Source organism: Crassostrea angulata, chromosome 2 (assembly GCF_025612915.1).
Source record: "Crassostrea angulata isolate pt1a10 chromosome 2, ASM2561291v2, whole genome shotgun sequence".
Lineage (NCBI taxonomy): Eukaryota > Metazoa > Mollusca > Bivalvia > Ostreida > Ostreidae > Magallana > Magallana angulata.
This window is the reverse complement of record NC_069112.1, coordinates 9,364,996-9,509,174: the sequence shown is the minus strand read 5'-3', so window position 1 is coordinate 9,509,174 and position 144,179 is coordinate 9,364,996. Positions and strand designations below refer to the sequence as shown.

Sequence of the window (144,179 nt, the reverse complement as noted above, 5' to 3'; positions counted from 1 at the left end):
ACAAAATTTGCAATAAAAAACACATGTCAAACAATGTTTTGTATGACCAGTAAATTATACAAAACGAAAAAAAAATGTTTTGTTGATTCTCATGGAAGAAAAAGCAATCATCTGAAAAAACATGTAATAATATTGTTTTATTAAAAAATCAAAACAAGCAAGTTCATTTTCTACGATTTTCTTTTAAATCAAAAGTTTAACAACAAACTGTAAGTAAGTTTATTAAAATATACAAATCAAAACTTATTGCTTTATTTCTTATTCAAAATTAACTGCCGTTTAATAGTAGCTATTTCTAAATTTTCTAATGATCAAACGTGGAATCCTGTACAAACAAGTCGTCAAAAGAGGTGACGTCACAGGGTCAATAATAAAGAGGCCCCCAAAAGAAAGAAATAGATGAACCGATCTTACACCAAATTAAAAATGCCTATGCTTAATCGTCTGCCGATTGTTTACGTATTCATAAACTTCCATAGTCCCCTTTCTACATTGTGATTATTGAGACTATAGTACCAACTTTTATTTGTTAACAACAAAGCTTTACTGAATGAGTTTTATGTAGCTTACGATCCAACAAATGGCACTGTTATATAAGATGCATAACTCATATATAAATATAATGATTTGTTACCTTATAAGTGTTTTAGTCTGACTAAAAATGAATTCAATTCAAATCGTTGTTAAGATAACGAATTAGCATATTCATATTGTTTGTGTTAAATCTGTTTGACATCATATTCTTTCTTGGGAAACGTCCTATTCCATTGAAGGCGTGACTCTTCATGTCCTTGTAAGATGCACATTTTGCAATGGATTGTATGTTAGATAATTGTAACCATTTTTAGGTTGGGTTATTTAGGAATAATTCGGCACATCAATATTGAAAATAAAAGGTATCTTTAAAGATACTGAGATAAAGAAATAAAAACAATGGTTTTAGCAACATCTTCTGTAGAAATAATCCAACAAAGTGAAAAAGCTATGTGGAAACACATATACATTAATATTTATACCCTTATGTTTATACATTGGATGGTTTTATCTAAAAAAAAAAGGGCCGAAACCAATATCTCCACTTTGTCACGCACTCAATTACCAAACTCCCTATCAAGCGTATAAATTAAGCACAGGCCTCGTTATTTTTATTTGACGTCTAGTTACTGAGAAGAGGTTGATTAGTTATTATGAAATGAACTTCTTTCATTAGCACGTGCTGCAAATACATTAAAAAAAAATACAATTCACCAATAATTGTTAATTTTTTTGTTTTGGCTTAATTTATGTCGATGCTTTCATTAAGTTTAGATTTACATGGATTTTTTTTTCGGGTAACACCAAATTTTGGACATATATATATATAAACAGGTGAGTATAAATCGTAAATAACATTGGGGAAGGAAAGAATATCCCAGGATGCGAAACCCCAAAAGGTTTATACCGAAGATCAGTTAGTTACTGATATCATGTTTTTGTTTGCTGGGATTTATCATAGTGGTATCCCTGCTAAATCAATAGAGCTTTTGAAATAAATGCAGTGTATTAGTTTGGGGATAACAGGGGAGCAGTTGGATGGAAAGAGCATGATTTTCAGTCTATAGGTTACGCGAGGCCCATAATCCAGCATCCGTATAGCGGGAAGGGTGGATTCTAAGCTCTGGTTAAAATATAAGACCCCAACCTTAACTGTTAATGCTACTCAAACCCTGCATGGTGCTACATCTGTAGGAACAACTTCTATAACTACAACTTTAACTTCAAAGGGTCTTGCGGAATGTATTCTTGCACGTAGGGCATGCAGTGGCCAGCATGCCATGCTACACTGCCCTCTTGCACAAACGTATCCAATGCATAGTTTTTGTGCCCCCAGATTTCTAATACATGCTAAAATCAACCCATGACTCAACAATTGCATTTCAGGGGACCCAAAAACTCTAATAAGTAACGCCACCGAATCAGATTTAAAACCCTACAAGGTTAAATGCGTCGGCTTAAGGCCTATTAAACTCCCTGCACTAGATATTTTCATGCTATCCAAATACTCATACTTCAATAAGTATTGTTAAAGATTTTCACAGGGTTTTAAATTATATTACCCGCGGCCAAGATTTCATATGCAATAAAAAAAAGGATATGGACGTGTTAACATTGCAACGAGCTTCAAGAAAAAAAATAAATGTAAAATTAGGAACGTGGGGGCCATTTCGTAATCTTCCAATTCCAAACATCCGCATATCTCCTATCGGAGTGTAAGGGGGCAACTCTGTTGGAGTTTAATAACTCTTTCACTTCCTGAATTCTATAGCGTAAATTTGTTATAGACCCGAGAAAACATACATCATTTGACTCAGTTATACAGATGATTGCTTAAACTGTTCAGGGGGCATTTATAGGATAATAGGAAATAAAATCAGCTTTTAAACTTTTGCCAATTTGTCCAGGGGATTTTGATCTACTTGGTTTTTTGTTTGATGATATGTACTGCATTGATAAGTGTTTACCATTTGGGATGTTCTGTATCATGTAAGGTTTTTTGCAAACATTTTTAAGCTGGTTGACCATAAAAAAAACTCATGGGGACATAATAGACTACTATTGGACGATTTTATATTTGTGGGTCACAGTGCTTCTGTTTATAAGGACATTAGATCTACATATAATAGTATTTATCATGAGCTAGAGATACCTTTAGCCGAGCATAAAACTGTAGATCCTACCACTGGTTTAACATTTTTAGGTTTGGAAGTCGACACCATTGAAATGCTGGTTAGAGTAATAAATCCAGAATGAGTTGAACTCTATATCATTTAAAACAATTGTTCCCACTCAAAAAGTCACACTCTAGCAGTTGCAAACAGTGCTGGGAAAACTTAATTTCTTTACAAGAGCAATTTGACCAGTCCGTGCATTTGTTCGGCGCCTGAATGACGCCATCATCGGTGTCACGCAACTTAATCATTACTTGAGAATTACTCAACCAATGCGAGAGGACATTTTTATGTGGTGTAGGTTTTTGGAAGATTTTAACGTTGTGGTTTATTTCATTGACGAAAAACGGTTTTCAGATCAAATCTCAATTTGTTCACTGATAGCCCAGGGATCTGCATAGTTTTAAATGGGGTATGGTTTTTCTTTAATTGGCGTGAAAATTGGAAATATATCGATGGGTGTCAGGACCCTTGTATTTTGGCCTCCAACATTATGTTCGGTGGTTCAGTACTTACCGCATCTATTAACACCTGACCTTGCTTATTCAACGGAATACGTTTGTATTTGTCTGCAATAACTTATCACTGCAGGAATTAAGGAATAGGGGACCCAACTTCTAAACTTTTAGTTGCAAAGCTTTTGCAGGGCATGTAACGCTTAAATTATAGATCTGATACAATACTGTCTATAACTAAAGACCTACTTGAAAATAGTAATTTTGTTTTGTCCACTACGTGCACTAATTTTTTTATGAAACAAGTCTTCTCTTTCATGAAACGTATACCATTGAGAATGCTAGTAATTTTATTTGTCACTGGGTGACGAACCTTTTCGTACAGTATTTTTTGAGTTTGACTTTCAGTTTATTTAACAGTGCATGTACGGCAGATTCTTCAACTGATAATGGTAGACCACATATGCGTATTTTAAGTGTTTGCTGAGACACTGAAGTTGCTCTAGAAGAATACGGATTTGTGTCGTAAAGAGAAACAGAAACGGTGTTGATTTCTATGCCCTATGTTAACAGTTTGTTTGGCTTTCTAATGTTTTCAAATAAATGCGCCACAGATTGTGGTCTAACTGTAGACAATGTAGGTCTTCACCAATAACACGCATACCTGAATCTATTAGAAAAACGTGAAAATGAAAGTTGAATCAGGAGTACCTTAGGCGAAAAAAATTTTCTTCCAACCCTTGGCGCCGCCATATTGGTAGCCATTTTGTTTTTAAAAAGTTAGTTCGAACATTGATTGACTGGTACTTATCGATGTTTATTGCCCCTTAACTCGATTAAAATGTTCAAGTGTTTCAAAAAAAGTTAATGTCATGCTTATATACTTTGGGGGAATGACTGAGGGGAGACTTCGATTAGAAAACTCAGGTAAGTTTGAATGAATCTTTTTCAATTTATTCAGATCAACTTATCACATTTTAAATCATTTGGTCTTGCATCCTCCCATGCATGCAATGGCGTTATTCTCAAAACTCTCGTGTAATGTAATCGCAACGTAAAGCCTTAATTCTTGTGCATCCAAGTTGACAGTGTTATATGACGGCGCAATAATCCGCCATCCTGATATAAAACATAACTCTTTTGTTTTCTGTGTTAGAGTACACTTGTTCAAATTGGCAACTGCTGTTTTGATAAACAGTCTTCCGGCCGTGAGGCTCTCTAAATAAAAGGGTATGCTTGCTATCTCGCTTAGCAAGCTTACCCTACGGCACGGTTGCAAGTTAAATCCGCTCATACCCCAACCCATATGGTGATGGAGATCTCAATCTCCAAAGCTCCATGGTTGCTTTTTAGTTTGGGAACTTATGGCGTGAGTGAGCGGCACTCGTAATTTGAGACTAGTGCATGTATCACTATATTGACATCGACCCTTGCACCTCCCAAAGATCAACCATAAATTCTTGACTTCTGTACCTTGAAGAGAGTCAAGATATTAATCCTCTGAACCTTAAACTTTGAGTGAACTTTGAGTTAACTATAAACTTTGTTTGGATTTGTTGAATAATGTGTAATACATGTAAGATCTTACTTGACGTGTTGAATTTGCCCAATTATCTCCATATTTGAAATAAAATTGAAAGAAAATTTAAAAATGATTTACCACTGGTATTTTGTCGCGCACTTTTTAGAGATAACATTGTTTACAAATAATAGCTGTATTAATTTAAACATTGATGGTTTTTCCCAAAAGTATTTTTCAATAAATCTGACTTGTTATAGCTGCTAGCATGGATTAAGAAAAAGTGATATTCATCCTCAATTTCCGATCGACAAAATTCAAATATTTTGTTATTACGCAAAATACATCTATGGTGTCCACTTTCTATAGATAAATTAAATGATTAAATCCTGATAATACTGCCTTGTCTTTTGTAAATAAAAAGAATGGATTTCACCAAACAATCTTGTAGTGAAAATGGTCAATAATGTTTCTATATAATATAAATCTAGATAAGCAACTAGTATTTATATCTGCAATAAGATTTTGCACAAAAGTTATTCTTTGCTTTATTAGAAAACAATATCTTTTTAACAAAATTTGGTAGATCCAGATAAAGCGTTAATCCATTTTCTTACAATTGTCGTTGATATTTGACACCCAGGTGGATATAATTTTCAATTTTTGTTCACACTCTTCTAACAATTTGTTATAGCATGACCTACTGATACAATTTCTACGAATAAGGCATTTAGCAAACACAAACGCTAGTTCTTAATTATCCTCCTTAGGATATCCATATATACTTATAATGACCTTATTTTGCTAAAAAATAATCTATTTTGGAAATGATCAATTTTGGAGATATTTTCAGATATAGTGTCTTTTATTGTATTAAGCAAGTAAAGAAAATACTTTTATCATTAAGGTGCTGCAAAAAAGTAACCAGAAGATGGTTTTAAAAACATGTTTCTGATATCATCACCAACATTATCAAAGCTGTTCGAAAACAACGTCAGCATGAAGAAACAGACCATAAATCAAGAAAGGATTTGAAACACATATTTTTCCCAATTTATATATAGTATTTGTAGCACTTATTGATTACATGTAGAATAACAAAACACTGCGAAAGGATTAAACGGTTTTTAATTTGAATAAAACACAAAATTTACACATATTATCATGGTCTCATTAAAAATATAAATAATAAAGACAAGCATCTAATTTACAAATACAAAAAAGGGCATATTATGGAATACAGGTAAAGAGACATCATTCACACACAGAATATAATGCATTAAAATCTGAATATTTTACGTTATGAATATAATTTTAATGATTTTGATCTTGTAAATTTATCTTAGAATTACCTTCATAACAAGCTCAACAAGACAGAAATTCAGACAGCTAGGAAATATAACTTTTTCAATGATATTAATAAAATGACCTTCATACAAATTTGATACAGGTAAGATCAATTTATACATTATCTGGAATTTGCCTCTTAGATCCTTAAGGACAGGGACACAGCTCTGGACTGTATGACCACACCCTTTTCTACACACAAAACACACAGATACATGTACTTATCTTGTACCAAACATAAGTTTAACTAAGACACAAGGACTGTACCTGTCCGTATAATTAAATACTTCTCTATCGTTTTAGTTTTAAAAGAATTAATATTCCTAAAATTACTGGCCTGTTCAAGATGGAGATCTAATTCCCACTATAACATAAAATCAAAATGTACTTATTCCAAATCTTAGTTGTGAATCAATATGCCAGCAAAGTTCCAAAACCATGCAAACTTTTCTCCAAAAATAGTTACATAACATTCACTATCTATAAATCCAATATGCTGGCAAAGCCCCAAGAAAGAAACTCAAAACAGAACACAACCCAAATGTAAACAAAATGAAAGTTTCAAAAGTAAAAACACTACTGTATTAAAATCGTAAGTAACGATACACACATATTTATTATATTTTATTAAATAAAACGTGTATAACACATCCACAACTCCTAAAATAATAAAATATTAAACGAAGTCAATTCAGGTTTTGTTGCGTAAAATCTACAAAAGCAAAACTTTTTGTTTTTCAACCATATGATATTTTAATTTAAACCACCCTTTATACTCTGTCCCAAGATACTAGTATGATCATTTCACTTTTCGTGTAATTAATCGATATTTTTAAATACCTCTAGGTTCAAACGATATTCATTTAAGAGTATCAAAAATTTCCAAGATTTTCCCGTAAAAACGCCCCCTTAAGCTTATCAGGTTTCAATACACAACTAAAAATGTGATGTCTTCGAAATTTTTTTATTGCAGCAGACCCGGATTAGAATGTTGTAAAAATTGTGTGGGATATTCCGAGTGACTATCGAATGGAAAAAAGATGTAAACATTCCCCATTATATCTTTACGTAAGAAATCTGTTTTGTTCCTGTCAGTTTTTCCGAGGAAAAAATGATAATGTGTCAATGACAATATCTTGGAATTTTTCCTTTCATCCATTTTATTGCATTTCAACGCGGAAATATCGTTCAAAAAATAACATTTTCTTTAAAAAGTCTGACATTTTATCTTTGTTTTGCTTCTTGTTCTTATCGTAAAAAAAGGTATTGAGAACATTTTCATAAAAGGAATAAATAGGCTGTATTTTACTAGAATGCGCATTTACATGAACAATGGAAATTAAAATCGGTCTACTGAACAAAACAGCCGTATAGTCGCACTGCAATGCAGTAAATGAAGTGTGTACAAGGTATTCTTTTTTTTTGGGGGGGGGGGGGGGCGCTTGTGTTCAATTTTTTAGTGCATTCCTGTCTCGGTCGCTTTTACCTCTTGAGCAACAAAATCTAGCAATTCTGTTGCAGATCCCTCGATACTTTTAATGTTCTTTGCCAAATAAGAAAGGGTATCCACGTTTGATATTATTTCGCTACGCGACTTCGATAGTTGATGGATCATCTTTTGCAGGGATTGTATTCGTCCTAGAATCAAGTCGTCTGTTACTCTATCTACAAACTTATTAATGACGCTGCCTTGATTTGTTTCAAGTTCCTTGCAGATTAATCCTTTGATGGACAAAAGACATCTTCTATATTCTTCGTCTATGAGCTTTTCTTTTCGTTTATCTCGACCAAGAAATTTTACAATTGGGAAAATAATTGGGCTTGCAGCGATAGTTAAACCAACTCCAGTAGCAAGTAAGGGTATCCACAGTGGTGATGTTGCAAGAACAATCCCAACAAAAGATGCTGTTGAGAGCTCTGAATCTTCTTTAGACAGTGTAGGCGTCTTACTTGTCTTATCTTCAGTACAACCAGTCCAACCAGTTTCCATTTTGGAGAGATCGGATGATTTTTTTTGGTAAAAAGAAGCTGTTTCATCTTTTATTTTTCTAAACTTTTGCAAAACATCTTTAGTTTGTAAGTATTCTGAAACGTACATTTTGACTCTTTCTTGGACTTTTTCAGTAAAGACATTTGGTTGCCAATCAATTTTCATGATAGGTTTGTGACCTGGCGGGTTGAGAACTTTGTCTTTTCCCGCTGGTGTAAGCATGTAGTCATAACATGCTTCTGCTGTATCCTCTATAGCCTTTTGGGTTTTCTTACGCAACGTATCTTTGATCTGAATTTAAATATCATATCAACAGTTATAACAATGTCAACAATTCTATGCTATGAAGTTAAAGAAGCGTGGTTACGATTTTTGTAAAAATCAAATTAATTTCTCAGTCTTTTTTTTATTGTTTACAATGCTTAAGCAATGTATTTTTAGTGATCAAACAAAATTTGAGTTTCAGCCTTAGAATAACATGCAAGATACAGAGCTTACAATTCTTTGTTATGTAAACAAGGATTGTGTCCTGCTTTGTTTATTTTTTATTTAATTTAGTATATTGAAAAGGATAAGGTAGCAGACACAGCCTATCCACATTGTAAACGTCGTTATCATACACAAAATTTAATTACTTTCGAGTTAGTTTGTTCTCATGAGAGAGAGAGAAAGACAAAGAGCACGCATATAAATAAACCCTAATTAAACTCTACCTTCGGCTTGGGAGGAGGGCATTGAATGCATGACCTTAAAACCCACTCTCTATACAGTGAGCTGTTAGCATGCTAAATACTCTGCCATATTAGCAAGGCAGAAATTTTGCTTTCACTAAAATACAAATATATGAGATGTTTACGTTTTGTACCTGTACACATTCATCAGTTATCGTTTTTATCTTTTTGTTGTGAGCTTCTTCCAAATGGTGTTGGTCTCTCTCACTCATCTGTCTTAATTCAAGCCTTGCATTCAATCCTTTTGATATATTGGTCAGTAAATCTTTTAAAAACCTGCATTTATATTTGTAAAAACTGTTACGTCTTATTAGCAGGAACAATGCTAAAAATTAGATAAATTATAACCTGTTAGTTTACAAATATTTATAAAATACCTTAAATGCTGAAGGACTCTACTGTTTTCCGATTTCTTCGCATTTGATTTCAGAGCAGTCAGAAATTTGTCGTACTCGGCAGAATAAATATTTCGTTTATCAATCTTAAAAAAAAAAAGAAAACTGAAGTATATTTTAATTTCAAATAATATCTTTAACCTCATATAGGTCATTTTAGTTTATGTAACTCTGTAACCTGAAAGATTTTTCGTAATGAGTTTTGTACTTCTTATTCTTGATTAATTTTTTTCAATACCATATTATATTTATACTTACGTCTTTTAGACTCAATCTGTAAATATTTTCCTCTTTAACAGATGGCCAATGTTTTTTAATGTTCGCCTTGAGAGTTTTCCACGTTTTTGTTACGTCATCCTCGTCGCTGCTGTTTTCGTCACTTCCCTCAGCATTGCTTTCAATTGTATCCCACTTATTTGTTACAAACATTACATCCTGTGAATCAAAACATGGCATTTCATCGTCCAATTGCAGGAGAGTTATTGATCTGAGTATCTCTGGAAGCTGCAAATATAGATATGACAGGAGCTAAGGCTAGGAAAAAAACTTGTCCCACAAACTGTTGAAAAAACATTAAGTGAAAAAAAAACAACATTAAAAAAAGATAAAAAAAAATATGCTTCTTTTAACAAAGACACGAAATTAATGAAAGGGATTAAAACCTAACTTGCTTACGTGAATAAACTTTGCATTTTAAGTATTTTTTGCAAGTTTTTCTAGAGTTTTGAAGAAACAAAAGACCACAAAAATTATAATGAATTTAGAGATTCTTTTTATTAATAAAATAAATCTTTATTTAGAAGAAAAAAAGAATTCTTCTATTTGCTAACAAGAAAGGAATCACTCCGCACGACACTTTATGTCAGTAGTCAGACCAGCTAAAACTTGTTGTATACATGTATATATAGGACTATATATGATATGTGTTTAATATTGCCCTAATAACTCATAAGTTATAAATCTGTTTCAGGAACTAAAAACTGCAAAGTTATTTTATACAATAATTGATATTATATAAATAGTGCCTGTTTGGGAGGTTAACAGTAACAGAGGGGCGTCAGTTTCAACTGTTATCTCCCCAAACAGAACTATTTATGTTATTATACTGAATGTCTTAATTCCAGAGAAAAATGTGCTGCTTTTATATAGAAATGACGTTTATTCTACGGCACACCGTACGCGCATAATATACGCGCATGTACAAATTTGTTGTGTTACCCGTTGCGAAGTGTATTGCTAACGTTGAGGGTAATAGAACGAATTATCAACTGCGTCTAAACCAATCCGATTTCAGTATTTTACATGATAGTATAATAAACTATTATGTTTTTACCTAGTTAGACTCATTGGCAGTATATGACGTCAAAGTGACCCAATTTTAGTAATTTAATCAAATGAGTCAAAAATTTTCAATCATTTTATATTTTGAAATGAAAAACATAGAAAAGAACCGTTTATTGGTTCTTATAAGTCTTGGATACATACATCTTTTATGAAAATATTCTTTTTGCTCAAGCAATCGCTCATTGTTTTCGGAAAGAAAACTTGCTTGAAAACAGGCTGTTTAACGCTATAAATGCAAAAAAGACAGAGAAAGGTTAAATTTAAGATGTAATATTTCAAATTTGTGGAAATTTTGATCAAAATGAAAAGTATGAATAAACTTCACATGTTTATCCGTACATAGGAAGTCAATTAATATTGTTTCTTTTTAGGGGAGTCTTATAAGGCCCATGTTATACATAGTCCTTTTGGTTCCAACATGACCAGTATTTACGCACGTTCGCCTTATGAAATGATCGCCCAATGCCTAAGAGAGTTCTATATCAGCTAAACGTGCATATCTGTTTTATTAATGAGTGAGTTTATATCAAGACTTGTCAATGTCAAAATAATAAAAACTAAGTTTACACAACTTTTTAAGAACTCAGATCTTTCAAATAGAAAATATTTAAATTTAAAATATAAACATATATTTAAAGCCTAAATTTTTGAAATCTACATCATATGTTTTCATTATTTTACATTTCAGGGGAAATATAAACAAGTTTGGTTTGACATTCTTTTAAGCATTGAGCGCGGTATTCAATTTGTCTGCATCACTTGGTCTGTCGAGAGACCAAAGATATCAAAAAATAAGCATTTAATGCTTATATTTATATTTTCATACTGATGTCTATTTGTATAAAATAATGTGTATCGCCGCTATAAAGACATTATTTGCACTCTTAGTCAGGGAAGTGATATACAGTAAAACTCGGTTTTAGCGAAGTCATAGGGACCAATGAAATCATTTCGTTATATCCGTATAACGAATTCGTAATAATAACTATAGCATATTCATTATTTACGTGTTTGCTTTCACCAGACTATAATTTTTGCTAATTGAGGTTTAAAATAAAAACACATTACTTTGATACCTTTAATAATCGGATCGCGATAGAAAAAAAATATGAAAATAAATTCATTCAAACTAGTTTGTTAAATTGTAGTGCGAACTGCTTATTAACTGTAAAGAAATTCGTTACAAAGGTTAGATTTGGTTATCATTCACCTCTGCGGGACTCAAAATCAGTTTGCTATATCCGTAAATTCGTTATATTTTGCAAAGATTTGTTGGGAATTTTACCAGGGACTCAAAAAACTTCGTAATAGAAAATACGTAATATCCTTTTTCGCACTAAACAAGTTTTACTGTATACATGGAGCAGCCATATTAACATGTTATGTAGTTAGCTTCCGCGACAAAAATATAATGTTAGAAACTTTGTGGAATTTTTTTTTATTAAGAAGTAGATATTTATTAATGATTGTTTTTCAAAAGAACATATCAAAATGGTTATGTAAAATTAAAAGTTTTATTTTATCTTACAAAAATAAATATACATAAAACGTGTAAAGACGTTTGTATTTGTGCTCATTGCGCGTAAATTATAGCAAAGTGTTCTCATAGAAAATTGGACGTCGCAGATTTTCAATGCAAACATAAGGGAAATATAAACTGAGTGTAAATACATTAATCTTTTAAATTTGTTAAAATTTTAACAAAGCATTTCTAATGCCTAATTGTTGTATTGCTGCTGTAATCCTTTCTCCCTCCCTTAACACTTCTCTTTAACTCTCTCTTTCTCTTTCCACTTTATTGATATTTACTACAAATGTAAATGTTGCAATTAAACTTAGAAATCATTAAGAACCTACCCTGTCATTTTGCATTCCACCAGCACTCCCCACGTTGATCACGAAGATAAATGAAACAGCATTTGGTAGGTAGTCCAACAGTTTTTGAGTAACTTCCCCTGAACCTCCGATCCCCGGTGTGTCCACAAGAATTGTGTTGCCCTGTTAAAAAAAGTAGTCACCACTTACTTTTTCAAGTATACACTAGTTTAATCTTAATCTTTACATTCCTCTAATAGCTCCCTCTATTATCAGGATTGTATTGTGAGGAAAAAATGAATTACCATTATGCATTTTAATTGAATTTAACGAATTTACTGGAGGAAGCAGAGGGAATAAACTATTTTAAATTTTCTTCACAATTAGCAGATGTTTTAGGACTGTTCAATATTGTAACACATTACCAGAAATGTAGCTTATTTTTAAAGAAATTGTAACATAATTTTTTTTTCTAATCGTTTTAAGTACCTCACTACACCAAGATTTATATTTTTTAAAACACACGTCACAAGATGGCAATTTAAATGTTTTGTTAAACTGTTTATATCGTTCGATTGGGTTATATATCATCGTTGGTCAGTGGTTAAAAAATTGGGCTTCTGAACAGCAGATCATGAGTTCGAATCCGCCTGGAGTTTTTGTTCATGTTTACTGAATAAACATTTTCAAAAATGTAATTTTTCATCCAAAATTGCACGTTTTCGTTGTCTATTTGACTTAAATACTTCTTATCCATTATGATATTTATCACAATCAAGTAATTTTCTGCTGATTTGAGACAATATTTTAAGGTGTAGCGAGCCACCTTAAATATTTGGTTGGTGCGCATTTGAGAGAATGACAATAAAAAGTCTCCCACTATATGTCTCAAAAATCCATAAAGCCGAATAAAACAAGTTGAGCAAACACGGACTTAAAAAAAGATAGAGGTGGGATCAAGTGGCTAGGAGGTGTAAGCATCCTAGGTTGCACCTGCCATGTGCTCATTCCATAGGCAGTTCGGTATATACAGTTTAATCGTGTGTACATACTTTGCTCAAATTTCACAATGAACATTTGTGTTATTACCTGTAGAAAGGGAATGGGGAGGCTAATGTCAACATTTCGAATTTGGGCACTCCTTTGAGACGCAGTCATGTCTGTCATATCTTTTAAAAAATCCCTCAATACCTTCACTCCATCTTTACTTGCAAGGTCACATTTATCTGTAAAATCTTTTTCTTCAATCTTTCCTGCATCACTTTCAGTGATGATTTTGATTCTTTCTGAATTTCGTAGTTTAATAATAGTTGATGTTGTTTCCAAGTTTCTGCCTTTAAAAAGTCTCCTATTCAGTAGCTTATTGATTAGTGTTGTTTTTCCCGCGCTTGTTTCCCCTAAAATGTAGTTTACATGTTAAAATGGACTTCACAAAATACAAAAAACTGCATATTATTTCAAATATATTAGTAAAAATATTTAAATAGTCATATTCATTACCCTCAAACACCAAACGATGGACTTTTTAAAAATCAAACTCTAATAAGAAGAATTAAGTTTTATTACTGAAAAAAAACCAACAACTACGATATTGTATCCTCTCGAATGAGCAAAAAAAGCAAATTCAACGAAAATTAATCTCAACAAATTAAATGATGCCACGGCAAACAGTACCACAAAGCTATCTTATTTTCATAAATATTCTTTGTGGGTCAATAACCACATACATCGATTAGCAGATGCTTCACAAGAAATGAAACATTATCAATACAATATGAACGAACTGTATGTACTTATTTTAAGATGCTTAATCAATGTACGATATTTCGAATATTAACTTATGCTGTATATCTGAAAAAGCTTTCATAAAAATCAAAATGATCTAGCTCATATGTTTTTGTTTTATTTTTTATGTATTTTCTTGATATGACCTGATATATGCATGATATGTTTTATTGTATGGAACAAAATGCCCCATGGTGATGTTAAGGAAGTTGGCACCTGGAATGCCAGTAATGTCAATTATCCGGAAACTACTTGGATATAAAGATGGTGTGCTTAATTGCTCATTGTTTTATTCGTGATCCATGTCACGTGCCAATTTAAAAAAAAAAAAAGAAGGTGCCAAACAGGAAGGAAAACTTTTCTGAAATCATAGCTAAAATTTGGCAAGGAAATTGATTAGCTAACTTTAGGCAAAAATTTGAGTCAATCTTTATTTGACTTTTCTGAAATATACGCTAAATATGCCTAAATATAAAGAATATATAGAAACAGCAAAATATTGTTCAAATATGTTCTTCAGAAAAATATTAATATATCGTAATATACAAACTATCTGGAAGTCTCGTCTGTGCGGAAAATTAGGAAAAAAAAATAACAATACTCTTAACTTTTGAGTTATGAAAATTGTTTATTTTCTTCTTGAAAACCTCCAGCCACAAAATATATTCCCTTACTAAACTCTGTAAATATAATTTTTTTTTACAATGTTATATAATATGGTTTATTTGGCTTTGTAATATATAAATATACAATAAAATTAAATAAAAATGCAGATTTTTTGGACTAGAGGTACCATAGTATAGTTCCCCTTTAAGAGAGAAACGAACCTCTTTAACGCTTGAACAAAAACAAAAATAATATACCTGCAACAACAATTCCATGGTCAGATTTCTCCATATCTTTAATTCTTTTCTGGAGAACTGTGAGATAATTTGGATTGGAATGGTCTAGCTCAAAACGAAGATCCTCCAAGTATTCATCACTCTTTAGAATGATTTCTAACTTACGGTACATTGATATGACTTTTTCTTTTACAAACTGTCCCTCTTCTAAAGAGCAGCATCTTTATTAAAAGAAAGTAAAATATTTTAAGTACCACTTAAAACCCAAAATACCTTTTGATCTACAAACCATTGGAATATTTGTAGAAAATGTCCAAATCATGAAAACTTATAAAAGAGACCCAATTTTTTAACCTATAAAATACCTATTTTGTCCATCGTTATTTATCGACACTCCCTCCGAAACAGGAACATTTGTCTATGAAAAAAGCGAACAAATTATGGAATGAATTTGTTTGAATGTTAAAGATAAAAAAAAATAACAAACAGAAAAAAAGTAATCATCACATTTATGATTAAGAATTAAAATGTAAAGTCACTAATGTCTTTGGTGTAACTCGATTCTGCTATTGAATGTTAGTCGAAATATACATGATTAACGTATCTCATTTCTGGCCATTTTAACCCATTTGATTTAATCTAAGGTTTATTTAATGAATTTTAATTCATGTCAAAGAAAAAAAGAAGACTAGTTATAATTTCAATGAACTATGTTAAATTACGTTAAAACATGATGATATGGTTTCAAAATGTTATTCAAAAACAAAACTTAAAAAAGTTAAACTATACCACCGAACTCACCTTGTATTACATATTCCAATTTAAAGTAAGACTAAATGCAGAATGTCTAACACTTTGCAAATCAAATACTATATGACGTTTTGGTAATGAATATAAGCAGAAAACTATCCATTCTGTTATAGAAAGAACTGATCGGTAAACGTCTTCCGTTTCAAATTCTGTAGATTTTAAGTAGTTTTTTTTAAAACAAATTTCAACCCGCAATCGTTCTTTTGTTTTTTGTTAAAAAATGAGGTATCCATCTTGAATTAACCTTTCGAAGGACAAGGTGTTGGTTTAGAATTGAAAAAAATTGTCCCTGATAAAATGCATTCTAAATTTTCTATTTGTTTAAATAATTAATCGACAATCATAAGTAATGACATCGTTTTTTTTGCAAGTATTGCATCCTTTGAAACGTACGAGGTGCTTATCCTGAAGGTCTGTTGGCCATTTGTGATTTTGCTGCCCCAACTGTGAACTTGTCACAATGACATACACTTGTTTCTATACACATCACACAGTTCTTTGAAAATTTCTTTCGAGTCTTTACTTAGTCTGACAAATGCTTTTATGTAGCCTCTTTCTCAGCCTTATTGAATGATGACTTATATACCAGTTATTTTTTCATACAGTGTCTCGAGTTGGGGTAATATATCAGCTTCTAAAGGAGTATTCTATGGTGAAACGTGGTCAGATAAAAGGCAATAAATAGAATATGAACCAAATCATGCGAGAAAAGAAATTTAAAGGTCTATTGAAGACTGCATTTTATGGAATCTGATTAGTGACATTATTTATTGAACGCCTCTTTTAGGTATAAACTTGAGCTGCATGTTTTTTTATTCATCCACACTACTTGTGTCTATGACTCTAAGTACCGACATGTTTTCCTCTGGTGGAGAAAACATTTTCATAGTGCAGTCAAAATTCAAGGGTGATAACAAAAAATCAGACAAGCATGGATGCTGTTCCAAGTGACATTCTTGATATGAAAGTGGACCAGGTTTTGATTTAATTCAGAATTATTGTGTCTTTTCTGATATTTCTAAAGAAGATATGATTAACGCCAGTCAAGTATTAGAGAACATAGGTGGATATTAAAAACCTCTGAATCAGCAGGATTTGGATGACTTAATTGTCTGAGAAACAAAAGAAAAATTCAAAATGGGTCTTAAATCTATTTGTTTCATGTCAACGAAAGACAAAATTAACCTATTACAGGTTTGTATATGTGAAAAAACATCATGGATATAAAACATGAGCATTTGATAAGAAATCAGGGCGTTATATTAGCTTTCTGGATGACAAAATATTTTAAACGCAAATATTTATGACATAAGGCTCGAACAAAAATGGACTTGGAGAAAAATAGAGGAAATTCAGACTGATTTTTATTTATTTTGTTGTTGTTGTTGTTGTTGAAACATATTTTGCAGTACTTAAAGATTAGAATTCAAGATTTAATATAACTATTGGTAAAGATGGCACGTAATCAAAGATATTGAAAACTGCCGAAAAAAGATAGAAGACACCATATCTCAAAATGTTGAGAAACGATCTAATATAAAGTTAATGCGGGCAGAATAAGGTCAATAAAAATAGTTTATTGAGTGGTTTAGTATCTTTAAGTTTTATCATCATTCAATTTTGTAATGAATTGATTTAAATTTTGTAGGGATTTGAAAAGAGAGGAAATTCGGATTGAAATACTTTTAAAAATGAAAACTTAATGCTTTGTATCTATTTAGTGGCTTTGCCATTTATCAACATGATTTCATATTTCAAAGAGCTTTCTTATTTGTAGTATTACACATTCACATATCAATTACAGTGTAAAATTTGAAAGGATTCTTCTAAATGTTTAACAAAATATTCAATGGCTATTATTTAACTCAAAAATTAGGTCATTGGGCCCTTTATCTTTAGTGAAAAGTATCATTACAGTCAAAGGTTTTTTATTATCATTATTGCATTTTTTTTCATTCTCAGTAAACCTCGTCCTTAAGTGTGAACTTTTTTCCCCAGTTACATTTCTAATTAATTTGTTAACCTTTATGAGATATTATGTTATTCGAAAGTCGATTCAGAAAAAAAGCGTATCAACATTTTAAGCATTTCAAAATTGTAAAGGAGATAAGGGGACAAGGATATATTTAAACAAAATCACCCACTAGATTTATAAGACTAGCTCTGACAATCATGATAACTTAATTCATTGTTTATATACAAGCATCAACTATTCTTGGTGTGAAGTTTTCGTATTATATTTCTATTGAAATATTATTACACATATCATATCATATCATATCATATCATTTATTTAAGTCCACAAAAATTATAAATTATTTTTAAACTTTATAATCTCTTTTAATTTCATACTCAATTCATTTATTCACTGTATCAAATTGAAATTGATTTTTATATCGACTTACCTGTACTTGACTTTCGTTTGGCGACGTCGATCGTGCGACTTGGGACTGCGCCCTACAATAAATGACATAAAATGTATGATAGAAGTAATTAATCATCAGTGATAATGAATTCTCGCTATCATCATCTTATTACCCATAACATGGTGCCTACAAAGTCTGTGGTCAATTTTAAATAAATTTTTTTATCAGTCTTGGTGATCAAGTTTCGTTTTTATCATTCTGTTTGTCTATACATGGAACGTAAACATTCTTGTACATGTAATATGACATCGGTATGCAAAATGAAAAAAAAATATTCAAAGACCCCAACAAATCAGTTACAGCAAACATATATAAATAATCATATGACGAGCAAACAGATTAAATTTTAACAATCATAAAATTGATACAAAAAGATAAATAATCTAAACATATCTGCTTTTTCGCTAACCACCAGAGGTATGAAAATAAGCACTCTTTTTTAATACACCATTAAATAATGGCAAATTACACAGTGCAAATATAAACGAATTTATCGCCGCTATCGCTTAGTCTAGACCTTTGATTCAATTTTTTTTAATCGGTCTCCTACCAGTGAAACCTTTTTTTTTTCGGAGGGGGGGGGGGGGGGGGGGATGATATCGCCAATTCTTTGTTTTTCAAACTTTTCTCTTCGAATTGGCAAATTAATTTCAAACTGTCTGTATTGGTTCATAATTATGCTCTACAGCCCCAAAACTAAGTTTGAGTTTCTTTACTTTCAATAAATAGGTATTTAAGTTATAATAATAATAAAGTACTTTTAAGTTGATTAGTTAGTTCCATCTTTAAGTTTTTACTTTAAGGTAAACAGAGGTATCGACGACAGGATTTGTTTATGCTTACTTATGGGACATGCTTATGCAATACTCTCATAATGCTTGTTAATAGAAAAGCATTGTTTAAAACCGGCTATCGATATAAATTATATGCATATATGGAAAGAAAGATCCACAAGTATGAACAGACAACTGAGTACAAAAAACAGACATGCGAGGGAGACTCGTGTTTGCTGTTTCAACATCAACATTTCTAAGATAATTGTCAGAGATGCATTTTTTATTACCACTTTTCTTTGCATATTCTTCACAAATACCAATCAATCAAAACAAGGTGCAACTGCTTTGTTTTACGGGAGGACCATATTGCCTTTTGTCCTGGGAATACTGTAAACTTACTAGGTTAAGCTGCGCATTCTGTTGGCTAACAGATGTTCTCCCTATATTAAACACATAGCTAAATGTCATATGCATAAAAATACACATTAAAAAATATGACAATTTAAAGTCACGCTGAATTGTTATCAAAATAGATTGACAGATAATGATTGATTTGATTTAAAACGAATTGTTTGTTTTGTAATTACAAATCTGTTAGTTAATTAAATCAAAACATTTACCGAATTTTTCCAGACCTATTTAGTACATTAAACGACAATCGTTTTAAAAATTGGGATTGCCTGTTGGGGACATTCTTATGCAATACTCAGAGAATGCTTGTTAATATAAAAATAACAAATATGTTTCAAAACGCCCATTGATGTAAATTACATGTATATACGGAAAGAGATCTACAAATCTAAATTGTTGAAAAATAGTTTACCGCCAAATACCTTAAACGCTAAACATAATGTGTTTACAGTATTGCCATATTTTTGCGAACCCAGCTCTATGGGTCAAATCTTGTAAACATCATAAAATGAGATCAGCAGGCATCAAAAGTCACTTGTCTATGGTACAATGAAAGTTTATACCTAACAATAAAGTGAGATTTTACAGCCTTGTGATAACTTTGATAAACTTACCTATTTTAACAATGCTAGTATTAGAGTAACGTTGTACAAAAATTTAAAATAATATCAACTAAAGGTAAGCATAATTGTACCTTTTTCACTGAAATTCTGAGAAATTGCTTTAGTATACATAACAAAAGTTTATTTTTTTGTCATCATGTTTTACATGCACGTAAAATCTATATGTATGCTATACATTGATTTCCATAAAAAAGTGATGTAGCCTGATGTTTGTATATATAATCACAAGGAAAGATGGAAGGAATGATAGTTAATAAGCGATAGAGTTAATGTTCTATTTGTCAACCATGCGTATATAATTATACTAGCGGACAGAAAAGAACCTGTGCATTATTTAATATATGAAAAAACATTTAAAAATTACAATGAACAATTTTTTTTGTTATACTGTTAACACATGTATTCGTAACAATATCTCATAACACAATAATGTCAACGTCGAATAACGTCTATTCCAGCACACCCGAAAGTCACTGTTATTTGAAATTAAATTAACAAAATTAATAACGCGTGTGACCACTATTTGCGTTCACGCATGCTTGACAGCGACGCCTCATTGATGCCACTAAAGTGTTCAGAAATGCTTGAGGGATGTTGTTCCAGATGTTGGTTTAAGCCTGGCCTAAATCAGCCAATGTCACTGGCTGATTTGGTAAACGGCGTAAACGTCTTTCCATTTCATTCCAGATGTGCTCGATCAGCGACAAATTGGGGGAAACAGCTGGCCAAGTCAAGACATCGACATTCTGTTGAGGACTGATGTTTCGCTAACGCAGACGATAATGCACAGTTCTTGGACTAATTGGTCGAAGCCCTGGAATGCTACGGGCAGTCAAACTTGCTGTCTGGAAACGATTTCTTAGATGCACAAGTCTAATGTGGTTGTCCTGTTGACGTGACGTCACACGAGGTCTCCCAGAGCGCGGTCGATCATGAGTGTTGACAGATTGTTGAAAACGTCTCCATAATGACTGGATGGTGTTCCGATGAACTCCAAAGAGTCTTAATTCAGTATTTTGTGCCATTCCAGCTTGCAGCATCCCAACAGCACGATTACGTTGGTTTTCGTTGAGTCGTGGTATGACATAGGGGTACATTTTGTTGAAACTAAAGTGATTTCCTCAACCAAAAAGTTTAAACAAATCCTTTACAGTTCTTATTTGAAACAGTATTGGCCCGTAAAAATCGTGCGTACAAATTCTTCAATAAAAAACAGGTGCTCACTAACCATGAACAAGTCCGTGCACCCGGACGGTTACCAACCGATATTGTCAAAAACATTACCATTATCGATTGTTAAAATTTTATAAATACAAACAATAGATATAGAAAAATTATACTAAATTTTATAATGCACAGTTTATTTTTTCCGCTAGTATACATCTAGTTGATCTACGTGGACTTATGGCGCACGTTTTTTTCTTTACCAATAAACTGTGTTTTACGTGTCATAAATTCTATAAATTTTTCCCCTGTTATCCTAGAGATGTTTTAAAATAGAAGTGGTACCAATTGGCCATCTGGTTGTCCCATAGAAGTTAAAAATGTAAAACGTTTAACGGACAAAGCACAATGCATGAAGATCTATGGCAATAACTCGTCAGAGTGACAACAGCGAATTAAAATGGCAATTAAATATTTTCCTGCTGAACAGAAGTACTAGTTTGTTCGATCCTAGTACAAGGATATGTTATTTGTATATAGGGATAAGTAATAAAACGTTGACATGTTAGCAACATTGCAAACTTTTTCCAAGGCGTACATGTACCTTATAGAAGACGAGGATTTCACAATCCTATGTTTTTTTTTTCTACAATCCTACTACACAAACTTTAAAATCTTAAATCCAAATGCTTATCTGTGGTTTTAAAAACCTTGTTTACTGACACATGTTATTCTTACCCAAAAAGAAATATGAACCTTGTATTTTTTTGTTTTGTATAATTTTTCAAAAATACTCAAGGTCAAATTGTTGTTGAAAATTGCAAATGAACGTTGGCCTACGTAGATCAGTATCGTAAGGCAAAAAGGCATTTAAACCTATCGGACCATTTCACTCCTAGTACGTTTTAACCCACATGCTTTGTTTGGCTAAATAACGGTAGCTAAGTGTTTTGTTATCGTTGTTAAGAACATATATACATATTAAGCGTATGCCTATATAGTATCCAAATCCCAGTTGTAGGTCGTCAGGCCAATTATTATTTGGCGGCCGCCATATTTTATTTAACGGTTTCCAGATAATAATCTGCCAGAAACTTAATATGACGTTAATAAATATTTTTTAGCTGGCTCCAACGGACGTCCGTAAAATACAATAAAAATTAATGGTGGAAATTAGCAATAAACACATTTTCACTTAAATTTTTATAATGATATTTTTTCAAGAAAATCAAACGCTGTTCTAAAAACAAAACTGAGTAACACGTTAGACCCTAAAATAATGAATTCATGAAAAAAGATAAATATCAAGACATCTGCTAATTGCCAACTGGTTTTAACTACTTTATTGAGCAATATACTTATTAATTGAATATTCATGAACATATCCTCTGTTTGCATAATTGACCACCACATTTGATTTTAAGTCACGTATCATAGGTGACACGTGATGATTGGTGGACGAAAAACGGAGAGACAAATTAAATATGATGGAGTTCTGACTTTTAACTATACTACATATTATATGGTTTTATCGTCAGCCGAAAAACGGAGTTTAAAAAAGTCGTCCTTTCTCTTTCACGTCGCGAATGAAAGCCATTAGATTAAAAAAAAACATAGGTAATGACAGATTAAAAAGCTTACCAAGACAAGGCATCACCTTTATGAAGAATCACCTTTGTGAGACCACCTTTATCATATTATATGAAAATCATAGTTAATGATCTAGGATATAAATGGATATTGTTTTGACAAAATATCATATTACTATTATACTTTGTTTAAAAATTGTATGATAATCATATGTTCATTTCATACGGTATTAAAAGATATAATGCTTATAAAGACAATAATTAAAAAAAACGACATTCATCATATGATACTTACAATACATATCATATAATATAATAAAATATTGTGATAAATAATGATGCAATATAATATTGTAACATATGATATGACATTGTATTGTGTTATTAATTACTGTATGTGATCACACAATGCAATATCATGATATAAAATATATGATATTGTATCATAATTTTGATACAATATAATTTGAAACACTATTGTATCATATCATATGATACGATATCATCTGAAAAAAAATATATATTATATGATACAATATCATATTATGCAACATTGTATCATATGATAATATGATACAATATCATAAAAATGCTCTAAAAACTAAGATATAATCATCAGAGGGCATATATTATATCATACAATATCATATTATGCAACATTGTATCATATGATAATATGATACAATATCATAAAAATGCCCTAAAAACTAAGATATAATCATCAGAGGGCACCTGCTCAAAAAAATTTAACGAGCTCTTAAAATCATAACCTCCTCCAGCATAAGCATTCTATGGCTCATATTCAGCATTAAAATCTTTGAAGTGCATCACTATTAACGAATGCAACATACATGCACGTTTTATGAAGTTAGGACAATTAATAACTAAGATATAATCACCAGAGGGCACTAGCTCCAAATACTTTAACTAGCCCTAAAAACCTTAACCTCCGGGTCAGATTCAGCATGTATGCCTGTCAGGTTATCAGTATCATAAGACACACTATCTATGCAAGTTTGGTGAAGTCAGGGACAGTAATAACTAAGATATTTTTACCATCCTTAATAATTGAGATCAGGCTCTGCATCTGAAGCTACGATTTTTTTAGATTAAAGTTAAATCGACTACACAAGTTTGAAATAGAACTATTAACTATTAAAAATGTGACCTGTCCCAAAAAGCTTAAACTCGTCAAGCATCCAAAACCTATAGCGCAGATTCAGCATTCAAGCCTGTCAGGTGCATCAGTATCATACAACGCATCATCCATGCATGTTTGTTGAAGGTAGGACCTCTAATAACTAAGATATAATCATCGGAGAGCACCTGCTCCATGAACTTTAAACAGCTCGAAAAACCTTAACCTCCTCCAGCAACCGACACCTATGGCTCAAATTCATCACTCAAACCTGTCTGGTGCATCAGTATCATAAGACGCACCATCCATGCAAGTTTGGCGAAGGACCTGTAGTAACTTAGAAATTAATATCAAAGGGCACATACACCAAAAACTTTAACCTCCTCTAGCATCTGAAATTCATGGCTTAGATTAAGCATCCAAGTCTTTCAAGTTCACAAGTAGGTCCAGATGTATTATCCATGCAAGTGTGGTAAAGATAGGACAAGTTATAACTTAGATACAGGACCTGCAACAAAAACTTTAACCAGGTCTGGACGCTAACGCCGACGACGGGGGTATAGCATAACCTCCCCTGACGTCGTCTCTGTGAGCTAAAAAATAAACTAGTTTTTTTTCTTTTATGAAAAAAAACAATTATGTACATAACTAAGGTATTATAAAAATTACCTCTTGTTTGATAATCTCAAGTTTTTTATGTTATTTTTTTTTATTTTCACTATTTTTTTTGCAAAACTATTGTTATATTAATTGCTTTGTTTTAATGAGTGTAAAAAAAAAAATATATCTTGAAAGTGGTGCAACACTTTGCCAGAAATTTGTGTAGATTGTTTTTGTTTGATTTGTAGGCACAACCGTTTTTTTTTTTTGCTTTAAGGTTATGTTTTCATATTGTATGATTTAAGTTAAAGCAAAAGGGGGAAAATTTAATTGTTTTTGTATGCTCGTATGGTTTTGTTTGACGAACTGTTGCCTATATCATACAAACTCATTACACACTTAATTTTATCATCTGACAAATCTCTAAATGTGTGCATTGTTGATGAATACAATAAACTGATAAAAAAATAAGAACAGGTAAAACATTTTTAAGGACGCTACAAAAGATGCCTTACCTGTCTTTCCATCGCTGCATTTTAAACGCTATAATTGTTTGAAAAATAATAAGGTCCAATTTTTAGTATCCACGTAGCTGATTTTGCAGCGCATTCAGAGAATATGTAAAAAGAGTATCAGTCATTTAACGAGATCTTTGTTTTAACACGTTTTGTTTGCATTGTGCGCATGCGTTAATCCTTGTTCAATATTACCATTTAACAATTAAAAAACCAATCTCTGGAAGTTGCCAGATCTCCCTTTTAAAAAAAAAAATCTTTTGTTAAACTGGTAGACGATTGGAGAAGGCGCTAGCTAACTTAAATATTCATTCTTGTATGCAAAGCCGATTTAAATTTTTTTAACTTCGACCTTATTTAACCGGAATTGCTCGTTTTTGCTGCTACCAAGATCATTTTGTGTGGGTTTTTTTTTTTAAAATTCATCTGTATCTACTTAATCGTTAATGTACTAAATTTTGCTCTTCTACATAGTTCATTGAAATTTTTTGTATCTCCTTTTTTAGTTTAAAACAACACATTCTTAACAAGAGGATTTATGTTTTTGAGAAGCCATAATAATAAATAAAACCGGCCTTACACGAACAAAACGCTTTAATGATTTGAATATGATGACACAGCTAAATTAAAAAAGTTCTCAAACACTTGACCTTTTATCAAATCAGTTGATCTTAGCATTCACATTTGGATTTTAAAACCCCTCATGCTATTGTAGCCACTTGATCTTATCAATATCTGCACCAGAGAGCTTACATTTAATTGCTATTCTTTTAAACGCCTCATTGTCTTTGTCTTTTGTCGTTGATTCTGTACTTTCTGAGGCGGCATATGGTCAAATTTATTAGATTTCGCAACCAAATATTATATTTGTTTCGCATAAAAGTGTATACGTTTGGTCCGCATCCTGTAAATATCTACTGGCATATGCTCTCTTATACCAAATTATCGAATTAATGCTTTGAATAATAAATTTATTTTTCATTTTATTTCTAATATTTTGCACAATGTTGATATGCAACGATTTTCAATTTTAGTTTAAAGTAATTAGAATTTTATAATTATCAAGTTGAATATTATCCTTAAAGAAACGTGTTTTACTTTCTACCCTATATAATCCAGCTACTTGTCAGAATTCTATTGTTGAAATTCTTTTCCCAATTATATGAGATAACATTCTACTTTTGATTTATTTTGTCGGATTTGGAAAAACTCAAATTTAGCAGCAACCAAAAACATGTTCAATTTAAAAATAAGTATTTAATGCTTAATTGGCAACGTGCGAAAATTACAGCACAGACAGTCCGATGTAATACTAGTACTGTTCACATAATCTAACACGGTTAACTAGTACTTTTTAATAAATCTAACACACCATTCAATTCACTATTTTACCATATAAATCCCTGTACTAACGGGCGAGGATCCAGCTCATTTAGAACAACCGTACTCTTACAGCTCTTAAACTATTTTCCAATCAGCTTTTGGACATGCATTGCCTTTTCGATTGAAAAAGATGCCACGAAATGGCACGTCAGAAAAATAAATATTATCGTTCACATTTATCTGTGAAAAGTCAAAACATTTATTATCCACTTGTATCATTCAATCAACTGATGCATTACAATCTTTAATCTAGTTAAGTTTCGATGTATTTTAAATGTAACACAAGTTGAAATTTTTTTTTTGTGTTTAAGATAAGTCAATATCTCAATATCACTCTTCACTCTCTTTAAATGAAATGTAGGAAGGTAACTGTAGTGTTTAAATCAACTTACAATTATACGCTTGAGTTATGGGAACTCAACGGATCTCTTTGATCAACAAACAGTACCTTCCCGAAATAGAGGTGACGAGAAAGAAAAAAAAGCTATACCCAATTACTAGAAACGAAAAAAGATGATGGCAAAAAAGTAAAACTAGCTCGAGACACTTTATTCATTGACGGCGAAGTTTTCACGAAGATGCTTATGAATCCGCGCGTGGAGAGTCCGACGTACAGTCAAAAGAACGGTGACCGACTGCCAAAAAAAACCCCGCTCGCGCCAGACATCTACTCAAAACCCTGATGGATAGGGTCACGAGGGAGAGCAGCTCAAATTGAAATTTTTCACATTCAATGAGTACGGACTGCGGCGAAAATTGCAATATCCAGAGTTCTAGAACTTTATTGCTATGATATTTTATATCTAACTGAAACAAAAACAGATAACACTGACGCAATCGACATACCAGGATTTTGGGTTTTTATGAAAAATAGATTTGAAATAGCAAACATGAAATCTGAAGGGATACTGTGGAATCATTAAAATTCGTCGTGGCTCAATTTTCGTGGTATTCGTGGGTAACCCTCGCCCACGAATTTACATCCTAAACGAAAACTAATTATGAAAGGTTGAGTTTACCTACTGAAACGGAAATCTAACTCATCCACAAAATTTTATCCCCACGAATAAGCAAAAAATCCACAATCCACGAAAATTGGCCCCCATGAAATTAAATGATTCCACAGTAGTTATTGCTGTCAAAACAAATTTTGTTTAGTTTTTTTTTACTGTACATGACACAAGTTATCCCTTATTATATTGGTTTTCACTAGCTAAATCATTGTTTATCCTTGAAAATGATATTTAAAATTACCCCCCTCGAAAAAAAAAATAAATATAATAAAATATGCATCTAAAGATTGTTGTCTTGAAATAGAACGAGAATTGTTAAATCCCTAACGTGACACTGAATATGTGCGTCTTTTACACATTGGTGATTTAAATGCTCGTGTGGATAGACTACATGACAATGCGATAGTTTATAATTATTTAGCAAATCATAATATCTGGGATTAAAAAAACACGAGAAACTTTTGAACGTGGTTGAATACATAGTGATATACACATTAAGCTTGCGCGCACACCGGAAGACTCTGTCAGTAATAATAATAGTTACAAATTTACCGAATTTTGTCAAAACAACAATACTTTTATTGTTCATGGTAGAATTGGTGAGGATAAACTCCCACGTAAACATAGTAGAACAGTAGGTTATGTAATTTGTAGTGTGTTCCTGTTAAACATTTTTTTCAATTTACATTGTGATGTTTATTGTCCAGTTACCTTTGAGCTTAAAATTATTATCGTATTAAAAGTCATCCAATCGTACAACCACGTGATGAAAACAATACCCAGCAGTATAGATGAAATCTAGAAGAAGCAGAACTATACAAACAAATACAGACCAATCGAAGGAACTACAGGCATTTTTTTTAATTACAGCTTTGATAGACAAAAAATGCTTTACAGAAGATCCATGTAAATATCATTTCTGGTAAATTGCGAACTTGTTTTTATCCACAGCAGATGTAACTTTAGATGGTAAAAAAAACCAAGACTCATCAATCATCTCAATATTGATAAGCCATTGTTTAACGCACAATGCAGAACGGCGAGAAGAAAATTCCAATTGCTAAGCGTACCAACAAAAAATCCAGGACCCCAGAGAACCATAAAAAACTTAGATCCTTTAGCGAAGAATAAAAAAAGCAACTATGAATACATGAATAAGGAAACTTAGTATCTCTGTCAAGTCTAAATTAAAAAAAATGTAAAGAAAGGAAACCCTAAAGAATACTTGAAAATCCTTCATAGTTCGAATTACAAATGTACAACTGGAGTTGATGTAAACAGCAATGTTTGCTTATCTTATAAAGGTTAATAAAGGGCAGATCATGATACAAATCATTGCGAAATCGATCTCAGTGATGCATGTAAATATGTTTTGAATGGTCAGATCACTGCAAAGTTTTACTAGCTGTCAATAAGATGAAAATAATATGCAATTTCGTTTAAAAAGTTATGAAATTTGTATTACATCCTAAGCCTAGTACCAAAATTGTATAGTTTTGGTTAAACTCGGCGATATCCACTGATAAACATTATGAAGGTACAAATGATTTTACTTTGATTGGCGCTTGTATATAAATGTGTGCATGTAATGTAAAGACATTTTTTTTATAAATACTTTTCTAAAGGTTTGTTTATGCACCCATGGTTGAAATATGTAAGAAGTATACCTAACCAATAAAGGTTTTCCTGTGACTGGACCAATTTAAAGTTTTTCTAGAATCTACTTGCTAAAATATATGGTTAGATTTACTCGTAAACTTGAGGACGATTTCATTTTATTACGCAATAAACCAAGCCATTCCCTTTGTCCATATTTTTTGTCCTTAAAATTACTGATCCAGTTAATGATTTAATTGTTGTCATGAAATGTCATTTCATTACTCAACTCAAAAGTTTTTTGACTTACTTCTTTAAACAGTAAAATCGCCATAATAGTTTAAAGTAGATATTATTTGTCATTCCTGAACAAAAATAGGCACGTATCAATTAAGTACAACATTAAGTCCCTCAATTTTTTGATTTATCATAGGGAGCGCTTTTGCGACGCTTCTGGGTTTTGGTTACATGGCATTAAACGTTTAACGCAAACGCTAACCACTCAAAAACTCTAAAACGTAAAAAACCCAATTTATTTTTCTATAAACATTACTTTTCAGAATCATGGAAAAAATGACACAATAATTTTTTTAGCCATATATTTTGAGTTAGATGCAATAAACTTCCTCGATTAGGATAATTATTTTATGCATTTATTAAAATCCCTAAACGTGTTGTTTATAATTCATTAGTTGTGATCGCTTTTGCCATAGACGCGTTTTCTCTACAGAGTAGAGACAGTTTCAAGAAGGCAAACTAAAAAACTAACCCAAACTGTAAAACAACACCATAGCATAGTTTTACAAACATGATTGGAACTAATAATGTTATCTTATTTTTAAAATCCCTAGCACCTCACCCTGGTTGTAGAGATAATTCTTTGCAATACTTTTTCTTATCTTGGATATCTTTAAACAAAAACAAAAGCATGATCAGAGATCAATAGGGCTCATATATCCCGTTCTGCAGACTTGGGGCACCACGGTTATGAAATGTAGTTCCGTCATAGTTTATTCCAGCTTAAATTCTTTAAGATTTTATATACCGTTTTTTTTTGTAATCCATTGAACGATTTATACTTTGCATCCTATTGCCATTAACCTTTCATTGATATATATATTTTTTCTACCGGCATTTATACATTATTTATTTGATAAAGCATTTTATATAATATGATATACACATACATCGTCCTTTTCCTGTTGAGTTTGACGCGGCCTTTTCTGCAGCTAGCCATATCCATCAATGATTATGCCAAAATTCGATAAGATTCGTTAAGATTTTGATATGTGTGTTGATATATGCTAATTTTTGTCTTCAAGAGCACCGATATAAAAACAAACCAATATACTACATTAACGGGCATTAGCGACAATCAAGCTTAAGAATGAACGTACGTACGAAGGAATGAAATAAAAAAAAAATGTATGTTAATCAAATCTTTACGTATTCGTGGTCAAGTAAAGCAGTGAGAGAAGAACGATTTGGTTTTCTGATTTACCTCTATGGTTTCTGGATTTATCATTTGGGCTATCCTATCAGATGTACCTTTTTAGTACAGGTAATTTACAAATACCCCTATTACTTTTTAGCTTTGGATGCTGTAGAATTAACTTAATTGACCCAGTTTACTCGCTGGTCTGTTGCTATGGATATTGAGCTGCTATAAATATGCCGGTGTAACGTAGAATATTGACACCCGTAGAATAAAACCGGGGGTCATTTTTCGACGTAGAATAATAACCCCCGGTCATTATTCTACGCAGAAAAATGACCCTTTTGCCTGAAGAATAAATGTCAATTTCATAAAAAGGAGCTCACTCTACATGAAGAAAAGTGACCCCTGTAGAATAATGACCCCCTTATAGATGGAAGTTTTTCAGTATATTTTTTACTATTTGTGAAAAAGTCTTTATGATATTGTAATTTTTACTGAAGTTTACAGAAAGTAACAGAAATTATAATTCATATTCAAATAAACTTAAAGTGAAAGAAGGGGTATATCTTAGAGAATAAAAACCCTTCCGTTATAACAAGATACTGACGTATTGCATCGAGGTATGGTTGTCCTCTTAACGATTACATTTACTTATATCTATGGTGTTCCGATAGAGCCACTTCTACCTTCGCACTTTTGCCTTTAGGGGCAGATGCGAAAGTGCGAAGATGCGACGGCGAAGCGCGAAGATGCGATGGCTAAAGAGCGAAGGCGAAGGAGCGATATTACGTATACGTGTACTATCGCTCCTTGGCCTTCGCACGCTCGCCTTCGCCTTTTGTTAATTGCATTCAGCAAGTCTCAGTCGATTACATAGAATTTAATGCATGCACCGTACTCGCAAAGGTTTTCCGATTAACTCATGCTATCATTGGTACGCATGCGTTCCGCCATCGTGCTTACAATGAATGTTTATAAACATTTTAATGTGTACATGTGACATACTAGTATATGTTTACCAGTGCTGGCTATGCCAAATCATTAAAAACTCAACATTAAATGTAATGTCCGGCATTATGCGTACATATGTCAGACTCCTCTCACTTACCAGCCGTCTGTTTACCGTGGTTCAAACACAGAAACATTCAAATTTCATTATGCGACACTCCTTGCACATGCATGGAACGAGAGGGGTGAGGGGGTCCGCCCCTCAGAAAATTCAATATTAATTATTTCACGCAGTAAAAGGGGAGAGGGGGCCTGGACTCCATCCCCACTGGATAATTTAATTTTAATAATTTTATAAAATAAAATTTTCAAAATATGCCCCGGAACCCTTTAAACAATAGAGAGCTTCGCAATTATATAAAGGCGAAGGCGAAAGCGCGAAGATGCGGAGGGAAAAGTGCGAAATTGCGGCTTCGCAACTTCGCACTTTCGCCTTCGCATCTTCGCCGTCGCATCTTTGCATTTTCGCTTCTTCGCCATCGCACCTTCGCACTTTCGAAGATCGAAGTGGCCCCATCGGAACATCATATGTATCTCATTATTACGAGTGACAACACATTAAAACTATTTCGACATACAAGACACTATAAAACAAAAATCTGTTTATTGGCGTCGATATTGTGCTGGGTTTGCAAGTGCATCACCCGGAATTCATGACAAAACCAAAATTATGAAACGTTTACTCCACTGTTAGGCATTAAAACCAAGTTGAAGTTAGAAGGCACTGACAACAGCCATCACGCCAGTAGAAGTTAACGGCCAGTAAGGAAAATCGTCAAAGTACTGAGAGTACTCGAACAGCTAATATATTTTACTTTATCATCGGTATACTTTAGTTAATATCAAGATGATTAATGCATCGATAGTTTTATGAGCATTGATAACTTTGGATACAATAAAGATCGTGTGATCAAAATCAAGGGGGATATAAACCCCTAACATGGGCCCGAACCCCTTATCAACGCTTTTAGAAACAATCTGCTCTTATTATAATCGAACATTGTTTATTATCTATTTAAGATGCACTATAGTCAGGTACTCTTCAAACATTTGCTCTAAAAGAATAAAGTCTATTCATGATCACAAATACATCATTACAACAAATAGGATTTTTGGGATATGTAGAACTTTTTCAAGCGGGTCAACAATATATTCTTTGAACAATGTGCAGATTTCAACTCAAATTTCCTCCGTTCCTACGCGTTGTCTATGGAGCTCGCAATTAAGAACCTTGGGTGAATCTAAATATCGAATAAATCCGCAAATGTAACCTTAACAGTGGTTACTATAAATTCAAGCCATAGTTGATAAATACTTTAATACATTTTTGTTTAGTCTTATTTATGCCCTCCTTCGAAGAAGGGAGAGCATATTGCTTTGCTGCTGTGTGTCTGTCGGTCGGTCGGTCCACCAACAGTTTCCGTTCATTTTCTTCACAGAGGATGAACATATTGAAATGAAATTTTGTATACAGATTTATCATAATAAAACCTAGGTCAAGTTCGATATTGGGTACCATAAAAAAAAAATTCAACATAGTTATGGCCCTTGGACGTAGAAAAATTCCAAATCGCAGAGGATGAACATATTGAAAAGAAATTTGGTATACAGGTTTCTCATAATAACATCTTGGTCAAGTTTGATTTGGGGTATTATAGAGCAATTTTTGACAGAGTTATGCCCCTTGGACTTAGAAAAATTCCAAATATTTGCACTTTACGTTCAATTTCTTAATGGATGTTTCCAAGGAGGGGGCATTATATTTATATTTCTGACCCAGCGTCGACAGGCTCATCACTAGACTTAATAACACATTTCTCAATCCACATAAATAAACATACGCTATCTATATAACGCATGCACTTTAAACAATTTCTATAGAATTCTCGTTATGATAGTGCTATGAATTAACAATAAGTTTCCGTAATAAATAGAGGGAATTATACTTGGTAGATGTGAATATTTATTTATCAGTATAAAGAAAGAAATAGCTGTTCAACTTCTGAGAAATCGCGCAAAAAAGATTAAAAAACTTAAAGTAGCTAATATTTCAAATTGCTTAGAGGGTGGTTGCCTTTTTCTTTAAATAAAGGGGGGTCCGTTTTAGTTTTGAGATTTATTGTTCGTCTTGAAATGTTGAATTTTTTAATCTGTGAACTCTTTGTGATCAGATGATATACACTAGTTTGGAGAGGAGAAGACTGGCAACGCACTAGCTTGTATTGCCAGTCTCAAAGAAGTGTTGATCTCATTGAGATAAGGAACGTGCAGTGTTTGCAATTTCTTTATTTTAGTGCACGCTACGATATAAATCTAATCAATCATCAGTATTTTTTTCTTTCTTTCAGGGGAGATTTCATGCACATAGCATATCAATAAATTTGAATTTACAAATACAATACAATGCAAATAAGAGAAATGTAGAAAGATGTTACTAGTTTCGGCCGATGAACAAAGTCCTTTAACAGTTTTAATATGGTTGGAACAGAGGCAGGGTGTGTGTAAATAGATACATGTACATCGCTCTAGAGCAGAAAGCAGATTAAACTTTTTGCTGTTTTACCATTAATAAATCTCCATTCACCTCCAGTGCATGTAAAGCGATGAAGTTTATAGATCCCAGTGAAATTAAGTTTTTAAATCCTTTATTATACACTATGATATTTTTCAATATAAACCTGTACACTATTTGAGCTTTGGTTATTGTTCTGCGCCATTGGAAGCGCGATAGCATGACCACGGTTCCAGTCTTGTAAGAAAAGGGAAGTCTAAGAGAAGATACACTGACCTTTATTGGATTTCAATCAAAAGCATTCTTAAATTAAAATTAGACATACAGGCGAAGTTAAATTAACAGAAATATATTTAACAAGAAGAGTACATGTACCGGTATTTGTTTGCTGCAATTTTGAAATAAAAATAAAAAAAACCGCATACAAAGTATTTGCAAATCAGCAAAATACGTGTAATTATATCACAACTCTCTAGTAGTCATTTGGAAGCTGCCTTTCTGCCTCCTCCTTTTAAACAGGTAAGATAAGATATGACACTTGCGCGCATTCTCAAAAGTAATTTTAATAGACTAATATTTTATTTTCAGATTTTTTTGTAATGAATATTAATGATGATAAATATCATTCTAATTAATATTAATATTTATTGTTAAAATGTCATATGAAAATGTTATATCAAAATAAAAGAGTAGTCATCTGGAAGCGGTCTTTATGCCTGCTTTTTTTATATACAGACTGGGTCACAGGCTACTCCCCATATAAAGGAGGAGACATTCCTTCAACACCTTAGCTAGGGCACCCACCAGGTGTTGGCATGTTGGAACAAAGATCTTGAGAATCTATATGAACTAAATATCATAAGCTCCTCATGACAAAGAAATGGCTATATTATATAGTAATGTAATATTATGATATAGTAGTGGTGAATTTTACATACTTCTTACAATGAATTTAATAATTAAAATTCAAAATTAAATCACCACGTAAAGTTCAACTTTTTTCTCAAGAAATTTTTTCTTCGAATCGTGGCTAACTCTGTTTTCAAAATCGCATGGAAAATTCCTTCGATTGTTGCTCTCAATAAGCTCATGTTGTGTTATTATGTACTTAGCACGCTCTGTTGTAGTGGGAGAAGAATTGAGCTTTAAATACACGAAGTAGCACACATTTACCGGCTTACCTTAATTTCTAATAACATTTTAACAAAACGTAACTGATAATCATACTAAGACTAATAATTAACCAAGTACATATTTTTATAATCTACAAACAGAGCACTAATGTCTAGACCAGTGATTTTTGCAAATTATTAAAGTTAACAACAATCAAAGTTAACAGCAATCCGAAATAATCACGACTTCAGCAGCACTGGTATTAAACAATACAAGTATCATAACGGAGATTCTGTAGAAATTTGTTAAAGTAAATGCGTTATACAAATGTATATAGATAGCGTATGTTTATTCATATTCTTTTATGTTGACGTTAATTATCAAAACAATAACATTAAGTTCAAAGCATCCTTTTTAAGAACTTAAGGACTTTGTAAGTTCTGTGACAGTTTCCTCCATGACATTTATCTTCATTGAAAGATTTTTAAGTACTTCTCGGTTGGCTAGAACCTTATCACGTGTCTCTAATATTTGTCGTATCATTATTTGGAGTGTCTCTATACGTTTAGGAAGGATATCGTCTGTTACTTTATCGACCAGTTTATTGATGATCAGACCACAACTTTCATCAAGATGTTTGCATATATTTTTTCGAATGGTCGCCTTCTTTCTGTTGTACTCAGTGTATATCTCAACATCTGTCTTTTTATACCATCCAAGTAACGAGCAAACAACAAATGAAACACCAGCAAGGACGGCAGTAGCTATACCAAACCCACTGGCAAGTGCAGCAAACCACATTGTAGAAGTTAATAGCCCGAATGATATCAACCATTTGGTCGGATTGAATCCAGGTTTGACTTGCCGAGTTTGTATCCATTCACTTTCCATTTCTAGGATAATTCCTTCCATCTTATCATGAAATGAATTGACCGCTTTTTTAATGTCATCATACTTCTCCAACACTACATCGGACTTTAGATAAGTTTCAACGTATGAATCGATCCTTGATGTTATTTCCTTTTCAAAATCTGTTTTACTCCAGTCTACTTTGGAAATAGGTGTACGACCTGAAGGATTCAATATTTTGTCTTTTCCTGCATCTGTTGACATGTAAGTATAACATTCCTGTGCAATGACTTCTTTTGTTTCATTGGTTTTTTCTAAGAACCGTTGTCTAGCCTTGAAATTAAGCAAAAGATTTATTCAACGCAATTCTTTCACAAACCTTTTTTAAAAATTAACATAAAGAAATTTAATGTTTGGATGAAAAGTAAAAACGATATAAGATACATGTAAAACAGCCAGAAGTTTGGGAACATCTTTACTGTTATATTTTGATGACGTCACTAGGATTGATTATTTCCCATTCTTTAAAAGACTAAGAAAGAAATAGATAACGATTTAAAATAAGTAACGGTTTTGAAGATTATATGCAAACAGTCAAACGTTAAGCGATGATATATGTTAGAAGATACTAGTACATGAGAATGTTCTAGCACCAATTTTACGTTTTTTTTAATTTATATTGTGTGGCATATCATGGAAAAAATTGGTGGAGCAAACATCCGTGCAACCCAAATCTATGTCTTGATACACTTTGTTTTTGGTTTAAGCTTAAAAAACTAATTTTTGCTAGATGTGTTTGGAAGTAAGGCAGTTGTATCTAAAATGAAAGTCTAAAATGGAAAATGAGAGGGATAAACAGATCGAGGTAAGGTTGTAAGACTAAATGTAGTTAAAAAAATACTTTATCTGTCATCTAAAATTAGATGAAATATTTGATTAAATACCGGTCGGGATCTGAGTGTAATAAACTGAGAGTATTTAAAATATTATCTTTTAAATTTATTTTGTTTAAGTGCTGATCAACATATATATTTCAAAATTGCAACGAATCGCTAACAGTTTGCTATTTTATGTCTACTTAATTATACCTGTTTGCATTCTTCGGTCAATTCATTAATTTGCTTTTGATGTCGATCAGCCAACAACCTTTGTTCTTCTTCAGTCTTTTTTTCTAGATCTATTCTTGCATGCAGACCTTTTGATATATTATTTAAAATTTCCTGTAAAAATCTAAAAAATGAAAATTTACCTAAAGTAATATATGCATACAAATACATAATTATTCCTTTCTGAATATTACAAAATTATCATTTTGACTTTCAAAAAAAAGTACGTTGCGAAATGAGAGAACGCTGTCTTAAATACCGTTACTTGTTGAATAGAACGAACTAACATTCTTACGCCTCACAAAATATGTAAATATGCATGGAATATTTAATTAAACAAAGAAATGAAAATAAAGTTGTTAAGAATAAAAAAGCTACTAAAAGGAAAGAATACCTCAAATGTTGCATGATTCTGTTGTTCTCAGCTTGTGTGACCATAGCCCCTAAAACCTTTTTAAATTTCCCAAATTGGTCTGTTGAAAAATTATTTTTTCCTGGAGAAACCTTTTTAAAAAAAGGCATTTTTGCAATTAAAAAACTTTTGCAACATTAGACCCAAAATATGCAAATACATGAGCAACAATTAGGTTAACTCAAGTTATAGTTACCTCTTTTAAATTCATTTTGAAAATAAACTCCTCATTCACTGATTGCCATCTCTCTTTGATGTCGTCTTTCAAAGTAGTCCATGTTTTTGTTTCATCGTCCTCGTCACTGCTATCGTCCTCTTCATTTGGAATGGAATCCCATTTATTAGTTATAAATATTACGTTTTCTTCATTGAAACATGGCATTGAGTTGTCAATTTGAAGAAGAACTATTGATTTCATCAATTGTGGAAGCTACAATAATTACATACAACTACAACTGCCTAATTCATTTGCTTTGAGCTTTATGACAAAAAATATCAAGTGCATTGTAATAGTGTGAATGAAACAAAAATAGTAGGAGAAACTATGTATGTCTAATGCCGAATGAAAACTTGCCCGTTTGATGAACGTCTAGCTCCCTAAAAACATCAGCCATCAACCACTGATGACCTTGTATTAATATCAATATTTATAGGTTTATATCATCTGTTTGAATACCGGTATGTCTTTGAACTGTAAAGCTGTTTACCAATGATCGGTACAATATACAACTCCAATTAAATCCAATTTGTCTTCAGTGCAGATATATTGTTGTTTCCAATAATTAGATACAGTTTTGCAAACTGGTGCATTTTAATAGCATTTTCAAAAAAAAAACCCAACCCCATGCTTGGTTCATGTAACAGATCATCACTTGTTTATAAGAAAAGAATTCACCTATAGGACCGGTATTGGTTCTGTCATTTCCAAACGAATATTGATATCTGTTCCACTTCTCGACCTTAGGCCAAACTCAGTAAAATATTAGGCTGTAGTTCTTACAATGTATATTGATTGAAGAAGTTTCACAGTCGGGTCCGAGCAGAATAATTTATAGACGCTTTTTTTTTACTTTTTAACATGTGTATCTTCAGTTTACTTTCTATAATACGACACATGTACTTTATATGCGTTTATTTACAGCCAGGACCATATAAGCAACTATCGAGAGTCTCACATGAAGCAATTTCAAGTCATTTAATTTTCTTTTTTTTCTATTGAGAACACAATATCCTTTAAAATAATGAACGCGTTAATTTACTTCATTATCCTTTAAGATCATACTTATGCTGATAAAATTTTCACATATTTCGTGTCCACAATAATGTTGAAATTGGATTTTTTTCTTATATGTCATTCAGTTTTGAACAGAATAATATAAAGGACTATGTGTGGTTATATGCATTTTTTGCCCCCAAAATTAAAGTTTTATAAAGTGTTTGAAAAAGGTGGAAGATAGTTAGAATCAAATTGAAAATAAGGGTGCAAAAGGTTATCACTTCAATGACGTCATAATGTAGAAATGACGTCATGAAGATTGCCTAATTTTGATAAACTGATGTTTTGTAGCGAAGTATGGGTGTTTTCCGATGGTTTTTCGACTGGTAAACATCGAGCGCATGCTTGCTCAAGTACCGTTTTTTAGTATAAAGTGTTTATTTATCTGAAGAAAAACATATGTTAAAATTGTACTTGAGCAGACCTGCGCTCTATACTTCCGAATGCAAAATATAAAGCAAAAATGAAAATATTTTCATTTGTTTACAAATTTGCGGGAATTAGGTCATTTAGTTGACGTTATAGATAAATAGCGAATGAGCAATTATGACTAAAATCAATATTAAAGTGATAGGCGTCCACCGTACAATGATTGATAAAGATTTGATTTTTATACGACACTATTTAAAAATTGGTTTCAATTGGGGGCAGATATTTGACCATACTGCACATAGTCTTTTATGAAACAAATCCGTATTGACATGAAGAACATATATATTTGCTTCGATCAGTAGCAATGCTTTTAGACTTCTTTACTTTAAACTTATCTTTTTCACAAGTAGTAAGTTCTTATATCAATGTTTCTCGTTGGTACAAATGTTTTTTACGCGATGCGGTAGGATAAGGCAAACTTTGTAATTGTCTTTTTCAAAACGTGCTTGATATCTTCGGAAGTAAATGTAAACATGGCGGAAAAGAAGTTGCTAATCCTATATAGGTATACATACGTCCTCTCACAACCATTTTTTTATGATGATACATTTAATTTTTAAAAAATATCATTTTTCAAGATATGAATATTATTTTAAAAAATGGAATTTTAAAGTTTAATTGATACTGAAATTTTCTGGACAGGCAAGCGCAACAGTTTTTGTTTGGCGTGATTATTTTTACGTGGCACCTATTTAGAGGAACATATAATGAATGATTCTTGTCTTCAAACAAAACGTGTTTATACTAAGGTATAGTTTATCTTTTTTTCCTTGTCATTTAATATGTTTTTTTTGCTGTCGCTGTTCGTTGGATTTTGATTCCTTATGTACAACAATATACATATTTATACCTGGCAATCACTTGTTAGAGTAGTTAAACTATCCAACAGTCAATCATCTCACGTTAGAATCGTAGATATTCCTAAACACGTATTTCAAAAATGGTCTTTCTATGAAAAGTGTGTATATATGTAACAAATGAAAGACATAAAAAAGTATATAGATAAAATAAAAAAGCCTCAACGGACATTTATTTCTTTTTAAGTTAAAACAATCGTAAAATCGACAACTTAACCCCTGCTTGTTATTAATTATTCCGCATTATCATATTAAAAGAAACAATTAATTTTCCATAAAAGACAAAATGCACAGATATATATCAAATCGGTTATATCAAATATCTTTAAAAAATCTTGGTTTTGTTCTGTTCTTAAAAATACTAAATCTTTACCCTGTCATGTTGCATTCCCCCAGCACTAGCTGCATTTATCACAAAAATAAATATCAATGCGTTGGGAAGGTAATCATTTAGCTTTTGTGTTACTTCTCCAGAGCCACCGATGCCAGGTGTGTCCACGAGAATCATATTACACTTAAAATAAATATTTTAGACAAATGTCACTAGTATTACATAAGTCACAAAAAGATATATGTTTAGAAATACACTTGCGCCGCATTGTGGCCATAGACGCTATTTAAGAAAGGTAATTATAAAAATTGACTGGTCTGCGTCCATCGATAAGTGATTTTAAATTTTTTTTATAAACGAGTTAGTTATTTCACTGAGTTAATGAATGAGCTAGAGAGCTGTTTTATAAAAAAAAAATCATGTTGATCACAAGTACTGCCATTTATTTTGCTAAACATTTCAGCAAATCAAATGAGAAGAATAGATGCTGATTACATTCAAACTTATTTATAATACCACACATTTTTTTAATATATTTTAATATGCACAATTAATGCACTATTTCCTTACCTCGAGAAAAGGAAACGGAAGTTCAATCTCAACGCTTCGATTTGCTACGCTTTTAGTCGACGACTTCATGTCTGTACGTTCTTTTAAGAAATCTCTCAGCATCTTCACACCTTCTTTTGTTTCCAGATCACACTTGTCTGTGAAGTCTGTCGTCTCAGTTTCCCCCGTCATGGTTGTAGTAATGATTCTTGTCCTTTCTGAATTACGTAGTTTACATACTGTAGAGGTTGACTCTTGGTTGCGGCCCTTAAACAACATTTTCCCCAAAATCTTATTTATCAGTGTTGATTTTCCAGCGCTTGTTTCTCCTGAAATTAGAATGCAGTCTTTATCAAAACCTTAAAATGATTACAAATTATAGAATTTTTAAATCTATAAGTATGTGTTTACCTGCAATAACAATGCCATGGTCAGAGTTTTCCAAATTATTTCTCCATTTCTTTAGTACATCAAGATAATTTGGTTTTGATTTTTCAAGTTCACTTCGAAGTTCCCGATTATACTTATCACTTTTAAGAAACGCTTCTATATCCTTATATACCAGAATAACTCTCCGTTGCATGTTTTCTTTTAATGTGGTTTCTCTGTGAAAATATTGCAGGTACGTCTGTATAACACAATCTTCATTACAATCCCTACTCCATTATAAAATTGCATTCCTCATTTAATTAATCATATTTATTTCATATATCATATTCATAGAGTTTAAGAATACATGACTCAAAAATCGCGAGACATGGTGTTTATTCTTATTTCAAAAATAAATTAACTGGTTTTGATAATATATCATCTAAAACTGAACAAAATAATATTATAGACTTTATATGTATGCGTCCATTTTTACCTTTCTTTAGGAGTTTTTTCTGCTTCAGGACTCTAAAAAATATAAATAATTAAAAAAGAAATTAAGACAAAAAATGTAGCATAAACTTTTTTTGCGTCTACTTTGAAACAAATATTTTGAATTTTTTTTTTTATTTTTTTTTAACAAATATATACAAATCCCAATAATATACGGTTTTGCGTACGAGGTCTGTTCCGAAATTATCGAAATATATACTAAGTACTCTTATTTCCATGTGGTAAAGTTAACCCTTGAAATTGCACCAAAACGTACCCCAGGTTTGAGTTCATCAATGTAAAATGTTTTTTTGTACATGTCATTGTTACATCATTTCCGCTTAGGTCACTAATGTGCCTTTGCCTAGTAACCAACAACAGCCGCTAACTTATCGCAACATTATTTTAAAGCTTCTTATTGCTTGAATGTTTTAAACACATTAAAAAGTACGAAAATTGAAATTAAATTATTCTTTAGTTTTCATCTTTTGGTTATTTCAACATGTCAACATTTACATTATCTAGATCTCTTCATTTATGATTTTCAAATTACTGTAAATGTTCTTTACATTATTTCGTACATATTAAGAACTTTAGACATCGGTAAGTGTGTCAACAGTTCAGCAAAATCGGTCAGAGCGTTTTGAGAAAACGCCAAAGACAAAAAATAATAGTAAAAAAGAAACAATTGAAAGCAATAACAATAAGGTCTTCTGTTGGAAACGGAAGACCTTAATCAAAACAAGATATTTTAGTTTTTCATTCTTCCAATCTATTTCATGCCAAAAACTCCGACCACCGTTTTGTTTAGTTAACGTTGAAAACAAAATATTCAATATTCTTGAATTTTTTTTTGTTTAGATATTTTTTGGGTTTTTTCAACGTTTATTTCAATTTCATAAATTCTTCAAAAAAAAAGAGAATTATTCATGTTGTTTAATAATTTTTTAAACAACCCTTGTATGTTAGTTGCATTGTATTTGGTTGAATACGAGATACTAAATTTTTCTTGATTCAAACTATATTGCTCCATTCTTTTTTGGAGGTGGGGTGGGGGTGGGGGTGTTAAGAATCGGTTTGTGAAAACTTTCTCTTTTCTTTAAATGTGCATTTTTTCACAGCGCTTTTTTTTTTAATTTTTGGTCATTGATATTATATATTCAAACTTTCAGGTCTCTGAAACAGGCAACTGTAGTTTTTAATATCCAAGTTCTTTGTAGAAAACAACTGTAGGATTTTTTTCTCCTAGTTGACATGTTTTTTTTGCACAAGATAGGAAAATGCAACAATCGTATTTGATTTTTTTGTTTTGAAAAAAGAATGAAGATTTTTCAAGGCATAACTACAAATATTAAAGAAACAGTTCAGGTTTGTTAATTAATTATGTATTAACGGCTTGGTTTATTTGATATCAGATGTATGGCAATTTCAGTATATTACTGTTAAAAAAGAAATTTTAAATTAAAAACACATAGTAATAATAAATAGATGCCTCAATTTTGGAAGGAAGGGTTTGTTTTAAAAATAGTAAAACAATAGCATAACGCTTTGAATTAAGCGAATATCTATTGCACGGAAAGTATATTGGCTCCATGCGATAAGCAGCTATATTCCTGTAGCATTGAATGTGTTTAAAGATATGATTCACTTTATCAAAATTTCGTTAAAATTCCAAAACAGTTATCTAATGTTCATTAAGTTGATTTTTTTTATTACGTAAAGAAAAAGAGTATTGTATATATAACCTCGCTTTTATCTCCTTTAGTTGTACATTCTTTGATTTTTGAGTTGTCCATGTTGATTTTCTGTACTGCCGTCAGTTTCTGCAATATGTAATATTAAACAGTTTTAATGACAAATCGCGTGACATTTATGTGACATATAGCATACAATTACAAGAAAGATATATTTTCGAAAAAAAAAACTTAGTGATGTTAAAAAAATCAAAAAGAAAAAGGCTGACCAGATTTTATTTTGTGTGTAATGCACAATCCGTGTTTAATAATAATAATTCACTATTAAACCTTAAATCCCCTGCCCGAATTAGAATTTCTGTCACCCCTACTGTTTTCCCCTTCATCCCCTGTAAACAGAATGTGTACACTCTGTTATCCGCTATCAGCCACTGTACACATCCCCTGTCACCCACTGTACGCCCCTGTCACCCACTGTAAACCACCGTATTTCATTGCGCATGCCTCTAACATCGCCTGTACGGTTTATGACTGTTAATAACAGCCTTTTCTGTTACTTATTTTTCAACATTATTCTCTTAAAAATGGCGTTTACTCAGGGTTTGAGGTTTCAAAATCTTTTTTCATTAAGTTCAATACCTGAAGTCAAATATTTATTTAAAAATCTGTACGTGCTAAGAATAAATCACTCGCTGTGGACTTCAACTCAACATTCAGGTATATCGACGACGTTATATAAATTAATAACTGTTATTTCCATTCGTACGTCGAATCAATATATCCCAGTGAACTTGAAATAAAAGATACCACAGAGTTTGTGTCATCTGTTTCATATTTGGATATTTTACTGGAAATGGACATTGATGGTACCCTAACAACAAAACATTTATGATAAAACGCGATGACTTCAATTTTTCTATAGTCAATTTTCCTTACTTTTGTAGCAATATATCTTCATCACCTGCACATTAGTACCAATTTTGTTAATCTAAAACATATTTGCACACTAGTCATGTTACGATAGAGCACGTATTTCTTTTTTAACTCAGTTCCTGATAATACTTTTATTGATTTCCCATTAAAAACAAAATGAAGCTTCAATAGCTTATACGTTTGACAAATAGAATTTTAGCATGTTTGTTTATTATGATGTTTCTTGGTGGATTTTTCGACCATTGAATTGAATTTTAGCAAATGGTTAATTCTTATTATCGATTTCTATATTTTCTAAAATCTTATTTTCAGTTCCTTTTTACTGCGAAGTAGAAGATATCAAAGATAATGATATTAATTACCAACGAAGGGGAAATCATACATAAGCAATCGAACATATTAAAACACTTAAAAAACTATACACATGTGCTGATTTGGATCTTATAAATATAAACCTTGAGGAAATAATAAATGTATACATTCCTTAGGTAGAGAAATTCAATTCTCTATTAGCCGTTCAAAATAAAGTAGAATTGGGCAGTACTTTATTTCAACGACGTCGATCAATCAAGCGTATATTAGCTGTATCTTGTGGTATGTTAATACTATATTTAGTTATATATTTCTTTTCTACCATAATAGTGATTAGAGTATATTGTTTTAAATGGATGATTTATACTTTATCGTGTTTTTACCTTAAAATAAATACTGAAGTTACAGTTGCTTTTGGTCAAAGAAATATAGAACCTAAACATATCAAACATACATGTAAGATTGTATTTTGACGTTTTATAAATCTGTTAAACAAAACGGCTGTCTTTTAGATTTCCTTACTGCTAGGTTACACTTTCCTTACTTAAAATCAGTTATATTTAGCTTTTTAGAAACAGAAATCTCAAAAACATGAAGTTCTTAAGGTTTTAAAAAATATCAAAAATAAAAAATTACCAGGTGGTGATGATTTTTTTATTGGGGGGGGGGGGGGGTGAATTTTTAAAACTTTTCTAGAATGACCTTAAACTTTTAATCTTAAATGCAATTGATTTTATTTTTTTAAAAATAAGCTTTCCTTTTTTTCCAGAGATTGGTAATTCATTAACCCTTTATACATTAATATGATACAATGTGACCACTAGTACACCAGTGAGTAGGTATTTAGTGCGTCGTATCTAATAATTTTGTTCTTTAATTCAACTAAGATTATAATTTTTATCATTGTCCTAATGTAAATTTAGATAAAAGATTGAGGAAGGGTCACTCCCTTATTCAACTTCTCCGTTTATACAAAAAACAATATTGCACACAGATTGCCGATATAAAATTCTTGGTTTTTTTGACGATCGCAGTTTGCGCATGAATTTTTTTTAAAGTTTGTTTCCTAATATAAATTAATCGGTGAAATAAATCTCTCTCTCTCTCTCTCCCTCTCTCTCTCTTTAATTTCATCCGGTTATTAAACAAAATAAAAAAAGAACGAATAATGCATGCTTTAATTTAAAAATCGGTTTAAGATATGTATTTTTTTTTCAATTTTAATAATTTCTATATCTAATTCTAGATCTGATAGGTACATGTTAAAGATCAAATAAAGATCAAACTCTTGACTGCCTTTGTTATATCGGGCGGGATATTACTGCTTTGTTTGTGTAGACATAGTTTTGTTATTTTGAGTATATCTTATCAAAGTCTATCATTTGACCAACCTAAGACAACCCCTGGAACTAATATAGAATATACCAGATATACACAACAAGTGTGCCGTGTGCCCAGGTGCACGTCAGTGTTTCTAAAGGCGTTGAAATCTTAGTATGGACGCGTACACGATAAGTCCAGTGAATGAAATTTTATTAACATTTGTAATTCATTCTCAAAGTATTGTTTCCTAACTCTGTGTTTTAAAATGTTACGTCTTCAAATTAAAGATACATTATCTAAGAGTAAAATCAAGAGGCTAATTAATTAGTGTACCGGTGATCATAAATGGGGATTAATAATTTCAATAAATTTATAAGGGTAATTTGTCCCATACCCGGCCTGGTACATCATACAATTGTATGTATATGTATACATCATTTGCAATTGCCACATGCAGTAAATACGTCACCGGTAATTGGTAATATTGTTTGTTCTAGAATTTATAGTTTAAAAATCATGTAAACGATTAAATATTTAAACATATATCATTTCATTAAAATATATCATTTATATATAAATTCAGGTCTTTAGTAGTTAAAGATCCCGATACATTGTTTTTGAAAAGAATGAAAAACTCCGAAATTTTCCCAAAAGATTATAGTCTCGATAAAACGCGCCTTACACGACAGTCTATAGACTACTTTACATTTATAAGTAAACACAAAATATGTAGTAATTTTTAAAGGCATAAAACATATTTTACTTGCAATTTACGTTTAATTCATGAAAATAAGCATGAAATTTATTCTTAAAAACAAACTACCCCGCAGAAACGCAGTAACAGTATCTAAATGTGAATCAAATAATGTACCGCCTTCTTGCGGCCCGTAATAATGAAATAGGTGAACGTATATCTGCCCAGATTAAATTTATGCATAAAGTACAAGTAAGCCTAACAGTCTCAATTCAGGTTATATATATTTTTTCTCACTGAAGAATAAGTACCGTATTTCATTCTAAATACATGCATGCATGTAATTTATAAATTAGATATAATTGATTCGCGGGGGTGTTAAGGAAGCATATGGGCAATTTAGCGTCTTATTTTGACTGTTATATTCAAAATCGTGAAATCAAATAACTATTTTGAATACGATCAAAAACTTAGTATTATCCTTTGAAATAGATGTCAGTGCAATAAAATCGGGTAGTACATTACTGCAACATTGGTGCATTATCACGTGACAACTATAAATAGCTTACGTATATTCCTTAACATAAAATGATATAGAACAACACTACCCCGTGGTTTCCAAAATAAAATAAACATACTAAGTGGAGGCAAAACATCTCAGTTTAATCAAAACTGCTGCTAGAATCCTATGTTTTTCTTAATTCAATAGTTATTCACCCGGTTCTCGTAAAACCTTCCCAACTTTTATGAAGTTTGTACGGAAAACGGCAAGTTGCATCAAAACAACACACAACATGGGATTCTAGCAGCACTTTTCAATTTAAGCATTGATCAAACTAACGATACATATAAAATTCCAAGTTCAATATATGCGGGGTAGTGTTGTTCTAGTCGGATTTTTATATCGTAAACAACGACAGAGGAAAGCCTGGCCGAGAAATAAAAGCAAATTTACATACCTTTTAGCGAATGATTGATAAAACTATCATCTCCCCCAGTATTCTTATGTTCCATTCTCAATAAATCACACCACAATATTTTATTAGAGTTAGATTAGTTATATTTTGAATATGTTTACAATGCTTTCCGATCAAATTCACATGACATTCAACTTTTAGTCATGACGTCATCAATGTGTAAATCTACGTAATACAAACTAATTTCTGAAAAAAAATTGACTTCAGTATTTTTATTTGCTTTTGGTCTACGTTTCGTTGCTTAGATAATTGAATATGTACATAATAACTAAGATTTGTGATTTCACAAAATTACATGTAACTCAGAATCCATATGCTTCCTTAACACTATTCTCTTTTGAGAAGTGGACAGGCATAGCCTACATCCACTTCTCTTCGCAAGCCCTCATATTTTGATTCTGGAAAACATGTAAATGTCGGAACCAAAGACGGTTTACGCTTCGACCCATGTTTCGACTCCAGTTTCCCTCAATTTTCGCAACAAACCTATTTTTTCTACATTTTAAACAATAATGCATCCATATATCGCATACAAATCAACACTAACCTGCTGTTAAATCATTTTCTCAACTTCTGCATTCCGGGTTTAAATTATGTGATAGCTCGCTATAGGAGGTTTAAAAATTAGAAATTTTAGAGTCGGAAAAAACGGAAAATATTGTTCTGATTGCAGACATTAGATTAAAGGTGTTTCAAAGAGGTACAAAGAATGGTTTTACAATCTAAGGCAAATTGACAAAATACATTCGATTAAATAAGTAATTGCGTCACATAAAACAATAAACCCTTTATTTTAATCTTTCTTGTATGCTATATTAATCAAAGTTCGTTTTAATGTTTAAAAACAGTTGTAGAGCAAAATTTGTCACCATAAGAGATGCTTAAAAAAGGAATAAATATCACTTTGTAATTTTGAGACTCAGTATTGGTTTGTACATTGTAAGATTAAGTTGATCAAATAACGTTTTCGACATTATTGTCTTTAATAGGTTTCCAATTTTATCCGAAACACAAACATTTAATCTGCACTGACCTAGATAAACAATGTGATACACAAAATTTAAACCCGGGATTTAGAAGTTGCGAAAATGATTTGACAGCAGGTTAGTGATGATTTTTTTGTGATTTATGGATGCAATAATGTTTAAAATGTAGAAATAGTAGGTCTGTTACAAAACTTCAGAGAAACTGGAGTCGAAACATGGGTCGAAGCATAAACCGTCTTTGGTTCCGACATTTACACGTTTTCCAGAATCAAAATATGAGGGCTTGCGAAGAGAAGTGGATGTAGGCTATGCCTGTCCACTTCTCAAAAGAGAATACCTTAACACCCCCGCGTTGTTACAAACTGAATGGAAGTCAAAATTTTTCAAATTAAAAGTACACTCGTTACATTGATTCAGTAGCCACCGATTTATAGGATATAAAAATCAACTAGGTGATGTTAGCAAACGAAGGGTCATGGGTTCAATTCTCGTATTGGGCGTTTTTAAATTTTATAATTTAGAGCAAAAACCGTTTGTAATACCTTTTATGTCTTGTTATCATTGAATTTTGCGACAGAATATACAATATTTCCTTATCTATTGTATATGTCCATGTATATTCAAATTTGCTTGTTAAATCGCTGCGTTGTGTGTCTAGACATGCTTTTTGTCTTTGTTTCTATTCAATTAAAATCTTTTCTTTGATAAACCTCAGAAAAACCCTAAAACTAAAACAGAATATACAGGATATTAACAAGAGGTGTGTTTTTGTCTAAACGCACGGCTATGCTTTTTAAAAATAAATACTTCGCATTAACGTTGAATATATATTTGTCCGTTGATCACATCTGGTTTAATTGTCACAAGGTTAATACATTTTGTTGGTTAATTAAACAAAATATTGAATAAAGATTTTTTAAGGGTTAAGGGTGGTTTAAAGAAGTTAGGACATTAAGGACCTATATGTTTTCCTTAAAGGTGGCTAAAAGACAGTCTTGAAGCCGCCTTTAAGGACCTAGCAGCCATCCTTAAGGCACCTTTAAACCACATTAAAACTTAAAGGTGGCTTAAAGACCGTCTTTCAGTTATCTATTAGCATCTTTAAGCCTCCTTTAAGGAGAACTTAAAGATGGTTATTCATCCTTTGTTTGATGTTCGTAATGTATTATTTGGTGTTTTTACCCAAAGTGGAAAAAAACCCAACTTTGCGATCTTACATTCAAAGCAAACTATTTTTTCATGTTTAAAACAAAATAAGATGCCATTACTTTTAGGGCTCATACACTTTTCAATCAAGGATACATGATTAAAAACTATATTTATATTCAGAAATGGAAGAATTAGAAAAAGCATGCTCTTCGTGGAATGATTTAATAGTTAATTATATGTGACAAAAAAGCAACAATACTTCACTTTAAGTATTTCTTATGTTTTTCCTCCTTTTATTTTCATGGATTGTAATTTCACTGCAATTGCATTAATTTCCATAATTATCACAAAGAACTGTCCTACTCTTTATTATTATGAGTATTACACTATGGGATGTAAAAGTAAGTATATGAGAAGTGAGAGTTACTTAGATGTGGTTATACGTCTAGATGGTCGAGTGGTTAGAACCGTGGACGCTCACTGATTCTAGAGGTCGTGAGTTCAAAGCCCCGCCCCGGCGGAGATATAGTTCTGATATAGTGAATTTCGCTGTGGTGTAGATGTATTTATTTTTATATCAGCCATTCAAGTGTATTTCCAAGAAGATAATATAGGAAATTGCATACTCTAGTATTTTGCAGAAATTCCTGGTAAAGTACCCTAATTTTTTGCAAGAAGGCTTGTCAAAGCAGTAGTAAAATAAACCATTAACAAATTCCTGAAAAAAATTATCTAAATTTTAGGAACGTGTTCTATATATGAAGGAGGAGTGTATATAGATACTAAGAGAGAGAGAGAGAGAGAGAAAGAGAAAGAGAGAGAGAGAGAGAGAGAGAGAGAGAGAGAGAGAGTATATACATTAGTTAAAGTAAAAATCGAACAGTAACCTACCTGTATTCTTATTCAGCTACAAAGTTGTTTTTATCCATAAGATTAAGTTGTTGGACAAAAAATGTGCCGATATATGTCCGAAATGTTTTCATATTAGGTGCTACGGAATATTTTCTTGATTTATATTTAAAATGTCCAGCGCATGTGCATGGTATTTTTTAACACTGTTTTTAAATTCATTGGCCATTACCTCGCTCGACGTCACTTTACAACATTGATCTGTGAGCAGATATCGTATCAGGGGGCCAAATACATGTACGCACCTGTTTGGCATTGTTGCTGAATTGACAATATCATACTCTAACATATATATATATATATATATATATATATATATATATATATATATATATATATATATATATATATATATATATATATATATATATGGGGGTTTTTTACAAGGCAAATATTGCTAAAACTAGGACTTGTGCCGCTCAGGTAACACCAATGTTTTTGGAAAAAAAATTCAGGTTATTTTTTTGCTACAAAAATTTCTATAGCAACAAATCTGAGTTGTATGACTGTGCTTCATTTTGTTTAGAGATTTTTATAAATAGCACGAAACAGTTTGCTAACTTTTTCCAACATTAAGATTCAAGAACTATCATTATAGCATTTGAAAATATATCTTAAACTTTTTATTGCGGGTTGAAACTTTTTTTTTTACACATAACCGTGTACTACGCAGAGGTGCCCTTTGAATAAACCTTATATAATCATGGATATTGAATTTACATTTGAAATAAAATGTGTATAAGTCGGTATATTTATTGCAAATACAAAATGCAAATGTGTATGATTAGGAAAAAAACCGACAGTACATAAGAAAGAAAAACACATCATAACTTCAAAACCCAATATTCATGTTTTGATTTAAAACAAAATATGCGCATTTTTTTCTACGTTTTGTTTTGGAATTTCCAAAGTTCAAGCGGAAAAAATATACATCTCCTTTAATCATGTGATAAATAAGAACATTTTAGTCAAAAGCATTTTATTCACAATTTGATATCTTAAGGAAGTTAAAAGACCATGAAGCACAAAGAATCAACCAAAATTATAATATATAATGAACAATCGTAGATCTAAAAATTTCCTTGAGGCGGCACATACATTTTATATGTTTTATCCCCATTTTTTTGAACTAGTCAAAAAATCTTCCGTTTTGTGGATTTTTTCTTTATTTTACGTATTTGATCAATAAATTATATTGTGTTGCATAAAAACAACCATCTGATGCACCGCTTATTACCTTAATCATCTCAATGCAAACAGGTATAAACTCTCATGTATGTCTAGTGTTATTGCTGATCTCGTAATTCGAACATCGAAAGTATCCGTGGCAGAAACTACCCGCCAATGTCGTAGGATTTTAAAACTTTAGCTTATTGTTTTAGATGCATCATGATCATTGTGACTGGTCATAAGGAACATTTTACACATATAAAGAAACATATAATTACAAAGAAATTTATGATTCTTAATAATGAAAAATATGATTTAAAAATTTCTGCTTTTGTTTTATAGTGCCTTGAAAATAAAAGGAAAGCATGGACTTTAGAGGAAAAGGTGTTCCTAGAAACTTTTCTTAACCAAGCTGGTGGGATTCACAATAAGGGATCAAATTTATTTTGGAAAAAATATGCTGTAATGTTAAATAAACATTATGGAACAAATAAAACTGGTAAAATTCGTTATTTGAAATGCAGGTTGTCATTTGATTTTTTTGCCATTTACTGATACTATTTCTATAACATATTCAATATGTTTTTATACCCAAGTTAATAATTATATTTTTAGGAGAATTGTGCAGCAGTAGGTACAGGAAAGTGAAATCCCTTTTTGAAGGTGAAGGTACATGTGAGGTGCATCAGTCTGCATACAGACGGAAAGTGTGTGTGTTTCCACAAAAACACATGTGGAAACACAAACATTACCTGCATTACCCATCAAGAACAAAAAGTAAACTAAATTTATTGAATTCCTCATTTCTGAAGATAAATATGTTAAAAAATATTTCATCCAAATATAATCCTAATTTGTAATTTTTTTTCTTTTCTTTTTCAAAATTATCATAGGACATCTATCAGTTTTGGGGCAAACTTAAATCCAGGAGATATATTTAAGGACCAAGAGACAACACCGATCCAAGACATGTTAAGGTCTACGCTTGAAGTAGAAAATATAAGTACAGATGACCGAGCAGAGTTACCAACCTCCATGCTACACTCTGATGCAACCACTATAGCTGATTGTATATTTAAAATTCCAGCTCTGAAATTTGCCTTACAAACAGATTTTTATTTGACAAAGAGAAATCTGCTGTATCTAAATGTGTTATATCAAAATTAACCATAGTCCCAGACACTTTTCTTTTAAGGAACTGTTTTCAGAGAAACAACCGTTCCTGCTGAAATGTCTTCTAGCAATTTCAGTCCCTACCACAAAGATAGAAGTACATGTATGCAGTTCCATTGAGTACCCGGAAGGTTTAATTCCTAAGTTTTCATCAATAACAGTAAAAATAATAATCAAAGTACTGAAGAACTGACGGGAGTTGATTTTTTCGATGTTTATTTATTTTAAAATCAATGATATGTTATTTTGCATGACAAGTACATGTAGTTTCTAATTTGAATTACGCACATTTTTATAATATGAATTTATAGACTTTTTCGACAAGAGTGTCGAGAAACCCCCATATGAATCATGTTAAATAATATTTAAAGATAAAATTAATTCAATCAAAATATATTTTAGTAATAGAAATATTTCTCGAAAATTGTATGGATCTATTGATTTTGACAATCCCCTAACATGTCACTTAAAGCTGCTTAGTTCGATTTATATCAAATTTTATGCACGCTTTTAAACGATGGTTATGCTAAGTATATGTATAATAATAGACATTGCAGTAATTTTCCCAGTCAATTAAGCCAAATTTCAATGAAGAAAAATAAGTACAAAATTTGCCAACAAACCAAACGACATAAAAGGGTATCGCGTTATTTTTCCTCATGTTAACGTTTACCCCTGACGACGAGACGGGTATGGTTGTATTACGACTTTGACATCACTTTAAATAAAGGCCGAAATGATCAGACAATTAACAAATAATCAAGTGTACGTTTTGTTCGCTAATATTTCTGAAGTTTGCTTTCTTTACAATCGATGCATAGCATGCAGGTTGAATTACCCCAATTATTCGAGGGACGAAACCAAACGGTTTCCTTTTCTAAACATTCCCGTGATGCATTTTGGTTTGTTTTTTCGTTTGCCCAAAAAGAAACTGTTTTTATTTTCTTTGAATATTTTTAACTTTGAAAGAAGACTGCTTCTGCTGGTGTAAATAGGAGAAAGTCCATAACTTTCTAAGATAAATGGTTTGTATAGAAAAAAAAATGATACTGTAATAACCAAAGAATCGGACCAAGCAGCTTTAACCTATAGGCATTTAAAATGTCGAACAGTTGCTGTCTTTTGGTTATTTTTGGTATTTTCAAATCATCTCTAGACTTTAAAGGCCGAACATTTTACAAACGCCCATTTTTTACCTGTACAAACTTCAAAATGATGCCGCTTGTCAATCAAGTTTGAAACAATAGCACCCAGTTTGATTGACGTGATCGTCCGAGCGCGATCTTGCCAGGTCCGCAGATTTTTGTTTACTAGCAATTAACAACGTTATCTTTGATGTCTTCCGTCATGTATGCAAAAGGAGGAATTGACAATTGATTTTAAACATTACCAGTATTAAAATGGATTACAAAAAATAATTATTCAGTGATTGAAAATACGCACAAATTATATTTGAATTATGTTGCATGTGTGTGACCTAATTAATTCCACGAAAATGCATGGACAGTTCCAAAACATATCAAATTTTCTTTTTACAACAAACGTACACTATGCTACTTAAGCTATATTTACTGGGAATTCCCTCAGTTGGAAGTTGGTGCATGTAAAAGTCACTCCATAGAAAAACGAATTCCATTAATTGTCGACGTATAATGGCTGCCTTTACATTCCACATTCTTACTGATCGTATGGTTTTCTTATACTATTATAATTGTTAAAATTAACTTTTTAAACAATGTCAAGTGCTAAACACAATGTACTGAGCTATACTTTTATAGCAGAATTAATTTACTGCATTTTTTCAATTGTGCTTTACACACGTGTGCTTAGAGAAAATTCGGACGACACATACCATTTCCGTATAAAATCGCTTTGTATGGTCATTAGAACAATAAGATATTTAAACTAAGACCAGTTCTGACTAATTCTTTATTTCCTGTGTATTAATTTGCCTCCTGTGTATAGCGATTAGCAGCGTTCACGACCACAGGTAGACTGCAAGCCCCGGAGGCTTTCACTCCTCTAATAATTAAGCCCCACCCTCACCTGAGATTTACCACCAGGTAAAAATGTTCGGCCTTTAAGACTTGTGAACAGGAATTCGCAAACATCGCAGCAATCCTGGTCTGGAACTGACACCGTCGAATTAAAGTAGGATGAGATAAATGTTCTCCTGCCGGATTTGCTTTCTTTGCAGTAATCTTTCACAGATCTGTCAACATGTCGTTGAGCAAGATCTGTTCCATTATAACAGAGAATTGCTTCTGCTTTTGAGTCATCCCTCCCAGCACGGCCGACTTCTTGTGTGTAAACTGTTAAACCATAAAGATAAAGTTTCTGTGTCATGTGTATTGAATTATATTTTTTTTAATGATGTAATAATCACATTTTTATTGCATAAAATTATATTTGAATACTGTGTTCGTTATCATTCAGAAAATGATTTATATTACAAATTCATGATCCTTATAATTAAATATACCTTCAAATGAACTGGGTGGGCCTTCATGTATAATTGTTTTGATGTGTCTAAAATCACAACCCATTTCTAGTGCAATTGTTGCAAATACTAGTCTAATGGGTGAATCACTTTTGTATAGTGTATTAAGTATTAATGTGTTAAGCTGAAAATGTTTAGGATATTAATCATTTTAATTTAAAAATTAGATTCTATTCTGTAGCATTTAAAACCTATAACTGTAAGCAGATGTTAATGACGATATACTTGAATGGACCTGTATATACATGCATGTATGAATTATGTGAATATACTTACATCATGTGGCTGCTGGGCATGATACTGCACTACTCTTGCATTTGCACAGCTTGATATGTAGACTAGACCTAAGAGTCTTTTCGCAAGTTCTATTGCATATCCACACCACTGAAGTTTGCAGTAAACCACTGTTAAGGGAAAATCCTCCTCTTCAGAATACAGTTGAAGCTACAGTGGTTTTGAACACAAAATTGTAGACCTCCTGCACTGTATTGCACCCACCTGTAGATGGGATCCTTTCTTGGACAGCGAGTTTTACATTGTCATTTAGTACAGGGGTTGTATTTAATTCGTTGTAGTCCTTCATTCCTATAAGACTTGCAATTTATTTTTGTGAATGTTTACTTGCTGTTGCTGTTATTGCAAGCATCTTCATTCCTTTAGAAAGATGAGGCCTTAGCTCACATATAAGTCTAAAGTATTCTCCCCAGTTTTGTTATACATATGTACTTGTGAAAAATGAAAGAGGGTTAAAAAGAAAGACATTTTGACCTATAGAGTATAGACCAATGTAGACATTGATGAAATATTTCATTTTCATTAGAACATGTATACATACATAAAATAAATGGCAATAATATAGTAGAAGCATAACTTTGTAAAAAGCATGGCCCATTGATAAAAGTATTAAACCATCTTATGAAAGATATAAAGCTAAAAATAAATCAGTCAATACAACCCTTTTTTATCACATTAAATGTGAATGACAATACTGAACTACATATGAGTAAAAGCACAACTGCATGAAAAAGGCATGGTTCATTGATGAAAGTATCAAACCATCTAATGAGGGCGATAAAGCTGATTCACATGTATTTTAAATAAATCAGTCAATACAACCCTTTTTTATCACACAAGATGGCTGACTGTTTTGGTATTATCCAATACACACAGCTTCTTAAACAAGTTGAAATGAAATGGAAATATTAAAAACAAAAGAAATAAAGGGTAAAATAATAATAAAACATAAGCTGTAATCAATCTCGACAACAATATATCATAAGTAATATTGTGTAATGCTTGTTATTTCACTGTAATGACGAACAATTAGAAGACTAGAAAATTCGAGCTTAAAATATGTGTGAAATTGTAATCGGTGCTTGTCTACAGTTACCAATGTTGATACTTTAAAAGTATATAACCTTATAAGAAGTCTAGTAGATGTGATGGTTAAGTTAAGCCATCGTTTTTTATAAGCTACAGACCGATTTATAATTAAGGGGTTCGTAAACAATAAAAAAAATCTCACAAAAATCCATAAAAAGAAGAAGAATACGCTTACCTAATGTATATCCGATGAAGCAGAATAATCTTATGAACGTTTCTCACACTTCAGTTGTGCTTGTCTTGCAGTGCGAATATGTGAAATTGACGATTTCTTTTTACCACTGTGAAACATACCTGATTTTCGACATGGAGGTCGCCATTTCAAAATGGCATCGGCCTTTACCTGACCCCAAAACGGAGTGAAAACGCAGTGGCGGGGGTGGGTACCAGACTAAACGTATAACATGCGTAAATCAAACAAAACAATTCGTACATCAAAACAGAGGAGTATATATAGGTTACCCGTACCTATAATGTTTTGAATGTTACAAACTCTGTCTTTGTTACTTGAAAACGACTTTCATTATTTGTTTCAGATATCATACAATCTCAAACACAAAATCACGTTTAAATATCGTGACAGTTTTTTTTAACAAAAACGCTTTAAAACTCCGATTCAATGTCAGTCTTTGTTGAAATAGAAATTAAGAAACCACTTTTTACACGTATGATCTCGACCATGCGGTGAACAATATACAGTGTCATATTTCATCCTTTTGGTCGGTTTTTTAAAATGTATGGAGTGCAGTTCTCTTAATTGACTTACATTGGTTTTTAACAGATTGAACTCCTGAATTTTTCCATTGTGCAAAGTGAAATTGAGATTGTTGGAACGCCTGAAGATAATAACCCCTTTAAAAAGAAATGAATACGAAGGACATTTAGGGTAACGGATGTTCTTGGTTTAAAAAAAGGAAGTATGAAATAAATGTACGGTAAAATATTGATGTATTATGTTAAACATTACTTTCCGTAGATTTACAAATTGCATCTGCACCTCCTACGTTATCATGCCCGTCCAACATCATGTGAGAATGAACCATTCCTCATTTTAAGTAAATATATAAGTTAACAGAGTACATACACAAACAATGGTTTCGTAAGAATCTAATCTATTTAAGGCACACGCTTTTCTGTCCATTACTATAGCCTGAAAACCCAGAGGAAACTTAAAAGTTTAAACAGTGAAATATTAGCTAATAATACACGAAGTGTTACTTTGCCTATGTCGAATAAGGGCAGCAAATTGTACATCTGTTGTTTTCCACCGGGTGTGTTGCATACACGCTTAATGGGTTGTAGAACATTCACGAAAAACATGTTATATTCCTACGCGTTAAGGTTGATCTACTTAGAAATTATATTTATGCAATTTATTATTCTAGTCTCTTTTATCCAAAAAATTATTTAAAAAAATGTTCTTAAAAACAGTTATTACCTGCACACCTCTTAGTTATGTTTACACATTTACAACAATGTTATACTATTTTTTTTTGTCGTAATCATTAACATAAGCCAGACGCCCGTGGCTGTAAACTGCTGAACCCCATCTGTTATTTTTTGCATACCAAAACAAATATGGAAGAAAATTTATGTTACGAAGTGATTACGTGATTAACGTGTTTCCATGCACAGTGTCAGTGGCTCTCGGTTATATCACCAGATGTCTTCCAAATGAAACGTTCTATGTATAAATGAGGTGACACCAATAATAATGTAAGTTTCATTATTTATTTTTTATATAGTTAAAAACAGGTAAAGTGAAAGCAATTATCCTCCTGAAAAAGATTGATTGATTCAAATTCAATGACATTGTGCAAACGTCTTAAATGTCCGAAAAACAAACGTTTGCTCTTCTAAATAATGATTTTGTTTTCTTTCTTTTCATGATCATTATTCAGACTCCTTCGCCTGCAAAAGATGAACCCTATTTGTTTATGTCGCAAACTAAAGCAAGAGTTATCTTTCATTCCTCATCCCTAAATGTTGTTTCTGTAGGGTGGCAACGACTCTTAGGTACAAATGACTAACAAAATATACATGTATATCTCGAGCAGAATGTTTTAAAGTCTTTTTTGTGTAGAATAACTTTTTTCTTCCAAGGGAAGAGATGAATTTAATCAAAGATTTTTTTAAATTATCGCTTAACTAACTACAACATCAATGGTACAAATTTATAATTATCATTATTATTATTCATTTTTATATATTTTTTCTTCATGAACATTACTTTTCCGTAAAAAGGAAATTTTAAATCGAGAAGAGAATTTGACTCAGGATTCTAGTCAACAACTTGAGGAAAAACACAATGAATTGGAAGAAATTGGGAATATTAGATTAAAAGGTCAATGTATACGATCAAAAGCAAATTGGATAGACAAGGGAGAAAAACCAACAAAATATTTTGCTAATTTAGAATAAAAAAAACTATATTGATAAACAATTATTGGTAATTCTGAAGGAGGATGGATCCATTATAAGAAATCAACAAGAAATTCTTAGTGAAACAAAGAAATTCTATGAGAACCTTTATACAAGAAAGGACATAATAGAAACAGAAAATATACATGAAAAACTAAAAGACTTTAATATACCTAAACTAAATCAAGAGGAATCAGAAAATATCGAAGGTCCTATTACAAGCCCAGGACCTGATGGATACACTAGTGAATTTTTCAAATTTTTTTGGAACAATATTGAATCTTTTATTACGAGAGCAATTAATAACTGAAACGAATTACTGCATTTTACAGAACCAAATAAGTTAGGAATCATAACTTGCTTGCCGAAAGCTGGAAAACAAAAACAGTTCCAAAAAAATTGGCGCCCAATAAGTCTTCTAAACGTTGTTTACAAAATAGCATCAGGGTGCATTGCTAAGAGGATAAAGTTAATATGAGACAAATTAATAAACAAAGACCAAACTGGTTTTATCAAAGGAAGGTTTATTGGAGAAAATATAAGACTCATATATGATTTAATGAATTATACTGAACTACATAGAATACCAGGTTTATTAATGCTTATCGACTTTGAAAAAGCTTTTGATACTATATCTTGGAAATTTATTTTTGAAACACTGGATTTTTCAAATTTTAGACCATCTATAAAAAACTGGATAAGAATCTTTTACAATGGCACCAAATCATGTGTTTTGCCAAATTGATTTACTTTTGACTATATTTATCTTCAAAGGGGCTGTAGACAAGGTGACCGCATTTCTCCATATCTTTTTTTACTATGTGCGGAGATCTTAGGGATTCTAATTAAAAATAATAGGGATATTAGAGGAATTGTTATAGATGGAATAGAATATAAGCTTTCTCAATATGCTGATGACACCTCTCTTATTTTTGATGGTTCGCCTCAGTCTATGGATGGTATTTTAAGAGTTTTAGATTATTTTGCAGACCTTTCAGGACTTAAAATTAATTACACAAAAACTAACATGGTTTGGATTGGGAATAAGAAATTTTCAAGAAATGTATTTCACCATACAAGATGGAAACTAAATTAGAATAACTCAACCTTTGATTTATTAGGAATAAAATTTTCTGTAACTCTAGATGAGATGTCTAGCCTTAATTATGAGGCTAAACTGTCAGAAATTAAAAGGATTTTAAACCAATGGAAATTAAGAAAACTAACTCCAATTGGTAAAATCTCAGTAAAAAAAACGTCGATTCTGCCCAAATTAAATCATCTGGTGCTCTCTTTACCTAACCCAGACTCTGATTTTACAAAAACTTTAAATAAGGAAATTTACCAATTTTTATGGGGAAGCAATATTCACAAAGTAAAAAGAAACACTATTATACAGGAATATGGACATGGTGGTCTAAAAATGATATATTTTACAGATTTTAGCTCTGCTCTAAAGTCTTGTTGGATAAGGAGAATGATTTTCTCAGACACAAAATGGATAAATCTCTTAGAGTCAGATTTACAAACAAAAAATTAAAAACCTATGAGTTAAAGGTATGGACTTTACATCTAATTTATGTAAAAATACAAAAAAATGTTTTTTGGAAAAAAGTTTTTAACAGCTGGATTTTAATCGTAAAAGCAATTAGACAAGAAGTTATGAATGTTCCATTTGAAAACATCTGGCTCAACCCAAAAATAAAAGTTAATAACAGTTCTTTTTTTTTTCTAAAACACTATTTTAATGCTGGTTTTATACATATACAAGATCTTTTTGATAATGAGGGTGTTCTTCTTAGTCTCGAAACAATAGAAAACCAAAATATAAAAACCAATTTTATTGAATATGCAAGCCTAAAGAGAGCAATATTTAAAAGATTAGATAAAGACAATATCAATGAAATCAAATACAAGTCTGGCCCAAGTATACCCAGTCACATAAATATCTTCTTCACCAATAAATAAGGTTGCAAAGACATGTATAACAAACTTATTAAAGAGAAAAGAGAGCCAATTACATCTGTAAATAAATGGCTAGAAAGGGGCTTCATTTTAACAACACAGACTGGAACAAAATATTTGAACTTTCTTTTAAAACGACTAAAGAGTCAAAACTACAATGGCTACAATTTCAAATTTTACACAGAATAATACCAACAAATGATTTTCTTCACAAGATTAAGGTTAAAGAATCCCCAGTCTGCTCCTTTTGAAAAAGAGTTAATGAGACTATTGAACACTTATTTGTAGATTGCTATTGTGTAAAAGAACTTTGGGAACTATGCGAGGAGTAGTTGTTAAGGAGATTGGAAATGCAAGCAACATTTGACAAAAACTCAATTCTATTTGGAAAACATAATGAGAGAAATTTGTATAAAGTGCATAATCTTTTAATTCTAATAATAAAACAATACATATTTGTAAGTAGATATAAAGACGTTCCAAAGCTGAATTTTGGTGCACTCGAAAATATAATGAAAAACAGAATATCCGTGGAGAAATATATTTTTCTTAAAAATTGTAGATTTTTAGAGTTTGAAAGGCTCTGGCAAAAAATATGTGACTTATTATTATGATATACTAGCTATATTTATCAGATTCAATAGGTTATGTAATGTACTACCCCCCCCCCCCAACTAGCACACGAACACTTTTCTTTCATCTTCTTCTCACTAACTTCCTTTTTCAAGTAGTATACAGGTACATTTGTAAAGAGTTATATGCATAATATATAGGCCTACATAATGTTCTTTTTCTTTAAGAGACAAACTATTACATTGTGAGATATGTGTACTTGTATCCTTTGTACCTTTTTCTGCTGGCTTTGTCTTTGTTAATAAATCTTTGTACACAAAAAAAAAACAAAAAAAAAAAACAAAAAACAAAAAAAAAAAACATTACTTTTCCGGATTGTTCATTACTGAACAGAACTGGGTTCTAAATTTATGTAGATCAACATATTTCCGATGTTATTTAACATTTTGAGAATGTAAGCTTATTTTGACAAATAGTTCAATCACCTTGCACGGTTGTATCTAGAACATACTGCATATATTATTCAATGAGTTTGGAGGGCTGCAGTATGAGCGTATCTGCGGAGATAAGGTAGGCCTTTAGTTTATGTACCATGGTTATTTTTTCAGGGTTGGGAGTAGCGAGGGTCTTGAACTTAATAATTTGTTCGTATCAATTTTCTGATTATTAAATCCTAAACTCCCTTATATATTTATATAGATAATTGTTTTGGACAGAGGTTTTACTGTAGGTCTCTATCTCCCTAAGTTTATGTTTGTATTTCTCATATTATGGAAACCCTTTTCTAAAGCTTATTAGTAATAGGAACATAATTAAATTGCACTTAATTCCACCTTATTTTACTTACAATGTTTCTTTTGTATGTTACTGTTTAAATGTCAGTGGCATTAGTAAGAGCAGTTAATTTTTTTTTTTTTTACTTTTTTTATACCTCACTCTTTTTTTCTCTTTGGTGATGAATACCATATATTTCCAGTTTGATAACGGATACGACAAGTAACAATTTCCTGAAAATACTGACTGTTTATTGTCAAGGCCTTGGCTCTTATAAAAAAAGAATTGATGTGCTAAATTACCTTAATGATAAGAATTATAATTTATATTTTCTTCAGGATACACTTTTTAAAAGTGATGAGGAACAAAACATACACATTTTTAAGAGAGTAAGGCATATTTCAATTCTTTCAGATCAAATTTCAGTAGAGTAACAAATTATTTAAAAATTGTTTTTATTTTAATGTAAAAATAAAATACCACCTATTATGCAAATGGTTAATTTTTTAATTGTTGAAGTTTAGAGTGAAAACAAATATTTTGTTTAGTTAATGTATATGGCCTAAACACAGACCATCCCGATTTTTTTAGTGACTTGAAAAATGAAATTGAAAAGTTGTATATTAATCAGCATATAAAACTAGCAGGAGACTTTACTGTTGTTTTGAACCAAGAAATAGATACTGTGAATTGCAACAAAAAAAACGTAACAGCCCCAAAACCCAAAGCGAGCTTTTTAAGAAAATTAATATCTTAGATTTGGAACATAGTTTTCGTATTTATCATCCAGAGCTTAAAAGGTATACTTTGCGTAAAACTCCTCCTGTAAAAATAACCCTGTGTCCATAACATTAAGTTTGAAAATAGTTACAGATCAGATCACTCCCCAATTGTTTTTTTATTGCAGACTTACTAAAATTAAAAAGGGAAGAGGTTTTTTGGAAATTTAATAACTCGTTGTGAACAGATACTGATTATGTACAATTAATTAAACAGAAAATAGCGGCCATTAAAAAGCAATACGCAGCTTTAGTTTATGATATTTAAAATATTGAAAGATCAAAGTATAAGTAATGAAGACATTTTTTTTTCAGAATGAAATCCACATATTTTTAGACACTTTACTTAATTATGGAAATAAGAGGGAAAAATATCATATGCAACATTTAAAAACAACCTCTAAAATGAAACTGAATAAAAGTTAGAGAATGAAATTAAATTAGTAGACCAAAATTCTGACAATTAATCAATAAAACTAATCGAGTAAAAACAAACTGAACTCAAAAATATTAGAAACAACAAACTTAGAGGAAATTACATCAGGTCAAGAGTTAAATGGACAGAAGAGGGAGAAAAACCATCAAAATATTTTTGTAATTTAGAATCACAAAATTTTATCAGTAAACAAATAGCTAAACTAGAAAGAGAAAATGGAACATAAAGCCCTCAATTGCTTGAAAACATGAAACATGATTAAAGTCTATGTGCCATGGTTTAACAGCTGAGTTTTTTTCTTAATTTTTTGAAATAGGTGAGTTGTCTTCTACTAATAAATTAGAAATATTTACTTGCATTCCGATACAAGATAAACCTAAATATTGGCATCCCATAACTTAAAGGTCATATGAAACGATTTTTAACACTATGATTTTCTTTCATGAATATAAAGCTTGGTATAAACAAATGTTAAAATACATGATGTAAGATTGTTTTGCCTTTGCATTACTGAGAAATAACCGTGAAAACTGAGCACCTGAACAAATTCTTGCCCGCTTATCGTTCTTGATTTTGTGGAGTTATGACGTCACAAAGACCCACCGATGTAAACAATGCATTAAAACTAGTGTAATTTTACAGTAGTTTATCGATTAAATTTTAGTAATTTTTGCATATATGAAGGTGTCTTTCTTTTCAATTGAGATCATTTGATATCGTAGGAGCCTACATATGACTTAGTTTTAATTGGTCGTTAATGAATAAATCTAATATCAGCTTCTCACAAAAGTAAAATCATGATGAAGATCCCTTACTGGAGTGGAAATTTAACGAAAGAAATGCTCCAACATTTACAGCTGATTAATGAATTATCTTTATCCGTTTGAAATAGAAACATCCTTTTCTTCTTCAGTACGTATAATGATTGAGCTCAATTTAAAGGGAATTAAAGCATTTAAATTGATTTGATTTATTTTGTAACATAAAAAAGTATATAAGGCAGGCCAATGAAAATGTTTGAGGCATTGTGTACATAGTTTGTATTTAAGAGCTGCTATAAAATGCCGCAAAATTATTCTTAAATTTTATTTCGAAATAATATAAATTTCTGACTTATTGATATATACATGTAGCAATATCTTTAGAAAATACTTTGTGTACACGTGTATTAACGTTTTATTAAATTAGATCGCGGAAATATGGCATTTAAGGATTTAGAACTGTATCGGTAAAATAAATCGGTTGTTTGATAAAAATAGTTGTGAACGAATGTGAAGATAATCAACAGATTTTATTAAGAACAAGCATCAATAATGATAAAAAAAACCGAAAGAAAACATTGCGGAAGAAAGTGAGATAAAAGGGATCTGTGAGTTAACACCACACATACACGTTTTAAAATCAAAACACTGCACATTCAAGTACACGTTTCAAAAACAAAACATTTGAAGAAATTTCTCTTAGACGAAAAATAATTAAATGGTAACATATTTGTGAATTTGAAAGTGAAACAAACAATATAATCGTGAAGCGAATGGGGCACAATGAGGCCTACAAGTTGTTTAGAAAAAAAAATCTTAATGAATTGCATGAACGTGCAAATGGGAACTTATTTTTGAATTTGTCAATTTCATTAAAAAGATAAAATAAAACATATCAATATGCTTATATTAAATTATATTATACTTGCATGTGGATCTATGAAGAAAATCATTTATTCTCCCTGCAGTCTCGAAACTGAATATCATTATGTACACGCTATTACATGTAAATAAAAACGCACACGATTTCATTTCTTGAGAGAAAAAATACTGACGTGGTTGATTATTGTATAATTATACAAGTTTTTATATAAAATAGTATTTTTTTTCCTTTTAAAATGCTGCAAAATGACATGGATATTTGTATTCACAACATAGCTTCATAAGGCGATTGGGTCTTACTGACGTCATAAGCAAGGGAGGTAAGCCGCGTAAGTCAATGTTCCTTTTCCCGATTAAGTAATTTTGATCGACTGTGGCGCTCACATTTTGCATAAAATATCCAAAAAACAATGTCAGTCTTATTAAATAGGCACTTATGAACTCATTCCGTATATAACTCAATATGGTCAGGATATCGTTTCATATGACCTTTAATTAACAGCTATATATATATATATATATATATATATATATATATATATATATATATATATATATATATATATATATATATATATATATATATATATATATATATATAATGCGACAGGCTGTATAGCAGAAGGAACAAGAGCCGAGCTCGTTACAAGCAACGAGGAAGTCTTCCGTCAAGAAAGGATTCTCAATCAGTCTTAATAAAACAATCCCCCTTCTCCTTACAATTGTGAGGGTCTTACAGATATTGATAGGAGGTCTTTTCACACTACCTTAAATTCTGACCAATCAGGGCTTTAGAAAATCAATTTGAACTCTTGAAAATTGGTTCATTTTCTATGTGTTAATTTAACCCCCAGACTACAGATTATTGAAGAGTTAGATCTCTCGTAAAACAGATAAAGGCATGTCTTTGATAAGTTGGGGATATATTTAGACAAGAAAAGAATTGACTGCGACATTAAACACTATTACGCACAAGGAGCTAGTTCTTATAAGCAAAATGAAAGCGGGTATGCATGTCTTCATGTGAAGCTTTAACTCTCATATTACGCAATATCCAATCAAAACTGTATTACAATTAGATTGATAAGATAATGAAGAACAATTTTTCCAGCGACATCAATATCGTAGCATGTATCGTCTTTAGTAATAGAGCAAAGACTTTCCGGGCACATAGATCCCTTATTTAAGGGACCAGACCCTTTTTTCTGGTCTCAGTAGGTTTTTAAATCTGTTCATACCTAGGCTCAAAAACACAAGACTTAATATTATTATAAAGGGAACGTAAAATCTTCAGAGTTTTACCTCTGATTCCATTCATTGAAAGTATATTCCACATTTTAACCCTATCCGCAGTGTTAAAGGTACGCTTGAAATCTACGAAGCCGCAATAAAATCTACATTTTTTCTAGAGATTTTTCTTCACGATTGTTTGCAAGACAAAAATGGCATCAACAGTACTGTGAAATGGTCTAAACCCGAAATGTGCGTCATTTCTGTCGGCCCATGACATAAATATCTTATTCAAAATTGAAGAAAGTTTTGTCATACAACTAACTAAACTAATTTCTCTATAATTGGCAGGATCAGTTGTCCCCCTTTTTATATATTGGTACAATAAGAGAATCACACAGTTTATGTGAAAAATGACCGGTTGTAAACATACTAGCATTAAAAATTGTGTGTACAAATGGTACCAAAATATCCTTATATTTAAAAAAAAATATTCATTAAATATACCATCCAGTCCATGACTCTTACCTAGTTTTAAAATCTTTATAGCATCTTTAATTTCATTTAAGATATGTCACGTTCTAATTCTTAAAGAATTACCTCCTTTTCATCTTCGACCATGTCATTTCCCACGGCTGATTGATCAGTACAAGCAAGGGATTTAAAATGACTGTGTAAATCCACAAGTGAAACATTTACTTTGTTAACTTTTCTCCTGAATTTCGAAAAAAATACTTAAGGATTAGATGTCCTTGTTGTTTCTCACAAATGGCCTTCTTCATTTAGATATTTTTCGTTCAAATATTTTATATCATCAGAAATATTGTATAGTAATAAGAACAGAAATTAGTGTTCATACAGCAGAAGTCAATAACTACAAATTGAAATATACCGGTATTTTGTAATTCCGCATAATGTTATATGAACAGACATTTAAAACAACCTAAAATACTGCATGTTAGAAATCACTAATCCAGAACGAAACAAGTGAGCTATGCCAGACTTGACAAAGTGTGGTATAAAGTTTGAAACAACGTCATATCAATGGACTTGCTTTTCTATCCTTCAAAAATATTTTTAACAAGTACATAATTGATCATCTCTGGGTCATCTCTCTCTTTTTTTTTTAAGCGACATTTCTAATGTTAAAATATATCATCTTTACACGTTTCAAATTTGTGGCGAGAAGACCAACAGACAACAAAATCATTTAAAACAGATGTAAATAAGAAGGATTTTGCACGAATTGCATCGTGGTGCTATATATAGACCCACATAATGATAAAAAAATTTGCATTACAACCATGTTTCTACCCATTCCACGTCCAACAGAAAGCGAATACCGTTTATAATTCGAAAAATGTGCAAAATTATTTGATGACAGGACTGCGAACGATAGCATTGTCTAGCCGCCTAACTTAAAGTCATTTTTGATAATTGTCTAAGTAAATTTTTTTTTATTAAATAAAGTAAACGTTTATGTATGTTTCAATCAAATATAGGTGATTTGGTCAAACAAAGAGCGATAACTTTTTAGTTTGGGTTTAAATAGCCCATTTCATAATAAAAACTAACGGGAAACGGATTTTTGTTAAAAAAAAAGTCCCCCTCCCTGTGAAACTAAAAATTCTTTTTTCAGGGGTATTATATATTGCTGTTTAGCATATTTATACCAAAGGGTTTGTTGTTTCACGGGAGGGGGGGGGGGATAACAAATGCATTTTACTTTGTAACGTTTCAAAACATAATTAACAAATATGAATTAAAATATAAATTCACTTTGACATCCAATGTAAACATGCGATTATTAAGTTTTTACCTACATATCGGCCGCTAAAAAATACTTTCCTCACTCATAACGACCGATATCAATGAATTTCTTTTTAGACCCCCGTAAGCAAAACTTTTGTTTAAAAATCAATAATTTGACTACAATTTTTTTTTGTTTTTGAATATCTGACAGAAATTCCGAAATATATGGATGTAAAATGTAGGCGAGAAACAGGCGTAAGCGTTCACTGTTTTTTTTTTTCCACTCTCCTTGTGCGCCAAGATTCCCGCCGAATCTACATCTCAAGCGCCCACTTTCTTTGAAAGTTTTATCTTTGATACTTATTGACAAAAATTGTGAACAAGCTAAAACATGAAATCTTTACTGTTCGAGACCGGAAGTGACGATCAAAAGAATGACATGTACTTTTCTTAAAAATTCTGTTATGAATAAGTCCTGAAAATTTCATTAAAAGCAGCTGGAGCGTTTTTGAGAAAACGTGGGAAAAATAATAATAGAGGAAAAGAAACAAAACAATAACAATAAGGTCTTTGGAAACTTACTTGTGTGATAAAGCTTCATGTATAACTTCATCAGATTAAGTATTTGTGGGCAAAAAAGAAAAACTGTAAAACTGTAAAGTTTCTGTAAACATCGGTTATCTTTAAAAGAAACTATTTGTTTATTTCTTATTTATAATAATATCTGCTATATATGAGGTTTGGTAAAACTAATTAAATCATCTTTGTAAGGACGAAGAGAATATCTTTTCATTTGGCCCAAAAGAACCAACGCAATGACTAAAATGAAAGCTATGCAAAATTTTGAAATATTATCAGCTTATAAACTAATTTGATGCAATCTATCTATCTATCTATCTATCTATCTATCTATCTATCTATCTATCTATCTATCTATCTATTGCTACTGTTGTGTTGTCATGTAAGTGTTATATATTTTTCACCGTCCACTAAAGTTCTTCAACTTTCTTGCAGGAAAAAGTAATGTACTTATTTTAACCACAATTAGGATGGCCGTATCAAAATCAAAATACGACTCTACCCGGGAGACCACCAACCTAGCTCGTGTAGCCCGGATTATCCTGGGTCCCTGCACTGACGTTCTTCGTGCTGTTCTGACCAATGAGATGCTCCCAGCTGCATTGATACACAATGTTAAAACGTTTCTTGCCAATCTCCCCAAAAAAGTGAAGCCTCCAATCAATAAACAACAAATAGGACATGTTTATAGTGGAAAGTACTCAACTTTTGACATAACGTTGCTCTACTTCCTTCTGCGCAATATTTGCTCAATACCTGAACATGTACTTAAATGGGGAAATAAACCTAGTCAAACAGATAGAAGTGTGTCAGCAAATATAGAGCGAATTCGTTTGATCAGAAACACTTATTACGGCCATGCTACAGACTTTGCTATCCAGGATCCGGAATTTTTAAACCAATGGGGCGAGCATTTTTTCAATAGTGAAAGAGTTGGAGGCAGAACTAGAATGTAAGATAATTATCATCATGATGAAAATTAAAAAAAAGTTTTTGAGATCAACGTGAACAATGTTCATTCAGCTTGAGATTACAAATTGATCGTCTGTGGACATGATCAAGCAGACTATATACATTTAAAAACAATACCTTAATTCTTAGATAGTTTGGATTAATTCCATAACAATTAATTTAATTTATAAGGTGGATCTGTACAGTTCTGTGTATACATTTTTTTTTCAATTATTTAATTTACATTTCACTTTTCAAGAACTCTCCACAGCCTAGAAAAAAATTTACTTTTAAGAACTCTCCTAACACGCTCCTTAAAGAGACCGTTAAATGTGCTATTTTTATTACTTAAAATCACAACACATTTCTGATATTTTCGCTACTTTTTTCTATAGGGCGAGAAAGCTACGTTGTTTCAATTGTATTTAAACTTCATTTAAAAATGTTACCTACAAAATGAATGCTGATCATCAGAAAGAGTCTTATTTTGCATATTGTAACGTTATAAGTTTTGTTAATATTTAATTAATAAATAATTATATTAAATTTATTAATAAAATAATTTCTTTAATTCTATTTAGGGAGAATAGAAGCTTTAGAAAGTGCAAAAGTCCCTTTTGCTCTGAAAGGTAAGGCTAGGAACATTTACTAGTATCTGTTGAGCATTGAAAGATTAAAAAAAAATGATGGTAGTTGCTATTTTGTAATGTCAGGAGTTCGCTTTATTCTATCCAGATCAAAAAGGGCTGTGGTATATTGTAATAGTTGATGATGAGTTTTTATTTGAGTCTAAACAATCTAGAATAACAAAATTCATTAAACTGATCTGAAATATCTTTAATTTTAGTTTGAACTTCTTTAAAGTTTAGAATAGCATAAGAATGGAAATTAAAAAAATGCGGGTCTTTTTCAGATGTTTCCGGATGGAGAGAAGATGACAAATTGTTTTTAGAAACTCACAACTTTCAAGCGATGATTGAAAAAGTGAAAAATCAGCCCTACGTTATGTTTATCGGTGTCCCAGGCTCGGGAAAAACTGCTACAGCACGTCACATCGCCCTCAAACTTCAGGAAGATGGGTACGACATTTTGTCGATTAAAGATTTGAAAGATATTGACACATATTGTGTTCAAGATAAGAAACAGGTGTTTGTTATTGATGATGTGTTAGGCATTTTCGGGTTTGCAATGGATTTATTAACATTGTTATATAAGTTTAGAGACACTTTGAATAATCTTACTATGTCAAAAACTAAGGTCATTATGACATGTCGGGAGGAAGTGTACAGAAATAAACATATCGCACTGCTCTCAGATAACTTTCTGCAAAATCATGAAAATTTAGTATTGTTACACAGTGAGGAAAATTTGCTAAATGATCAAGACAAACGAGGGTTACTTGAAAAGTATAAGATAGATGTAAATGCATTGTCCCAAGCCGATCTTGCAGCAACATCAAACATGTTTCCATATCTCTGTAGATTGTATAAAGATTTTAGCAACTATGGTCCAAAGTTTTTTAAATCACCAATTCCTATTATTTTGAAAAAAACTTGATGAAATGGAAATGTAGATTTAGTCCAATATGCCTCACTGGTTTTACTGATGGCGAATCAAAACAAAATGTCTCCGAAAGTTTTGGAGGAAAATGGTGACACCAGTTACAAGGTAAAGAAGGATGAAATTCTAAAGAGATGTCAAATTAGATCAACAACTGAAAGTTTTGAATTTATAAATGCCTTGAAAAGAATGGAACACACGTTCACAGAAAATCATGGTGGTGAGTTCACATTTAGTCATGACTCCATGTTTGAAATGGTTGCATATCATTTTGGTCATCGGAATCCGGAGTTGATGTTAGAGTACATGAGCAGTGACTTCATTGCCAATAATATCACGGTAAATGATGCATGCACTACAGAACATGGAAGTCAGAAAAAACGTACATACGACACACATAGACAAAGCATTGAACAAGGGAATGTAATTAGTTTGTCAATAAATTTGCAAAAAACCCATTACCCCCATCTTGCAAAACGCCTGTACACGGACGTTAAAAATGGAAACTTGCACAATGTTTTTGAAAATGAAGCTTTGAAAAAACCGGCAATTGTTCAGTTTTTCATAAAGGAAATTGAGAAAAAACCGTATGAAGAAATTAGAGCTGTTTTTCTTTCAGAGACGCGGAACGTTTTGAATCAAAAAAGAAAAATAATGACAATGAAGAAAATGAAATCAAGCAGCAAACATGGTTCATGCCTAACGACCTCCATATGTTCTCTTTAGTCGTTAAACAGCCTTCTGTGAGGGCTATTAGCTGGGTCATTTATTATGGACATTATCAGATTTTACAGTGCATAGTTGATATGATATTGAGACATAAAGGAACAATTGATGATCTTTTCCTAAACAGCTTCAATAAACAATATATAAACACCATTCAGCTATTGAAAGAGAGAGAAAATCAAGAAAGCACATTGACAGCATAGACGTGATTGAAAGAGAAAGCCACCTACTTCGTCTTGGTTGTTTTAGTGGTGATCCTGCCACTGTAAAAATATTACTGAAGGAAGTTCATGAAGATGTTAGAGATAATTTGTATGAACCACTGGTTATTGCATGTTTTAATGGACATTTAGGTATTGTAAAAGAGCTGATACAAGCAAAGGCTGATGTAAATGCAGTATACAAAGAGGAGACAACGCCTTTAATCGCTGCATGCTATGGCGGACATATGGATGTTGTGACAGAGCTGATAAAAGCTGGCGCAGATGTAAACCAAGCACAATATGCTGTATATAGGATATGTCCAAAAGGAATGAAATTTGGAGACATGAAATCAATTGAGGTAACTGAAAACTCAGAAGGTTATCATAGAGTTAAATTGAAAACACCACTGACAGCTGCATGCGAGAATGGACATTCTGAGATAGTTGAACTGTTGATAAAAAAAGGTGCCGATGTAAATGTAAAAAATGAATTTTGTGAAACACCATTAACAGCTGCATGTGGAATTGGAAATTTAAGTTTAGTTGAAGTGCTTTTGAAAAACGGGGCAAATGTTACTTTAGAAGATAGTAATGAAATTGTGCCATTAACAGCAGCACATAACCATGGGTATTATGAAATAGTTGAAAAGTTAATTAAAAACGGGTGTGAAAATGGAAACAGAACATTATCAGCAGCATGCTTTGAAGGTGATATAATTGCTGTTAAAGAGTTAATAACAGCGGGTGCAAATGTAAATGTTCAAGATGGTTTCATAGCCCCTATCAAGGCTGCATGCATTGCTGGCCACAGTGAGGTTGTTAAAGAGTTAATACTTAATGGTGCTGATGTTAATTTAAGAGATGGTGATCAATTACCAATAATAACAGCGAGTAGACGAGGTCATGTAAGTGTGGTTAAAAAGTTGATAAACGCGGGTGTCGATATTAATGTGGTATACAAAGATGAAACGCCACTAACAAGTGCATGTCGAACAAACAGGTTATGTGTAGTTAAAGAGTTGATAAAAGCAGGGGCAGATGTAACTCAAAATCATAATGAAACAATATTTATTGCATGTGAACATGGATATGTAGAATTAACCAAAGAGTTAATAAAAGCTGGGGTAGATGTAAATGATAACACTCTTATAGATAGCCCTCTTGCAACAGCATGTTGGAGAGGACATGTAGAAATAGTTAAAGTTCTGATTGAATCGGGGGCTGATATCAATTTAGATTCATCTCTTTATTATGCATGTTCCACTAAAAATTTGCCAGTAGTTGAATACTTACTAAAGGCAGGAACAAATGCCAATCTAAACAAAGCACTGATTGGTGCATGTGATGGAGAATACAGTGAGCAACAATTAAGTATAGTTCAGGAACTGATAAAAGATGGAGCTGATGTTAATTGGGAAAGTGAAGATTACGAATCACCATTACAAAAGGCAAGTAAGAATGGACATCTAAGTATAGTTAAGGAGTTACTGAAATCTGGGGCTGACGTAAATTTAGGGGGAAAACACGAACCACCACTAACAATGGCATGTGCAGAAGGACATACTAGCGTACGTGTATGTGTATGCATGCTGTCGTTCATATGTGCGTTGGTATGTGCATGTTTGTGTGTTTTGTATATTTTAATTTGTATTTTTGACTGATAAATGTATTTTTATTGACTGTCGTAGAATCTGGGAGAAAGAATCATTTTTTATGCTACGTGTTAATTTTTTTCGATTTAAAAAATAATTTAAAAAAGAGAAATGTTGAATTTTGCTTCGATTTGTAATTGAGTTGCGTGTTCGTTTGTCCTTTTTTGTTTGTGTTTTTTTTTTATGTGTTATTTTTATCCTGTTTGACTTTTTATCTTATGTTTAGATGTATGGTGTTTGTTTTTTAAGGTGTAAGCGATTTTAACATTCATTTATTTTAATATAATGATTTTCCATTTTAATTAATTTTCATTCATGGTAATATAATGTTTTCTTTTAGAAATTTTGATCCAGAGTAGGTTAATGGCACGCCAGTTTATTATGATAGCAGGGAAATCATTTGAGATAAAATTGTACTGTGCGGTTGCGTAATACAAGGATATCAGCGACTGGTTATGTATGCATTAAAGTTTGGATTGCAATAATAAATTATTTTGTAATTTATTCCTTAATGTAATGTAAACTAATGTAAATATTGATTTTGAACGGATTTTAAATTCATTACCCCAATATTATTCATCTCATATTGTAAATAAAACAGAACAGTTCAAACAAAGTGTTGGCATGATCTTATTTAAAAAATTTTAAACATGTGATGCTAATAATTAGCATAGATAGATAATAAAAAATGGTATTAGAAAACTATGTATTGACATATCCTCTTTGACGTGGCTAAATGATACTAGAGTCAATCATACAGCTATAAGACAGAAAGATATTGAATGCTTTTGATATCAATTTATTTATTGGGTGTTACATTTCTTTTTTTGACAAAATACATGGAAACAGTTGTAACAAAAACATCCTTTAAAGTGGCACGGTGACTCAAAACAGATGTTCTACATTTTGATTATGATAAGGGAAATAGAAAGAGCTACTCAAAATTTCATTACATGTATACGGAATGTTTTACGCCTCTTAAGTCATAAACTATCAATTTACAGGTCATTAACACTCATCCGGAAATTGCACATGTTAACAAACCGAGTTATTCTGGACATTGGTTTAGTGTCATGTGATTGCGAATTCCGCTGAAAAACGAATTCAAATTTAAGCTATTCGATTTCTGAGGTAAGAGATATGCATTGATAAAGAATGTATCTTAATAAATATATATTTCTTGAAGAAATCATGTTTCAATGAAAGGCTTCTGGCTCGTGATGTATGCCACGCTGCAGTATCTATATCCCCCTGCGCTTGCGTGGCTATGAAGCAGAAGGAAACCTCAATATTTTTGTGTTGGCCCAAAGCGTAATTCTATTTTTCTCTTTTTTACTTGATTTATTTACTTTGGAACACCGTAATTTTTCAAAAGTTCATCATTTCATATGATATATTAATTATTTGTAGAACGTGTAAAAATTCGATATTTGCTGAATCATGGTGTGTGCGTCACCATGTCCCCTTAATATAAATATATTTTGTCGGATAAAACATTCAATATACTATAAATTACTTGTATTTTGTTATATGGTATCCAAATAATGTATTATAAAAGTGACTTTTATTAATTGTAAACCTTTAAATTCAGACAACACAAATGAATTATTTGTTAAAATAAAATGTCTTTTGTTTCGATAACCAATATTTGGATTCTCGTGTTGTATTTTAAATTCTGGTCCTCTGTATTTTTGTGGATTTGTCAATAATCATTTATCATTTAAGCTCAGTGTCATCACAATAGTGATCAAAGGTTTTATTTTGGATTTAATAATTATGTCGCAAATTTTGAATGCTCTGAAGTGCATAAGCGACGAAAGCGAAAATTCAAAGTTCAATATCTTATAGTGCCTATTCTATTATTTTGAATACTAAATACTTTTACTTATTTAAAAAAAAAATAAACCTATGATTTTTAACTCATGAATGTAAAATCAAGGCAGAAAAATAAAGAATTTAAGAATGCAAATCTAAATTATGTTTTACTAAAACGCTTTTTTTTCAGTTCGTGTGTAATTTCCTAATAGCGCAATATTTTTGAAAGACTAAAATTTGTCATTTACTGAATCAGCAAACAATTTACACTGGATGTATCCGTTAGGCTATAGTCAGCAGAAACTTAAGTTTCAGATTTCAAAATGAAATGTATGAAAAGTTGTGTAAATTATTATGGAAATATCAATCAGTTTCAGCACATTTACGCTAGGTTACAGTATGCGGAAACTTTGAGTTAAGATTTCAAATTGTTCACACATCGCTTAAACTATTACTTAAATTTATTAGGGTACTAGTTTAATAGTGATATCAATTTTTTTAACGGGTTTGAGTTTAATTCTAGCCTAATTATAATAAATACACAATACTGAGCATAAGTTTATACCTGTAGCCCGGCAAGATTAAAATTAATTAGTAACTAATGATTTAATAAATTTATTATTAATTTATTAATTTCATTAATAAAATTAATTAGTAATTAATAATTTACTAGTTTTAAAAAAAGACACGTCGTATATCGAAACATTGTATGAGGAAGTATTTTACTTACACTTCTTTTATTATTAGTGCTAGCAATATACCTATTTTGTAAGATTCCTCCTTAAATCCTTAATCACTTAAATTAATATTATATTATTACAAATCATACCAAAAAAATCGTACAACCTGAACTTTATAGTTAATTCATTTTTTTTTAATTATAGTTATAGACATAATCTGAAACATGTGTCACAACACAATAAGTTTTAATGCAACGTTAAGCCATTAACATGATTAAGCCATGAAGCATTTGTAAACAAACAGTCGGCCATTTATTTGTTTATTCCGTGTTGCAGTTGTTAAAAATAATTCGTCTTATTAAACAAGAAAATAGTGACTCCAACAGTTGATTTTTAAAATGAATATGTGTAAAAAGTATTATACTGAGCAAACAATGATAATTTTGATTAAACATTATTAACTTTAAACTATCCCATGATGCACTTCTTCAAGATTAAGCGGGTTCTGATTGGTCAGTATTATAATTCTGAACGAAGATGGACAAGAATGTGCTGTTGTAAAATGGAGAATTGAGAAATACGTTTAGCCTTTACAAAAAGGAGATAATACAGGAACGAAGAACTGATATCAATGTAACTTAATTCACAATATATTTACCCCGATAACATTTTCAAAGCTCTTAGTTATCTCTTATTTTCAAACGAGATCTCGCGCCATCCGAAAAGCGTCATTTTTCCAAAATTGGTTCGGCATTTTATTCCCATATCGCTTTAGAATATACGTTTTGATCAAATCATTAAAGCTGACATGAGGCGATTTAAACAAGTTTATTGTTATCCGAGTTAGCCGTTTTAGTTTAGCTATCGATAAAGTTAAACAACGGGGTATACCCAACAGGTTCGATACGCACGAATGATTTACAGCTCTGTCCGTGCAGGTGTAAACGTCGGGAAGTGTCACGTATATATACATGTATACATGTAAACGGCCAAAAATTACCGAGAAATTCCGAAACTAACAAATTAAAGTCCCCTGAGAAATCCAACAAAATTACACGCCTTTTATGCTGACAAGCAAAATTCGGGTATAAAAAGCAGTATTTTAGATATAAAATTCCTTTACTTGCACCACGTTCGCGTTCGAGTCGTCAGTCATAGTGTCACGCCATGAGATATACAGAGATATACAGAGAAGTCGGTATTTTCCCATCCTGAGAATACATAAAGCCTTTCCGAATTTGCATATAAGCAGAAAGTAAACGTTTTTACTTTCAGAACACATTTACTCCATTGAAAATGATGCTAAAGCAGTAGTATAGCGCGACAGTACATGCTGCTAAAACGCATGGCCTATGTCTTGCGCACGAAATACTCAATGTATGAAGTGCGCATGCTCAGAATAAAGAAATTGAAAGTAAAACTGGTACATTTGTATGAAAAGCTTAGGGAGAAGTCATTACCGCTTTTTTAGGTCCAAGAAATAAAAGTTTCGTGTATTTACATGGTCATACAAACTAAAAATTGTTTTGTTTGGTGTGGTTTACATAACGTTTTCCATGGGAATGTGTTATGAAAGGTTTGATTTTCTGACGTGCTGCACACCATGCATGTTTTGTTTCGAAACAGCTGATGATAGGCTTATTCAAAAATATACTTTTCTTGAAATTCTGATTTTATTTCTATTTAGAGTGTAATTATATTTTTGTAATTTCGGTTTCACTAATTGTTATATATTTTACTATATCAGATATAAATGGAGACCTCTCACGAGGAAGATATGGATTTTGAGGACAGATTCAGCTCAGATGTACAACGTTTTACATTGACAGCAATATGAATCAGAATGTGTCATGCTAAACATGTTATTCACTGTTTGTAATTAAAATGTTGTATGATTGTCTGAAAAAATAACGACACGATAATAAGGTAATGGAAACAAGTACATGCATAGACAAATGTTGTATTAATTCATAGTATTATTATGATGTAAAATCAGGAAATAATTTTAAAATACCTCATATTCTTTATCCATTGTTTTCCTACCTAACATTGTTCCAGTATATTGCATCTATATTTGTTCAAAATAGGATGATTACGAAGAAGCAGATGATGTTGATTTAGAGCCTGAGGAGGACTCATCAGAAGTAAATAGTATGTGGAATGCCACAAGGTAACATATACTTGTATGATATGTATTTGTATAATACATGTACACGTACATGTAGCATATAATTTACACCAGGTTCAACATGTAGACCTTTGTATTAATCTGACAAAGCTTTATCAATAAAGTAATAGATTTGTCAACAAATAGACCTACATTTGATTCAAAGACTAATAGATGCAACATTACAGCATGTCGACATCCCTATTCACACAAAATGATAGAAAATCAAGTAATATGTTTTAACTAGTTGTAATCTTGTATTGGTTATTTTTTATCTACAATTATGATTGAAAAGGCATTCATGTGTATATCAACTTCCTATTTTTATATATTAGAGCTTAGCAAAGTTGTCAGAAGTTTTGATCACGTACCAACAAAGTTCATATCCTATCATATCTGAATATCATGTCATTGCTGTTTATTACTTTATATACATTTGAGATTGGCAAATTGTGACATCATGAAAAAGTTCATACAGAATTGCACATTTTGCTATTCTATAGATTCATGTAATGAAGCATATTTGCAAATGTAAATATAACAAAATATAAATGATATGATGTCTTCTAAGAATTCTACTTAATTTTAGTGAGGACATCAGTGATGAGCAGAAGCTTCTAAGAGAAAGAAGATTCCTTGTCTGCAAGATTGCCCTCCTTGATCTTATCAAAAGGTCAACAGGTGTAGAGAGTGGGCAAGCAGTCAACCCAGATAGTGTGGTTGAAGGAGAACAGATTAAGTACAAGTTTATTTGCAATGTGAGTACATGTAGATTCTTGTTGCTATAAATAAAGCAAATCTTACTAGTAGATTTAAATCTATCTGTATTTATAAAAAATGCAAACATACTTGACTCTAATGCCCCTTTCACGATATTTGGTAAACATTGGTAAAGACAATGTGTAAAGCTATGTGTATGCAAAGCTATGTTGTTGTAGAAGTTTCATATTATATGATAATACATGTATAACTTTTTGAAGCTTCAATTTACCATTGGGATTTTATCCATACAAATTAATTATAGTAAAGTAAGTTTGGTGAATTCATTTTGTACAATCAACATAAGTTACTACTGCAATCAAAGATAAATGAATGCAAATTCAATGAAAAAGATATTGAATTACAGAGATGTAAGACAACTGAATAAAAAGCAAGTTAATTGTTCATGTACATTGCATATATGAATTTGCTAGGGTGGGCACCCAGGGAAATGGATTTCTACCCCCATTCTATGGAGGACGTAGTTTTGTCCATTTGTTGTTGCAAATTATGGTTCTCCTGACAGGTGAGTTCATATATAAAATACTTTTGGGTTGTTGTTTTTTTTTTTTGGGGGGGGGGGGGTGTGGAAGGGGGGGGGGTATTCTAGATTCTGCATAGCTGTAAACTTTAATTAAAGCAGATACATATTGCTATTCATCCACACATTTTACCTTCTAACACTAATTGTCAGATAAAAGATGACTGTAATTATCATAATGGTTTGTTAATTAGCTATAGTTTTATTGTTTCAGGTTTGTGTTTCTTTATATAACTCACAGAAACAGAACCATTTAAACATCTCCACCATAGCCTTGATATGTGGCATAAGGCAAAGAAGCTGGCAGTAACTCTGGCAGATATCACAAAGAAATCAGCCTGTCGACAGCTCTTGCCATAGATTCGACCAATTATAAACCATTTTTGGTGGAGTTGCAGTACATGTAAGGGCAGTGTTGACACTTTGTTGAAACGGTGGATGGCAATTCTGCATCACATAAACAACAAACATATCTGGCCAGGTGGATGGTAAAACTATTTGAGTCACTCATGTTTGTATGTTTATGATTGCTAATCAGTATGTAATCTGTAAGTAAATGTAAATTTTCTTTTAAATACATTTGTTTAGATGTATTTAGCTGTTAAATCTTACTATAATATGTTGAGAGAAATATAAATTCAGGGTATATATGCCATGTTAGGAACCTTTTCAAGATTTGACACACCTTATTTCTTATTACGCTTTAGATGCCGTCACCCTGAGGGTGTAACAGAGATTGAAAACAAGAAGTGGCTAGAAAGAGATTCAGAAGCTTTCAAGCAGCTCAGGTTAGTATCAAATTATGACCGGTTGTGTGTAGCTCTCAGCAGATCAGGTCTCAGTAGCTCCACCCTTAGAGGGCTGGATCTAGGTTCAAATCCTAGTTTAGAAAATACTTTTCTCCACCTGTTACTAATTTATATGTATTACTGGTTTCTGCATTGCTTTCAAAGAAGATGTTTATTATGGGGCATACATTTTGTATACATGCAAATATGCTCATGAATATTAATCGTATTTTGTCATTTAAAGTGCTAAATGTATTTTGCTTCCTTTCAGACAAGTGGTCACCAATAGGGAATGGTGTGGCACCATGTAGTTTTATACCCTCTGCAGGCAAACCTGGGCCATAGAAATTTTTTTCAGCCACACCTTCCTATATTACTGTCCCGAAACAGTTATGATTCATACAGAATAAGGAAGATCTTGGCTGTCATGGATCATACCAACCATCTAGGGAGAATGCCACAAGTAGGAGACGATGGTGACTTGTATGCTCAGGTGCAAATATCGAGGCGCACGAAGCAGTGGGTAGCATATGAGAGAAAAAACCCCAAAGACTTCAAGTATATACCAGGTGAAAATTAAAGAAATTTTTCAGAAGTATCTTGGTAGGTGACCATTGTGTATATTATTTACATGTTCTTTCATCTACTATTGATAAAGCAGTGTTCTTTTACTATCAGATTTAATGGCTGCCTGCTTGCATAAGATTTATGGAGTGCCGGAAAAAGCATTTTCAAAGAGCAGACAGTCTTTGGAACTGGATAAGGTTGCCAAAAACTTATCAGGAGACAAAAACCCAGGCTCTAGACTTTTATTGGCTTAAATGAAAAGCAGGAAAAACACTGGTTAGAATTTAAAGGACTTGATAATTAACTTTTCAACTATAAAAACCTTGTTTTAGAAAGCATATAAAGAGTATTTACTTCTATACTCTGGAAATTTGTGTTTCACTGTTTAACCTTCAATGATACAGAAGCGGCTTCGGTTGGTTTAAATTTGATGACTGTAATATCGAAAGCGGAATTATTTGCTACACCAAGTTTTTGAAAATTCATGCACCAATATGGAAAATTCATGCATCAATGTGTAAAAATGACTTTTTTTCATAGTTCATTAAACATTTTACAAAAGTAAATACAGTAAACTTATCACTGCTTTATATTTTCAGGGACAGATGCTAGTCACTGATTACGGCTACTTATACATGTGAGATTCTAATTGACCTTGACTACGCCTGGCTTAGTGATGCATGGGTAAAAGAAAGCATGAGAAACCATTGAAATATTCTAGGAGGACCTCATCGTGGTGGGAGGGTGAACATCAATATGCAGATGGCCAACAATCCTAGGAATATTTATAAACATCTATGTACCCAACTTGCAAAACAGTTTTACAGTTAATGCATCATATAAATTTGCAAATCTTGTTTTTCCATTTATTTTATTGTCATAAACAGTTTTCCAATTCTGAAGCAAAACAATTATTGATATTCTTTTGTATCTGTAAGGATTAAACAAACTGTACATTTATGCTGAGTGGTTTTATACCAAAATGTTGTGTGCATCATTTACCACCAAATTGGATGATGAACTTGCTGAATAATATGCATATGGGAAAAAATTAAAAGAAATGGCAACATTGGATATAAAAGACAGAATCTATCTCCCATGTCGGTGTGTTCATGAACTAATGCATATTGCTTTATATTTCATTGTGTCTTAGACCTGCATTTCTCTTAAGATTTGTGCTTTAAATTGTTGTGAGTAGTTTATACATGTATTTGTACAATTTATTTAAAAAATAATAATTTAAATGAATAAACACACTATTTAAAAGACTGTATATTGGAGAAAACCTTTTTTGTTGTTATAAGTGATATATTTTTCATGAGAGGAAAAGAGGCAAGAATATAAATAGATATATAAATTATAAATAAAAATGGCAAAAACAAAAAAATTCAAATTATATTTTCAAGGTTTCGTTGAATGATAATAGTTCTGACATGCATTATCACCAAGGATGTAATATAAAACATTAGATTCAAATAATAAACATTTTTCAAGATCATCATGGGAAAAGATCTATGTATTTGCTACTGGAAATATAATGGAGTATATTGGGAAACGACTCCTTGAGTAATGATGCCTTATTTGAATAGAATTTACTTTATTTACAATTTCCTTTTTTTCTGAAATAATAACTGCTCCCTAGTTCATATACTCTCTGAAACGCTTTGAATTTCAAACCCATTGCCGACCAAGAATGCGCATGTTCTTGTCATCCACGTGGTCGAATGGTGGTATCGAAATGTGTATGTGCACAGTGACGTTGTATGATACTCCGTGGATTATATTGCATATTCGCGGCATTTATTTGTAAAACTCACTTTGTGAGGGAGCAAGGACTGCATTTTTATTGTATTTTTTGGATTGCGTAGGGCCAGTATCGCAAAAAATTCCGTCTTTTTAAACAATATACACATTGTATATTGAGCGATCTAATGTTTATGCGTCGTTCCAGGTAAATTTGAGACAGCGAAATGCAATCAACCGTGACCGCACTGAAGACCTATATACGGTTTCAGGTCTAAGCAGTTTGTCAAACTTCACTGTCAATCAAATTACAATAGAGTACTATTAAGGATGTAGCTTCGAACCTTTGCTGCATTTATAACCTCATGTCAGCTTTAACAACGTTTAAATGCATTTTTCTCAAGATCTAGAGTTTGTTAGAATATACAGGGACGAATAAACGTCACTTGAATATATGGATGCCTGGTTGGTAAGCAATACAAACAGTGAATCTTTTTCACACATTACACAATTCAAAAATTCTAAATGCAACGTAAGTATTTAAATATACGTTTTATTATTAAACCCCTAAAATGAAATCATTCACTTTTTTCATTGTTCAGATTTAACAGCATTCAAAGTCAAAGTTTCCGGTGATTAGTTGCCTCCTATTTTCGGTGAATGTTTTGACCAGCTGGACGATGTGAACGCAAAGTATTGCTTTATTTTCACCTAAACATATAAATACATGTGTTAGATTTTTAAAAGTTTATTGTAGTAATTTGGGGGAAATCCAGGTCGAAGTTCTGCAAAAGGAGGCCTAGGGGTGGGAGGAGGGATGTGGGGGTGAATCACACTTCAAATATTATTTTTAACCAGAATGAAATTATCCTAATTTTAAAAACATTTAAGACCAGATACTGCTGTTGTCATTGTATGACATAACTTAACCAGCAACTGGCATCTGTAAAGTAACTTTTTCTATATTCAAATTAAAATGTTATGCTTTATTACTTGTTAGACTGAATGTTTATTGTTTAAAAATTTAAATGAAACTTTAGTATACTTGTTTTAGATAAAAAGAACAGACATATAGTACAACCCAGTAAAAGGAAAAAGTTTACCATAGGAAGAAGAATTGTAATGCTACCACTGTCCAGAACATCCGAATATGCTACTATGATGTGATTTAGCTTATGTGAGTGCTTTACATGCGTGGATAATGTTCGAAAATCCCCCATAAGGGCTGTAAATCCCCAAAAAGGGCCTCTTTCCATTAACAGCAACTCAGGTTTCATCAAAAACAGCCAAAGACATTCCTTATTCATTTTCATAAGCACAACTATATGAAATAGTCTTTCCCATTGCGCGTTATATCTTAAACAGAAATACTCCTCAACGGTTTTGTTTTTTTTAAAGGAAAGGTGAATTAGCGGGAAGGACAAAACAAAACAGAACAAGTCGACTAAAATATTTTAAAAATGCGATCCGTATGCATTTAGGCGATATAAACACAATGAAAATTTAACAGAATCCAAACTCAGATAGGTTAGATTGGATTTATGTTTATTGTCTGACAGCTGACTTCATGTAAGATATTGCAACAAACAAGTGAAAAGCTGGCAATGTGACAGCAAACCGGGTCTTCTTTTATGTGAACAGTATCCATAATCCATATCAACCCGTATCCAGTGAAGTGGATAAGGTGAAAGGGTACCTTATATGCAATATTTTGCCAAAAAATGGCTAAGTTCAAAAGCTGGTATTTTTTTCCATAAATAATCAGAAATCAAAATCCTAGCAATATGCCCACCTCTGATATATGTACAATTGATCTGCAAAAGAACAACTTCCTATCTTAAAAACTGTAGGAGGAGTTATCCGTACAATGAGGGTACCCTATATGCAATATTTTGCCTAAAAATGACTAAGTTCAAAAGCTGGTATTTTTTTTTTTTTTTATAAATTATTGGAAATCAAAATCCTAGCAATATGCACACCTCTTATATATGTACAATTGATCTGCAAAAGAACAATTTCCTTTCTTGAAAACTGTAGGAGGAATTATCCGTACAATGAGGGTACCCTATATGCAATATTTTTCAAAAAAATGACTAAGTTCAAAAGCTGGTATTTTTGTTTATAAATAATCAGAAATCAAAATCCTAGCAATATGCACACCTCTGATATAAGTACAATTGATCTGCAAAATTACAACTTCATATCTTGAAAACTGTATGAGGAGTTATCCGTACAATGAGGTATGTTGCAACCACTATTGAAATAAAACCACTATTGAAATAAATTATTTCAATAGTGGTTGGGAATGTATTTCATTAGAAAAATCACCTTGCAACCACTATTGAAATACAACCACTATTGAAATAAATTATTTCAATAGTGGTTGGGGACGTGTTTCATTAGAAAAATCACTTTGCAACCACTATTGAAATACAACCACTATTGAAGTAATGATTCAATAGAGGTTAGGGATGTATTTCATGATAAGAACTACTTTACAGACACCATTAAAGTTCAACTACTATTAAATGTATTCATTTCAATTGTAGATGGGAATGAATTACTTATAAATATAACTATTTAATCACTATTATGTAATACATTTGGAAAGAAAGAAGTGTATATCATATTTGCAAACTATTTTGAAATGCAAGAAATCTAATGAATAATATCAAATACACAATGATGGTACAATTTTCACTGCTGTGTAGAAGTAAATAACCAATTCTCGCAGATAAACATGCATGTACATTTTTTTTTATTTGACAAACAATTCAAATACACAATTAAGGTACTAAAGACTTGCATATTTCATGGTAATAGTAATCAAGAATATTATATAAATGTTCTTATTTTAGGATTTTCACTGTTGTGCAGGAATAACCAATCCTCGCAGATTAAGATATTGTTTTCATATTTATCTTTACCTGTCTCTTTCTATAGATATATCATGTTTTATGGAAATTGTAAATTATTTGTACTAAAAGACAACATTGTAAATTGCCAGAACTTCTATTCAAAACCCCTGCATATTAAAAAATAATTTATAGCTTATATATCATTATAGATTTATGTAATAATGAATATCACTATTAAGATAAATAATTTCAATGATCATTGAGGATGTACTTCATTAAGACCAATATTTATATTTATTATTTCAATACTGGTTGGGTATGCGTTTCATTATACCCACTATTGAAATAAATTACTTCAATAGTGGTTATGTATGCATTTCATTACAACCACTATTGAAATAATTTATTTCAATTGTGGTTAAGGATGCGGTTCATTACAACCATTATTGAAAAAAAAATATTTTAAAAGTGGTAGGATGTTATTCTAATGCCTATTATTCCGACTGTGAATAACATTTTCGGTTCCAGATGACAGGTGGTATGGAAAACATGACCATATAGAGGTAAATCAAAGAACATCATAATCAAAAGGAATTCATCATCTCATAAGACATACTACTTTTCTTAAGAAACTCCCCTAGCAGAAAGGAAAGTTTTACAAACAGACATACCAATATACATAAAACTAAAATGCATCATCAACCTCTGTTGAAATACTGTTGAAATGAAAGATATCCCCAACCACTGATGAAATAAATTATTTCAATAGTGGTTGAAATGAATCGCATCCTTAACCACTATTGAAATAATATATTTCAATAGTGGTCGTAGTGAAGTAACCCCCAACCCCTATTGAAATAATTTATATTAATTGTGATATTTATAATAATATTTATCAATATATAATTATTCAATATACAGGGGGTTTGAATAGAAGTTCTGGCAATTTACAAGATGTTCACAATTGTGCAAATAATATACAATATTTTAGGACATATGTTTGTAGAAAGAGAAATGTAAAGAAAAAAATGTAAATTTTCAAAGAAAAATTAATGAAGAAATTCATTCTAAGCTACGATTGACAAAATTGTTTTAATTGTAGTTGTACTTCAACAGTGTCTGTAAATTGATTTTTAAAATGGAATACTATTTAAATATTTATTTTAGTAGTGGTTGTATTTCAATACTGGTTGTGATTCTTCAGATGAAATATATTCCCAACCAGTATTAAAATAATTTATTTCAATGGTGGTTTTATTTCAATAGTGGTTGCAAAGTGATTTTTCTAATGAAATGCATTACCAACCACTATTGAAATAATTTATATTAGAAACGTATATTGTAAACTATAGTTCTACAAATAAGGTAACTTGCCATAGTTTAGATAAATTGTATGCGTTATAATACTTAGATACTTAGTACACTTTCTATTGGAGATCGGGAGTCTCAATTTAACCATATGTGTTATCTTTACGGCCTAGTGAGACCTCATCAGAGACATATAACCTGATCAAATCAGTAGTGACACTTTGACAATATAACGATTTTATCATAACGTAAATAAAGCGGAACAAAGTGACTGTATGCTTTGTGCTTCGTTATTTTGTTGAGCATATTCGGTACTGTGGTTATACGGTTTGTCAATTAGAGTTTACCCGCAAAGCCTTAGTTCGGCAGCTTTGGAAGATTTATTGTAACTTAAACAAAAAAACAGAGATTATAACGCGCCTTGGCAGAATATTTCGTGAAAATCGTTTAAAAATCCTGCAAACGGGTCGGCTATGAAAAAATCTCTTGACAGTCCGTCCAGTATCATCTCTCATCGATTTCATATTTATCAAATATTGTTAACTTTGAAGTTTTTGAAATTTAACAGAATTTGATTTTTTTTAAAACGGTGAACGTAATTTGATTATAATCTACTTTATCCTCATTCATATTGACGGGTGTTTCATAAAACCTGAAGCTTTAAGAGTGAAAGCTATTTAATATGCCAATGAAAAGCTATTTAATATGCCATGTGTAATAAACTAAAATCAATGAATTTTTTTTACTTAAGTCTAGAAAATGACCAAAAAAAAAATTCCTATAAAATATGTCATTTATTGTATACATGGAATTACGTTTACATGTTCGAACCGTTAATAACACAATGCCCATTTATAGACACCACAGTGTGCAATTTAAGTAAATTTTGTATCAAAAAATAGTTGACGCATTTGTTTAAACTGAAATTCTGATAATCTCAGGGTTTGTCAGCAATGTTCTCCTTGTTACAAGTTAAGACATATGTGACAATGGTCGGTTATTTCCCACTAATTATCCCAGATTATCACGAGATACTAGAAATCATAATCAATAAAGAGCAGCAACAATTATTCAGATGTTAAAATGACTTAGATTTATTTTATGATATTTTATGAATTAAAACAAATAACAAAATAATTTAAGTAGCCACAAAATGCAAGGGCTATCTAGTGGATAAATATACATTTACCTATAGGACAGATTCGGCGATGCTGACGTTATAAAGTTAATAATTAGGATATCATGAAGAAAATAAATCAAAAGGAGACAAACTCCTTAAGACGTCCGTTACGAAAGAAGATAAAGAACCCGAAAGCTCCAGGGAACGGAGAGGATACGCCCAGTTTTCAGACGACAGCACAGGCTGTCAATGACAACCGCCCACTTCGTTCAAGAACCAAGAGAGATAACTCTAAACACAACAAAACGCAACTCCGCTACATTCCCTCCACCATAAAACCTTATGCCGAAGACATGTCTCAAATATAAGCATGTATCTATGTATGTATACCCTCACTCTTGTCTCAGTTACTCACTGATAAATAGGCTACTTATACAATTTATTAATGATAAAACATCAATGAAAATATTCGACAATAACAATAGAAGAAACAACATATAGTTATTTCTCTAATAAATAGCACACACGACACATATGCATTTGACTTCTACTCAATTATAAATACATCCCTGCATATATATCTCTTTATAAACATGGACATATATACAATTGTATTTACAATGCATTTATATGCAGGTATACATGCAGCAAGTAATCATTATAATAACAATTGTCGTGAGATTATAACAACAATACATCTTACAAATGAATGGTTAAAATCACACTTCCAGCGAAAGTTCATGACACAACTTGGTGCAACTTGTCCATGCTCAATATATACACAGGTAAAACACGGTCTGAGTTGTTTATAATCGGGAACACCGAAAAAGTCACTAAATATTGGCGCAAACGCAAGAAGGAAAACGTGGAAAGTAGTGGACATAGTGGATGAGAGTCTGACAGAAGATAAAAATAGATATGACTATGTAGATGAATATTTAAGAATCTTTCAAACAGACAAGCAGAAAATATGTTGTAAGAAAAATAATTTAGCGAGCCACATAATTATTATGAAGGTAAACAATTTCACAGGAAGACACAAATCAAGACGAATTGACGTGAAAATTCCAAAGATGAAAAAAATGGAACAAATGGTACGACATCAGATGAGTATAATAAGATTAACACGAATTACTCTTTAAAAATTGTGTAAGGTTCTAACAGGACCTTTTGACCCAATATGTTGGATAACTCGTATTATTTTTCTTGTAACAATTCAATCTCCCGTCTGCACTCTCAAACATCTCAAGTCTTTCATCTCTAGAAAAATACACATGTTCACGCTCACTCACAGGGCGAAAAACAATCTTTAAGCAAGTCCTTAAAGGTGGCGTAAAGGTGGCTTAAAGGATATACAATCTTTAAGCCACCTTTAAGTCACCTTTAAGCTGAGCTTATAGGTCCTTAATGTCCAAACTTCTTTAAGTCACCTTTAAGCAATCTTTAAGCTACCTTTAAGCATCTTTAAGTGGCATTTACACTCCCTTTAAGTTGTCTTTAAACCATCTTAAAGTTCCCTTTAAGTCAAGTTTGATCAAACTGAACAATGAAAACATATATTAAATGCAAAAGCTCTTTTATAGGGCGGGGAGGGGTGATCCGGATGATGATATAATTTCCAAGGAAGGGGTGGGGGACGTTCCAGGGGGTTTTAATTGTTGCTCCATTAAACACATATCGCTATCATCAACAACGCTCCGCTGGACACAGATTGCCGTTATGAAATTCTTTATAATTTTTTTTTTGTTTCATATTATTCAAAATTATTGTAGGGGTGATCGCAGTCTCTGTATGTAACTTTGTGCATGAAATTATATTTAAGTATGTTTGTTTCCTATTATAAATTAATCGGTGAAATCTCTCTCTCTCTCTCTCTCTCTCTCTCTCTCTCTCTCTCTCTCTCTCTCTCTCTCTCTCTCTCAGTTCATCCGGTTATTAAACAAAATAAAGATAATGAACCAAAACTGCATGATTTAATTTTAAAGTCGGTTGAAGGTATGTATTTTTTTTTCAATTTTAATTATTTCTAGGTCTAATTCTAGATCTGCTAGATAATATAAATGTTAAAGATGAAAAGACTCTCAACTGCCTTTGTTATATCGGGCAGGATATTACTGCGTTGTTTGTCTAGACATAGTTGTGTTCGTTTGTGTATATCTAATTAGAGTCTATTGTTTGTCCAACTTAAGAAAACCCCTGGAACTAACACAGAATATACAAGATATACACAACAGTTGTGTCGTGTGCCCTGGTGCACGTTTGTGTATATCTAATTAGAGTCTATTGTTTGTCCAACTTAAGAAAACCCCTGGAAATAACACAGAATATACATGATATACACAACAGGTGTCTCTTGTGCCAAGGCGCAAGTCAGGGTTTCTAAAGGCGTTGAAATCTTAGTATGTACGTGTATACGATAAGTCTAGTGAATAAAAGTTTATTTACATTTGTAATTCATTTTCAAAGTATTATTTCCTAGCTCTGGGTTTTAAAATTGTTACGTCTACAAATTAAAGATACATGTATGTAACAGTGAAATCTAGAGGCTAATTAATTCCTGTACCGGTGATCATAAATAGGGGTTAATTGTTTAAATATATGTATAAGAGTAAATATGTCACATACCCGGCCTAGGCCTGGTACATCACACAATTGTATGTACAAGTATATGAATACATCACTTGCAATTGTCACATGCAGTAAATACGTCACCCGTAATTGGTAATATTGTTTGTTATAGAATTGATAGTCTAAAAATCATGAATATGATTAAATGTTTAAACATACTGGAACGGCGCCGTGATCATGAAAACCGGGAAAATTGCGTAGAACTAATACCCTAATAGTTTCAATGCATTTAATAAAAGAAATGAGTTCATCTTCTTCCTTGCATTTCATTTAGCTATGAATTAGATGATCGTTTATCTACTCGGATTACTTGAAATTGTTTTTTAAATGTCATTTTTGTCTAAGAAATGGTAATTCTCTACATTACATATTTTGTAAACATCTATCAGACTCGAGCTTTGTTTACATAACTATCAATTCTTACTTCTGTATCTCGCTTGTAACATTTAATATTTTGGTCAATCTTTTAAAATGCTCCAATAAACCATTTTATACATAAAAAATAAAATAAATTTTTGATCTTAAATCGTGTACAAGTCCCTTTAGGTTTTGTTCAAACAATTGTTAAATTTTCTATCATTTAAATTGTGTGTTCATCAAATACTGATTCCGACTACCTTGAAGTCATTAAATTTCTTTTGGCTATTGACAAGAAAAGGAGACGCGTGACCATCCAATGAAAACAAATACACAGAGTTTGATTGACAGGTTCAGCCAGGTCTCCAGAAACATAGTTTGTCATTGGATGAAATGGGATAATTTTTCCCACCAAGACCAAGGTCACCCGCCAGTTGGAGGAGAGGCACGGGATACAGGCAAGGAAGTTCTTGTGCCCGGTGGCTGGTTGTTTGGCAGCAAGTCTGACGTGAAAGCACGAGAAGGATCCACAACCCTTTAAAGACATACTTTTAAATGTCAGTCGGTGGTGAGGGTGAATAAAGGTTACATCGATGCAGGACTCTATATTTTCAAGGGTGCCTCAGTCACTGAGGAGACAAAGACTGTCCTCTCGAAGTGCAGGAGATTGCGGAGACGGTTCTCCAGAGTGACAAGGACCGGAAAGGGCGCGACCAAGACAAGGCTTCAATCAAACGGCAGAGGATTTCTATTGAAGAGTACCGTGACAGAAGCACTGCTCCAGTTTTTGTCTCACTGCCGTGCCAGACACCCGGGGAAAGCTAACAAATCGGTCTGACTTGGATTGTTACACAGTATTTGTATAGGCATGCTATATCGTTGAATGTATTTTTGTACCAATCGGACGTCAACTTCCTGTTTAACGAGTACTTTGTTTATTTATAGCAAAAATTTTCTAACAAATTTCCCTCAAAGATTTCTCAGCAGCTATTTGTTCGCAGATGCTTGACATTTTAACACACTGTTTCTTTAGGCATGCCATATTGTGGGATATATTTCTGTACCAATCGGATGCCAGCTTTCTGTTAACTGTCGACTTTGCTTATGTTGCATATTCACATCAGAGCGGGGGTATCACTAGTGAGCATTGGCTCACACAGATATCTTGTTTTATATGCAATTTGTTTGATCATGTATTTATATGTGTAATATGTTTTACGGTGCTACCGTTCTGGCCAGCGCAGCAATAATTACACATACCTTGCATCATTGTCAACTTATAGTTTATTTAGGTATCAACGAACGTCAAATAATTTTTGAGAGAGTATTGCTCTACAATAAGTGTGCCAACCCCCTACCCCAAGAGAGAGGGAGAGAGAGAGCCCGGTTCCTGTTTGTTGGTGTGCAATTTCCCACTTTTAAATTTGATGGTCTGACTATATGCAATATCAACAGACTTTTTTTAAATTGCTTATTTTTTCATTTTATTCCTTTTTATTTAGTTCAAAGTGTCCTATTATTTATTTCCTCCCTACTCATATACCTACCTGAATACTGTACATGCATGCACAGTTAGCTTAAAAATGGATCGATATGATCGTAAAGTATGGCTCTTGCTAGTATATATACATAAAATCTCTATATTAAAAAAAATAAAAACAAATCATATGTCAATGAGGCAGGTATCGCAGTCTATACTGAAATAGCCAGTACACTCATTACAGATGTTTAATCCACCTTTAAATTTATCGCGGGAAATAAAGCGCGAGTGCACTGTGAGGTCATCCATGACTTTGTTCGTCTTTGTTTACGTTTCTCGACTCAATACGGAGGTATGGAAGCATGTAACAAATGTTTTGGGTCTCGCCAAAGCATATGCGGTACTTAAAACGTGTCTTCAAACTTTAAGTCACCGTAAATTAGCACCACGGGTGAAAACATTAGAGAGCATTATGGGACGTAGACAACACATTTTGTTTGATGAACTGAAGGTTTAGCTCGTTCTTTTTCCCACGCACACTGGTTCTTAGAGCTCGCTTCGCTCGCTATAAAAATTAATATTATGCCTTGTTTGATATTATAACTTGACTGTAGAGCCCGACCGTTCGGTGTGTATTCAGTCAGTCTTATACTTTAATTGATCAGATACAGACGTACTTTCCGGAATTTGGGCTAAAGTATGAATTCAACATATAATAACGGTAAATATTATCACTCCCATGGATCTCTATGTTATACTATTTTACACCTTTATTAATGTATTTGTTTATGTCTGTTAATGGTTACATAATATAATTAAATTTAAACACTGAACGTACTCGTTCTCTTTTTGAACTCGGCTCGACTTAACCCCTGGACGTTCCCGTTACGATAACATTAACTCAATGTGCATTGAATTATTCCCTAACCCATATAACAAAACGTTATATACATCTGCAGTATCAAATATTAATTTAAAAACTGCCAATTCAACATCATTTCAGAATGGATATTTCATTCATATATGTTAATATATAAGTTAAAAGCATGCGCGGATCCAGATTTTTTTTCCGGGGGGGGGGGGGGGAGGTGGGGTGTCCGACCGTTATTTGAGTTTGTCGATGAGGGGGAAGGGATCCGAGTCATATTTTTTAATAATGTATATTAAATAACTTTAAATTTTGCAGGAGAGGGCCCTTTAACCCCCCGCCCCCTCTAGATCCGCTCAGAAGAAGAGTGCATAAACAAGCAATAGTTCCTCGTAAGAATTCTTGAAAGCTGTACAAAACCATATCATCGATCCCGATGAATTAAACTTGTGACGTTACTATAATTGGCATTGCAATCCTGAAAGGTATTCTAAATTCAAATAATAGCAGCCACTTCTATTGTACTTGTGTTGTACTTCACGTTGGCATATTGCATGTTGACAATCTGGTTACGCTTCATGTGTATTAGCACATTGAGGAAAAGCATATTAGATTCCTACGCAAGCACGGTTAATATCTTTACAAATCATTTATATGCAACTTATTATTAAAGTCATCATTATCCAGTACAATTGTAAAAATGTTCTTTAAAGACATTTCTTATTTGCACCTCTTAATTTTTTCCACACATTAACATCTATGATGAACTATGTTTTATAAAGTAATAATAAACGGGGGTCTGACACATGGTTTAGCCCACCGTGACTGAACTTCATTCGTTCTTATCGCATATCAAAATAAATAGAGGATATTTTAGCTTTATGAAGTGATAACCTGATCATTGTGTTCCTATGCAAAGAGACAACGGCTCTTAGTAACAGTTATAGTACCAGATGTCTTCCAAAATGATACCTTCTTTGTATAGCAGCGGTGGCACCAATGATAATGTAAGTTTGTTTTTATATACATTGTTGTTGAGAGCAAGTAAAGCGAAAACAATTATTTCCCTGGAAACGACTGAGCGATCCAAACTCAATGACATCGTTGAATCATCTAGAATCTCAGAAAAGCAAGCGTTTACTCTTTTAAAGTATGATATTGATTTTTTTAATACACCCCTTTGCGTTTAAAAGGTAAACCCCACTTGTTTATGTCCCATAATGCAGCAGAATATCGTTCATTCTTCTTTTAGGGAGTGATACCAGAGACTGTTTTATACTGTAGCCAATTTATTTTGATCTATTAATAAGTTTATTTTTATTTTTAAATGAAATAGAGGACTTGGAATTTAAACCCATTTAGCTAAATCTATATTCTTAACACACAATTGTTCAACAGAGCGGGTAGTCGCGATTGCCGATAAAAATTCTCTATACCTGCAATACAACTTTTGGAGAGCATTCGCTCTGCTAAACACGGGTATGCCGCATGTGTAAAACAATATTGAATTACAACACTCAAATACCGGTCTTGTTAAGGATAAATCATCACACCATGAACGAATTAAATGATTGAACTCTTTTATACAAGGGTTGATCCAAAAGTAATGTCGTATATTTTGATATTCTACAACTGTGGACGAAAAGTAGTGTTTTGCATAGTTCACATCTAAATAGAAATAGCATTTAATTGACTATAATGACTTGGCCAAGAAATATATCTTGCATTTAAAAAAAAGTAAAAAGTTCAGTGAATGCATTGACATATTGATCCCTGCAGTGCATAACTATACCAAATATCAATCAAAATGCTTGTTTGTGAAAGTGTGTAGGAAATTGTAGGACCATTTTAAACGTGTATTTCATCCTTAGCAAAAGGAAATTCCAGTCCTTCTATTAAACTGAGAAAAATGTAAAGGGATTGGCAATTTAACAAATTATACTTCTTTACAAAGCATTTGAATTGTATTTTAAGACACCCCTTTATTCCCCTGTCCTCTTTAAAAAGAATAAAAAAGACTTTTAGGTGTATCATGTAAAATGCTTAAAACTGTTTCTATTAAGAAAGAGGATTTTCTATTCGTGTCCTCTTTTTTTCAGCGCAAAATGAAAAATGAACACAATGCAAAAACAGAAATGAACATTAATTTTATTCATTTTGGTCGTTGAACACAACATAAATTGGTGAACCCACCATCTTTTTTACACAAAAGCACATTTTACAGTATCTTTAAACCTTCATATTCCACAATGACAGTCATAATATTTGTGATTCCACCAATTTCATTCATCGATTGTTTCACTTACGAAAAACTTGGTGGGTCCACCAATAATAAGATAATGGCGATTCTGTTATTTAAAACAGCATCAAATATATCAAATACACAGGACCCTGGTGATTCCACCAATTTTATTCATCGACTATCTCACTTTCAAATAAACTTGGTGGGTCCACCAATAATAAGATATTGGCGATTCTATTATTTTGAAAAGCATAAAATATCTCATTCACACAGGCCCCTGGTGGTTCCACCAAAAATCAATTGTGAATATGTCTGCATACAGTTTTGTATTTCATTCAAAGAATTGGTGATCCCACCAACAAAGCAATGATAGAACATTTGACAAAAACAAAAACTTTCGAATGCCTAAAAATACGCAATTTTGCAAACATTGTTTGGTGATTCCACCAATAGTCAAAGAGGTAAAATTTTCTAAAATGTCAATAATATGTCAATATATAAACACTACACTGAACAAATTTTAGGAACTTGTCCAAATTGAAAAATGCTGTCGCTATTTCAATACTTGGTGGATCCACTAATATAAAATTGTGCGAAATGTGAAATGTAACTAGAGTTCCAGATTGGTGGACTCACCAAGAATTTTTAAAAGATAAGAATCTGTTAATAAATCGCTGTGTTAAATAGAGCAGGCTTGGCAACCAAAAAAGATGAACATTTTAGTTTCTATACAAGACAAGACAAGAAAGTTGGTGAATCCACCAGAAAGATCACATTAACATATTTTTAGTTTTCGCTGATGCAGACTAGTGGAATGAATTTACCTTGTTGGACTCACCAAAAACAAGCACTTTCACTTTAGATTTACATACTTTGTGGATCTACCATGACTTATTAACCAAAAATAGATTACATAGCTGGTGCATGCACACACAAAAAAATCCCTCAAAAACACTTTGTTTATCAGTCAAATAAAAATGTAGATTTGTCGGAGTCTCCTCTTTCTGTGGGTCAAAATACGTTTTCCTTTTTAACGGGATTATCAATGACAGAAAAGAATTATATTATAAAAGATAAAAGCAAAAATTATCATCACTAACTCCTAGGTGCAACTTATAAGGATTTCCACCGATGGTAGGTGTTGTAAATAAACTAGTCCCCGTCACTATTCATCATTTCAATAATTCGTTGATTATTATCCCTTAGAAAATCACCGATACTACTCTCTGGTCATGTTTTAAAGAGTTCTTGAATTATCGACATACGCATAGTGTGTCGTTCCTCCTCAGGCTTCTAGATGGAGGTGGTGCCACAAGGATTTTATGTGTAAACCAACACAGCGATCTGTAAAAAAGTACAAAACTAATTACTTTACTGGATAATTATGAAAATGGAAAAAAAATTTCAACTTTATATGTTAAACTTTCACATATGATTTTACTTGATTTTGTCAGCTCAGGTACAGTGAAAATGAAAGAAAATATAATAACATAAAGTCAATGTAGAAGTCATGCGTTGAAGTTTAAAATAATCAATAGAATGTTGATAAAACGAACAAAATTGCATAAAGAAAACTAGGTACTCAGTTTCAGTTTCGTATATAAATAATGACAATAAATAATAATCAATATGTAATCAATAAATGTTTTAAAAAGTGCTAGTCTCTCATGATTGTAAATAATGTTTCCTAATTTGTTTGCTGGAAAGGTAGTTTTACATAGGTATTGCTTCATGAAGATGGCTATAAAATACATATTTTAACTAAACAACCAATTATCCAGGGGCTGGAGAGCAATTGTACCGGATTAAATGAAAATATAAATGGTATAATGCTTCATATTTCACTTAATTTGAATTACTTCTCGTATCAACATATCTAAGAACAGAATTCGGCTCTTCCTTAGCACATTGTATTTTATTAGACCATGACCAGGCGTCTCAGTTCGTACCCGCTTCACCCGAGTTTTATACGAAATGCGAGAAAGAATTACGTAATAATGGCAGCTACCGAGTGCCTCTTAGACAAACGAAAAAGCTTTCATTCAATACATACAAATATTCCGTTTGCCTCGTGGTTATTTTAACGTCAACAGATCTTGCAACTGACAAGGCAACTTGTCATCTAACGCCTGGCTATTCTACTTGGCGATGTCACTTATTCAAACAAAAAGATATTGCAACTTATCACTGCACAGTTCTCTACCTAATGTTACATTGTAATCAAATTATACAGATTATACCACAGTGATATTCTTTTTCTGCGTACATTTACTTCCTCTGCATCTTGTATTCAGTTTATTGAATATTAGACAACATAGCTTAAGTTTTCAGTATTCATTCTTACACTTTAATAGAAATACAAACAACCATATATGTATATTTATGAAAATATCTGGCTTTTAAGTCCAAAAATCTTTTTATAACATATTATGCAGTGTTTTGGGGTAGGGAATTGTTAATTTTCTATATATTTACACCCACCGACAGAGTTCTTGAAATCTTTTTTCCACTGTCAGTCATTTGGACTGACAACCATCAGAAGTTTGTCAGTCCAGACTGATTTCTATCAGTCCGAACATTTTCGATAGAAAGATGAAAAACTACAAGTATATATTTGCCTTATAGTTTCTCTCAGTTTTACCTTAATTATTCTGATTTCTCCTAACTTTCACATTCTGGCTCTTGATAACATTCTTATTTATCACTTCATTAATTATTTTTATTTCCTTCCCTCTCACATTATCAACTTTCTTCTTGTTCTCTTTCTCGTTCTCTTTCTGCACATCTCATATGTAACTAGGGCTCGGTTGTCAGATATCGGAGTTCTTATTTCCCGAAAAAATTTATAAATGATTACATTGGGATTTTTGTGTGTATTTCTGTGTATTGCAATAAAAACATTCACTGAAAACCCTGTTTCGGTGTATGCAATGTACATTGAAAAAACGTAACGAGACAACACTCGCCATCTTGGATTTATAGGGGGCCCTCAGATCACGCTATGTTTAAAACAAGTTCTCCAATTTCTCCCATGATTTCTGACGACATCTAGGTTGGAAAATGATTGAAAGACTTATTCCTATTGTCTGACTACATCTGTTATCTGCATTATAAACACACCGTATCAATATGTACGAAATACTCGCCAAACTTATCGAAAGCAACGGAAGTAATAATTACTGAGGTGTTCCGAAAATGTATAATAAGTCTAGAGGGAGCGAAAAAAACCGCGAAAAACTCCTCTAGATTTATTGTATGCATTCGGATCTCCTCAGTGAGTATGAAAATTAGTTATATTTTCGCAAGTTACTCTGTCCATATCTACCGGTCATTTGGACTGACAGGCAACCTCAAGTAATCGGTCCTTGGTTTTTTTTATCGGTCTTGCCGACAGGACCGAAAGATTTCAAGAACTCTGCACCGAGTATGATTACCTCAAATTTTAACAGAAAGGATGACTGCACTTAAGGACATGCGATATTTGCAAGAAAATAAACTTTTAAAAAAAGAATTTTCTTTCAATTGCAGAAATGGTCAACATCTAAACTGCAACTTTACGTAATTGCGTTAAATAAAAGTATGTGTTAACAAGTACGAATTTGTTTTATAGGCGGGGGTCATCACGATTTATTGAATATCCATACAATAATAAGGACACCCACTTTTACACTGACTTCATACAAAATCAGCGCATGTTTGTCTATTGTTTTACATTTAACAGTAGTTGTATATTTGCATCATCAAAGTTATGTCAAAGGGAGATTAATAAACAAACATGCGCTCATGGTTTAAATGAGAACAAACTGCTTCTTCTTACTTCCGCTTTCCCCGTTGTAACCAAGGGTTGATGCATGTTGTATATTATATAAATCATTACGTGATTTCTCACCTCAAGTAGCTTTGTTAATACAAACTTCTATCACATGACGTGAAAGATAGCATTTTGTGTGCTTACTAGGACAATATTTTCAGGAACGTTAAGTTGTCAGGCATTCATTTAAAGGGACTTGGACACGATTTAAGCTCAAATTTCTCAAAATATAATTTGTCATATTTAATGTCTAAAATAATCAGTATGGGTGTTTTTAATACTTTGTCAAAATTTGAAAGTCCAATATCGAGTTACAAGCGAGTTACAGAGGTAAACATGTTTTGTTAACAAAGCTTGAGCCTTGTTATTGTTTAAATATGTGTTATAATGATATGTTTCAATCTAATGTTACTTTTTGGTGTTGGTAAAATTATTTATGAGTCAATTGAATGAGTTAATCTTGTTTCCACAAGTTATTTTGTCAAAGAAATTGTAATTTCTTTACTTCACATTATTTGTAAGCAAATATAAGACTTGAGCTTTGTTTACATAACAACGATTTTTGTTCCTCTGTCTCTCGCTTGTAACATGACTTCTAACATTCAAATCTAGGAAATCGTTCAAAATACACAAGAAAACTATTTTATGTATACAAATCAAAAATAAAATTTTCATCTGAAATTGTGTCTAAGTCCTTTTAAAGTCTCATGTACTTACATAGGCGTGGTCTAATTGTTGAAACCATATTAAATAGTATACTTGTACCATATAGAATAGATAGGGTTATGGTGAAAGAGTGATCACATGAATTCTATACATGGCATTGTTATTCATGATAGTCTAATTTTAGTACCATTCTGATAGTCAGCTCCACCTCTCATGGATATTAATATCAATCGTATGTTTGATCAAGGGCATATAAGCAAAAAATCTCCTTTTTTTGAAAGTTATAAGGAGAAAAACATAGAAAAAGCTTAATGTATCACAGTCATGTTGGAAATTGACTGGACTCTTTAACAATTTTAACAAAAGTGGAACTAGGTTAAGAAATAAACGCAACAGAAGCGACCAAAAGGGGCCCAAAACCCGGCGCCAAGTGCAGTCATCCTTTATGAAACATATAGCTATGTAGACACTCACATAACTGAAATCTACTCAACCCTCTTATCAATTGGTCAAAACCTACAGTGACATAGGAAAAATCACGGACTGCACGAAATAATCATATATACATATGCATCTTACTGATGTATATGAATTGTAATTTAAATAGTTTTTAATTACTTTTGACAATCATTTGATCAATTTGTTAAAAGAATGATGTTTATACAAACAGAAACGAGGGTATGCTTACTTTGACGATTCATACAGATTATATGAAGGTTGCAAAAATTGCAGAAACAATTCCTAAACCCGATAACGCGAATTCTAGCCACACCCTGCGATAAGAAACCCAACCCTGTGGTTGTTGAATTCATAATTTTGGACTTTATAGTCTTTCTTAAAATTCATTCAGTTTCAGTAGAGAAAAAGAAGAAGAGTTTCAACCATTTTACGTGTATATTAACACTGCATGACCATATTGGCCTACTGAGTGCATCAGGTGACAGAACAAAATCATATTTGCGCCTATGTTAATTTTAAATCTGTTAAAGAAAGTGGGCGCTTAAGATGTACATTCGGCGGGAATCTGGGCGCACACGGAGAATGAAAATTCCATCAATCAATTTTGCACATTTTCCGAATTATAACGGTTATTTGGTTTTTTTTTGGACGTGAACTGGGTAGAAAAATGTTTGTAATGCAAAGGTTTTATAATATGGGTCTCCATGTTAATATAGCAACACGATTCAATTCATGCAAAATCCTACTTATTTATTGCTGTCTTTGAATGATTTTGTCGTCTCTTGGTCTTCTCTTTTAGTAATAATAGTCATAGTTGTTTACGTGCTGAAAAATTGCAATTCACGTGGCTTAATAGCTAAAGCTAATTTTTGAACTCATTAATCTTAAGCTTACTTTCACAAGGTCTGTGGATATGATTAGTACCATCGATATCTCTAGACAAGTTTTTGCTCTAAAGGCCTCGTAATATCTCTAAAAACCGTTAATCGACCTCTGAAAAAAGTAAGCTAAATTCGCGTGCAGATCAAGTGTCGTCATTTATACGTGTGAACAAACTACAATACTTCACTTACATGTAAGTTATTTTGGCTAAGCGAACAGAGTGGTTAAAATATAATGATTTAGTTTGATTGATCATTCCTGTCTCCTTAGGTATTTTCCCATCATTTTCCTGATTATTTTTGTAAATGAGAAAATATTTTTTAGGCATATTATAATTAAATTTCACTGCACTGAAACTATAGAAAAAAATAGCTATGTATATACTTACACTAGTGATTAACTATTCTTTTTCAATGGAAATCCCTACATATTTTTTCCATTGTTCACCACTTTGCATATGGTCAGTGAATTTAATTTGTACATAAATCTAGTTTTTAGAATTAATCTTCATAATCATTGAAACTTTTATCTCCTCTTTGATAACGTGTTGGATCCCGCAAGTGACATCCAGATGCTGAAATCATTCAATTATGTTTAAGGAAATTATCAAGGAGAGCATATCACTGAATACATTTTTTGATATCATATATATATATCCAACCCAACCCATTTATTACGTCAGGCGAAGGGATACATTAGTGCACCTTCCTTTGCACCTTCGCGTTCTTTTCTCTTTGAAGTAAGGTTGTTTTGAGACATTAGTATGTCATCTATAGGTCTAGTATTTATTTTGCGCGTGTTGAAGACTTACATTTAGAACAAATAAAATCAAAAACACTTAATATTTTTAAAAAACCATTATGACAGCAGTTACAGGTACGTATCATCGTTATTGAAAGTGTGTGGGGGCAAACTCGTCCAAAAAATCTTGACAAGCATAACAATCCTAATCCGTGGGAAGGGGGGGGGGGGGGTCAGAACATAGCATAACATCAACTTCCTTTCAATTAATTTTTTTATATTCTCCCAAAAAGGGGGAGACAACTCCATTTTAATTTTCCTCTTTATATGTAGATTTAAAAAAATGTTTACTGCGCAAAAAAGCGGGGGGGGGGGGGGGGGTGCTGCCACCCTTATCCCTACTCCACCCTCACCCCCGATGCTACGTGCCTTAGTTATAGCTACAAGGTACTTGTATAAAGGCCAGGTCAATGATACAGATATATAGCTGTTGCATTTGTAATGTTTATATACTTCCATAACTTCAGCAATCGCCATAACTTCGCACTTTTTCTGCAGTTAATTGTGGACACGGTTAAGTAACTTATTCACAAAAATTCCAAGTACTCATGTTGATGTAGTGTATGACTTACCATAACTAGGCCGACTTCATTTGTTGTCTTTATTTCTTTTTTTCTTTCTTCATGTATCCAACCATCGGCATCTATATGTATAATTCTTTTCTTCTCTTTCACACACAATATCCAATATTTCGGTCATTATTCAAACAGATGAATCATTTTATTTCGTGGTAATTCAAAATTCCGTTGTTGTTAATCCGTATATCCTATTTTAGAATGTTGATCATTCGTACTGTAAACTGTTCTGTGAATGACCCCATTCACCCAGCCTTCTATTGGTTGATGGTATAATGTTTCAGAGGAAGGCACAGCAGGAAGTCTTTATGCAACCGTTATTTGTTGACTGTGCCGTGCATTTCAAATTCAAAATAAATAGAATACAATATCTAGCTACATTTAACTGTATTTATTTGTTGAATAGTGCTAAAAATAAGCGCAATATTTTTCAATTATGCGATCATTGGTTCCTGTTTTACAAGTTTTTCCGACTTACTTTTATGAACCACGCTAGTCCATAATACAGCATTCTATTCATAATGATAAACTACATGTAACCTTAAAGGGAAACTTGTTAATCTTAATCTAAGATTAAATCGTTACAAACAATTAATTGTCATACATTTTCTAAACACTCTTCTCCTAGAATAAACAGAAATTTGATTAGATCAATACTCTCTCTCTCTCTCTCTCTCTCTCTCTCTCTCTCTCTCTCTCTCTCTCTCTCTCTCTCTCTCTCTCTCTGGGGAGGGTTAACTATTACCGTGACCTTACATACAGACTCAGGAAAGCCGCCCCTGTCTACTGTTGGCCGCCCCGATTACGACACCGAGTGCTGATTTTGAAGCGGAGAATTTCATCGGATAAGTTCGATTTCTCCGCTTCACAGGCGGGCCCGATTTTTTAAAATAGTTTTCGTTTCGATAAATTACATTTCGTTACGGTTCAAATGAAAACTTGTCAAACAGAAAGAGTTGAATGCATCAAAGAGAAAAAAAAACTGAGGATGGGGGTGTCTGAATTTTACTTATTGTTTGATGATGAAGAGTTTGGGGGACAAAGTCATCATATCGTACATAAATTGCTTTAAAAGCTTATCATGAATTAAGTGTCTGGTAACTGGAATGAGTTTTTTCATATCAATCGGATTGTTCATCTATTTTGAGTACAAAGTATCATAACAAAGAGACATGTTTTGAAGGGTACTATTTAAATCAACATTTTGTGTATTTATTTGAATTAATCAGTTAGCAATATTGAAGCGTTCCTTCGCTTTTTGTTGAGACACTCATGTCACATTGCTGAAAAAAGCCACTAAGAAAACATATGCATGTATATAACCAAAATATATACTTAGTATTCTTAGCACTTTAAAAAAAAATTCAGGGTGGATTTAGGTCATATAATATTTTTCAAATTGTAAACACACAATATAAGGTCGCTAGGATATAGAGGATATTTTGAATTGAGATAAGGAGACACAAAACGCGGTTCCTCTTGTCCTGCACAAGGTCAGCAATGTTTATCCTCCCGCTGGTATGAAGACCCAGCGAATTCAACAGAATGTAGCCTCCCGCTGTGCCGACCAAGAAAGTGATCTTACAGGTGTTTGTAATTATTTAATGAAAGACCTCCCTCTTTGCTGAGCTTCTAGCACGGAATTATTCTGAAATTCTCAGATATTGCTGAATTTTACGTAATTAACATTACGTTGCGATGTTCTAATGAAACATGCTCCTGGAAAGTGACTTATATAACTCAATGAATATAAATATATATCTTTTCAGTTGAATAATTGTCAAAACTTAGAAGCAATTATTAAAAAAAAAAGTATGTACCTTACAAAAATACGATTGAGATGAACTGACTGAGCACTCACAAGAATGTTTATGAAGCGATATCTTATAAGAAACTTTCGAGAGGCGGGTATGACGCATCTTACATGTAGGTCCATGTGCTGCTGAATATTTGTCTATCAATTCCTAGGACAACTTCTGATACTTTATGTACATGAATGATGTACTTATTTCTTTTTTATTTATTCGCCGTCGCATCAAATCCAAAAGTTTGAGTAAAATATCAAATCTGAGAATAAATCATTCATTTGGATTAATTTTTAAGATATGCATTAAACGGATTTTTCCCCACGCAAAAAACAGAATTGTTTCTGATGCTTTTAATAAAAATTCGCACATACGAACGCGTTCTGTCCGCCGCCACTGTATTTTTCAAAGTTACATGTATACGTATGTCCATTGGTGGACATAACGTGACGATTTTGTTTTTTAGAAAAAAAGGCAACGGCGAACATAATGTGACGGCGGACAAAACGTGACTGACCCACCTCATATGTAATAAGAAATATGCAAGTACGCGATAAGTTTATAATACAGAATGCACTGCATTAAAAAGTGCAGTCTGGACTCCAAAAGACAATGCAGTTTTATAGAATAATATAGAGGGTTGTTTTAGTGGTATGTCCCCTCCCCCTCCCAATTCATCCGAGCTTGCAGAGATATAAGGAGTACATACATGAACAGTATGTAGTATTGAATTAGACCCCCCCCCCCCCCCAACCATCCTCGAGAATATAGGAATATACCAGTATAGTATACAACGCTTTCTCCTACCGTTGCCACCCCAAATGTTTAGTTCTATCTACATGCACATTTTTCACATACATGTACATGTGTATTTCCCTTTTTAAAACCAAAAATCCTGAATTCGCGCCAAAATATTGAGAGAGAGAGAGAGAGAGAGAGAGAGAGAGAGAGAGAGAGAGAGAGAGAGAGAGAGAGAGAGAGAGAGTTCACATAATTTTGTTTCTTTCGCTGCTAGTTAACTACTGTATAACGTGCTGATCATTTATCTTATTAATTTAGACATTTTGCCAATAGCCCCCCCCCCCAAAAAAACCCAGCTGCAGTGGCAATGTTCATGAAAGTATCTTATAATCTATATTACGACATGTCCTAGATGTGGGATGTCTTAAGACATATCTTATGACCACTCTAAGACGAAACATAAGAAGTACATGTAAACCGAAGCTGTCTTATGTATACTAAATCATATATAGGGATATATAGGGGTTTTCAAAGCAGAAAAATGGGAATGGTCTCTGCATAGTGTATAAACTTTCAATTCTTCACATGATCTGATATTTTAAAATTATATTTGTTTCTTGCATTTCTTATCCAGGTAAATGTAGACAATGGTGTGTACATGCATATACATGTATATATGAATACATGTCATAATACATGTACTTATCATGTTTATATCAAATTTAAATTGCGTGTATTGTTTTATCACACCATATGATTATTTGGATCTATAAATGTTATTTTCGATCAGATATAATTTGCCGCAAATAAGTTTTTTTAATAAAAAGGAAATTGCAAAAGCTTACTTAGATCTACATGTACATGTAAATATTAGACGGGGAATCTTCTTAAAATTTAGAAAACGGATTTTGTACTCAATGTATGTAGCACAAGTCATGCGTGGATTGGGAAAAATGAATTTAATTTGAATACAATAACATAGTTAAGTTACTGAAACTAGCGCTTGGAACCTCCACCCACCTTTTGCAGACATGCAAATTTAGATATGATCAGAAAATTGTCCTTGTTACAAACCCTGAAACGTTCTACTTTCCCATTTTTTCGTGTGTTCACCGTGCGCTCAAAGTGCGCTCAATGTGCGTTCACTTGCGCTCTCCGCTCCGCTCCGTTCGCGCTCACCGTTCACAAAGCTCTCAAAGTTCGTTCATTGTGCGTTCACAAAGCGTTCACCGTTCGTTCAGCGTTCACTTATCGTTCAGTCAGTTTTCATTCGGAACTCCAAAATGAAAGAAACGGTCTTGTGCATGTGAGACACAGCAAAATGCAGAGGTTGTTGAAAATAAATTCTAAAAAGTTCGTCTTCTGCCTCAGATGACATTTTATAGAGCTAAAATTGTCTTTATACGATAGAGAGCTCTACAATGATAAAAAGGCGAGGGCGAAAGTGCGAAGACGCGAAGGCGAGAGTTCGAAGTTGCGAAGGCGAAGAGCGATTGTAGTATCGCTCCTTCGCCTTTGCAACTTCGCATTCTCGCCTTCGCATCTCTGCGCTTCGCCATCGCATCTTCGCACTTTCGCTCCCTTGCCATCGCACCTTCGCACTTTCGCCTATGCAGCTTCGCACTCTCGCATCTTCGCCATATATAGGCGAAAGTGCGAAGGTCGATGTGGCCCCATCGGAACACCATAATTTCGTCCTTATTACCGACGAAATACACTGAAAGAAAATCTCCGAGGCACTCCAAATATATCGTTTCTCTTGCGTTTACAAAGCGTTCACATCACTGGCGTCGGAAGCAAATTGAAAGTGGGGGGGGGGGGGCTAGACTAATCCTCAGAAATATTGAGAAAAAAGTATTTCCCAAATGGTAATCCTAGTCCGTGGGGGGGGGGGGGGGGGGGATAGGGGGGGGGGGCTAGTATGCTTTCTGAATTCTCAATCTTTGAAGGTAAATTTTGGAACAATAATCTTTCCTGCGAGAAAAAGTGGGGGGCTGAACCCTCTATCATGCTATGTTTCTAATGGTTAGGTATAACTTTGCAAAAAAAGTGGGGGGGGGGGGGGGGGGCCGGTTCCGACGCCTATGCACATATCGTTCATCGTGCGTTCACCGCTCACTTTCCGCTCCGCTTGCGCTCTGCGTTAGCTCATCGTTCATTAGCGTTCACCAAATTCCGTTCAGTGTGCGCTTACCGTTCGCTCAGGGTGCGCTCACCGTTCAAGTGGGAAAGAAGAAAGATTCAGGGACAGTATCTACCCCCCCCCCCCGCTATGAAAATATGTACCGCGCGACGGATTGATTGTACACCTTATGCATAATTTGTAAACAATAAACAAATGGTGTAGATACATGTACGTCTTTATGCATATGGATAAATTATTTATGCACAAAACGGGGAAGATGATGGGGAGAGGGTGACCCCCCATCCTAAATTTTTTTTTCAAAACAGTATTTTATTTGAAATTCTTATTTGGGTGAATGATAAAAATAAAAGGGACATAAATCACAAAATTTTGAGATACAATGCACACAATATATACCCACTTACTGGTTTGATATTAAAAAAAAAAAAATTTTCAGTCAGCTGCATAAAAAGAATTATGGCCACGTACATTACATAAATCATGAGTTTAGATTTGTCAACCCTATCCTCTCCTATAACTTTTTATTTTGCAATTGCGTTAATTTTATTTTAATTTTAAGGAATAGGTTAAGAATGTTATTAACAAAAAATTGGACACGATATGTACAAAATTAACTAAATATTCAAGAAATTAAGATATTAAGCATTTCATCATATCAATGTGTAAGTGATACATGTAATATTCGAGCTTGTGCGGGATATAATCTAGTTTTAAGGTAGGGACGTAGTATCGGGGGGGGGGGGGGGCGGTTTTGTCGCATCAATGATTTTTCTTAAATTTACATATAAAAAATAGAATTTTTGGACCAAGTAAAAAATAAAATTGAAAATAAGGAAATGAACAGTAAAATCCACGGATTGGGATTTAAATGATTATGGAAAGGTGTCTTTTTTCTTTTTTCCTTCCGTTTTTTTTTTTGGGGGGTGCTTGTCAAGATTTTTTGGATGAGTCTGCCCCCCCCCCCCACTTTTAAAAACGATGCTACGTTCCTGTTAATGATGGAGACGGGGCCTCTTAATCATAAATTTTTCTTCTCTTTTGTAAATTGCTGTGAATCATATCCTCGGTACTCTTTGCTGCTGTGGAAACATTCACTTTTTTAATAGTTCTGTTTGTGGATACTGTCCTTTACAAAAAAAGGTCATTGGGAATCAATTCAAGTGCAAGAATTTCATTATCAGGATCAGGATTATTTTCGAAACTTTTTTGCAATTGATTTTAAATCTGGCTTACATGTCAAAAGGATTTCAGGAAGTCGCTGGAAATCTCAGTGTCATTTGATTTCATTTTTACATAAAGCACAGAATACATTGTTTCTGCTAAAATATCCCTCTTCTCCATAAAAATAAAGTTGCATGCGCTGTAATGCCGTCAATTACATTTGCATCTACACTTAGCGACCTAAAGCACACCGACGCTGAAAACTACCATGCACTGTAATTGTGGTTGGAACTGCATGCTAGTCTAGGTCCTGATACATGTACATGTAAGTTGAAGTTACGGGAAATTGCTTGACCGGAATGGGCGTGAATCGTATACCCGGTACACATATCTGCACCAATAATCCGTTCGGAATTTCTTTAACATTTGCTAGTAATGCCCAGTGCAGAAAGGATTTATTTGGAACGATTATCGACATAAAATTACATGCACCACCACCAATTAGGACCACTGTACAACTCGATCGATCCGGTTGTACGAAAACCCGATTGACACTCGATCGAATGGTGGTCCTCCAAATGTTAATTCACCAAGTAAAATCCAATTAGCGCTTCATCATTTATCATAGATCTGAGATAAATTTTGATTCAGGTCGGTGATATCCGGACGACTGTCCGATTCCGGCTGATGTTAAGAGTTTCAACAATTTTTCAAACAAACAACTACATGTATATGTACATGTAACATGTGAAAAATGACAAATGGATAATAAATGTAGTACAGACTATGGAAGCAAAGTAAATACCACTGTAAAATATAAATATACATGCACAGGCACATGTAGCAAATTAACCCCCTTTGAACAACATGCAATATAAAGATGACAAGTGAGAAAACCCAATTTTTGTTCACCAGCTTGGTATATTTCCCGTTCGTTAAAATAGTGTCATGTGCATCGTTGAACTTCCTCATATAGAAACGAAGTTGAGCCCCCCCCCCCTCTCTCTCTCTCTCTCTCTCTCTCTCTCTCTCTCTCTCTCTCTCTGAAATATAATTAAACATGATAAAGTTCGGTAGGTAATAAAACAAAATATCCACACACAAAAATCTTTGGATATATATTTCATCTGACTTCATGGCCTCATGTAAATGGGTAAATTGCAAACCTTTGTTGCATTTATTCACACCAAAGCCAGATACCCCATCCCTCACACGCGGGAAGGTGTTACACGTGTGGATACATCAGTGTATATACATGTATATGTGTTTTACTATCATGATAAAATATTGGTTGTTGTTATCCCGTGTACAATAAATTGTAATTGAATGAAAAGAATTTACTTAATAATAATAATAATTACGCGAATAACTTAATGTAATTTGTTTTAACCTGACCTTGAAAAAAAGTTGTTCAGATTTAGCAAATCAATTTAACCCTCACCCTAATCCTGACTCTGGGAAAGTTTGCTTTAGTCTGGACGGACCGGGAACACAAAGACCGTGCTGTTTTGGGCTCGGCTCCGGGTGCGGTAGCCCGCCTCCGAAGCGAACACAGAACATACCGGTTGACGCCCGGCTCCGCATAGGCTCTATGGTGATGCTCGTCTTGTCCGAGCCGGCGCTACGGATACGGCGGCAGACGGGGAAGAATGGCCTGTCCGCAGAGGCTTTGCGTCTATGGTCCGGCAAGTCTGCTCCGGTGCTCAAAGCGATGACTTACTCGCAGCAAGGATCCACAGACCCTTCGGACGAAATGACAATACCTGGCGCTCGGTGGGAAGATACATGTACATGAACATGTATCAAGCAGGGGATTCCCCGTGAAATGGAGAAATCGCACTTTCCCTGATGAAATTCTCCACTACAAAATTGGAACTCATCAAAATCGGTGAGGGGGGGGGGGGGAGGGTACCAAGCAGAAGACAGAAGCGATTTCCCTGTGTCTGCATGGTCGGTCTGGGTTAGGGTTAACCATCATCCAGACTCAGAGAGAGAGAGAGAGAGAGAGAGAGAGAGAGAGAGAGAGAGAGAGAGAGAGAGAGAATTCAAATGAGGCATCTACATGTCGTAAGATCATTATATAGACATATCAAAATCTATAAGTTTTGGGTGAGATAAAAGAAAGAAAAAAGGGAGGTAGATATTTGTCTAGTAAGTAAAGCTTTATAATTCAGAAAGAGTGGCCAATAAGGGGCGCCTTCGAATTCAAGTATCTTGACATCCTTTTGATACGGAAATTGTTTCTGTTTTGAATCATTCATCAAATTTAGGAGTTTGTAATAATTATTGCTGTTCAATTAAGAAATACAATTGTTCACAATGTAGAAAATGGTTTGCGCTCACGCGATAACCATTGAGACTTAAAAAAAACCGATTTCTAAGCCTACGTTTTTGCTCTTTTGTAGATTGATGTAAGGGAAATAAAATACATTTACAAATATTTATACTTACATATAATTAATGATTTTACATTGTTCATACGTTCACAGTTGTGTGTATGTAAAATATAAATGAGATGGAGATAAGTGAATATTACCGGAATCAATAAAAATGTTTTCTTCTATAAAATCACGGACTGTGCTGACTCTATGAACAAATGACAGACTTCCAACCGTTAACCATGTTTAATTCGTAAAGCCTTTGCCTATTCCCTGGTCATCGTCGGTACCATCTGACATAGGTATGCCGACAGACCTGCCATATATATAGAAGAATTGTTGTTCCTCTAAATCACCGCCAGGATCAACAATACTGCACATACTTTTGCTTATTTCTTGGTTTTAGAGAGAGAGAGAGAGAGAGAGAGAGAGAGAGAGAGAGAGAGAGATTACATCCTTACAATTATTAGGCTTATACTTCAGATCAATTATAAACGTGTAAGTCATCATATTATTCACGGAAGCTTTATGATACATATCCTCAAATTACATGGGGAAAACTTAGAGTAATCGTTTTATTTTTTAACAACATCAGAGAAAACATTTTCCTTAAACATGTTCTCCTGATGCATATTTACGATGTCTCGTTTACAAACATGCCTGCATCAATTACAATTGTATAACGTCTGCCTATCGCTTGATGTTTTTCTCCATGCACATGATGTCATCTTACTCGTATGACGACTTTCTTTGTTGCTTGACTATTTGATCACAAATTTCATTTCTAAGCAATTATGTAAATTTTATATACTTTTATATCGCCTTAAGATCTGTTTAAAGATCATTACAAAAGTTGATATTTTTGCGTCGCCTCAAACGCTGACGTCGCCATTTTACTACGAAATGAAACAATTTTTTATGGGTGAAAAAAATGAGCATGAACAAGTTTTATCCTCTTTTTAATTTCTTTATCATTTAATTTGAAAAGTACTTTTCGTCACGATATTCATTTCTTTATGCGGATTTTAACTTTTCATTTTTTATTTTCATTATTGAGTGAATAACGCTACTTATCTACGCAATTTTGGGACAATCCTCGTATAACATTGTGACATACAGCCTACTCCGGATATATTGAAATTCAGGGGACCATGCAAATTATTTCAATATATCCGTATTTCAATATAAGCGAAATTGACTGACGTGAAGCCGCCATTTTGGAAAGTTCAATCCTGATGTAAGCATAGAAAACCAAACCCGAACAAATTATTAGATCATCATTTATCTATTACAATAAACGGATTACATGGAACATTAGTCCTTGAAAGTTTGATTAGAATTATATCCGAAAGTTTTGTAAGTTTCGTTTTGTTACTATCTTAAACCTCATCATAATCTCGGATCGCATTTTTTTACGTTTTAGAAAAACGTTAGAGAAAAATCACCACACTCAAACGCTTCAAATATTGCTGAACGCTGCTTGTATATTATCGTAAGTGTACACGCGATAATCTCAAAATCCTTAGCTATTTCGAATTTAGGCTTTGTTCATAACTAGTTTGTATTGAGCGTCCGGAGATAAGGTATTTCTTTTCCGTGGGGTTTCCATATTACGTCTAGCCTCAATACATCCGTATTCATAAAAACAAAACATTAAACAGTGAATAAATTTTACTTTTTAATAAAAGTATAAAAACACACATGAAGAGAAACTTATCAATTCACACCTTTGTATATCAACCGGTCAGTCTGGCATAATTACTGTCACCAACCGTGACGACAGCCGCCAGGGAGAACTTCAATATAACCGTTATAAAAACAACTAATTATCACCTTTGGGGACCGATCAGTGGCTTCAATATAAGCAATATTTCAAAATAACCGATTTCATTATATCCGTGAAATAAATGCAAAGAATATGAGGTAAAATCTGGGGATTTATTCCTATTTCAAAATAAGCGGAATTTCAAAATAAGCGAGTTCAATATAAGTGGAGTAAGCTGTATTATGTGAACAACCCTGTTAGCCTTGCAAAGTTTTACAAACCCGTGAGTCAATTGTCATGACTTATCTTATGGCTGTATCCTTACAAATTACAAACAGTGTCTATTTGTCCGTTTGTTTGCCTACATGTAAATGTACCTGCCCGTCTCTCTCTCTCTCTCTCTCTCTCTCTCTCTCTCTCTCTCTCTCTCTCTCTCTCTCTGATATAAAAGTGTGTGACATAAAGTAACATCTCTTCTGTTTACCAAAACACTTGAATAAAATGAGAGAGAGAGAGAAAGAGAAAGAGAGAGAGAGAGAGAGAGAGAGAGAGAGAGAGAGAGAGAGAGACTTGGATAGATCGTAGAGCATGTTACATATCGAAAGAAGATGGGTCTGTTGTTCATTGGGAAATAAATCTAGACTGAGTGAGTGGTATAAGGTGCGGCCGAATTAGTGTAGAACGGTTGCCGTGGCGCCATGCTGTGTCGTTTTTGTATTAGCATAAACAGGTCGGTCCGCGCTATAGAATTGTTTCAGATGTTTACAAGCTTTGCTTTTCGAGGATACAAACAACGTATTTGATTACTGCATGTAAATCATGGATGACGAGGAGAAAAACTTAAGTCAAAGGTACGTTTTTAAATTGTTGAAGTTAAAATATAAGGAGAAAATAGACTACTTTGAGTACAAATTTTACGTCACGAATATTTTGCTTTTTTTCGAACCAATAAAAACCTAATCTTAAGAATTCCCTACATTTATACTAACGATGTGGACGCTGAAAAAATGGGTCAAGGAACAGACGATTGTGAAGATTACTTTTGACGTTTCTCTTTTGGATAGCGGGTCATGCCGAGAACAATCCGATTGTGTCAGAACATTGGAAGGCTTCGAAAACCTTTCATGCCTGTTAGCGAATAACTCTATAGTTAAATTTGGAATTTCTATTTCATGCAGTGCATTTTTAGAAAAAATATCTAAATAACATTGGTGGTAATCTCGGCATTTCTCTCGGCGATTTGTCAAATACGTCTGCATTGACCATGTTAAGACACTGCCAAATTATTCTAATGTTCCTTTTTCCGTTTAGAAGACTCTTACCAAGCACCTTCCGTTATGTGCCGTGATTTTCTCGAACACCACGTAAAAGGCTACACGCTTGGACTCGGAAGTTGCTGTGATCATAATCCTACGTTTGAATCAGATGTCACAATACTAATATTCAAGCGCCTGTTAATGAATCTACTGGCTGAAAGGATCCATTCAAAAGCATTACCGAAGGTAGGTTGTCATACACCAAACGTTTATAAATATATCCTTTTATATAGTAAAGGTTATGTTTATAGTCATCCTTTAAAAAAATCACAATATTGCATCAATATTGGGACATGAAGCTACAAAACTTCGAGCTAGATAAATTCGTCGTAGTCTTCAAAGGTCTGTCAAAGAAACACAAGTATATGTAGAAAGGTTTGATTTTCATAAACTAAGAAAAACGTTTAGTACAGGCTACATGAAAATTCAGAACATTTTCGCAAATTCGAAAAGAGCACACATTTAGTTTACTGTGTTGCATACCGGTATTTATAATGATATATTTGCCTCTAAGATTATGACACATGTTTTGATGTTGGTGTCTTTTACGGTAGATTGCTTTGTCTATATTTATGAAAGAAATGAATTGCAAATATTATTTGCAAAATTTGTTTTTCATATTTTGATTCATAAAACATGGATCTCGAATCAAACTTTAAAATGCCCCCCCCCCCCCCCCCCCCCTCTCGCACAAATTAAGTGTCTTGTTTATATAATAAAAACATGTACATGTAGTTGGGATATAGACAAAACCGTTGTATGGATTAAGTGAACATAGCTCTTTCTATTTACGTATGACCACTGTTCTCTATCATTTAAATAGTATTGCCATACAGAAAAATGTTATTCATGTAAAGTTTATATACAAAAAATTGCATTTATGTATAAAACTCAACGTCACTGAGGATCCCGTATTCTACAATAATGTATGTCAGAAAATGATCCCATGTTAAGTAATTCAAGGTCTTTTGAAGTATTAATGAAATTTAGAATTGAACAACATGAATTTACAATCTTCCAGAGCTCTGATGCAAAACAGAGTACTGATTTTGTATGCATCATACAGATTAAGTTTTGAGTGTAGCGATATTCATTTTTTTTGTCTGTAAAAATACCAAATATACAAGGCAAATCCCTGTTGAAAATCAAATAAATGAAAAAAAACATATGTTCAATTATATGAGAGTTGCAATAAAAACATATTTTAGAACTTGTAGTATACAATGTCCTTATAGTAAGTACGTAAAAAAATCCCCAAAATACTTACTTGTCTATTAACCAAATTAATAATCCGTCGAAATGAGTAATTAATTTTTGTCATCCAAACAAATATCGGACTTTTATCTTATACATGTTATTTACGTGCCTTGCCCAGCTCAGCCGATATACACGTTGCATTATCTCATTATTTCATCAAAATTCAAGTTGATTTTGATGTTGAACATTGATTTAGATACTTCTTAATATTAACTTAAGTCACAAACTTAAATTGAAATAATTAAGATTAGCTGGACTAGAAAAGAAATAATATTATTTATGCAGACAACCAACTTGAACTTCATAACGATTGTTAATTGTTGAAATTTATGCTGGGGGATAATCACGACAATAATGTATATCTGGTCATTTTTGCGATAATCAAATACTCGCTTTTTCGCAACAATTATATTCAAGTTTAAATGCTACTGCCTATTTTTTTTTAATCGCAGAAAATGGCTGACGATAATACAAGAAGTTACAAAATTTTCACATTTTTTGCAAATTTTGTGACATACGAAAAAGGTTGGGATATAAGGTATAAATATATCTTCGAAAAAATCTCCAATTTAACAGCATGGCTAAAGTTACTCATATAATCGTTTAGGTCGTGTGGCCTCATGTAAATAAAAACGTTGTTTACCCAGCTTAGTTTTTTTTTATAACAGAAAATAAATATGACGTGTACACAAAACAATGAAATTTTATTTCAAATTGCTTTTTATGAATCAAACTTTGCGACATTTTGATGCATAAAGTTAAATGCTAAATTTTAATTAATGGATCAGCTGTTTGTAAAAGTTTTTACATTATAAAACTGTGTCCTATTCAAGATTTGATTTTCATCGAAAAATTGATAACAACTGATAAAGCATCTGTTTGTACTATATTAATTAGGTTTATGCTGATTTGCGCTAGTTAAGGAAAAAAATATTCTTGACAGTCTCTATGTATTCTGATTATCAAAGTCATCTGTATCCAAATTTACCGCAGTTGAATTGAAATTCAGATTGTATTGATTTACCCAAAATATCTTAATTATTCAATCAACAACAACTTCCTTTATAAATAGTAAAATGAATTCACAGGCAGTTAATATGTAAATTATGGGATGGAAGTAGTAAAATTAAATCCATGTTTAACAAATGATACGTATTTGATATATTAGATGATAAACATTAAGGGGCTTTGTGTGTTCATCAAGATTTTTTTGTACGCTATACTGTGTCCGAATTTTTCTATTTTTCTTTTCCTTGACTTATTGTTTAAAAATGAAATGAAGTAGCAACTGGTGTGATATTCTGAAGAGTTGACAATGCTTAAAAACTTAACTGAAATTGATCATATATAATTATATTCAGTTGATCTACATGTATGTTGCTTAGATTTTTTTTTTTGGTTGCATCTGACGGGAAAAAATACAAACTTTTCCGGCTTTCCACTGTTCAATATGCAGTTTAATGATGCTGCTGGAAATATTACCGTTTTTGCAATATCTATTGTATAAAATATGAACCCATAATCGCATAAATACAGCTGTACATGCATTAGGACATTGATTACAGAAGGGGAAGGGGATGATTAGTAGGACGTATCTCTTCTAGATTTTGTTCTTTAGGTTAAATGTCACGATTGAGTTTTATCACCATCCCAAATTAAATGTATCAGATAAAAGACTGTTTTCGAGAGGAAGAAAAAACCCCCACACTTCTGGTGCCCGTTTCACAGAGATTTCCAAAGATGATTCATTAGATAGAACTTAAGATATGCCTAATTTATAACTTAGGAATTTACTGATGTTTATCATAGCTGTTTCACAAAACTTTCATAGCGTAGCACAGTTGACTTATCTTAATTAAGATACATTGTAAATCACTTTCATATCATATTGTTAATTCTAAATGTATAAATTCTTTTCAATATGACACGAATGTAAACTTTATAAGTGAATATAAAAAAGCATTCCGTTATTCACCTAGAAAAAAATGCGTACATTGAGTGTAAATAGTGTAATGTATAAAAACATATACATGTACTGATATTTTGTATCAAATTTTCCATTTACATGTATAAGCGAGCAGAAAAAAATTACGTAATAAACCCGTATGTTCTTTGTAAACGGTATTTCTTTTTAATCTAATGCATTGCTCAAAGTATCTTTCTTATTTTTTGCCACCTGTACACATATTTCTTAGTTTTAAATATTATATGGATATGACCGCATATATCAATTGAAATTGGTCACTGCTGAAATTTTTACGATCGAATTTATTTTTTGTCTATAGTTGGTCCATTATAAAGAGCCCGTGTAAACATATACAGATATCCTTACGCCAAAATTAAAAATTCTGGTGTGACCAGATAATCTACAAAATGTAAAAATCTAAAGTCTAAACCAGAGAAATTAATTGACGATATATATTATGTATATTTTTACTTCTTAAGTTTTAGTTTAGAAGTACTAGTAAAGTGAAACAGGTTTTAATGATGCGTGTAATTTGTTATTTTTGGTTTACTTTAATGTGCTTTAATTTGCCTATAATTCATTTCAGTAGAACACAAGAAATCATATTGACGCAAGCGTCAAATGGGCCGCAAAAAATATAATTGTTGTATGAATCATTGATTGTTTACATAAAAACACACCACAAAGAAGAAAATAAGAGTTGGTTGTACTAATTTTTATGGTAAATTTTAATATACTTTCAGCAACTTGTTTTGAAGTTTAACATTTTACTATTATCATAAAGAATCGATTTCGTTACTGTAAGCATTTCCAACGGAAATTGTATGATCATTGCCATAGTATGAAGTAACGGAGAACACACTGCATGATTTGTACATTACTCTAATACAAAGTTCAAATCATCATTTTTCTCTTGGAGATTATAAATTTCAAACGGTTAACCATTTTGGGTTTTTTGTTGTTGCATAGTATTGAATGAAAACTTAATGCACTAGTTTAATATATGATTTCAAGGGACCTCATAATAAAATAGAAATGGATAAATCAAATTTTCCACTCAATTCAAATTTTCATTTCTGTCAAATTCTTGCGTAAATAATTGATATAAAAATAAATGTCATTTCACGATATTTTCTACAACATTTTACATGGAAATATAATAAATTCACACGCAAAGTCATTTTATTTGACACGGCACATAGAAATTCAAATATATCATTGATATAAAATTTAATAACATTCAGGTCTTTAGTATTTCAGGTCTTTAGTATGTCCCGCATACCGATCCTGCAATCGCAACTTCTCGGGCCTTTTTCCGAGCCTGCCGGAAAGGCCCGAGAAGTTGCGATTGACCGATCCTGATGCATTGTTTTGAAAAGAATGAAAAACTCCGAAATTTTCCGAATAGATTATAGTCTCGATAAAATACGACAATCTACTAAGTATGACCTACTTTTCATTTACGAGTAAAACAAAAAATATGTGATATTTTCTAAAAGGCATAATACATATTTCTACATGCAAATTTACTTTTAATTCATAAAAATAAGCATAATATTAATTCTATTTAAAAAGAAGTATCCCGCAGAAACGCAGTAACAATATTTAAATGTGTATCAAATAACGGACCGCCTTCCGGCGGCCCGTAATAACCAGTCGTCATGTTAAGTTTGAAAAGACATCGATTTACCTGTCTTAAAGTGAAGATATAACTTAGGAATTTCCTAAAACAAGACTTGAATAGTGAAACGGATAAGTAAAAGACTTCAGAACAAGTTTTTTTTTCACAAAATATGCATGTAACTTAGTTAAAATCATGCTTTGTGAAACGGGCCCATGGGGATAGATTTTGAACCTAAGTTGTCCGATCCAATGTATATGCCCGAAACTTGATGAACTCGCCCTACACTATCTTCTATGATTTTTTGTTAGTAAATCCACGTAAAAAGTTCTCGCTAAATAATTCAATATTATTTTATTTCAAGTATATATTTTTTATGGTAACTCTCACTGACATGGATCCGCCAAAGCGTGACCACTACCTCTCTTTCATTTATACTATTGCAAAAATGATAGTAGGGTTTTTTTTAAATTAATTTTACAATAATTACATGTATTGATAAAGCAAAAATGAAATTATAGCTTAAGGGCATTTTCTAACACGACTTAAAATACAGAAGGTGAAAGCAGTTGCTTCATTATTTTATTGGCAAAATGTATTCATTTGTAAGGATAGAAATGCATCATCACTTTTGATATAGGAAACATAAATTTGTTGCCTTTATGGAAGATCTAATTAAAAAGATTTAAAAAAATTATGTATTTTCAGGTGCACATTTTCTTATGCACATGAGGATGGATGTCAATGCATGATTCAGCAACAACGAGGCAAAAAAACTGAGGAGTAAATAATGCCGAAACGTTCGATGATCCCATTGAGCTACTTCTTAACGTCAACATGATTATTAATTTAATTATGACATTAACACCCTGATGCAAAATAGTATGTGTGAATTGAGAAAATTTACTCATCCACTTCACTACAAGATTACAAACAACGATTAGATAGTGAAAACGTTCTACATAAGGATGGATGACTCTCCTACATGTACATGTAACAAGAAACCCAAAGGAGGTAAACAAACATGGTTTAAGTGTCGCAAAATTCGTAGCATAAGAGGAATACCAAAACTTTTCCCATTTATTTTTAACTGCATTTTTGAAGAAAGAAGTTTAATCCACTTGACTGATTGGAAATGGTCAATAAGTTGTCATATTGATTACTACAAATCATCTGTGAAAAAAACTAAGCTATATAAGAACAGTAAGAAACAATGCTGTGAATAGATGGAGACATGTTTTCGCAAATGTGCAGGAAATATGTCAAATGTTTTCTAAATAGTCAACTCTTCATGAAAAATGAAAAAGAGAAAATACGTGCAGACACAATACAAAACGTGATCATGGATGATGAAAAAGTTACAAGTAAACCCTTTGTTTAAAGCAAGTAATAAAATGTTTCACTACTGTAATTCAAAAATACTTCATGATATTTCAATATTCTTTGAAATTTCTTTCTACACCTTCTTCCCTTTTTTGATGGCATTGTAAATCCAAAGGCAATTATGAGTTATGATGATATGTTGATCTCTCTGGTGGATATACCAACTTTCTGATCTTTTATGTAAACTGAACATAGCATTCATATTGGTGGGCCCACCAATTATGTATTCAATAGCAGCAATAAACTAATTGTTACCGGCCGGGGGTTTCCTTGGTGAATCCACGAACTTTGTAATCTGTTTTTTTTAATAATTCGTATAACTTGATATCTGGTGGATCTACCAAGTAGGGGTATTTTGAATTTGTCAATCTTTTTGGTGGCTTCACCAACTTTCTTGTTTTGTATATAAACTGACATGTGTTGTGTTTCTGTTTATTTAGTGCCATCGATGAATATGTTTAGAAACGTTTGGTGAATGCACCAACTTTGTACTCTATATTTGTTTGTATAATTTCATTATGGTGGATGCACCAAATATTTGGATAATGAAAGTCTGAGTTCACCAAATTTAATCAGTAAAGTATAAGACAAAACGATTATTGCATATTTGTATTTAGGTGGAATCATCAATTAAGGTTTCATTAAAACTGAAATGTTTGATAACATGTGTTGATATCATTGCTCTGTTGGTGGGTTCACCAAATCTTTGAATGAAATACAAAACTGTTTGCGGACAAATTCACAATTGAATTTTGGTGGAACCACCAGGGCCCTGTGTGAATGAGATATTTGATGCTGTTTAAAAAAAATAAAATCGCCAATATTTTATCATTGGTGGGCCCACCAAGTTTATTTGTAAGTGACACATTCGATGAAATAAGATGGTGGAGTCACCGATGTTTTGACTGTTATGGTGGAATATGAAGGTTTAAAGGTACTGTTAAATGTGCTTTTGTGTGAAAAAGATGGCGGGTTCACGAATTTATGTTGTGTTCAACAACAAAAATGAATAAAATTCATGTTCATTTCTGTTATTGCATTGTGTTCATTTTTCATTTTGCACTGAAAAAAAGAGGACGCGAATAGAAAATCCTCTTTCTTAATAGAAACAGTTTTAATCATTTTACCAGGTCGTTTAACAAATCAAAGAGAAATCTATCGTTGAGTAGTTCTAATACAATGCAATTTAAATTAAACAATTACATACCAAGTAGCTGTTTAACTTTATTTTGTTATGTGCAACATTAAAACTTGTCGTCTTCTAACTAATTGTTAACAATATTAGCAACAATAAAGAGGGTTTGTTTTCAAGGGAGCAAAATAACAGATTAATCAGTCGGAACGATGGTCACCGGTTTCACAATCTGCAATCCGTTAATTGGATTAAAAGAAATTTGACAAATCATAAAAATATGACATTAAGAACTGTAAACGTTCATAATTCATTTGTTTCATACATCGCTAAGAGCTTAATTTCTGTGACAACTGATCACCTCTTAGCATTATAAAAGGAATGTACTGAAATTATATGTGCTATATTCTATTTAAACTTATTGACACTGTCCTTACTGTTCACTGGCTTTTTTTTTAAATCATGCATGAATAGTACTGATAATAAATACTATTGAGTACTGTACTCATTTATTTTTTTTTTTGCCGTTTTGATAGGATAATCGTTGATATATATCATGATAATGTAAATAATACGGATGTTGCATTCTAGACATCTAAAAATCTTACAAGTCTTTATTATTTTGGGCACACAATACACAAACGTATGAATTCTGACAGTTTTAAGTAAATGATTTACCATTAATTAAACGCGCACGACACGAGACCTTTAAGCGAAGACCCCACCCAATTTCAACAGAAAAAAGGTTGGCTACACAATCGTTAGAGCAAAATGAAATATCGAGATACTTAAATAAATGGACACAAAACATTGATTCTCTCAAATGGTGTTCTGAGATTTTTGTGATCGGCTTCGGCCGATCACTATTGTGTCCAGATGAGGCATCCGGCAAATGCTTCCACGTGCGCACCCATTCCGCTTTCATAATTAGTTCTTATAAAAACTGAAGTTTGGTTTAGTATTTATGTAACATTTTACTCGGTTTTATTTCAATTTATTTACCTTAAGAGATGCAAACATACATAAAATACAGTTCGACCTGTTAATTCAAGAATGCACATTTTGTCTCACGCGTAAGAATTTCGATCGAAAAGTTCATTCAGTAATGCAGTTGACCTCGATGAACTAACCTCAATAACAAGAAGATACTCCATGAACTGACCTCGATCTATTGATGTTGCATAATAGTAGCTAGGAAGACGGCTTGAATTATTGCCTGACGTCATGACGTCAGGCATATCTAAGGTTTAAAAGTTGCAATCTCCGAAACAGTGCAGACAATGGGACAAGCAATATCATGATATTTCACAAAAAAGATTTACCGATGCATGTTTAAGATGTCAGCATTTACATTCACAATTGATGAAAATGTTATATGGCATGTTATAACAACAGCGATCAAGAGTTTTCAAGTGAAAAGGACGTTCACCATGCAGTGCACTTGTGTAATCCTGATTTAAAAATAGATCAGGCATTTCACCATATTTGAACGGTGAAAAAGGGGGAGGGGGTCATCGCAATAAGTTGTAACATATTGTCTATTACGGTACAATGTAAGTAATAATTGGCGTTGGATTATTATTATTGCAAGAGTGTCATCAGTTTGGGTTAAAACAAATATATATTTATACAGCTGGAATGTTTACTGGAGGAAATAATCGCCAAAGCGGGGTGTGACCCGATTTTCGTTCAGTTGGGCGATTTCATTAATCTTGAAAAGGGGTCATAACTCGCGTGTCATACTAAATGTAAATTACCTCATTTAACAGTTACTAATCAAGCTAGTGTGTTTTTAATTCGATAGAATTCTTCCAAAACATCCGATCCAAAGTATAATATACATGTATGTAACTGTTACAAAACAAATGTCAAAAAATTTATCTGACCCCTCTGCCAATGGATGAATTCATTCCTTGCGTGAACGGTAATAGCAGGATTTCGCGCCATAATATCTCATTCATAATTTTGCGCGCCGAAAAGTTGACGAGTCCGTTGGGATCATGCGAATACCCCAGAGCACACCATGTGTTTACATCACAGGCACGTAGAATCGGGGGTTGGGGTGAGGGAGGCTGCTTCCCCCTCCCCACTGTTTTGGCAGCTGGCACTTTTCTTAACTTTATAGGATAAATGGAAATATCATGGAACCCCCCCTCCCCACTTTTATAGGAGCATGCAATAAACGAAACTGCAAATAAGGAATTCTAATTGAATTGAGGATATAGTTAGGATTTTTTTATGAATTTGAGAAATCAACCTTTTTTAATTGCTTGTCAAGATGATTTTGATGAAGCTGCCCACACACATTCAAAAACAGTACGTGTTTGTATACCTTTCATATTTCATATGGTTGGACATTTTTAAAAATGCCTTTCATTTGATTTTGCATCTTAATATAACAAATACAATTTTAAAAAACGACTATTTACTCTCCAGCTTTCAAGCTTACATGCACTTAATATATGATATGTGTTCATTCCTAAAAATCTGAATTAATAAAATAAATGAATTTCAAGTGATATATATATATATATATATATGTACATGTTCTAGATCGAAGAAAAGACTGACATTTCGTCTGAAATTTGCACGTTCCGTTTATAAATTTATGATCAGCAACGAAAATTAAATTCATTTCTGATAAGATAGCCTAATTAATACATGCATGCTTCCATTGAATAAATTTGTTTAGTCAGGCAAGCTTTTTGGAAAGCTATTACTTGTAAACAAGGTTACGTTATAATGCAACTTCAATAGCAAGTTATGATGGCATTCAATGTTTTTCAGTCGCAGTAAATTATCTTAATACAACTCTTTCTTGTATACGTGTTAATGCTCTTTTAGAGCCCTACTTAGTATTCTGAAGAAGAAGATACGTTAACAATTACTGACCGTAGTATAAAATGAATGTTCATTGTCTTCTTGCACCTAAAAATAAAGTTTATTTGAGAATGTCATATACAAATACGTTTCCAAAAAGAAAAAAAAATCTGATACGATTAACGGATTAGCAATTTTGTAACCGATTGCCATCACAAGTATTTGTTTCAACAATAAGCAATAATCCCTTTGATATGATATTGATTCTGTTTTCATAACGAAACAGAACCACCCCCCCCCCCCCCCCACAAAAATGAATATATTGATGAAATTCGTTTTAAATTTCTAGTTTGAAAAAAAGAGAACTGATAACGTGGTTCGAAAGAGGCTCGCGCATTTATTAGGGTTATATTTTTGCTTTAAAGTTAGTGCATGTTAAAAAGTACATTAACTTTACTTTTAAAACGCAAATGACTTTTTAAGTTTTAGATGAGATAAATAAATATAAAAGTTGATACAAACAAATCATACATTTACAGTAATCATTGAAAGGACACTAGTCTGGTCTTGACAAGAAGCTGTTTATATTCCATGTACCTTGTCAAAATAGACACTCCTTGTCAAAGCAAAGGATTTTAAAAAAGAGAAGCACTCTAATTCAAGGATAGCAAATTGCCGGATTAAAATGATGCATTTTGAAAACTTTATGATGGCACTTGAGTCATATATATATATATATATATATATATATATATATATATATATATATATATACACACCAGAAAACTATTTATATAAATCCATTTGCTTCTGAAAAACTGTTATTTTCAATTGTTTGATAATAATTGGAAAGTTATAATTCAACGTTTGGGACATTCATCATTATCTGTATTTTCTTCTTAATGTCACTGTATCTCTTTTTGTTTTTGTATTTTTAAATTTTTGTCTTTATATAAAAAAATCGTGTTTACATATATATCATGTACCACTTCTTGTTTAAATTACATTTTAACTTTTCTAGGGGTTGATATGTATATGCGCCGAAATATTTTATTTACATATTGAAAGTATCAATCAAACAAATATACTAAATGTATATGTATATAGTGCAACTATATATTATGCCTATGCGCTATGCATATAATCTTATATGTAAATATGTAAAAACTACAATAGAAAACGTTTCTCTTTTAAAGAAAGGTGTATATGTTTATCTCTCATTCATAATGATATATCCTACCCTTTTAGAGGTGGAAAAACTTTATAAGATCATATTTGATACGGAATGAATAGATTTTAACTTAAATTGTCCCACTTTGAATTTACATAAACCCATATAATGCTAGTTTTAAAATTAGTGTTTGAAACAATTTCTGTATATGTATAATATGTTAGATTATTAAAATAGTAATGAAACTAAGCAATTGTTTTTTATTGGGCTCGATATTTACCTTGCAGAAAAAGGTTATTTACTGACAACAATTGGAATGGCTCTATCAAAATACGACTCAACCCGGGAGACCACCAACCTTGCTCGTGTAGCCCGGATAATCCTTGGCCCTTGCACTGACGTACTACGCGCTGTTCTGACCAATGAGATGCTTCCAGCTGCATTGTCACACAATGTTAAAACTTTCCTTGCCAATCTCCCTAAACACAGGAAGTCTCCAATCAATAAAACACAAGAACTACAAATTTATGGCGGCAACTATTCAAATTTTGACATCACGTTGCTCTACATAGTTCTGCGAAACATTTGTTCAATCCCTGAACATAGACTTAAGTGGGGAAATAAACCTAGTCCAACTGATAGGAGTGTGTCAGCTAATATAGAGCGAATTCGTTTGATTAGAAACACATATTACGGCCATGCTACGGATTTTGCTATCAAGGACCCAGAATTTTTAAACCAATGGGGCGAGCTCTTTTCAATAGTGAAAGAGTTGGAGGCGTATATTGGAAGCTCTACTGATTACCAAGATGCCGTGACAGACCTCAAGTCGTGTTCCATGGACCCAGACGTAGACCAAAACTTCATAGACAGATTAGTACGCATTGAAGAACTAGAAGGTAATAATCATGAACGTTTTTGAAATTAGCGTAAAATTCTGCTTTAGAATACGAGTTATTTTTTGTGGACATGATCAAACAGTCAAGATGCTTTAAAAAAGCATCACCTTAAATCTAAGATGTTCTTGGACTAATTACATTAAAATTGGTTTAAATTTATAGGTGGATTTGTGCAGCTGTGTGTGTTTAACGCTTAAATTAAAATTTCACTTTTAAGAGCTGTCAAAGTATTATCTTTAAAAGAGACCGTTAAATGTGGGTTTTTTAAATCACATTTAAAATCAAAACACGTTTCTGATAGTTTTGTTACCTTTTTTCGTTAAACTGAGAAAATAACGTTGTTTAAATTGTATCTTAACTTCATTTAAAAATATTACCTACAAAACGAAGGCTGATCGTTAGATAGAGAGTCTTATATTGTAATTTGATTTGTTGGATTAATCAGATTTTTTTTTATTTTACTTAGAAAGAATAGAAGCATTAGAAAGTGCAAAAGTTCCTTATGCTCTCACAGGTAAGGCTAAAAAAACATATACTCATCTATTGTCAATTGAAAGACTGAAAAAAAATGATACTTACTATTTTATGATTCAGGAGTTCGCTTTATTTCTCTCGAGATCAAAAAGAGCCGTGGTATGATGTAACAAATGATGATGAATATTTTTTTAAATCTAGACAATCTACAGCTTCAAAATTCATTAAACTGATTTACTGATTTAAATTATCATAAATTTTTGTTCAACCTTATTGAAAGTTTAGAAAAACTTAAAAATGTAAAATAATGATACAAAATTCGTATTTTTAAAGATTCTTGTTTACATCTTTGCTATTAATAAAGATAAATGTGTCATTTGTTGATAACAGAAAAAAAACTTTTCAATGACAAAAGTTGACAAAAGCAATGTGACTTAATATTTGATTATAACTATGTTGATCGTTTAATTAATGTTATGAAAGTTACTCTAGCAAACAACCGTATGGTTCTAAAATGAGATTGACATGAGCTATATCAAAGAAATATCACACTTTTATTGCATGTACAACAGGCAGATATTCTAATGAAACAACAGTCAGATCAGGAACTCAGATGGCAAATAGATATCCATAACACTCCTAAATTAAGAACATACAAACTTTTATAGGAATTTTTGCCTTGAAAATTATATTTCAATAAATATTCCTAAACATGTTAGGTCAACAGTGGCGCAGTTTCGGTATGGGATATTGCCGCTGAGGATAGAGACCGGACGATTTCGGGGGGAACCTGTCATTGAGCGCACGTGTAAATTCTGATATCTTGGACGAAATAGAGGACGAATTCCACTTTCCTCTAAAATGTGCTCTATATAACTTTATCAAAGTATTAATTGTTCGAATAATTCATATTTATCTCAAGACAATTTACTTCAAACTCTCATTTAAAATTTTCCAAGACAAACTGCTAATTTTATACATTCTGCACTTAAATTAAGACAAAGTAAATTCTCGCGCATGCACTAAAAATATTATTTAGTGTTTACAGTGACTTATTAGTCCAATGGGCCGGGTGTATGATATATGTAATTGTATACTACTCACTTGTGAGAGATATAGCACATGCCACTATAATAAATAAATGATGATGATTATGATGATGATGATGATGATGATGATATTTATTGCCGCTATAACTGACATCAGTCAAAATCCATACCTTGAACAAAAACACAGTTAACATCATGAAACATTCACCGTATCCAATTTTTACAATTGGAAAACATCCTAAACTAAAAAATGTTACCATGGATCTTCTTTTTTTTTTAGATACTTCCGGATGGCGAGACGATGACAAATTGTTTTTAGAAACTCACAACTTTCAAGCGATGATTGAAAAAGTGAAAAACCAGCCCTACGTTATGTTTATCGGTGTCCCAGGCTCGGGGAAAACTGCTACAGCACGTCACATCGCCCTCAAACTTCAGGAAGATGATGGGTACGACATTTTGTCGATTAAAGATTTGAAAGATATTGACACATATTGTGTTCAAGATAAGAAACAGGTGTTTGTTATTGATGATGTGTTAGGCATTTTCGGGTTAGCAATGGATTTATTAACATTGTTATATAAGTTTAGAGACACTTTGAATAATCTTACAAAGTCAAAAACTAAGGTCATTATGACATGTCGGGAGGAAGTGTACAGGAATAAACATATCGCATTGCTCTCAGATAACTTTCTGCAAAATCATGAAAATTTAGTATTGTTACACAGTGAAGAAAATGCGCTAAATGATCAAGACAAACGAGGGTTACTTGAAAAGTATAAGATAGATGTAAATCTACTGTCCCAAGCTGATCTTGCAGCAACATCAAATATGTTTCCATATCTCTGTAGATGGTATAAAGATTTTAACAACTATGGTCCAAAGTTCTTCATATCACCTGTCCCTGTTATGTTAGAAAGACTTGATGAAATGGAAATTAGTGATTCAGTCCAATATACTTCACTAGTTTTATTAATGCTTAATCAAAACAAAATGTCCGAAAACGTTCTGGAGGAAAATAGTGAGTTCAGTTTCAAAGTAAAGAGGGACAACATTTTAAAGATATGTCAAACTAGATCAACAACTGAAAGTTTTGAAATTGTAAATGCTTTGAAAAGAATGGAACAAACGTATACAGGAAATCGTGGTGGTGAATTTACATTTAGTCATGACTCTATGTTTGAAATGGTTGCTTATCATTTTGGTCATCGGAATCCGAAGCTGATGTTAGAGTACATGAGCAGTGACTTCATTGCCAATAATATCACGGTAAATGATGCATGCACTACAGAACATGGAAGTCAGAAAACAAATAGAGAAGACACAAATAGAGGACAAAACATAGGACAAGGGAATGTAATCAGTTTGTCAATAAATTTGAAAGAGGACCATTACCATGATCTTGCTAAACGTCTGTACACGGACATTAGAAATGTAGAATTGTGCAATGTTTTTGAGAACGAAGTTTTGAAAAACCCGAAAGTGGTCAAGTTTTTAATTAGAGAAATTGAGAAAAAAACGTATGGAGAAATCAGGACTGTTTTTCTTTCAGAAAAACGAAAATATTTTGAAACAAAAAAGAAAACTAATGACAATCAAGAAAATGAAATCAAACGGCATACATGGTTCATGCCTAACGACTCTCACTTGTTCTTTTATGAGACTGGACAGCCATCAGTGAGGGCCATTAGCTGGGTCATTTATAATGGACATTATCAGATTTTACAGTGCATAGTTGATATGATTAAACAACATAAAGGAAAATTGGATGATCTTTTTCTACACTCCTTCAATAAACCCCACAATCTTCACTTAGGTGCTAAATCAAATAGAAAATCAAGAAAATATATTTACAGCGACTATGTGATTAAAAGAGAAAATCATTTACTTCGTCTTGGTTGTTTTAGCGGTGATCCTACCACTGTACAAATATTACTGAAGGAAGTTCATGAAAATGTTAGAAATAATTTGTATGAACCACTGGTTATTGCATGTTTTAATGGACATTTAGGTATAGTAAAAGATCTGATACAAGCAAAGGCTGATGTGAATGCAGTGCACAAAGAGGATGTTACGGCTTTAATCGCTGCATGCTATGGCGGACATTTGGATGTAGTGACAGAATTGATAAAAGATGGCGCAGATGTAAACCAAGCACAATACACTGTATACTGGAATCCACAAGAAATAGAATATGGAAATGGAAGAACAATGGAGGTAACTGAAAACTCAGAAGGTTTTCATAGAGTTAAATGGAAGACACCAATGACAGCTGCATGCGATAATGGACATTCTGGAATAGTTGAATTCTTGATAAAAAAAGGTGCAGATGTTAATGTTAAAAATAAATTGTGTGGAACACCACTAACAACTGCATGTGAAAATGGAAATTTAAGTTTAGTTGAAATACTTTTAAAAAACGGGGCAAATGTTACTTTAGATGATAGTAATGAAATTGTGCCATTAACTGCAGCACATAATCATGGGCATTATGAAATAGTTGAAAAGTTAATTAAAAACGGGTGTGAAAATGGAAATAAAACATTATCAGCAGCATGCTTTGAAGGTGATATAATTGCTGTTAAAGAGTTAATAACAGCGGGCGCAAATGTAAATGTTCAAGATGGTGTCATAGCCCCTATCAAGGCTGCATGCATTGCTGGCCACAATGAGATCGTTAACGAATTAATAAGTGCTGGTGCTGACGTTAATTTGAAAGATGGTGATCAAATGCCACTAATAACAGCGGGCAGAAGAGGACATTTAAGTGTGGTTAAAGAGTTGATAAAAGCGGGGGCTGATATCAATGTAATATACAAAGATGAAACACCACTAACAAGTGCATGTCGAGCAAACAGTGTATGTGTAGTTAAAGAGTTGATAAAAGCAGGGGCAGATGTCAATCAAAATCATAATGGGCCATTATCTATTGCATGTGAACATGGATACCTAGAAATAACCATGGAGTTGATCAAAGCTGGGGTAGATGTAAATGAGAAAACTGTAATAGACAGCCCACTTGCAACGGCATGTAGGAGTGGACATGTAGAACTAGTTAAAGTTCTGATTGAATCGGGGGCTGATATCAATTTAGATTCATCTTTATGTTATGCAAGTTATAAAAAAATACTACCAATAGTTGAATACTTACTGAAGGCAGGGGCTAATACCGATCTAAACGAAGCACTGGTTTGTGCATGCAATGGGAAACACAGTGAGCAACAATTAAGTATAGTTCAGAAACTGGTAAAAGCTGGAGCCGATGTCAATTGGGAAGGTGAAGATTATGGATCACCATTACAAAAGGCAAGTAAGAATGGACTTCTGAGTATAGTTAAGGAGTTACTGAAATCTGGGGCTGACGTAAATTTAGGGGAAAAACACGAACCACCACTAACAATTGCATGCGCAGAAGGACATTTAAAAGTTGTTAAAGAGTTAGTTAAAGCCGGTGGTGATGTCAATTTAGTAACGGAAGTTACAACTCCATTAACGGTTGCTTGTGTAAATGGCCATTCGGATGTCGTTGAAGAGTTGATAATAGCAGAAGCTGATGTAAATTTTGGAGATGGAGATGCAAGTCCACTTGAAATTGCGAGTTACAAGGGTCACTATAATATAGTGAAACTATTAATAAAGGCAGGGGCTTCTGTCAATTTAATCTATGAACATAATTCACCCCTTATTGCTGCATGCCACGGTATGGATTTAACTACAGTTCAAGAGTTACTACAATCAGGTGCTAATGTCAACCTAAATGTTGAAGAAGAAACACCACTTAAAGCTGCATGCCTAGAGAGTAATATTAACATCGTTAAAATGTTGATTAGAGCTGGTGCTGATGTAAATTTAGCTGCTGGGAAACATTCACCACTGTCAATTGCGTATAGATGTTGTAACCAAGATGTAATAAATGTGTTGATAGAGGCAGGTGCTGACACAACTCAACCAAGAGACAAAATCAGTGGGTGTTGCCAATGTATAAGTTAATGTGTAGCATTAAAGCTGCATAGAAGAATACATTATGTTGCTGTTGAAAAGTGTAATTTGTCTAACGAATTGATTATAATTTACAAACAGTTGAAAATTTTGACGTAAAAGAAAAACAAATGTAGTGCAGCAATGTTACGGCTTACTATGATGATCATATCAACGGATTTAAACGCTCATAAAACAGGTGCATCTATTAATGCATATTGTATGATACTAAGAGTGGTGCCAATTGAGAGTCACGTGATATGTTGATAATTCTCCCAAAACAACGTCATAATAAAATTTTTAATATTGCAAGGGCAAACCTTTATTTGAATTAAAATTTTAATTGTTATTTAAATTTCACTTATCGAGTTAATTCTAGAAAAAAGTGCTGCTGCTTCGTATAGTGAAATCCTAACTATACAAAAGCTAATTTTCTCTGCGGGGTCAAAAAAGAAAAAAAATCTCTTTACGCTACCACATATTATGGCGTCCATTGATAAAATCTTTTTGCATTTATTTTATTTGATGTGTGGGTTGTCCCATCTTTTGATAATCAAAATACACAAAGAAACGAGTTTTTATTGTCAAATGAAAAATTTACAATCCTCTGAACTACAATGGGTACAGTGAGAAACCTATTGGTTTTTCCCCAGTGATGACGACCCAGGGACATAAAATTTTAAAGTATGGATTGGTCTCTAGAGTTCATCTTTTATTAAAATAAATATCAAAGATATAAGCTCCGATTGAAATAAGACATTTGCTTAATACTTGACGTATTTATTGATTTATTGTATAGGGCTCATCAAAGCAGTAGCAGGTTTTAATTTAAAAAAAAATTATACATTTTTTTTTCTAATTTATACCCAAAAGGTTATATTGATCCAGTAAGTGTATGCCCTTGTAAAATGCAGATTAAGATAGGCTTCTAGGTGTCAAACACATTAACCTTGTATATTAAAAACTCCAAAATATAATAATTTGTAAATCTAAATTACATGTATTAACATTTATTGCCATTGTTACAAAGATATATATATATATATATATATATATATATATATATATATATATATATATATATATATATATATATATATATATATATCCACATGACTATGTTACCATTATGTATATCATATATATCCACATGACTATGTTACTATTATGTATATCATATATATATCCACATGACTATGTTACCATTTTATAGCTTCTGAAGATTTTATCAATGAAAGCGCTTAAGCTATATTGAACGTTTTTTGTGTTTCTTTTTTAATATCTCTCTATCTATCTATCTATTTATCTATCTATCTATCTATCTATCTATCTATCCGTCCGTCTGTCTGTTTGTCTATCTATTTATCTATCTATCTATCTATCTATCTATCTATCTATCTATCTACACGTATCTATCTATCTATCATTCTATTTATCTATCGAAATAGATAGATGCACATTCATTTGTTTGAACCTAAAATATGAAAGAAATTGAGGAAAAAAATAATGATCTTTACTCAAATAAAATATTTCAGTTGAAATTTTTTTATTCATTAACATAACTAAAAATGTAGTTAAAAAATGCTAATTTTGATTTTATTATTTTTACTGTTACAAAAACCAATGAACAACCATCATACCCATGCTCATATACTAGCACAGAAATATAAATGGAATTTGTTTAATTAAGTTTTACCCTGATAATTTAAATACCACCACATTTCGCAGCACTGTTAATGTTTACGATAAAAATATCAACGGATTTAAACATTCATGAAACGATCCATTTATTATAACAAAATATCTATGTAAAGTTATTATTTTTATGGTATAGATTTGATGTTAAATTAAACAACATTATGAATGCCACTTTGTATAAATATAGTGAGGTCCTCTTAATCGACGCGTGATATGCGTTGTTAATTCTCCCGAATGGAGGTCATAACGAATTTCAATATCGCAAGCGCATATCCTTATTTGAAATAAAAATTTGAATGATGATTATTAAATCTACTTATCCAGTAGATTCTAAAAAGTGCTGCTTTGTTTGTACAGAGTTCATCTTTTATTTCAAAAACGATTTTTCAAAGATATGAGCTCCGGTTGAAATGTTTGTGACCTTCGCTTAATATCTGTTGTATTTATTAATGCATTCTATAGATTTCTTCAAAGCAGCAGCACTTTTTAAAACATTAAACATTCCCTTAATCTATATCCAAAATATTGTAATAATATGTGTATGTTCTTGTAAAGAGCGGATTTAGATAGGCTTTTCGATGTCATTCACAACGAATTTGTACATTAAACACTCTAGAAAAGAAATAATACAAGAACGAATAATATGTACATGCTAGATCGAAGCAAGCATAATAAATAAGATTTGATGCCATGAAAATTGTTTTAATATTTTGCTCCGTTCATTTATAAAATGCATTTTCCCATGTTAAAAAAATAATTTATCCGCTTTTTCTTCACATAACATGCGTCAAAATTTACAATATGACACCACATCGACAAGTGCATCGCGATCAGCCAGTCGTTTATATTTAACGTCGTTAGACTTGTCTGACTACAAAGACACACATTTAATAATTGTAATGTAGTTTAATGTGTGTGTATCTATAACGTTTGGGAATTACTTTATTTTTGAGCACTTTTGATGACTTGTTGTTTTGTGTGATATCATATTTAACATTTTTTTAAACTTTCTGGTCTGCTGCGTCCACAAAGTAGATCTTAACAGTGCTGCGTTCAGTTCACTCCTACTGATACAAACAGTTGTTAGAAATACAAGAATTGTTGGCTTGCTATCCTTTTCATCTATAAGTATGAATATTTTGGAATTAAGAACATGTGAACATCAAAATAAATTGGTTTGACTTTTTCAGTACTATATGTCATCTAAAAGAAAATAAAAGCAAATAAAAAGTTGAAATTTAGGTAAATATCCATACGTCACAAAACAACGTCTGACGTAATTCACGCGTTATTACGTTTTTTCCGTGCCCGATCTAATCGAAACCTAACGCTTAAAGGTGTACATGTGTTTCAAAACAAAAAAATCAAGCTGATCTAGAAATTAATTCAAAACAAATCTATTAAAAATCCTGAAAACTGCAATCAATTTGCCTATTACTCAGCGAAATGAAAATTTGACTGGGTTGTGTCGATTGAGTACTCGTTTTGAAAATATAGACAGCTTACTTTTGTCCTGCATAAACATCAATTCATTACAAGGCTGAACTTATTCCTATTCTTTGCACATTAATCCCTGAAAGTCCATAAACATCCAAAATGAAATCCTAACTGAGATCTATATATATTCTAGTGCATAAATAAGGGAGATAAATACACAAGGGGAAATAATTTGACTTATTTCATCTTTATCCTATATTCGCTTAGCAACGAGCATAGATATATTTTCAACAACAAAAAATGTTTTTAGAATTAAAATCATGCGCTGAAGAAAAGTTATTTCATTTTAAGAACAGTCTTTAAAACCATTAAAAAAAAGGGTTGAATAGAGGTTCTGTCTTAAAGGCATATCAGGTAGTTAGCATTATCCACGCGTGTGACTGCAATTTCTAAATACCGATCTCGATCCATAATACTTACCGATATCCAAAGATACAATCTTTTGCGGTTTAAATAATACAGATTAATCAATAGTTTGTTAAAATCATGTTTTCTAATTAACAATAATTTTAACATATTTTTTTAGAATGATGAAATAATAAACCTATGCACAATTTAATTTTTACGGATCTTTTTTCAAAATATATATTTTAATGATTTTTACCCAAATTACGCCCATTGTGATCCTGAAAAGGCCGGTCCCTTGGGTAATTTTATTTCCAGTTGATCAAGGGCGTTAAGGTTTAAATAATATCAAAATTTTAGAGAATTCTGTACGTAAATAAAATTATAAGAGCTTAAATTCTCTTTAAAAATTTATTTCATTTTATCTCATTTGCATGCGGATTTATCTTTTTTTGATAAATAACCAAGTGTAACTTAAAAATTTTTGTTTTGAAATAATAATTCCTTTATTTTACATAGGATATGAGTCAAGAAATGATTTTGTGAAATTCAAATTTCAGGCTTAAGCTTATATTCTTTATGTATGAAAAAGCGCCATTTTCCGCAATCGGTTCTATTTTTAGCAACGACTCAGCTCTTATAATACCGATGGACCATCCAACAGGGTAAAATTTGATGAGAAGATGTCTTCAGATACATGTTTGAAAAATATGAAAAAATTCTGTACGCATTTTATTTATCTAGTGGGGTATGGACCATTACCTTAAGTTATAGGGAATGAAGCAGTTGATGCAATATTGTAAATTTGACTGATCCAATCCAGGTTATAAAATTGTACATATTGAGATACTTCCTTATAATTAAATTTGCAAGGTTAATTATTATGTACCAGTACTGTTTAGTACATGATAAAAGAATTTTTCTTACTTAAACATAAAGATCTACTGGTACAAGTATATTTAGATGTCTTCTGTGTTTGAGATTTAGTACAATCAATTATTCTTTACAATACATTACCAATAAACAATCGAAGTGTAGTCGGGTGCAAATTAAAAGTGATGGGGACTAGACTTATCAGAAATCAAGACAAGCAAAAAAACAAGGGAAATTTGATTATTGTTATGTCCAACTTTGCAAAAAAGGAGGGGGGGGGGGGGCTAAGCTTCCCCTGGTTCCGACGCCTATCATTTGGGGACTCCAGGTCTGAAGAAACTTACTGAAGGATGATGGTGCCTCAATCCTCACCTCCGGTTACTGTCCACCTCATCTGAAATGCTATATTCTGTCAGTTATCATCGTCAGAATTCGTTTAGAGAAGTGAGACCGTCGTTTGGTTTCAAATGATTATCAGAAATAGGTACCTCAATTAATACAATATTCTTTTTAAATCAAATGAAGATAATTTTGTTTATCTCTGGGAATCCAGATGTATAACGTTTTGCACAATATGAACTATCTTAATTCATAAAGCCTGAAAATATTTTTAAGTAAATGTAAATTCTGTGGGAATTTAAATCAAATAATAGAAAATTTATTTAATTTTGACTAAGAGTATTTTTTAAAAGTGTGTTTATCATATCTTCTATTAAATGATTCTTTTCTATTCAGTGTATCTAAAAAGAAGGACACAATGACTGAATAATAATTGCAATGACAGCTGAACTCGTTATCAAAACCGATTTTTTTTTTCAGATCTCGCATATCATTCACTTAAACCAAATTACAAGTTGTACGTAATTCCTGATTTTTTTTTTTTGGTCACTGTCAAATTGACTACTTTATATCCTTTAAAAAATAAAATTTTGCGTCATAGCTGATTTAATGGGTAGTTCGTATTACCTCACAATGACATTCTGCGAGTTTTCTCCCTTACATTAAACAGTATGCTCTCTCTCAGAAAAAATGCAGTGATAAAAATGATGATAGAAACATTGGAATATAAACTAAAATGATGCGGGAAAAGGTTAATATTTTAATGTCATATTTCGGTTTTGTTGGCATCTGGATCGAAATAAAATTAATAAATAAAACTCGCAAGTATATTTGTACTAAAGAAACAAAGAATTACAGTATATTGACGATGTTCATTCTAGGGAGCTATATTCGGCCCAAACTATTTGTAGTCATTACTGTAATAACTTTCTTCTCATATTTCAATACAAAAATAGGAATAAATTGGTTCAATACAAAGTCATCAGAATTTAAGTTTAATACCGGAAGTGTTTTACACAATGTTTCATATATATTTACCTACGTTTAAGGGTTAATTTAACCACACACACGCTTACAGTTGTTTGAGATTAAATTTTAAAAAAATCGTACCAAAATATGACTATAACTCATATTGTTCCTGAAAGAAGGGAGATATGTAACACTACAGTTACAGCAGAGCGCGAAAGTGAGCAAAGTCCAACAAGTATGTTTATAAAAAGAACGCCGCCCGAAAAATGATAGAAAACTATAAAAAAAAAAATTGTAGCGTGAGAAAAAAATGTTATGAGCAACAATACAGGTATTTTCTTAAAGTGATTTTTCTAGATCCTCAAAGCAATTATCTGTTTCCAGAAACAAGGCCGACGAACTTATTTGTCAAAAAACAAATATAGCGATGACGGTTTTGTTCTATTAAATGTAAGCCCGTATAAAGTAAAAAAAATGGCATAGGAAACTCTTGTCATAAACATCTTAGATTTCTTAGACTAGACCATGTACAAAGGAAAAAGATGCTGAGATAGTCAGCGGTTATACATTCGCTCATATATCAGACCTACTAACAGATTCCAGTACCTGCTTATAGCTAATTAGTTTTTCAGGGCCTAATTAAAGGAGAAAACGTACCAGACATGTTGGAAATACTTGTGATCAAGCCATATTACAATAATTATTTTTCCAGATTTCAAAACTTATCTCGATATAGGAGCTGACAAACAATCAACAATTGACCGATTATGCAAAAATAACCCCAAAAAACAACTCTTTCTGCAAAAGAATGGATGCAGAGAAAAAAAACTTAAAAGAAAATTAAAAGACTGTAAAAAATGTTTTGGTTAACAAATTGAATGCATGAAATTAAGGGTTAGGGACACGACTGGTGAAATACCGTGATAACATACATTATGACGAAGTATACAATGCGGTAAACACAAAAATATTGGTGATCTATACATTGGGTCTTCAACACAATTAAATGAAGTTCAAAGAGATTAATTAAATTTTGTATAAGGTGAACTTCTGACGAGGCGGGCCAATTTGAAATGACATATGTTATTAATACCGCCGAAACACTCTTGATAAGTTATCACATATAAACAATAAAACAAATGCTTCATTAAGAGTGTCGAGCTCTTAAAAGTTCGAAACAGGTCAAAGAGTCCAGATCCCCTGACCCCCTCCTTTCTAGATCCCCGCATGAAGATTAGTACATGTATCTAAATAATCTAAATATAAATATTCTGTCCTGTTTCACTAATAAATATAAGCATTACTTATCGTTTTCATGTATGCATACAGTGATACACTAGTACTATGATTATAAACAAATCATTGAGATATTATCACATTATACGGAATTATTAATAAATACAATTTTTTTCCCTTTTCCTCAGTAAACAACTTATTATGAGTCTTACTTTTGGAATTGTTTTCAATATAGAAGGATACCTACTCTCTACAATTAAAGGTAGGGATGATAGGGTGCCAATTTGTTCACATTGCCGATTTCTTGTGCAGAGAACAGTAAAACTTTTTAAAAATTTGATTGTGCATGAATATTTCAAAATTAATTGTTGTACATGTATTTTGTTATAATTCATTCATTGATATATCAACAAGAAAGAATAAAAGCATATGTTTCACAGCCAAGTTAAGTTTCTCTGTAGTTTCCTACCCCCCCCCCCCCCCGCACCAAAATTGACAATAATTACATATAAGTCATACAAATGTTTACTTTTTTTGTAAGTAAATCTCTAAAGATGTAAATAAGCACTGCAAACAAAGATGTGTGTATTTAATACTAGTATACTACTACATTACACTTAGCCAGATAAAATGTAATCAGGATGAAACTACAAGGGGTGAGTGGTGCAAATTTACCAATTTGTCGCCATACACACAGAACACCAAATAAAGAAACTGTGAGTGGTGTGTGGAATGCATAAACGATGGCGGCAAATTATCTCAAATAATCAGTGCAAAAACCAACAAATAGACTGTTATTTGTTACATATCCTGCAAAAACATTGATAAAAAATGTTATCGTCCCATAACATAGCCGATTATGTTAATGTGTACATATGGTAAACGTACATGTAATTCTAATATACAAGAAGGCTGACGTATCAGGTGGGGATCCAGAAAATTAAATTTCAAAAATGATCGGTTGAATTACATTAAATGCTTTGAAAATTGTTTTAAACTACCGCACGGGTCAAAATGCATGATAGAAGCTATGTACAGTGTAATTTGAAACTTTCATTTTATATCAATATGTAGTATTACCTATTATAACAAATGAGAGTATAGCACAACTGCCACAAGCAATACATATCCTTTACCGGCACCACCTCCCTCCCCATAAAAAAATGAAACAATTGTCGTTTTATTTGCTAAAATGTGTGTGGTTCAAGACTTTTCTAAAGGACATACCCGATTAGAATTGAAAAAGAGTTTAAAACTAATTTTGTCAATTTTTTTAGATTCAGTTGGTTATATTTTGGTCCATTTGGGTAAATAGATGCACCAGCGCAGCTCTTATTTATATATAATCAGGCCATAAATTCAAAATATTTTCAAAAATTAATAGCTTTAAATCCAGTGGATGAAAAAAAGGAAAGCAAGTCGAACTCGATGAGTGCTAATACCTGTGTTGTGTAACGGTTTTTCAAGTTACAAATAAAATAATCAGTTTATAATTCGTGAGTTCGCTTAGGTTTCCTTCCTAAGAATCAAGTAAGAATTAAAAGCAACACTTACGTTGTCGATTTCTCGTCAGCAGACGATGCTACGGAACATAAACAATGTATGCTAGAAAACCAAACCAAATCCGGTTACCTAAAATCAATCCGGATTGTATACTTGTATAATATTTTCCTCGGGCCTATCTGGGCTATATGATTAGAAATACAATCAAAGAATCAAGATACAAAATCACTCTATAACCAACTAGCTGTAGACTATGGATTTAAACAAACAATTCTGTTTGCTACCACAGTCAACGACAGCCACCTATCAAATCACTATAGAAATATAATACCCGGTCAGCTGAAAGTCACCAAGACACTTATTAAGTCACAAAGACACTATGAAGTCACCAAGACACAAGCTACAGAAACAAGGTTAAGAACTGAGTGGTCTAGCTAACAATTCTGTTGCTTTCCGACACAGCTCAAATCCCTGTTCTGTAGAACTCTAACCGAAGAGATTCACCAGAAGACCGTTCGAGTCGTTCACCGGCAGAAGACTGACTGGGTGGCTGTATATATACCCTGCAAGTTCTCACTGATTGGTCTAATCATGCACCATTTCTATTGGGTATACTGATTATCACTGATTGGTCAAAAATGGAGGCAGATGATTGGTTAAACACAGGATACATTTCAATCCGGAAGTAAAATCATTACATTACCCACGCCTTCGAAAAAAATATGCGTCCTCGCATTCCAAAATAAAACATAAGTGTCATTGAAAACATTTATTAAATACTGATATGATAACAGCGATTGTTTAAAGGTGCCTCCTACTAAACATTCGTGATTTTTAGTAATAGTCAAAACTGTCCTCAGTGATTTCTTTCACTGTTGCATTGTCCTTGAAATATTCCACAATTGTTTTAGTCACTTTGGTGTGCTTGAGGGAGTCTGTCTGAGCAGAAGCATCAGAAGTCAAAATTTGAAGTGTATTGACAGTAGACAGGTTTTCGTTATTCAAAAGCGGAGTGAAATCTTTAGTTATTTCCTCTTGTGTTTCGGAATTTCTGTTCAAATCAGCAGATTTCCTCAAAGCAACCAAAGGAAATATCGGCTCATGTCTCTTTCTACCCGGAAGTACCGGCTTTGTTTGGCGACGGACTATTCGACCTAGCTCCAGGTCTATTTGATTTGATGTATCCGCATTACTTGGTTTTTCAAGATCACCAAAGGCATCGCTCTTTGCAGATTCCGACTTCTCTTTGTCAACCATTTGACTGACAGAGTTTGGTTCATCAACTGCAATATCTATGTCGGGATCCTTATCCCAATCGCTACTACCGGAATCAGATAGATTTAGCTCACTTCTTAGACTTTGTGAGGCAGCTTCAACCTTTTCGTCATGCATCATTTTGGTGTGTCTCCGAAGATAAACCATCTTTGTAGTCTTAAAGGGACACAACGTACACTTGATTGGCTTTCTGTCAATCATTTGTAGGCCACAAGAGACAAGATGAGTTTTCATGATATCAGGAGTCTCTGTACGATAGGGGCACATCGGACATTTCATTGTAGAAACTTTTCTGGGAGTAAGCTTTACTTTAGGCATGATCTACAAAAAATAGAACTAAAATGAACAGTAGTCATCAAGATAGGCTGGTCGTTTCGTATGTCTTTTACTTGTTGTCATGTCACTGTCACGTTTCTCGTCGTCAATCTGGTTGGAAACGGCTGCTTCCTGCTTATTAGAGGCAACTTCTTTGTATTGCTCTCCTCTCAAAACTTTTTTCACAACTGGTCGGATTCGATCAGTATGTATGACCTGATGTTTGCCTCTGGCACCACAATTGACTTTGTATGTTACGTTAGAACATTTTTCAATCACCTCAAAGGGACCCTGCCAGTAAGAAAAGAACTTAGGCGATGTTCCTGCTTTTCGCCTTGGAAAATACACATAAACTTTATCGCCCTTATTAAATGATTGCCAATTGAGTTTCCTGTCGTGGTACCATTTCTGCCTTTGTATATTGTCGTTCATCAATTTTCTCACGATGGTATGGGCCTCTTCTAGTTTTTCCTGCAGTTCCCAAACCCATCTGTTTTGAGGAATTCTTTTCATGGGTGATGGCATCTCATAAACAATATCAAGAGGTGTAGCAACTTCTCGACCTAACATCATCATGTTTGGTGTCGTGCATGTAGTTTCGTGGACAGCTGATCTGTAGGCCATCATTACGTATGGAAGGTGATCGTCCCAGTCATTGTGATGTTCATCAACATATGCAGATAACATATTGGCAAGAGTTTTATTAAATCTCTCAACCATACCATCCGATTGAGGGTGGTAAGGGGTTGTATGAGTTTTCTTGATGTTAAATAATCTGCACATTTCTGAAAACAATTGGCTTTCGAATTGAACGCCCTGATCAGAATGGATCACACTGGGTGTCCCATATCTTGTAATGACTTCTTCCACAATTATTTGAGCAACAGTTGCTGCCTCCATATTCGCCATTGGAAAACTTTCCGTCCATTTTGTAAAGTAATCCGATACAACTAGTATATATCGGTTACCTTTGTTTGACATTGGAAGTTCACCCAATATATCTGTAGCGATACGTTCTAAGGGGGTACCGCAAGTGACAACTTGCATTGGCGCCTTCTTATTCGTTGTTGGTGCCTTGCGTCGTTGGCATTTCTCACAACCAGCAATGTACTGTTTCACGTCTTTCTGCAATCCAGGCCAGTAAAATTTTAATTTCACCTTTTCTAAAGTTTTTCTAAAACCTAAATGAGCAGAAGTTCGTTCGTCATGAAATTGACTAAGCACAGTTCGGCGCTCACTGTATGGCAACACAGCCTGATACAAAACTTTCCCATTTTTGCAAGTTTTCTTTCTAAACAAAACATCATCTCTAATCTCAAGAGCATCCCAATGTGCGCAAATGCCTTTAACAAATTGACTATAGCTAGATAGCTCTTCAGATTTTGGTTTTATGCCCGAAGCAACCCACTTTGACACCTGAGCTATATCAGTGTCAACTGCTTGTTTGTCCTTCAACGAATCATCATCTTTAGATGGTGGGCATGAAATAGAATTCACCATACTCTTTTCTTCAGCGCAACACGTTTTTCTACAGGGTATTCTGCTAAGTGCGTCTGCATTTTTATGCTTGGTACCCGCTCTATGTTCAATGATAATTTGAAAATTACTCAGACTTTCAAACCATCTGGCAAGTTGACCCTCCGGATTTTTGCAGTTCAATAACCACTTTAGAGAGCTGTGATCTGTTCTCACTAGAAATTCTTTACCATACAGATAGTGTTTGTAATATTTGGTAAAGTAGACGACAGCTAAAAGTTCCTTCCTTGTGACGAAGTACTTGCGTTCT

At 32.5% G+C, this 144,179-nt stretch overlaps 3 protein-coding genes, 1 long non-coding RNA gene and 2 pseudogenes across 6 annotated transcripts; 3 read left to right on the top strand and 3 right to left on the bottom strand.

Moving 5' to 3' along the window:
• Positions 1–7,481: 7,481 nt before the first annotated feature.
• Positions 7,482–25,070, bottom strand: LOC128172976 (uncharacterized). 2 transcript variants are annotated; one of them, XM_052838719.1, is made up of 10 exons: positions 24,984–25,070; positions 18,147–18,198; positions 15,297–15,349; positions 14,953–15,152; positions 13,394–13,701; positions 12,347–12,487; positions 9,404–9,649; positions 9,128–9,231; positions 8,885–9,026; positions 7,482–8,310 (listed from the first exon to the last, which is right to left on the bottom strand). In XM_052838719.1, the coding sequence occupies exons 1-10, from the start codon at positions 25,001–25,003 to the stop codon at positions 7,486–7,488; spliced, it is 2,091 nt and encodes a 696-aa protein (XP_052694679.1). In that variant the 5' UTR covers positions 25,004–25,070; the 3' UTR covers positions 7,482–7,485. The 2 variants fall into 2 exon arrangements, with proteins under 2 accessions (XP_052694679.1, XP_052694680.1); XM_052838720.1 differs by lacking the exon at positions 15,297–15,349 and having other exon boundaries at positions 24,984–25,031.
• Positions 25,071–34,201: 9,131 nt separating this feature from the next.
• On the bottom strand, positions 34,202–50,760 carry LOC128172980 (uncharacterized protein in xynA 3'region-like). Its single transcript, XM_052838725.1, has 10 exons — positions 50,679–50,760; positions 43,465–43,542; positions 41,724–41,755; positions 41,270–41,463; positions 40,880–41,187; positions 40,352–40,492; positions 37,610–37,843; positions 37,396–37,505; positions 36,984–37,125; positions 34,202–36,228 (listed from the first exon to the last, which is right to left on the bottom strand). Exons 2-10 carry the CDS (start codon positions 43,513–43,515, stop codon positions 35,461–35,463), a joined length of 1,980 nt encoding a protein of 659 aa, XP_052694685.1. The 5' UTR covers positions 43,516–43,542; positions 50,679–50,760; the 3' UTR covers positions 34,202–35,460.
• A 1,854-nt stretch (positions 50,761–52,614) lies between these two features.
• On the bottom strand, positions 52,615–57,242 carry LOC128173871 (ATP-dependent DNA helicase Q1-like; annotated as a pseudogene).
• Positions 57,243–74,114: 16,872 nt separating this feature from the next.
• On the top strand, positions 74,115–79,578 carry LOC128173053 (uncharacterized). Of its 2 annotated transcripts, XR_008242418.1 has the most exons (5): positions 74,115–74,623; positions 75,171–75,297; positions 78,409–78,587; positions 78,749–78,831; positions 79,418–79,578. It is a non-coding gene; the product is annotated as an uncharacterized LOC128173053 (long non-coding RNA). The 2 variants fall into 2 exon arrangements; XR_008242417.1 differs by having other exon boundaries at positions 74,115–75,297.
• A 519-nt stretch (positions 79,579–80,097) lies between these two features.
• LOC128173870 (uncharacterized) lies at positions 80,098–81,764 on the top strand (annotated as a pseudogene).
• Positions 81,765–94,721: 12,957 nt separating this feature from the next.
• Positions 94,722–133,274, top strand: LOC128173869 (uncharacterized). The gene is made up of 5 exons (XM_052839552.1): positions 94,722–94,852; positions 126,231–126,842; positions 127,309–127,356; positions 128,646–130,601; positions 130,953–133,274. The coding sequence occupies exons 2-5, from the start codon at positions 126,260–126,262 to the stop codon at positions 132,353–132,355; spliced, it is 3,990 nt and encodes a 1,329-aa protein (XP_052695512.1). The 5' UTR covers positions 94,722–94,852; positions 126,231–126,259; the 3' UTR covers positions 132,356–133,274.
• Positions 133,275–144,179: the final 10,905 nt, after the last annotated feature.

What these genes read in the sequence shown, in the direction of transcription:
- LOC128173869 (XM_052839552.1), top strand. Translation starts at nt 126,260, where the DNA reads ATGGCTCTATCAAAATACGACTCAACCCGGGAGACCACCAACCTTGCT. An exon ending in AGTTCCTTATGCTCTCACAG is followed by an intron (nt 127,357 to 128,645) that starts GTAAGGCTAAAA and finishes TTTTTTTTTTAG; the next exon opens with ATACTTCCGGATGGCGAGAC. An exon ending in GGTAACTGAAAACTCAGAAG is followed by an intron (nt 130,602 to 130,952) that starts GTTTTCATAGAG and finishes TTGCTGTTAAAG; the next exon opens with AGTTAATAACAGCGGGCGCA.
- LOC128172976 (XM_052838719.1), bottom strand. Translation starts at nt 25,003, where the DNA reads ATGCAGCGATGGAAAGACAG. An exon ending in GTGGAATGCAAAATGACAGG is followed by an intron (nt 9,650 to 12,346) that starts GTAGGTTCTTAA and finishes CTATATTTGCAG; the next exon opens with CTTCCAGAGATACTCAGATC. An exon ending in AGAGTCCTTCAGCATTTAAG is followed by an intron (nt 9,027 to 9,127) that starts GTATTTTATAAA and finishes ATATAAATGCAG; the next exon opens with GTTTTTAAAAGATTTACTGA.
- LOC128172980 (XM_052838725.1), bottom strand. Translation starts at nt 43,515, where the DNA reads ATGGACAACTCAAAAATCAAAGAATGTACAACTAAAGGAGATAAAAGC. An exon ending in GGGGAATGCAACATGACAGG is followed by an intron (nt 37,844 to 40,351) that starts GTAAAGATTTAG and finishes TAATTATTGTAG; the next exon opens with CTTCCACAATTGATGAAATC. An exon ending in TGACCGAAGAATGCAAACAG is followed by an intron (nt 36,229 to 36,983) that starts GTATAATTAAGT and finishes CTTAATTTCAAG; the next exon opens with GCTAGACAACGGTTCTTAGA.